At 41.3% G+C, this 122994-nt stretch overlaps 3 protein-coding genes and 1 long non-coding RNA gene across 10 annotated transcripts in view; 1 reads left to right on the forward strand and 3 right to left on the reverse strand.

Moving 5' to 3' along the window:
- Nucleotides 1-15537: 15537 nt before the first annotated feature.
- On the reverse strand, nt 15538-30408 carry LOC123764963 (uncharacterized). The gene is made up of 8 exons (XM_045753212.2): nt 30357-30408; nt 25565-25654; nt 24557-24603; nt 23279-23391; nt 22720-22878; nt 21480-21614; nt 20664-20844; nt 15538-16632 (listed from the first exon to the last, which is right to left on the reverse strand). Exons 2-8 carry the CDS (start codon nt 25645-25647, stop codon nt 16493-16495), a joined length of 858 nt encoding a protein of 285 aa, XP_045609168.2. The 5' UTR covers nt 25648-25654; nt 30357-30408; the 3' UTR covers nt 15538-16492.
- An 11110-nt stretch (nt 30409-41518) lies between these two features.
- Nucleotides 41519-100806, forward strand: LOC123764964 (uncharacterized). 7 transcript variants are annotated; one of them, XM_069333284.1, is made up of 9 exons: nt 41544-41612; nt 54688-54778; nt 61009-61104; nt 63041-63084; nt 68471-68577; nt 69415-69573; nt 74081-74215; nt 97410-97590; nt 100526-100806. In XM_069333284.1, the coding sequence occupies exons 3-9, from the start codon at nt 61016-61018 to the stop codon at nt 100789-100791; spliced, it is 981 nt and encodes a 326-aa protein (XP_069189385.1). In that variant the 5' UTR covers nt 41544-41612; nt 54688-54778; nt 61009-61015; the 3' UTR covers nt 100792-100806. The 7 variants fall into 7 exon arrangements, with proteins under 7 accessions (XP_069189384.1, XP_069189388.1, XP_069189390.1 ...); XM_069333285.1 differs by having other exon boundaries at nt 41551-41616; XM_069333283.1 differs by lacking the exon at nt 54688-54778 and having other exon boundaries at nt 41519-41612.
- Nucleotides 84909-93060, reverse strand: LOC138369769 (uncharacterized). Its single transcript, XR_011229937.1, has 2 exons — nt 92072-93060; nt 84909-89468 (listed from the first exon to the last, which is right to left on the reverse strand). It is a non-coding gene; the product is annotated as an uncharacterized lncRNA (long non-coding RNA).
- Nucleotides 100807-104232: 3426 nt separating the features above from the next.
- LOC138369768 (uncharacterized) overlaps nt 104233-122994 on the reverse strand; it is a 22305-nt gene continuing 3543 nt past the window's right edge. The window contains exons 3-8 of the mRNA XM_069333292.1: nt 117774-117814; nt 116462-116574; nt 114827-114985; nt 109620-109754; nt 108081-108261; nt 104233-106109 (exon numbers count right to left, since the gene is read on the reverse strand). Coding sequence (XP_069189393.1) covers nt 105970-106109; nt 108081-108261; nt 109620-109754; nt 114827-114985; nt 116462-116574; nt 117774-117814 — 769 coding nt within the window. The 3' untranslated portion in view covers nt 104233-105969. The remainder of the gene's footprint in view (nt 106110-108080; nt 108262-109619; nt 109755-114826; nt 114986-116461; nt 116575-117773; nt 117815-122994) is intronic.

Consider the following 122994-nt stretch of genomic DNA (forward strand, 5'->3'; position numbering starts at 1 on the left):
ACAAACTTTGTAAAATCTCTTGTATGTATGTACCTTACCTAAATAAACATTTATTTATTTATTTATTTATATTTATTATATAAACGACACCGACCCAACCTTTTCCTGAGGGTTGCATAGCATTATCTTGAGGTTATCTGGAGATGATTTCGGGGCTTAGCGTCCCCGCGGCCCGGTCTTCGACCAAGCCTCCTTTTTGTTAAACACCCCCAGGAAGCAGCCCGTAGCAGCTGTCTAACTCCCAGGTACCTATTTACTGTTAGGTGAACAGGAGCATCAGAGTGAAAGAAGTTCTACCCATCTGTTTCCGCCTCCACCGGGGATCGAACCCAGAACCTCAGGACTACGAATCCCGAGCGCTGTCCGCTCAGCTGTCAGGCAGCATAACCACCATCACAGACAATTATCGCCAATCACGCTCCAGCAAAACATCCACAACAGTACCCAAACTGCTTCACACTATTGTACAGTTCTTGTCTTCACTTGTGTCCAAGGAAACACTTGTCTGGGGGCAAGTAACAACATCAGTAGACTGACAGATGTTGTCACAGTTCAGATACGGCTTAATGACTATGGGGGTCTAGATGGCGTGAAGTACAAAGTGTGTGGACATAGGGACACTAGAACCACAGGTGTCGAACCCATTGATAATCACTTTTCAGGTTCACTTCCTGAGTCTATTATTTGTCTCTGCAACCCTTTCCACTGCCATCCACAGGATGGGTATGGGGTGCATAAATTTTTTAAATTTAAATTAAATTTTGCCCCAAGGGGCGAGTTTATTGGGCAGCGCCACTCATCTTGTGAGTGGACACACCGCCATAGCAGCATGTACAACACTCCCCAATAGGAAGAAAACCCGCTGGGTTGTTCATCCTGTAGATGCATAATAACCGAACTAAGCTACAAAACATGTCGGGACAGCTTTCGCATGCTTCTGCATGATGGGAGCCGTGACAAGGAAGACACCCTCCCCCCCTGCAGGGACGAGAGTGAAGCACTCCTAACATAAAAACAATACTATTATAACAACAAACATCAGTTCCTGGTTTTACGGGCTCACCATAGCCCGTGCTACATGGACACTTCGTCCTGAGTAGCTAAATCTTTAACAACAACAACAACAGTTCCTGGTGTTGCTGCGTCCTGACACTTGGGGATATTAGATGAACTTAGAGCTAGTTTTTGATCTACACTTTGTAATCTTTCATGTAGACTAGGATAGCAGCAGTGCTGTGTACACCAAAGCTTGTTAGTACAAAACAAAAATACACTTGGGATCTCTTGGAGTGAACGACTGAGGTTAGGTAGGTTAGTGGTTGGAGTGAACGACTGAGGTTAGGTAGGTTAGTGGTTGGAGTGAACGACTGAGGTTAGGTAGGTTAGTGGTTGGAGTGAACGACTGAGGTTAGGTAGGTTAGTGCTTGGAGTGAACGACTGAGGTTAGGTAGGTTAGTGGTTGGAGTGAACGATTGAGGTTAGGTAGGTTAGTGGTTGGAGTGAACGATTGAGGTTAGGTAGGTTAGTGGTTGGAGTGAACGACTGAGGTTAGGTAGGTTAGTGGTTGGAGTGAACGACTGAGGTTAGGTAGGTTAGTGGTTGGAGTGAACGACTGAGGTTAGGTAGGTTAGTGGTTGGAGTGAACGACTGAGGTTAGGTAGGTTAGTGGTTGGAGTGAACGACTGAGGTTAGGTAGGTTAGTGGTTGGAGTGAACGACTGAGGTTAGGTAGGTTAGTGGTTGGAGTGAACGACTGAGGTTAGGTAGGTTAGTGGTTGGAGTGAACGACTGAGGTTAGGTAGGTTAGTGGTTGGAGTGAACGACTGAGGTTAGGTAGGTTAGTGGTTGGAGTGAACGACTGAGTTACAGCTTACTTGAGTGTTGGAACAAGGTGTGTGCATCAGTAAGTTGAGAACGAAGCAGATTTGTTAATGCTCATTACAGAAAAGTTACTCACATACACATGTGCTTCCAGACATGGCCATAATATTAAAGTAAAGTAGTGTTAAGTAAATTTTATTCAGGAAAGTACATACATAGTTGATTTACAAACATAATGTTGGATTTATAGATATATATATAGATCATAAAATATATTGATAAAATACGCTAGCACACACTCACACATGTGTGTGTGCTCACCTATTTGTACTCACCTATTTGTGCTTGCGGGGGTTGAGCTATGGCTCTTTGGTCCCGCCTCTCAACTGTCAATCAACTGGTGTACAAATTCCTGAGCCTACTGGGCTCTATCATATCTACATTTAAAACTGTGTATGGAGTCAGCCTCCACCACATCACTGCCTAATGCATTCCATCTGTTAACTACTCTGACACTAAAAAAGTTCCTTCTAAAGTCCCTGTGGCTCATGTGGGTACTCAGTTTTCACCTGTGTCCCCTTGTTCGCGTCCCACCAGTGTTGAATAGTTTATCCTTGTTTACCCGGTCGATTCTCCTGAGGATTTTGTAGGTTGTGATCATGTCTTCCCTTACTCTTCTGTCTTCCAGTGTCATAAGGTGCATTTCCCGCAGCCTTTCCTCGTAACTCATGCTTCTTAGTTCTGGAACTAGTCTAGTGGCATACCTTTGGACTTTTTCTAGCTTCGTCTTGTGCTTGACAAGGTACGGGCTCCATGTTGGATTGGTCTTACATATGTGGTGTACAAGATTCTGAATGATACCTTACACAGGTTCCTGAATGCTGTTCTGATGTTAGCCACCCTCGCATATGCTGCAGACGTTATTCTTTTTATGTGGGCTTCAGGAGACAAGTTTGGGGTGATATCAACTCCTAGATCTTTCTCTCTGTCCGTTTTATTAAGTACTTCATCTCCTATTCTGTATCCTGTGTCTGGCCTCCTGTTTCCACTGCCTAGTTTCATTACTTTGCATTTACTCGGGTTGAACTTCAACAGCCATTTGTTGGACCATTCACTCAGTCTGTTTAGGTCATCTCGTAGCCTCCTTCTATCATCCTCAGTTTCAATCCTCATCATAATTTTTGCATCGTCGGCAAACATTGAGAGAAACGATTCTATACCCTCTGGGAGATCATTTACATATATCAGAAACAGTATAGGTCCAAGGACTGACCCCTGCGGGACTCCACTCGTAACGTCTCGCCAATCTGAGACCTCACCCCTCACACTGACTCGTTGTCTCCTGTTGCTTAGGTACTCCTTTATCCAATGGAGTACCTTCCCTTTCACTCCAGCCTGCATCTCCAGCTTTTTCACTAGCCTCTTGTGTGGCACTGTATCAAAGGCTTTCTGACAATCCAAAAATATGCAGTCTGCCCACCCTTCTCTTTCTTGCCTTATTTTTGTTGCCTGGTCGTAGAATTCAAGTAACCCTGTGAGGCAGGACCTGCCATCCCTGAACCCATGTTGATGCTGTGTTACAAAGTTCTTTCGCTCCAAATGCTCCACTAGCTTTCTTCTCACAATCTTCTCCATCAGCTTGCATGGTATGCAGGTTAGGGACACCGGCCTGTAATTCAGTGCCTCCTGTCTATCCCCTTTCTTGTATATCGGGACTACGTTAGCTGCTTTCCAAATTTCTGGCAGTTCCCCTGTTGCCAGTGATTTGTTATACACTATGGAGAGTGGTAGGCACAGTTCTTCTGCTCCTTCCTTTAGTATCCAAAGGGAGATTCCATCTGGGCCTATCGCCTTTGTCACATCCAACTCTAGTAAACACTTCCTTACTTCCCCGCTGGTAATCTCAAACTCTTCCAGTGGTTCCTGGTTAGCTATTCCCTCTCTTATCTCTGGAATTTCTCCTTGCTCTAAGGTGAAGACCTCCTGGAATTTCTTATTCAGTTCCTCACACACTTCCTTGTCGTTTGTAGTGAATCCTTCTGCCCCTATCCTAAATTTCATAACCTGTTCCTTTACTGTTGTTTTTCTCCTGATGTGGCTATGCAGCAATTTAGGCTGAGTCTTTGCCTTGCTTGCGATGTCATTTTCGTATTGTCTTTCTGCCTCTCTTCTCATCCTGACATATTCATTTCTGGCATTCTGGTATCTTTCTCTGCTCTCCAGTGTCCTGTTATTCCTATAGTTTCTCCATGCCCTTTTACTTTGCTGCTTAGCTAGCCTACATCTCTGATTAAACAATGGGTTTCTCATCTTCATTTCACTGTTTTCCTTTTGGACTGGGACAAACTTGTTTGCTGCGTCCTTGCACTTCTGCGTGATGTAGTCCATCATATCTTGGACCATCTTTCCTCTGAGCTCTGTTTCTCATGCTATTTCTGTTAGGAATTTTCTTATCTCCTCATAGTTTCCCTTTCGGTATGCTAACCTTTTGGTTTCGGTATCCCTCCTCGAGTTCAATAACCCTTCTTCAATCAGGTACTCAAACACCAGTACACTGTGGTCGCTCATTCCTACTGGGGCCTCAAAACCGATTTCTCTTATGTCGGAGTCGTTCAGAGTGAAGACCAGGTCGAGTCTCGCTGGTTCGTCATTTCCTCTCTTCCTTGTGGGTTCTCTGACATGCTGAGTTAAAAAGTTTCTAGTCACCACCTCCAGAAGTTTGGCTCTCCACGTATTCTCGCTTCCATGTGGTTCCTTGTTCTCCCAGTCAATCCTTCCGTGATTGAAGTCGCCCATGATGAGCAGGTGGGATCTATTTCTACAGGCAGCAGAGGCTGCTCTCTCAATTATAGTGTTAACTGCCATGTTGTTGTTTTCGTACTCTTGACTGGGTCTTCTGTCATTTGGTGGAGGGTTATATATTACTGCTACTATTATTCTTGGTCCTCCCATTGTCATGGTGCCTGCTATGTAGTCTCTGAACCCCTCACAGCCCATGATAGCCATCTCCTTAAAACTCCATTCCTTTCTCATGAGTAGGGCCACTCTGCCTCCTCCCCTACCTTCCCTCTCTTTCCTTATTACTGTGTACTCCTGGGGAAACACGGCATTCGTTATGATTCCAGAGAGTTTTGTTTCCATGAGTCCAATTACATCTGGGTTCACTTCTTGTGCTCTTTCCCTTAGTTCACTTGTCTTGCTTGTGATCCCATCTATAATCGAGTACATCACTCTGAAACTGACTCTCTTCTGCTTCTCCTCTGGGGGGGACCTGTGGGGTCTGGGGTGAGCGGGAGCTGGGAGGATCTGGTATGGAGAGACTGGTGGAGGAGGAAGGGCTTGGGGGGGGGGAGGAGATGGGGGAGAGTGAGAGGGGGAGTGTGTGTGTGTGTGTGTGTGTGTGTGTGTGTGTGTGTGTGTGTGTGTGTGTGTGTGTGTGTGTGTGTGTGTGTGTGTGTGTGTGTGTGTGTGTGTGTGTGTTACCTTAGAGACGTGTGTGATGCTGTGCGTGAATAGCTGGATATATAGCTATTAGAATCAGAGTAATTATTCTAATTGTGGATGATAAGAACAATCCAATCCATCATCAACAATGTGACCGTTTATTGGACAAAAGCTTCAAGTCTGGCTACGGATGGAACACCGCAAATGACGGGTAGAAAAGATATTGCGGTTACTAAATTCAAACTAAAATGACGTGAAGCGAACGCCAACCCTGAATTCCGCAATTTCCATGACATTATTCGTAGAATGGAGTGCGGTAAACGTTTATTAATTGAATTAACTACAGACAGTTCAACTCATTTTTGGGAAGAAAACGAGAGCCCTCGAGGACTGCCATATCACACTGATGTTTGATGATTAAGTCAAGTCATATGCGGGAACTGAAAGATAACGAATGGGTTCAAAATCTAGCTGTCGTGGTGGCAATTACAGAACACAAATATGCAAAGATGCAATAAATTTGAGAGTTTTATGATTTCGAACCTTTCAAATGCAACTAGCTTTTTTTTTTTAAGCCGACTTGCTGAAAGTAATTTTTCATACTTTCCAACCTTGAAATCCTTTCAAAACATACCTGAATATTATGGCCACACCAACACCCACTAAATACTGCATCATGATTTCGAAGGTAAAGTAAGAGTTTCACAGAAGATTTATATACAAAGTAGGTAATTATCAAAAGACGGCACCAAGCCGGGAAGGCTATGTTAAAAAAAAAATCCATTTGTGGAAACATCCTTCGTTAGTATTAAAAAACTGCCGGAACCGGTCCGTCTAATTACCACAAGCTTCACAAAGCTTCCTGGCAATACGTTAGTAATGAATAAATATGATATATTTACTCATTATAATGTTGGTGCTGAATGTACAACACGAAAAAACATAACTTTAATCTGAAAAAGTATCTTTTTATAAAGAAATTAGACGAAAACAAAGAGCTAGTGACGCCAAATCAAGTCGACGATCCAAACGTCGGTTAGGTTAGGTTAGATTATGTTAAGTTAGGTTAAGATAAGTTAGGTCAACCTAACCTAACATATATTTATTCATTACTAACGTATTGCCAGGAAGCTTTGTGAAGCTTGTGTAGCTTGTGGTAGCTTGTGGTAATTAGACGGACCCATTACAGTTGCCGTCGTCGGCGACAGGACGCCTGTCCTTTACCTTATCGAGGTCCCCTCTAGGCTAGCTACTGACCCACGGTGCAGCCCACAACAGTTGTCTAACTCTCGGGGGTACCTGACTACCAAGCGAACAGGAACATCAGGTGAAGCGTACCTAACCATTTCTGTCCTGTCCGGGGTGGGGGGGGGGGGGGGTCGAAGCGGTACCTTTAGCCTACCAGCGTTTCAGGTAACTGTTGTACGTGCCTGTGAGCCAGGCCCGCCGGCACAACAACACACAGCCCGCCACAGCCGCCAACACAGCCGGCCACAGCCGCCAACACAGCCGGCCACAGCCGCCAACACAGCCGGCCACAGCCGCCAACACAGCCGGCCACAGCCGGCCACAGCCGCCAACACAGCCGGCCACAGCCGCCAACACAGCCGGCCACAGCCGCCAACACAGCCGCCAACACAGCCCGCCACAGCCGCCAACACAGCCGGCCACAGCCGCCAACACAGCCGGCCACAGCCGCCAACACAGCCCGCCACAGCCGCCAACACAGCCCGCCACAGCCGCCAACACAGCCTCGGCCTCGCGTCCACAGCCACTTCGAGACAGCGCACAACAACAGTCTCGGCACAGTACCCATGCTAACCTCGCTACAACGGCCAGACTCACCTTGGTACAGCGTCCATGCTAACCCCGGAACAACGTCAACAATGACTTCGGTACAGCCGCCAGGAGAGCAACCATTACAGGAATTGTGACCCCCAGGTCAATACAGGTACAGACCTATAGGTCACTACAGTAACAGTGACCAACAGGTCACTACAGTAACAGTGACCAACAGGTCACTACAGTAACAGTGACCAACAGGTCACTACAGTAACAGTGACCAACAGGTCACTACAGTAACAGTGACCAACAGGTCACTACAGTAACAGTGACCAACAGGTCACTACAGTAACAGTGACCAACAGGTCACTACAGTAACAGTGACCAACAGGTCACTACAGTAACAGTGACCAACAGGTCACTACAGTAACAGTGACCAACAGGTCACTACAGTAACAGTGACCAACAGGTGAATTCATAACCAATGACGAAAAAGTCAATACATAAATAAGGTCAGGCTTAAGTCTTAGGTCCCTAGGGTCCGGGACCTGTACTGACCTTCTCCCAGAGGGCAACCCGCAGGTCGCCTACCTCCCGGCTACCTGCCAGGAGAACAGAGCCATCAAGGGAAAGCAAACTTTGCCTAAACGTCTCCGTTCTGTCGCGGGAAGAGACGCGGTGACTCTTTAGCTGTGAACCAACAGTACTGATAGGTTATCTTGAGGTTATCTTGAGATGATTTCGGGTCTTTAGTGTCCCCGTGGCCCGGTCCTCGACCAGAACTCCACCCCCAGGAAGCAGCCCGTGACAGCTGACTAACACCCAGGTACCTATTTTACTGCTAGGTAACAGGGGCATAGGGTGAAAGAAACTCTGCCCATTGTTTCTCGCCGGCGCCTGGAATCGAACCTAGGACCACAGGATCACAAGTCCCGCGTGCTGTCCGCTCGGCCGACCGGCTCCCCAAGGTAATACCTTGGTAATACCAACCCCGGTACAGCGTCTATAATAACCCCGGTTATTATAGACGGGGGGGGGGGGGGGGGTAGACTTTCATGTGTTCGGTAATAATTCAAGTCTTACCTAGACCAATAAAATTCTCTATTGGACCTGAATAAAGATGCATCAACGCGCGCTCTTTATCTTACTTTAAGATCCTCTAAATGTCACACATTGGTAAGAATGACGGTTATTTTAACAAATGAAAAAGAAATTAATGTAATCATTAAAATATAAATGAAATGTTTATATAATAAACATACTTTTTTTCTTATATTAAATATGGTAAATTAAGACATCAGCGCATAGCTGATCATTGCAATTGTTTAATAGCAATATATGAAATACTGTATTTCCATTCAAGTTCAAGTTCAAGTATGTTTATTGAGATAAACAATAAATACATCTCAAAGGGATAGAGTAGCTTAGGCTATTTCTTCCCCCCCCCCCCGTATTGGAATATGGAACTATATATTTCCTGTTATTTATAAATTATTTTACTAGTATTGGTTAAATTTCATCTTTTCTCTCTACCCAGTGATGAAATTAAATCCCCAGACCCTGGGGATTTAATCTTGATATCCTCGACCAGTTGGCAGGGGCGGCCGGTGGGCGGACCACGCCCCCAGTGGGTGTGGGTGGTGGTGGACGACCACGCCCGCAGTGGGTGTGGGTGGTGGTGGACGACCACGCCCGCAGTGGGTGTGGGTGGTGGTGGACGACCACGCCCCCAGTGGGTGTGGGTGGTGGTGGACGACCACGCCCGCAGTGAGTGGTGGTTGTGGACGACCACGCCCGCAGTGGGTGTGGGTGGTGGTGGACGACCACGCCTGCAGTGAGTGGTGGTTGTGGAAGACCACGCCCGCAGTGGGTGTGGGTGGTGGTGGACGACCACGCCTGCAGTGAGTGGTGGTTGTGGACGACCACGCCCGCAGTGGGTGTGGGTGGTGGTGGACGACCACGCCCCCAGTGGGTGTGGGTGGTGGTGGACGACCACGCCCGCAGTGAGTGGTGGTGGTGGACGACCACGCCCGCAGTGAGTGGTGGTGGTGGACGACCACGCCCGCAGTCAGTGGTGGTGGACGACCACGCCCGCAGTCAGTGGTGGTGGTGGACGACCACGCCCGCAGTGAGTGGTGGTGGACGACCACGCCCGCAGTGAGTGGTGGTGGACGACCATTCTCCCCCCTAGTGGGTGTGGGTGGTGGTGAACGACCACGCCCGCAGTGAGTGGTGGTGGTGGACGACCACGCCCGCAGTGAGTGGTGGTGGACGACCACTCTCCCCCCCTAGTGGGTGTGGGTGGTGGTGGACGACCACGCCCGCAGTGAGTGGTGGTGGTGGACGACCACTCTCCCCCCCTAGTGGGTGTGGGTGGTGGTGAACGACCACGCCCGCAGTGGGCGTGGTCGTCAGTGACTGAGGAACGCATCCTGACCTGCCACCACCCGCTAAGGTGGAGTGGAATGAGCAGAGTCTTGGGGGAATGGGATGAGAAGAAGAGAAGGCTTAATAACGTCACTTGAAAACATAATAAAGTACTTGGAAACTGTACATTAGAAGTTATATAATGATCTCCTTTGTGTATTGGCTTCATGGACACTCAGGTCTATAGGCCTACTAGATTCACTCGTTACAAAAAAAAAAATATATTGCTGTCCGAAATTTGCAAGAATGTTATATTCAAACCCTCAAAGTGCGTTCTTGCATATAAATTCAATTGTATATTATATATTATGTATTGTATATTATGCAATTATTACGGTATGCACCATGGGCCACAACTGACATTGTACACTATAGGCATAATAAAATAATAATTATGCTCATTATTTTAGTTATGTCTTGTTTAAGCAACAGCCACGACCATCAACTGAATTAACACAAGTGATGCTACAAGGCTGGAGGCGGGAAGTGAGGGTTGACCTGATCACTCATGTTGACCCGGCGCTGGTCACCAGGTGAGGTCACAAGGGCCTTCCCTGCCCCCTACGGCTCATCTACCGCCCCCCCCACCTTAACTCCTCCCATCAACCTAAAGCTGACCCCCCCCCACGTTAACCTCACCCACCACCGAGCTAGCCTGGCCCACCTCCACGTTAACCTCACCCACCATCCAAAAGCTAACTCTCCCAACGTTAACTGCTCCCACCAACCTAAAGTTTATCCACTCCCACGTTAACCCCTCTCGGCATTCTAAAGCTGATCCACCTCCACCGTAAACCCCTCCCACCAACCTAAACCTGACTCCCCCCCCCCCACCACATAATCCCCTCCCACGCTAATTACCTGGCTGAACTAGGCACGTACACCGTTACACTGGCTAAATAAGACAAACAATATGAGGACATGCGAAAACTAGATTACAAATATGTAATTACCTCAACGAACCAGGAACAGCAGTACGTCGTCGCGCGATGCTCAAGGCTGACGCCTGCGGCTCCTCCTTACTGATGGAGCCCGGTGTCACCAGCCCTGACACAAACGCTCACCAAACTAAATATATTTCTGTAACTTTCACTTCGAAATAGTTATCAAATCACAGATACACCATTTTGAAATTTTTTTAATTTCTGGTGTATTTTGTATATTCGGATAAATCAAATCCGAATGGAGTTAAACAATGTTATCTGAATTACGTGTTTGAGGTGCGAGGCTACGCAAGCGTTCACCGTCACTGGTAATGAAGGACTGACCTCTCACCCAGATGCTCTTGTTGACCCCCTAGCGGCCGCCAGATTACTCTACATCCCATAACTGATGAGGGGAAGATTATTGATGATTGATGAAGATTATGCCATCCAAAAGGTTGCACGGGTATGAATAGCCCGTAAGTGATGGACATTTTGAGCCATTACCAGTATCAAGAACTGATACAGGAGATCTGTGGAGGTGTAACTGCACCCTGCGTGACGGGAGATGTCTCCCGACGAAGATTATTGTCCCTCTCGTATTTATTTAAGGGTCCCGGTAGTACAGTCGGGTTCGTTCTCGACGCACAATCGAGAATTCCGGATTGAAATGGTTGGGCACATTTCCTTTCACATAATGGGCGGGGTCAGTAATTCGGCCTGGGGGGGGGGGGGGCTCGATAGAAGTCAAAACGTGTATGAATACACTCTGGCTTCCTGTCCCCCGGACACACAATGAATGAATTATTATATCTTCTGTAGATTATTGTTCACCCTATACCATTGCAACCCGTTCTCGCAAATTCGTAAAGTCAATATTGACTTATTAACTACGTGCATAGGTGATATACTAAACATAATAGATACCCTTAAAAAGATTCATAGAAAACACCGACCTTACCTAACCTTGTTAGTATCTTAAGATAAGCATCTTATTGCTTCGTAATTACAATTATTACTTAACCTATACCTATTATAGGTTAGGTAATAATTGTAATTACGAAGCAATAAGATGCTTATCTTAACATACTAAGTAGGTTAGATAAGGTTTTCTATGAAGCTTTTCAAGGGAAACTATTGTTAAGTATGTCACCTATGCACATATTTAATAAGTCAATACTAACTTATTAAATTTTTGAGTGGTAGATTATTGTGCACCCCATACACATCCTGTGAGTGGTAGATTATTGTGCACACCATACACATCCTGTGAGTGGTAGATTATTGTGCACCCCATACACATCCTGTGAGTGGTAGATTATTGTGCACCCCTTACACATCCTGTGAGTGGTAGATTATTGTGCACCCCATACACATCCTGTGAGTGGTAGATTATTGTGCACCCCTTACACATCCTGTGAGTGGTAGATTATTGTGCACACCATACACATCCTGTGAGTGGTAGATTATTGTGCACACCATACACATCCTGTGAGTGGTAGATTATTGTGCACACCATACACATCCTGTGAGTGGTAGATTATTGTGCACACCATACACATCCTGTGAGTGGTAGATTATTGTGCACACCATACACATCCTGTGAGTGGTAGATTATTGTGCACACCATACACATCCTGTGAGTGGTAGATTATTGTGCACACCATACACATCCTGTGAGTGGTAGATTATTGTGCACACCATACACATCCTGTGAGTGGTAGATTATTGTGCACACCATACACATCCTGTGAGTGGTAGATTATTGTGCACACCATACACATCCTGTGAGTGGTAGATTATTGTGCACCCCATACACATCCTGTGAGTGGTAGATTATTGTGCACACCATACACATCCTGTGAGTGGTAGATTATTGTGCACCCCATACACATCCTGTGAGTGGTAGATTATTGTGCACCCCATACTTATCCTGTGAGTGGTAGATTATTGTGCACCCCTTACACATCCTGTGGGTGGTAGATTATTGTGCACCCCATACTTATCCTGTGAGTGGTAGATTATTGTGCACCCCATACTTATCCTGTGAGTGGTAGATTATTGTGCACCCCATACTTATTCTGTGAGTGGTAGATTATTGTGCACCCCTTACACATCCTGTGAGTGGTAGCGCAAAATTATTACAGAGGACACAGTCTTAACCGGACCCCAGATATAGATGTAAGGCTCTAGTGTGTGTCCCTGCCTGTGTCCACACACTTTGGCTGCCCTGACGTTCACTGACATACCAGAATGCGTCCCAAGTAAATGAAACTTATTCACTGGACAGGTTGAGGACATGTTTAGGGCCATAACATGGCATGTCTGCAAACCAGACATGATATGGCTGCTCTCATCGAAACGCTTAAAATAGTGAACAGTTTGGAGGATGTTGATCCGGACCATTTGGTCAAAAGGTCAGATGTATCACAAACAAGGAGTAAAGGCTTCAAGCTCAACAAGCCACAATGTAGGACTGAAAACAGGAGATGCTTTTTCACCCACAGGGTTATAAACCATAGAACTGCTTACCCGCCGAAGCCGGAAATGCCAAAACTGCTGATCTTTAAAATTCAGCTTAAAAAAATAATCAGGACTAATGGGTGGGACCTTTGACAAGCCGACAGCTTCCTGTCCTCATCGTGGCCAAGAGGTTGTTAGTAGCCCTCAGGTAAATTCAAGAAACAAGAACATTATACAAATACTGTACCTAAGTTAACCCTCAATCGCAAATATGTTCTGTAGTTTTCTTTGACAGGCATGACGTCATAAACTTGAGAACCAGTGACCGGCTGTCGACGTCACTCGCTGGCAAACGCATCTAATATACATATATATTACACATAAACGCATCTAATTATATATATATATATATATATATATATATATATATATATATATATATATATATATATATATATATATATATATATATATATATATATATATATATATGTTTCATTGAATATGACCGCATATTCTGTATTTATTATTTTCTGGTTTAGGGCTTCTATCCCTCTAACTATTTTCTTAGCATCAGGGCTTAATTGAAATAGGAGTTCTCCAAAACTCATTTTCGTACTTTTAAGGTGAAGAAAAGAAGTGATTTACTATAGAGTGTATTACACTTATTTGTATAATTTGCACGACGTTTCGAACCTCCATGGTTCATTCTCAAGTGAACAGATCTTACAATACTAGTTGATTTTATACCCGCATTAGGTCAGGTGATAATACAATGAAGGTGAAAACATGGGGGGATACATAAGGGATAAACATAGGGGCTGCAGAAGGCTTATTGGCCCATACGAGGCATCTCCTATCTAAACACAAAGATTAATCCAGAGTAATTGGCCTGTTATGTTGGACATTGTCTTCTGTGTTGGCATCGATATGTAACATATCGATGCCAACACAGAAGACAATGTCCAACATAACAGGCCAATTACACTGGATTAATCTTTGTGTTTAGATAGGAGATGCCTCGTATGGGCCAATAAGCCTTCTGCAGCCCCTATGTTTATCCCTTATGTTTAGATAGGAGATGCCTCGTATGGGCCAATAAGCCTTCTGCAGCCCCTATGTTTATCCCTTATGTATCCCCCCATGTTTTCACCTTCATTGTATTATCACCTGACCTAATGCGGGTATAAAATCAACTAGTATTGTAAGATCTGTTCACTTGAGAATGAACCATGGAGGTTCGAAACGTCGTGCAAATTATACAAATAAGTGTAATACACTCTATAGTAAATCACTTCTTTTCTTCACCTTAAAAGTACGAAAATGAGTTTTGGAGAACTCCTATTTCAATTAAGCCCTGATGCTAAGAAAATAGTTAGAGGGATAGAAGCCCTAAACCAGAAAATAATAAATACAGAATATGCGGTCATATTCAATGAAACATGTTTGAAAGAAAACCTGCTGCCAGTATACACCAATATATATATATATATATATATATATTATATCTAATATATATATATATATATTATATATCTAATCGAAAACAGGAAGCTGGCGACTTGTTAAAGGTCCTCCCATTTGTCCTGATGATTTTTTCAAGTTTGATTTTAAAGGTCAGCAGAGTTTTGTCATATACGACTACGGCGGGAAGGCACTTCCATGGGTTTGTAACTCTGTGGATGAAAAAGTATCTACTGTTTTCAATCATACACTGTGGCTTGTTGAGCTTGAAACCGGTAATCCTTGTTAGTGTTACATCTAAAAGTTGATTTACTGGGCGTCAATCCTTAACTCTGTTTACCCAACAGTAAAATGGGTACCTGGTTGTTAAACGATTTGGCGGGTCGTATTCCAGGGAACATAGGATTAAGGACCTGCCTGAAATGCTACGCGTGCTAATAAGAATGACAGAACTCAAAATATGTAAATATATAATTATATAAATATAAAATTATATATAGATATATAAGTTGTCCGGATCAACATCCTCCAAATTGTTCAATATTTTGAACGTTTCGATGAGATCAACCCTATCTCTCAACCTTATTTGCCCGAGACGCTATGCGTACTAGTGGCTTTAGGTATTGTATGTACTATCTCTATCTTTAAATCCAACATTATGTAACTCAATGTGTGTACCTTTACCTGAATAAAAAAATCTAAATCTAAATCATGTCTGGTTTGTAATGTTGTTAACTCTGTGGCCCCTCAACCTGTCCTGGTATGAGAGTTGACTTAATTCTGGAATTATTTTTGTTGCCCGGTGTTTAACTTTCTCCAATGAAGCTATGTCTTTCTAAAGATGAGGGCTCCATGCCTGGATGCAGTGCGCCTCCACCTGGATGCATAAATCTCCAAGAGCACTAGAGATTTATACAATTGAATGACTTCACCTTCTTTTCCTTAAAATCAAAGGTATATCATTCATTTACCGACCTCAGCGGTCCTGAGGTTAACGAATGATGATTGATATCAATTCATGAATGATGTCAATGCATGCGGTTCATGAAACCTAACCTGACCAAACCGTAACCTAAGTTAACCTTAACCTAACCTAATTATGTTTTAATGCTGGAAATACAAATCGTTATACATTGGAAACAAAAATGAAACGTCAACCTTTTATGAATGAGCATCATAGAGTTAATGAAAGTTAAAGAATAAAAAGTTGAATGATAGTGACTTGTGATTTATAGCCAAGTTTATTTATATTATATACAAAAGAACAATATACATTATGCTTTATAGGAAAATCTGTTGAGTTTTATCCAAAAGAACCACTTCTTGGAGATAAATCATATAGAATCCATTAAAAAAATCCGTCGTGAAATACTGATAATTTTCAAGATATGAGGCTACTTAATAACACTTTTCCTTAATCGAATAATAAACATATACTCCATACAATATATTGAATAATAGATTAGGCGTGTATTAATCTTAAAATCCACACTTTAAATTGTTTGTGCCACCAAAATCTTTCCATAAACAGACTATAGTTTGAGTTTAATGTTCTGACGCTGTTTGAAATAATTACCAAAAGAAGTAATTAATTAATTATCAAAACTTCCAGTCACTAAGTCTGGAAGACTATTCAGTATTTGATTTTTAAATACTATTGGAATACTTTGTAATATTTTGTTGCTTTTGAGTTTGCTTCTCGCCCCCTATTGTTGTAGTCCTGCTCAGTGAAAAGTTGTACAGTATATATATATCTTCAAACTGAATTTGTACCTTAACGATTAATAGTGTACAATACAAAATTATTGTTAACAATGACAAACATCTTAAAAATCAACGGCATATATACTAAAAAAAATTAAGCCTCAATACCTGTAAAACATGTGCACTCCCTCGCAAACAACAATTAAGCTTTTATTTTTTGTCACTGGTGTTCCTCTCTAAGGCATTTTGATATCCTTCGACATATGGTACTCAAAACTAGATGTTGTGGTACAATAATCATATGGGCAGGACAATATGAGGCTACCACCAGTTAACCTTCCGAGCCCATACAACCTCCCACTGAAGGTTAGGGGCTACTTGTTGCCCTTCAGGGCCTACACCACGTCCAACTGGAGAACTTCAGATGACCTGGGCCCACACCACCTCCCTGCTGGAGGTCGGGGGCTACCACTTTACCTCCCGGGTCCACACTACCTCTCGCCACCATCCTGCATTACGAGACTGGACCAGTCTGAAGTCCTGACACTTGAGCAGCATGAAGTAGGGCCAGAACACCTGTCGTGTGCTTGTCTGGCTCAGGTCACCTGTTTATTATTAAAGCAATTGAATATTATAAAAAACTTAAAAACTAATCAAACTAAATATTTATAACAAATTAGGCACACAAGGGCACAAACTAGAGTAAGAGACAGTGTGATCAGGTCGAGGTTATGGGGAGAATTCTCACAAAAAATGTTAAGGCGTGTGAAGAATTCAAGAGATTTCAAGATTGTGTGATGAAAGGTAGTCACTGTAGAGGAGGTGAAGTTAATATGACCAGACTTACTATCACCATGGCTGAAGGAGGCTGCACAGGTACTGTCATTCGCAAACTAAAATTTTAAATTAAACGCTTCAGACAGATCTCGCAGAATTATGGAAAAAGGCATTCAGTCCTAATACTCCAAAAGAGAGGACATATAGGCGACACTAAATTATACACCAGACTCACTGACACTATGCGCGTTAGTGGCTTTGCAAGAATGTACCACTGTGCCAGAATGTACCAAGGGCACATACATTTGTGCCCTTGTCACCAATGTATGTACTTTTGCAACCAAATGTCCCATTATAGTATATAAATAAATAAATAAATAAATAAATAAATAAATAAATAAATAAATAAATAAATAAATAAATAAATAAATAAATAAATAAATAAATAACTGTCAAGTATTTAGTGTATTGTAATGGAGAAAGTATTCAAGATGAGAATAATGGGGCACTTGGAGGGGGATGAACGTTGCAGTGAATGGATTTAGAGGTGAAAACTCATTTCTGAAAAACCTGATCGAATTCTATGACAAGGTTACCAAAATACAATAGGAACAAGAAGGCTGGATAGGTTGTATCTTCGTAGATAAAAACAACTTGTAGGGGTTTCTCATAAAATGCTGGTGTACAAGATGGATAAAGAAGCTGGCAAGACTGGGTAAGCGAGTAGCGAAGGACAAGACAGTCAGACAGGTGGTGTGGTAAAAATTGAGAATACAATAATTATGGTACTTTCTGATTATATTTTTTTGTGTGTGAATAGGCAGGCAGGAGGGTTACTCGGTACACAGAATATTGAAGTTCTTGCGAGGCAAGATCAAGTATAACATTTGGGGTTTACGTCTCATGCTCGGTGATGATATGGAAAATGGGTTTACCGAGAATTATATAAACTATATATAAATGTAGAATTTTCCCTTGTAAATTGATGTAAATATGATCTGCATCTTGTATATTATTTAATAAAGAAAACAAAATGACTTACATGAGGGAATGAGCTCGTACATGTTAGTACGTCGATGCTGTCAATGTTTGCTAAGAACACAAAGCTAATGAGGAATGTAAAAACAGGATGAATACAAAAAGTTACAGGAAGAACTTGACAAACTCCAGGAGTGGGCAGACAAATGGCTGATAGAGTTCAATGTTAACAAGTGTAAGGTAAACTAAATCACAAGGAAAAGACAACCTCATGAATCAGAAAGATAATTAAATGATTTGGGAGTGGACATAACTTCAACACTAACACCAGAAGCACAAATAAACAGGATAACATCGGCAGCATATGGGATGCTGGAAACATTAGAAGGATTCCCGTCCTCTTACAAATTACGTCGCACTTCGCTCGTATGCGCTACGGCCAAAAATGGGCGTAATTTGAAAATTAAAAATAATTTAAAATGAAATTGATTTTGTTTTCCAAAACAGCAAGTTAAGAGTTTTCTGGTAGGTTAGGAGGTCAAGTAGTTTTCCTGAAGTTTCAAACATGAAAATCGTTAATTGAAAGTTTCCTCTCCTAACCTAACAGCTAGGGGGGGGGGGGGGGGTAGAAATAGCCTAAGCTACTCTATCCCTTTGAGATGTATTTCTTGCTTATATCAATAAACATACTTGAACTTGAACTTGAACCTAACAGCCTAAGCCAAAGGACCCAAAACAGAAAACGGGACAGTACGTCACTTTCGCGATCCGATTTAATTTTGAATTACGTCCATTTTTAGCTACGAGCGAATAGGGTCGTAATTTGTAAGAGGACGAGTATCTTTCAAGGCAATCTATGCAGCCTAAATTAGATAATTTCTTCAATATGCAGCACCGTTTTGGAGTACTCACCTTATCAAGTACACAACTAAAACACAAAATATAAACGTTTGCAAGAGGATTAGTGCCAGGACGAACAGGTAAGAGGAAATAAAAAAGAGAAAATATTATTATTGTGGCAATGAGAATTTCCGTTACAGTAGAGACTATCAGTCGTTGATGTATGTTCATTCTGGGGGAACAATTCTTGTAAAGCCAAATTAAAACTCTAAACATTAATCTAAAAGAAAAACATAAATTTTTTGTATGTTGCTCTTCGCTGTGGACGTCTCTTCAGCGTAAACTTAGGAGAGATTAATTGAGCCTAGCATGGGGGACTGAGGTACCATGCTTGACTGATATATAGCTCAGACGAAATGAGTCTGATCCCAGTGAGAAGTTAGATGTTTGTTGAAATTGCCTCAGAGGTCCACAGACTGAAGCCCCTTATAAGAGACGAAGACAGTCATCATTGCAGTAGGCGAGTGTTTACCTATATATGTATCAGTAGCCTCAACTTTCCAAGCAAGTCAGGCCCCAACTAGGAGTTACCCGACTCGTGTGCGCCACCAGCATGCAATCCTAAATGAAATATAATTGTGGTGCAGCGTGGAGGATTTTGTTTATTTTATATATTAACTACAAGGTTGATAAAAGTGAAGGATTTACTTTTTGTTGGAGAGTTCTTTACACTAGGGCCGTACTAGTGTAAAGAACTAGGGTGACTTTAGAGATGTGAGAAACCCGAGACATTTCTATCACCTAAGCTTGGGAATTTTCACATTTACCTTGGGAATTCATAGCAAGTACCAAAAGCCTTGTGATGCCTACTGGAAGCTTGGAAATGATTTACAGCTATTAGAAGTCTTGCTGTACCATATATCAGTTTGAAAAATAAGCGGCCACTACACTTTTCTGCTAATGTTCATAGTCCGTATACTCATAACATCTCTCGTCACCAGAAAGGTACAGAGCAGCTTCTTTCAGTCTTTTATAATAATGGCATCGCTCTCGCGTCTAACTGGCCAGTGGTCAAGTATTCTTTTATCTTACGTCAGCAAGCAACCCGTCCTCAGTGTTTAAACTCCTATTTGAGGTGTACCATGATGGTTCTCTGTGCCAAGGGGATACGCTATGGAGTGGATGTTTATTGTCACATCGGAAAAGCATCTTCAATATTGCACATGCACATCAGCCCAGGAGCTACAGTTTAAAATATTACATGGAACACCGTCTCATCGGTGTATTTGTTGTTGAAGAGTAGGGCAGTGGAGTTAGTATTCCATCCTCCAGCCAGCCACTGCGGTGTTGTCAGAATGATTATTTTTAGTTATTGTGGGATGAACCATGGTATTCCATAGATCTGTGAATACGCCAAGTGTCTATCACTGTTATCTTGTTGCCCAGTTAAAACAATTTCAGTGTATTGTGATTTATGACGTCACACTAACATGAGGCTTGCATTAAATAAATTAAATTTTTTCTGTGATATTTAGGAGCTGATAATATTTGACTATGTGATCTAAATATTTAGTCAAATTATGTTGACGAACGTCCAGCTGCAATGTCCTATTTGCATATGAGTAATTGGTCAATCAGGTGTGGGTTCCGAGGGTCATTTGGGATATATATCTAGTTCTCCAGGTGATTGTAACTCACGAGTGCACTATGAGAACTTGAAACGTGTCATGCCAATGTTTTCTGAACCGAAAGTATGTAGACTAATGTGTTTATCTTAAAAAAAGGTTAGTGGAGCAACCTGTGTTCAAGGAGGAGATCCGCTTAAGGGAATGGATTGGGAACGACTCCATAATTTGTGCTATTATCTATTCTCTATCCATAGTTAGGTTTGGTAAGGTTATGATAAGTTAGGTTTCATTACGTTTAGCAACGTTAATACGGTATATTATTGACGATAATATGAAATGTGGAGTTCAAACATTGGATCCATCATTGAAATTTACTTCAAATTTCCAATTTTTGTTTGTGCAATAAATCTAACCTTTGAAGGGACCATCATGTACTTCCATAGCGATCTGCTTGATGTTCCTGAGGACGTGTGGAGAGTTAAGGAGCATATCCTGCAGGAAGTCCACCTCCGACAGCTCCACGTCCAGCTTCACGTAGTCGATCACCTGACCCGCGAGTCCCAGCTGGTTCACCAAGTTCTCGAAGCGATCCACCTGAGGAAAAAGAGATGGCGGTGTAATCCTTTAATGCAAGTCCATTACAAAGGCTGTGCAAGAATATGTCACCTGCACCCAGTAGGCAAAACATGCTCGAGTAACGTTGAATGAACGTCGTTTGTCCAATACGTGGCCACCATGCTACCTCCTCACAATGTCACCAGCTCCCATCTCGGGCGCCTGGTGGCGGGAGGAGGATGGCAGGGGTCCCAGCGCCACAGCCAGGCAGCCATAAGCAACACACTTTACTAACACACACACACGTGGTTCTTTCAGTATCTTCCCACACCCAAAGTAAGACAACTAGCATTTATTTTTGTTACCTTTTCTATAATCAACATATTACAGTGTATGACTTCATAAAAATAAAAAGATTTTTTATCTTTCTGCCAAATTTTACAACTTTGTAAGAAAATCCTTAAATACCTATGAAAAGTTAAGAACTCATCCTCAAATAAATCTTTGTTTACAAAAATATATTATATTTATGCTAACCTCACTCAAAATTATGTTATTTTTGTAATAAAGTTTTCCTTTAGAGTAAATAAGTAGATTTAAATATTAATATTGTATTTGAAAAGTAAAAATGCATCTTTAGTGCACATTTTCGACTTCTTAATAAGGCAACTCACCCTTCTCATGGCCCAGCTGTTATCCATACCAATCTTCTTTGTGCCCTTGTAGTTAGCGATGCCCACGGCCTGGAAGCGAACGTTGGCGGACCGTTGGTGATCCTCCTTACCCATGGTGGGGTCGAATGCGTACACCTGTCAAAGGGAAAATAGTGGGTTAATCTATCGACCCAAATATGGTAGATAAGCATGTCAACTCAAAAATGGATTAGGTAAAAATTATATAGCTAGCAGTCAAATATAACTCAACTGAATTAGACACACACGCCAACTAATTCTCCTCATCACGTAGGATGAAGCAGTCCATCACCATAATGACCGTAAAAGTGATAGAAATATATCTGGCAATACGGTGTTGATGTCAGTTAAAAACATAAGGAGTGTAAATTATGTAGTATGCCGCACGCCCACACCTTATAGCATTATGTATTAGTGTCAACTTATTGATAACTATAGATATAAGGAAATAAGTAGTGTACCACATCAAATTGGTTGAAGAGTAATAATGGTATGATAGACAAAATACTTAGGAGATATGAGCATTTTGCCCCATGAGTGTAACACTTATATGTTGTGCTTACTATATTAACCTGCAATGTTAAATGTGATTCTTGTACTGTGATTTGTGGATTTGTATTCACTGGATTTATGAGCCCCTTGAGTGACTTGCAGTAGAGGAGGGTAGAAATAGCCGAAGCTACTCTATCCCTTTGAGATGTAGTTTAAGTCTCAATAAACGTACTTGAACTTGAATGACCGTAAACTCTTGGTGACCCCATCAATGAACTCACACATATAAATAATTCTATGACGGGAAGCCTGTCAACCCAGGCATTAGGTGAGAGGAAACGTGGCCAACAATCCTGGCCTAGAGCTGGAGTCCGTGAGTTGGCCAGAGTTATTACGACAGGGACACAACACGTGGGTGTAAAGTGAAGTAATGCGAGCAAGCGATAACGACACTTGAGGAACTCTTAAGAATAATGCCAAAGGTGAAAATTGCTCAGTCTAGAGTAAATTAAGTCTTTGTTAAGTCTTTGTTTGCTGTAGGAGAGAAGGCAAGGACGTCAACAGTAATATTGGAGAAAAGAATGTCAAGGTCAATGTATTTTCGTCGAATATAAACAGTTTACGTAATAAATGAACGCATGTAAATTGTCTTGAAACATGCACTGCATCAGTACACCGAAGCTTTACTCCTGCTACTCTGGAAATGTCCATATCAGTCATTGTCTCTCACCTTGCAGCCATATTTGGCAAAATCGTCCTCAAAGGACCACTCATTGTTGACACCGAAGGAGAAGACGGTACAGTTGCCGGGCTTAATGTTGAACCTCTTATCCAGACACACATACTTGGCTCCGTCGACGGGAGCCGGTGGCTTGCCCCCAAACTGTGCCTGTGAATATGACAGGAAATCAATATGTATGGGCGTGGACGAAAGGGTTGTACCGGCTTGCTACGATTTGTCTTAAAATAATGTACGATGTTGTGTTTAATCCGGCAGACACCACGACTGCTTCTGGTGCTTCAGGTTTACGTTACAAACTGCGAGTAGTACACAACTGAAACTGTTTTTGGAGACGTTGCCCAATGTAAGTTCCTGTTCTGCCTTGAAGGAGTAAAATACAACAAATGTTAGTACAATACGGTCTTAGAATAGTGATTGATATAACAATATAAACAAAATCATTTGAATGACCCCAAATACACTAGTTCAGGAGTTGTACTCTACATGCCACACACACACATGGCCACTACATTTGCAACAAGGCATGAAACAGGCGTAGGAAACTTACCATCATTGTACAGTTAGTCTGGGTGTGGTGGAGATAGGCTCTATACTGTTCGATGGTCTCCAGCCCCGCCACGGGACACCGCTTACACTTCTCACTCTCACCCACCTTCCACCCTGTCGAAATTTAACCTTATCATTAAAATCGTAAAATTTTCATCCATCTAGCTACATAATCTTCCCAGCTTGGCGCCCTCTTTTGGTAATTACTTCAATTTACCCATGTAAACTTCCGCCAAAGTATTCAACAACAGCATTTAATGCTTTATCAACAGCATTAAAATTTGATAAAGATAAAAAATTCTTACCTACCAGTAAGTAATTCTGTGGCCCTACCTTGTGTGGGGTGGATGTGGACCTACCTTGTGTGGGGTGGATGTGGGCCTACCTTGTGTGGGGTGGATGTGGGCCTACCTTGTGTGGGGTGGATGTGAGCCTACCTTGTGTGGGGTGGATGTGGGCCTACCTTGTGTGGGGTGGATGTGGGCCTACCTTGTGTGGGGTGGATGTGGGCCTACCTTGTGTGGGTGGATGTGGGCCTACCTTGTGTGGGTGGATGTGGGCCTACCTTGTGTGGGTGGATGTGGGCCTACCTTGTGTGGGGTGGATGTGGGCCTACCTTGTGTGGGTGGATGTGGACCTACCTTGTGTGGGGTGGATGTGGACCTACCTTGTGTGGGGTGGATGTGGCCCTACCTTGTGTGGGGTGGATGTGGGCCTACCTTGTGTGGGTGGATGTGGGCCTACCTTGTGTGGGTGGATGTGGGCCTACCTTGTGTGGGTGGATGTGGGCCTACCTTGTGTGGGTGGATGTGGGCCTACCTTGTGTGGGGTGGATGTGGGCCTACCTTGTGTGGGTGGATGTGGACCTACCTTGTGTGGGGTGGATGTGGACCTACCTTGTGTGGGGTGGATGTGGCCCTACCTTGTGTGGGGTGGATGTGGGCCTACCTTGTGTGGGTGGATGTGGGCCTACCTTGTGTGGGTGGATGTGGGCCTACCTTGTGTGGGTGGATGTGGGCCTACCTTGTGTGGGGTGGATGTGGGCCTACCTTGTGTGGGTGGATGTGGGCCTACCTTGTGTGGGGTGGATGTGGGCCTACCTTGTGTGGGTGGATGTGGACCTACCTTGTGTGGGGTGGATGTGGACCTACCTTGTGTGGGGTGGATGTGGGCCTACCTTGTGTGGGGTGGATGTGGGCCTACCTTGTGTGGGGTGGATGTGGGCCTACCTTGTGGGGTGGATGTGGGCCTACCTTGTGTGGGGTGGATGTGGACCTACCTTGTGTGAGACGCTTCTGTTCCTGGCTGGCGGTGAACTCATCCTTCCTGAAAGATAAGGACAGAGGAATCACTGCAGATGGTCTCGGGGTGTATCATACCTACTAATTGTCTTAGGTGATAACAACCTTTCATCTTACAAATTACGTCTGAATTTGGCCGTTTGCCCATATGGCCGAAAAATGGACGTAATTTGAAAATGAAAAAATGAAAATAAATTTGGGATTTTTTTTTCCAAGACAGTAAGTTAAGGTTCTTCTGGTAGGTTAGGAGGGCAGGAAATTCTCCTAAAGTTTCAAAACGTCATGAAAAACGTTAATTGAAAGTTTCTTCTAACCTTTCCGTGTAAGCCGGAGGACTCGGACAGAACACGGGACGGTACGTCACTTTCGTGAGCCGATTTCATTTCAAATTACATCCATTTTTGGCCATAGCGCGCATACGAACGAAAAGCGACGTTGTTTTTAAGAGAATGGGTTGCGCACACAGCCCCACGGACCTGCACCCCCCCTTCCTTCCTCATGTCTCAGACCACCTCCTGGTCCTGCCCTCCCTCATGTCTCAGACCTCCTCCAGGTCCTGCCCTCACTCATGTCTCAGACCTCCACCTGGTTCTGCCCTCCCTCATGTCTCAGACCTCCACCAGGTCCTGCCCTCACTCATGTCTCAGACCTCCACCAGGTCCTGCCCTCCCTCATGTCTCAGACCTCCACCAGGTCCTGCCCTCACTCATGTCTCAGACCTCCACCAGGTCCTGCCCTCCCTCATGTCTCAGACCTCCACCAGGTCCTGCCCTCACTCATGTCTCAGACCTCCACCAGGTCCTGCCCTCCCTCATGTCTCAGACCTCCACCAGGTCCTGCCCTCACTCATGTCTCAGACCTCCACCAGGTCCTGCCCTCCCTCGTGTCTCAAGTAGTGGAGAGTATGCCAGAACGCTGCAATTTTGCTTTTTTCACCTGCAGCGTTCTGGCATACACGTTTTTCGCATTACACACACAAGACTCACCGCTGTAAGAGCAGCACCAGCACACAGGCAGCGGGCAGTAGAATGATAAAGAAACGTAGATGACGTAGTGTGACCTGAGGCATGATGGATCTGTAAACATCACAACACCATAATAATCAAACCACCTTGTAATATACATATACTTATATATACATATATACATACATGAGAATGAAGTGCAATAGCGCACTAATCAATGAAAATAATAACCCACTAATTTGAAAACAAGAGGAAATGTAGACTATATATCTTGATATCAAGTCGGGATCCTCCGCCCGATCCCGACTTGATATCAAGATATATCCCGGATCCCGGCTTGGGAGATTACATTAACCTCCCAGGTTAATGATAACGCAGGTGTCCTAAGGCCAACTCAGCGTGGACAGAAACCTCGCGTAGAGCAAAAGGGCAAATGCTGGCTTGATCTTGATTTTCAGTACGAATACGGACTGCGAAAGCAAGGCCTATCGATCCTTTTGACTTTAGGAGTTTTAAGCAAGAGGTGTCAGACACTACTGGTCTGGGCCACAATGCTATCATGAATATTAACGCGAACACCATTAGTTCTTTAATGGTCAGTTGTTGCTAGTAAGCAGAACGCCTCAATGAGACTGTGAGGGTTGTTCTTGGCCCGTTCATGAAGGTGTCCTGATACACTCCCGTATACTGAACTATATGTTTAACAGATCTCTCACCCTGTCCATGGAGGACAGAAGAAAATGTATATATGCTGCTTAGCATTGTAAATGTGTGGTCACATGTGTGGTAGAAAAAAAATACTGCCCTAGAGGTAGAATGGGAGTTTATTATGCAACACTGATCAGTGATTAATACACATTTATTTATTTATTCATTTATTTACATACAAAAAAGGTACATTGGGTTTGTGAGAATACATAGCAGAGTATGTATTTACTTTTGTAAATACATTACATATACTATACATTACATATACTTACATTTACATACGTAAATATGTTACTTATGTATTTAATTGTGTATTGATATAAATGCGAATGTCATATCGTGTATTCATGTATATGGTTACTTTTCAGAAAAAATTGTACCACAAGAATCTATTACACGTTCATGGCATGATCGTTAGTCGCTTATTATCCGGAGACTGACCCCCAAGGCTGCCTCCCGTGCTAGTGTTCACAGGTCAGCCCGTCCTCCTAAGCTGCCTCCCGTGCTAGTGTTTACAGGTCAGCCCGTCCTCCTAAGCTGCCTCCCGTGCTAGAGTTTACAGGCCAGCCCGTCCTCCTAGGCTGCCTCCCGTGCTAGTGTTCACAGGCCAGCCCGTCCTCCTAAGCTGCCTCCCGTGCTAGTGTTTACAGGCCAGCCCGTCCTCCTAAGCTGCCTCCCGTGCTAGTGTTCACAGGCCAGCCCGTCCTCCTAACCTGCCTCCCGTGCTAGTGTTCACAGGCCAGCCCGTCCTCCTAACCTGCCTCCCGTGCTAGTGTTCACAGGCCAGCCCGTCCTCCTAACCTGCCTCCCGTGCTAGTGTTCACAGGCCAGCCCGTCCTCCTAAGGTCCACTACGGGCTCACCGTAGCCCGTGTTACTTGGAACTTTTTGTTCTAAATAACGAATCTTTAACAACAACAACAACATCCTAAGGTTCCCCAATGTCAAGAAAACGGTCAGTTTGAAGAGTCCTCTCCTAACCTACCAGAGGACCCAAAGCAGGAAACGGGACTGTACGTCACTTTCGCCAGCCGCTTCCATTTTCTAGTACGACAATGTTAGGCCTTATGTAACGCATACGAGCGAAAAGTAACGTTGTTTGTAGGAGGAGAGGTTGGTCTGGACAGCACAGGTTAATGTTTCGTTACTCTCCACTTGTGTTACTCTCCACTTGTGTTACTCTCCACTTGTGTTACTCTCCACTTGTGTTACTCTCCACTTGTGTTACCCTACACTTGTGTTACCCTCCACTTGTGTTACTCTCCACTTGTGTTACTCTCCACTTGTGTTACCCTACACTTGTGTTACCCTCCACTTGTGTTACTCTCCACTTGTGTTACCCTACACTTGTGTTACCCTCCACTTGTGTTACTCTCCACTTGTGTTACTCTCCACTTGTGTTACCCTCCACTTGTGTTACTCTCCACTTGTGTTACTCTCCACTTGTGTTACTCTCCACTTGTGTTACCCTCCACTTGTGTTACCCTCCACTTGTTTTACCCTCCACTTGTGTTACCCTCCACTTTTGTTACTCTCCACTTGTGTTACTCTCCACTTGTGTTACTCTCCACTTGTGTTACTCTCCACTTGTGTTACTCTCCACTTGTGTTACTCTCCACTTGTGTTACTCTCCACTTGTGTTACTCTCCACTTGTGTTACCCTCCACTTGTGTTACCCTCCACTTGTGTTACTCTCCACTTGTGTTACCCTCCACTTGTGTTACCCTCCACTTGTGTTACTCTCCACTTGTGTTACTCTCCACTTGTGTTACTCTCCACTCCATTTTCAGACTTGAAAATAAAGTAACGCCACCCCCTTCCCCCCCCTTGTCTTCATGTGGAATGCATAAATATTTTTCTGAAACCCAATTATCTCCATTTTCCTATACATATTTGTTTTGATCTCTCTTCGCCAAGATCCATTAGCAGTTATTGTATAAGTTATGTTGCTGAACCTTTAGTGTTCTGAATCGAATCCCTTCTCTTGAGGCCGATTCAGGATTTCAGGAGGTAAGTGTGAGAGTATGGTCTCTCAAGATTCTCCCACAGCTGACTTGAATGGCTCATTGCAGTGCACAGTGCACCGATCCAGGTGTCTTCAACACCGAGTTGCCTAATTCACTAAACTATAAATGTGATGAGGACCTTAGGAGTCCCTTAAAGTGTTAAATCATTGAGGAGATTCCAACGATCAACGTGGACCAGGACCAGGTGAGGCTAGTCTGAGAAGAGACCCTCAAGGACTCTAACTTGACCTTGCTCCCAGGCCCTGTACAGTTGCTCTCGTAGTTTCTCTGCTGATTCCGACAGCTTCGTGAAGCGTCTGCCACATGTACATTGGCGACGTACACATTGCAGTCGGGAAAGCAAAAAGAGAAAACCCCCATAGTAAGCCCGCGAACAGTCGATTGATGTATTTACCCGAGGGCAGCCATCTCTCTAGAGCAGGGGTGGGCAACCCTTCTGAGAGTGCGCGCCAAAATCAGCCAAGTCTCTGACACAAACTTTTTCCACGTGCCAACCATTTTTTTAGAACATATTTGGTATTTCTTAAGAACTTTTTAAACGAAAAAATAATAAATTATCTCAGTGCAGTAAAACATAGTATAAAAAAAAAAAAAAAAAAAATTATTTAACCTTCAGAAGTACATTTCAACAGCCTTTAAGCTTTTGTGACTTTAATAGAATACAACAGATAAAAAACTTGTTGACTCCTTTTATATACTGTCAGTGAGACTTCTGCTGCTGCATAACTGATGACAGAGATTTTACATCGGGTTTATATTTAGTAACATTGAGAGATATGCATGCAGCGCTAGTTTCATCTGTCATGCTACTCCTGTTACGAGACTTAACAAAGTTCATAATTGAGAACAAAGATTCGCAAGCATATGTAGACGAAAACATGGTTAGCAATGCTGTTGCAAGGTTTTTTAAACAGACATAATTTTCTGGAATAGTATTCCAAGTCCTTAATACTTCGTTTTCCGCATTTCTCTTTGTTACTTTCATCTCTAATCTCTCTCTTTCAATATTTTCCAAGTCAACTCTAAGGTCAACAAATTTCTGCTTCCAAATTGAGTTACTCTGAAATTCAATCAACTGCATCTCAAAATCATCCATGTCTATCCATGAAAACATTTGCAAGTTTAGTTCATCCATTTTGATGCTGTCTGGAAACTTGATGAACTTTACTGTGTCTTCCAGTTCTCTGAATTTGGCAAATCTTGTAGAGAACTGCCAAACTGTTGACTCGATAATGTTTACAAACAGCTTTTGAAGACATTTGTGGTCTGTTCTGTCATCTTTTAGATCACTGATGTACCTCTTTAGGTTTGGAAAGTATCTAAATCTCTCATTATCTACATCCCTCTTAAAAACTTTAAGTTTCATTTCAAAAGCTTTTATGTAACCAAACATAACATCAAGTATCTTACCAGAGCCCTGTAACTTAATATTCAATTCATTTAAATGTTCACAAAAATCTGCAAAAAAACATCAGTTTACAAACCCACACGATGTCAGAAAATTCCTGGTATGACACTTGTTGGTCGTTCAAATAGAGCTTTATCTCATCTAAGCATTCAATAAATCGTTTCAGAACCAAGCCTCTGCTAAGCCAACGAACATGGTTGTACATTTTCAGTCCTTTATACACAGATTCTACCTCATCCAGTAGAGTTTGAAATTGTCTTTTATTTAAAGGCCGACCACAAATGTAATTAACAACCTTGGTAACTGTTTGCATCACTTCTTGCAGTTCCTTTAGGCCAGCTTTTGCACATAAAGCCTCCTCATGTATGATGCAATGGAAGCCAATCAGTGGATGACCAACACTTTTTGCAAACAGATTTACAACTCCTGCCTTCTCACCAGTCATGTTTGGGGCACCATCTGTTGTGACGGATACTACTTTTGAAATGTCAATTTGCCGAGTAGAGAATTCGTTCACAACTGTTTTACATATTTCAGCCCCGGTAGTACGCTCAGGTAGTGATGCAAGAGCAACCATCTCTTCCATAAGACTATTCTTACAATGATATTGAGTTTCACAAAGTTATTGATTTATAAGGGGAATAATTTTCATCTGGAGATGAAGTACTGACCTTCTCGGGGAGGAGGCAAGTGAGCAACTGTGAGAAACACTACGAAGCAAGACTGCGACTGCGAGAAAGAGTTATAAGTCTGAGATAGTCAGAACATGTGTTCATTACGGGGACTTCATGGGGGTGGGGGACTGTTGATTTCACTGGTTATATTACGGCCGTCAATGGAGAGAAGGGGAGAGCATAAGAATTCTTATCTTTCGAAGGTGAAGATGCTTTAGATTTAGATAGTAAAGTGAGTTTAATTAATATGCGTCAAACTGAAGTCGGGCGGCATTCAAACACATGAGGTTTAGGAGGGGGGGGGGGGAGATGTTGTGGGGGTTTAAATTCAAAGTTTACGAAATTAATTTTTAAAGGTGGGCAGGCATGGCGTATTTTGCCTTCACAGATATGATTGTCAGTGTACACTATGGTTATGGGTGCAGCCTTTAGGTTAGAAAGGCTTATTACATAAAATATGAGCCAAAGTAAATAGAGGGGAATCATCATACATCGGCATGATCGGTGACGTAAAAAAAGAAGGTAACTATGGCAACAAGATCAACTTCTTTTTCTTGAGACTTCTTTAGCTTCGTAGAGCTTAAACCTCTTTACCACCAGGACGTACATATACTGTCATGGCATGTAAGCTTATACCCCAAGGAAAGTAGTTTTTTTTGTCTGTGCTTAGGGTAACATGTGCTTGCATCTGTGCTTAGGGTAACCTATGCTCTTGCGTGCCAGAGACCAGTCATCGGCGTGCCAAGTTTGGCACGCGTGCCAGAGGTTGCCCACCCCTGCTCTAGAGGCCTCGACGAGAACAGGAACCCGGCGGAGTGTAAAAGGTTTCCCCCATTTTATCCTGATGATTTAATAAGCTAGATTAGAAATTCAGTAGTGTTTTGAAATTTACGGCTTCAGTGGGTAGGCGGTTCCATAGGTTTATAACCCATGGGTTAACCCTGTGGTTGAACAGCATCTATTTTCTGTCCTGCATTATGGCTTGTTGAGCTTGAAACCGTTGTACCTTGTTTGTGTTACATCAGACCTTTTAAAGAAGTTGTCCGTATCAGTATTCTCAAAATTGTTCAGTATATTAAAAATGTTGATGAGATCAACCCTGTCATGTCTGGTTTGCAGTGTTGTTAGCCCTGAGGCCCTCAACCGTTCCTGGTACGAGGGTCGACTTGGTTAAAGAATAATTTTTATCGCCTGGTGTTGAATTTTCTCCAGTGCAGATATGTCTTTCTGAACATGAAATCTCCATACTTGGATTCGTTAATCCGAGTTATGGAGTTGTATAACTACGTTTCCTTGAAGTCAAAGTTTCGTTTGACTATTCTGAGGATGGCTTCTATTTGTGTGCCTATTAATACACATGACTGAGCACCTGTTGCCACAACCATCCTTATACATATGGAAATATATTTGCTTCGTATAATAATACCTGCCTGGACACCTGCTTTCATAGTCACCGACCAGCCTGAACACCTGTTACCTATACCAAGCCCCTATAACTTGTACGACAGCTGTTTCTTCCCTCACATATTGTCATTTTCCGCCAGTACAATTGTTCAGTATTCTTCCTGTAACGCAAATGATAAATGTATTTATTTAACAGAACCATTAATGTAATGCGAGAAATTGGAGGGTTATGACTACCGTGGCCACATATAAAGATCACTACGGAGGCTTCGACAAAGCCTAGCTCCTTTCTGGATCAACATGTGACGTCCCATCGTATGAGGCTAGACGGGCCAATCTGATGACAGGCCTACGCGAGTTCCTCTCTATCAATGGCTTGCTTGAAAGTAGTTCGTTGGAACTATTGAAGCCAGCTAGAGCTATGAAATGCTGTTTTGTTTTCATTGTTAGCGCAGCCTTGTCTTAAGACGGTATAGCCTCGTCACTCCGGGCTAGAGCAGAATGATGAGCTTCTTCGTTCTAGTAGCCAGAACGTCGTACTCTGTCTACTTTGCAAGGCCAGATTTGCCTAGTAGCCAGAACGTCGTACTGTCTACTTTGCAAGGCCAGATTTGCCTAATAAGCCAAGTTTTCCAGAATTTATATATTTTTCAATTTTTTTTCATATGAAATGATAAATCTGTCCATTTCATTATGTATAAGTTAATTTGTTTAAATTTGAGGTGAAACTAACGTAGATATATGACCGAACCTAACCAACCCTACCTAACCTAATCTAACCTAAACTAACACAACTAAGTCAATAATCTATGTTCCTAATATAATATAATAATACTAATTCAAATAAACTAATTGGAAACAATTTATCGAAAATAAAGAAAATCACTCGACTTATTAGGCAAATCGGGCCTGGCCAAGAAGTGGCCTTGTGGATTCTCACTGGACACGTAAATATTTTCTTCTACCACCCCCATTCTTTTGTATATATACATGTATATTTGTTTTATTTAAACTTTGTTACAAAAAAAGGAGTTACATATGTGGTACAAAGATGATTATCATAAGTTGTCAAGTTCCTCCAGCTCCTCAAATGGCGGGCAGGAATCCTGAATGCAGTGCGCATTTCCCCTCTGTATCGCCACGAAAAGGCGCTGGAAAAGAAAGCTGGCAGCTTCAGGGTCTCTTGTTGTTTCAATTAGCCTAGAACCTAGTTCCTTCAAAAAACTAGTGGCACTCTTACTTCAGGAGCCGAGTGTCTCAGAAGCAATGGGGATAAAATTGTAGTGGTGATCCAGTTCTCTATACTTACGGGATTTGGCTGATTCCCTGTGAGTGGCAGCACCACCTGGTTGTGCAACACTGAAGTCAATGTAGGTGTTAGCGAGGGTTGATACGCAAGTGTAGTTCCATACCAACTGCTTGCCATTCTTCCAGATGTTCACTGTGATACCATCCGGGCCACCAATAAGAGCATCAGAGTTACGGGAAGTTAGGTAATGGGGCTCTCTTTCAGCTGGGCATCCAGCTGTGATGAGACTCCTATTGATGATGTCGTTAACTTCACTGTACCTCGAATGCCATCCCCCTGTGCTTTGGCAGAGTAGGCCATGGTGGCCGTACCTGTCGGCCACCACTTCGTTGAAAATACACCTATATTTAGTGTGGATTGGGGGTAGCAAGGCAGAGGGCCACAGCAATTCGGAGTGCGTATGATGAGAGACGAGTGCCAGTTGCCGACATTGGGGTTGCTAACAGAAAATCCCCTGCATGTGGGGCTGCTACTGCTGTGAGGCGAGCAATGTAGTGTTGTGCTGTTGCAGCACCCAGGCACTCTGCAGGAACTTGGTCTACAATGGGGCCATCCCAGCTGGATTGCTTGTGGGCTTTTGAGGATGGTGGTGATGAGCCTGCACGAGAGGCCCACTCGGTGGCACAGCGTATAAAATTGTGATCGTTTACACCTGCCAGCTGATGTAAGTAGGCAGGTAGAATTTCCTTCACAAGGTCGTTGGATGCCGAGGGGGAGGACAGGAAGGCTGGAATAGCGATTTGCGTTGCTGTTCGAACTCCGAGGCCCCCAAGTCTTACGGGAAGAGAGGCTTGTTTCCACTGTAGGTCATCGAGAGAGAGGTTGAGGGCTTTTTCTATCATTGATTTCAGTAACAGGTCATACTTTCCTAGTTTTTGGCTACTGTAGGACGGTGAACACCTCAGAAAGTAGGTTAACCTGGGGAGGGACAGACATCTGGTGATGAGATAAAGTGCGTCATGGGCATCAATATCCTCAATCCTCCCGTTCATTCTCTTAAAGTCGGCGATTTTCTTATCAAGGACCTCATTGATGGCTTTCAACCCCAAGGGGGGTCTCCTAGGAGTCTGCTGTCTTCAGGTTTAGTTATATGAATATTTTGCAGAACACCCTCTACTCTCTCTATGATGCCCTGGATGGACATATTATTTCACACTTAGAAGGGTTCAGGGTGAGGCCTAAAATTATATATATATATATATATATATATATATATATATATATATATATATATATATATATATATATATATTAGTATATTTTGGTAGCAGTCTTTCCTGTAGACATATATTATTAAATATGACCGAAAAAGTAAGATTAATAATTCTAACACGAATTTTCTCAATCTTTCGTACATTACGCTTCACTGACAGGATGGGTATGGGGTGCACTACCACTCACAGGATGGGTATGGGGTGCACTACCACTGACAGGATGGGTATGGGGGTGTACTACCACTCACAGGATGGGTATGGGGTGCACTACCACTGACAGGACGGGTATGGGGTGCACTATTTTTTGATTTTTGATATATATATATATATATATATATATATATATATATATATATATATATATATATATATATATATATATATATATATATTTATATATATATATATATATATTTATATATATATACATATATCATATATATATATATATATATATATATATATATATGAGACACATACAATATAAGGCTGTACTGCCACTGACAGGACAGGTATGGGGTGCACTACCACTGACAGGATGGGTATGGGGTGCACTACCACTGACAGGATGGGTATGGGGTGCACTACCACTGACAGGACGGGTATGGGGTGCACTACCACTGACAGGATGGGTATGGGGGGTGTACTACCACTCACAGGATGGGTATGGGGTGCACTACCACTGACAGGATGGGTATGGGGTGCACTACCACGGACAGGATGGGTATGGGGTGCACTACCACTGACAGGATGGGTATGGGGTGCACTACCACTGACAGGATGGGTATGGGGGGTGTACTACCACTCACAGGATGGGTATGGGGTGCACTACCACTGACAGGATGGGTATGGGGTGCACTACCACTCACAGGATGGGTATGGGGTGCACTACCACTGACAGGATGGGTATGGGGGGTGTACTACCACTCACAGGATGGGTATGGGGTGCACTACCACTGACAGGACGGGTATGGGGTGCACTACCACTGACAGGATGGGTATGGGGGGTGTACTACCACTCACAGGATGGGTATGGGGTGCACTACCACTGACAGGATAGGTATGGGGTGCACTACCACTGACAGGATGGGTATGGGGTGCACTACCACTGACAGGATGGGTATGGGGTGCACTACCACTGACAGGATGGGTATGGGGTGCACTACCACTGACAGGATGGGCATGGGGTGCACTACCACTGACAGGATAGGTATGGGGTGCACTACCACTGACAGGATGGGTATGGGGTGCACTACCACTGACAGGATGGGTATGGGGGTGTACTACCACTGACAGGACGGGTATGGGGTGCACTACCACTGACAGGATGGGTATGGGGTGCACTACCACTGACAGGATGGGTATGGGGGGTGCACTACCACTCACAGGATTGGTATGGGGTGCACTACCACTGACAGGATGGGTATGGGGGGTGCACTACCACTCACAGGATGGGTATGGGGTGCACTACCACTGACAGGATGGGTATGGGGGGTGCACTACCACTCACAGGATGGGTATGGGGGGTGCACTACCACTGACAGGATGGGTATGGGGGGTGCACTACCACTCACAGGATGGGTATGGGGTGCACTACCACTCACAGGATGGGTATGGGGTGCACTACCACTCACAGGATGGGTATGGGGTGCACTACCACTCACTGGATGGGTATGGGGGGTGCACTACCACTGACAGGATGGGTATGGGGTGTGCACTACCACTGACAGGATGGGTATGGGGGGTGCACTACCACTCATAGGACGAATATGGGGTGTTTATTAATTAAACGACAAGAACTTCATCCGCAGTTTCAATTGGTACTTTACTAATATGTTTAAATGGAAGGTTTACATATATCTATAGATAGATAGGTCCCCGTGGCGAAGTTGTAACACACTCGCCTGGCGTTTCGCGAGCACTTTGGCCTAGGTTCATATCCTGTCCGGGGAGGATTGACCAGGCGCCAATCCTTAACTATAGCCTCTGTTCACCCAGCAGTGAATGAATACCTGGTTGTTAAACGATTTGGTGGTTCGTATTCCGGGGAAAATTTGGATTCAGGACCTGCCTGAAACGCTATACGTGCCAGTGGCTTTACAAGAATGTAAGAACTCTTGTATAAATAAATAAATAAATAAAAATATGTAAGTAACAAATGTGTATATACGTACGGAGAGAGGATCAGAGGTGGCCAGCACGCGAGTAAGGTGGACCGGTGACTGGCGGCAACACTCAGCTCCGCCCAGCTTATCACCTACTCTTTGTTGCCCATCCTGCTGTTTAGATAGTACTTATAGTACCCATGTGGACCACCGTACATGTATTGACCTAATGGACAAGTGGAAAGTAGAATTTGTTACTATTGAGTTTGGACAAACCTGGAATGGTTGTGTATTTATGTTGCAAATAAAAGTTAGCCTAACCTAAAATATGAAGTCAGTTATAATAATAATAATAATAATAATAATAATAATTTATTCACAAGAAGGTACAATAGGTTGGTGAGATTACAAAAGATTGGTATTTTTACATTCTTGTAAAGCCACTAACACGCAAAGCGTTTCTGGCCGGTCCTTAACCTAATATATCAGATAAAATTAAAGGGTACATTGTAGCAAGGTTTTATATCAACAAATAACTAGAATATAAGTTGACGAAGGTGAATACACTGGTAAAGATATATGTTTTAAGTACTAATATTGGGGATTTTTTTTATTATTATTATTATTTTCATCCACAGATGTGGCCACACATTTACAATGCTAAGCAGTATATATACATTTTCTTCTTTCCTCCATGGACAGGGTTAGAGATGTGTTAAACATATAGTTCAGGGATTTATTGAACACTCAACCGCAGAAGGTGATTGTAGTGCTTTTAAAATGCTAAGCTAACCTACATACGTAAATAGATATACAGATTTACGTCTGCCCTACATAAAGTGTTCGATGTGTCTTTTACATAGTGTCATTAATGTGCATTTACAAAGGTGAAATGTAATTCTGATCAGCTTCCACATATTCTTTATACACATACATACATATACATACACACATATACATATACACACACACATATATACACATACATTTGTCTCTCCTACTTTCACATGGTGAGATAGCTGATAGAGAAACTAGTGTGTAATTAAGCACTTAACCACTGAAGGTGATTAAGATGTTTTCACAAGCTCAGGTTATAATGTTACATCACATACATACATTGTATAATTGATACATTACATACTCAATCTTGGGTACAAGTTCAATATATCATTAAATGTTCTAATATTCATATAGTAGTTACAGAGTTCAGCATACCTCAGCCCAGGAGGGCGAAAGTCAGTCAATATGGGTCATTCTACACGAAGTGGGTAGTACAAGATACAGTGTGAGTTTGAAGCACAAGGCAGGAAACTACGAGGATGAAATTTGGTACTTTTTGGTTTTACTTTTGAATAGGGCATATGTTGGACAATTTTTTAATTCATCAGGGAATGAGTTCCAAAGAACAGGCCCTTTTATTTGCATGGAATGTTTGCACAGATTTAGTTTGACTCTTGAGATACCTAAGAGATATTTATTTCTGGTGTGGTGCTCATAGGTTCTATTACACCAATCAAGGAAAAATTTCAAATCAAGATTAGCATTTAAAAACAAGGTTTTGTACATGTAAATAGCATATGACAATGTGTGGAGTGAGTGTATGTTTAGCATGTTAAGGGACTTAAACAGATGGGCTGTGTGTTGTCTGAAGACAGAGCTTGTTATAGTTTTGATAGCAGAATTTTTCTCGGTGATGATGGGCTTAATCTCACTCCACAAATTCTCTTGTGTCAACTACATTTACAAAACCCTGCTCTTAAATGCAAATCCTGCTCTGAAACTCTCCCTGAACAGATGTAATAAGACCCATTATCACCACACCAGAAATAAATATCTCTTTGATATCCCAAGAGTCAAACTTAATCTGTGTAAACACTCTATGCAAATAAAGGGACCCAGTCTATGGAACTCACTCCCTAATGAATTGAAAAGCTGTCCAACTTTTGCTTCATTCAAAAACAAAACTAAAAAGTACCTAATTTCATCTTCATAGTTTTTTACCTTGTTGCTTTAAAATTGCACTGTATCATTTGCTACCCAATCTCCCAATCTTTATGTACCCAATCCGAACATCTTTACCATTGTAATCATTGCTGTCTTCTTATATGCTATCAATCATTGTATGCTGTACAATACATTGCTATCAATCTGCTGTATGCTGCCTATTAATCTTGTTTAAATTACCAATCAAGCTGTCAATGTAACCAATCAGAACTTTAATATACCAATGTGCTTTAACTTACTAATCTCTCTCATCTCATTTTTTTTCTTGCAATGTATCTGTTATCATTTTATTAATTCTGCTAGAATTTACCTACTTAAAATTATCTGTTAGATTAAGGACCTGCCCGAAACGCTGCGCGTACTAGTGGCTTTACAAGATTGTAAATACTATGCTATGTATTCTCACAAACCCAATGTACCTTATTGTATATAAATAAACAAATGAATAAATAAATAAATAAACATCTGGTATATGCACTACAATTCACCTTACATATGAACACAATTCATAGAATCAAAAGCAACTAATATAAAATGAAGTATTAAAATTTATAACAAATCCAAAGTAGTTGACCATTATAATTTGTATCAATTTTGTTCCTATATTTCCTGAACAATCCGTCCCATTTCTTTCTGATTTACCTGTTTATCCAGCCCGTCCTCCTAAGGTTTCCCAACGTCAGGAAACTGTCAAGTTTATTACATATTGGCCGTCTGGTAACAGCCTGATCAATGTTGTCATGAGTCTGCTGCATTAATATTTAGCAGAACTAGGCTGTTGTTGAGTCTCGTCACGTTCCCAGGACAGACCACTTCTACTCTCTCATTATATATATATATATATATATATATATATATATATATATATATATATATATATATATATATATATTATCAGACTTTATAACAGGATAAAAAAAAACACATGTATTTTGTGTAAAGATTTAAACATCATGTTTTTTTGCACACGCCTGAATACACTATCAAGGTCTGAGTATGTGGTTTGGACAAGACATACATCTTAACGACTAATACGGTTCCTATGTAACACCCTCTAAAATGTAACACCCTCTAAAATGTAACACCCTCTATAATGTATACTAAACTAATAATGTACACACTACTACGTATCCTGAGTAACACTTCCTATCAGTTGCACTTGGTAACACTGTTATTGAACACTGTAATATGAGCTGACATATGATGGTTACACCGGAACCAAAAGGTACACTGCCAACAAGGAAATGCTACACAGTATTAAATACGCTGCCACCATCTGCCTTTGACCATTGAGACTATATCAAGCAACGAGGCAAGAAACATTGCTTGACTTGGAGAGTACTTTCTATGACTCATTAATTATGGGATGGTTGTCAGCCACTATGTCCAAAAGGCTAAGAGGATTCAACAATTGACACAGACGGGAAATTTAACATGAGTTTATTGAGATACCAAAATTATGCTAATCCCAACTTATAAATCCTACTCTAATACTGGCCAAAAGTTAAGAAATTTGGACACGGAACAAAACCTCAGAGATCGCACACATTACCTTAAGACCTCTGTCTCTCCCTGGCTGAGATGTTCTTCACAGACCCGCTCTCGATCCCGGAGGTCCTGTAGAGACTTAGTTGACAGAGAGTGCGGGACAGAGAGTTTAATTCTGTGTAGCATTTCCTTGTTGGCAGTGTACCTTTTGGTTCCGGTGTAACCATTATATGTCAGCTCATATTACCGTGTTCAATAACAGTGTTACCAAGTGCAACTGATAGGAAGTGTTACTCAGGATACGTAGTAGTGTGTACATTATTAGTTTAGTATACATTATAGAGGGTGTTACATTTTAGAGGGTGTTACACCTATCCTGGATCCAGTCCTCTTATTCTCCTTGATGTTCCCGATATACTACCGCTCACATGATGAGTATTGGGGTGCACAATATACTACCGCTCACAGGATTAGTATAATCTGAATCCGATGCGCTATCCACTCAGCTGTCGACATGGATGAAAAGCTGTTACCCATGCAGCAGGTCCTCCCTCTCGATGATGCTGAAATTGTCCAATGGAAAGGCAACCGCCAATAAGCTTGGTTCCAGCGCCGTCGCAGGAGCTGCCAGAACAACAACGAACTGCCTTAGGGGCTCCAGCTCCGGATTCTTCCTTGAGGTTGACTCCTGAAACCCATCCCAAAAGTGGGTATGGCCGCGAGGCAGCGGAGGTTTGAGATCAGCGTTTTCCTTTCCCTGGATGAGCTGCCTTCCCGGGAGGGCTGTCGAGTCCCATCTCCCCGGAGCAGCTGGTTGTAGGGCGTCAGAGGTACGACCTCATGCACGAGGACGAGGACCTGAAGGACCGCCCCTGGTACTACTCCTGCAGCAGGCTGGTAGCCTCGCTGAGGGCCCTGCAGAACCTGCCGGGCGAGGACTGGGAGTCCTCCGCCGATTACCACACACAACTCAAATATTATAATATTAATGTGATCATTATTATTATAATTTGAAGTGATAGTACTACATGAGTAAGGTGCACAATATGCTACCGCTCACGGGATGAGTACTGGGGTTCACAATAAACTATATATATATACAACTCACCGAATGAGAGCACTGTAAATAAACTGTATAGCCCACAGATTGAATGTGGCGTGCACAATAAAGTACAGCTCACAGAAGAAGTATGGAGTACACAATATACTAACTTACTCAGGATACGGCAAAATAGCACAATTATCTAGCCGTGTCTGCATTGACGATAATGACAAAATTAGAACAGGGGAAGATAAATGTCAGGAAATTGTTATTGTGTGAGAGCGAACGCTTACCTTTCCATACATCGTACAGCTGCCCCAAACGTTATGCGTGTTAGTTGCTTTGCAAGAATGTAAAAACATAAACGTTATATACTTTCATAAATCTAATGTACCTTCTTGCACATAAATAAATACATAAATAAATAAATATATATACAAGCAACAGTTAACCTACCTGGCTCACTGGGTAATCAGTCAAGAATCCCCTTAACTAGCAGAACCAAAATAAAAAAGAAAAACAAATTAAGGGTAAGAAGATATAGGAGATAAGGTACGTCTGGAAACGCAATAAATATTATTAAGATGTGGCAACTGACCGGTGACTCGAGGTGGGCAGTTGCCAGTCAGTGTTGTGCAGCCGCAGGGAGCAGGTGTGGTTCCCGGCTCTGTCCCTCTGTCCTTTTCTGTAGGTATATACATCTGTGCCTTGTTATACGTAACTCATTTCAAAATCCCATTTGTGTGTAGCGAATTAGTATGTGTGTGTGTGTTGTAGTGAGTAGGTAATACACAAGGGTGGATGCATCCCGGTTGAACTATGGGAAGGAATAGCCTTGTTGGGTCAGTGACAGCACCCGGCGTCTTCAAGGCTCGCCCCTGGGTAAACAGCCCCTCTCCGCCCACCCTGGCCTCCTTGGGTTTCCCCAACGTCAACAAACTGTCGCACTAAAGTGCCCTAATCCTAACCCACCAGAGGACCCAAAACAGAAAACGAGACATTTCGCGAGCCGCTCTCATTTTCTAGTACAACGAATTTTTGTCCTTAGGGAGAGTATACTTCGTTGTTGTTATTTGATTTAGCTACTCAAAACGAAGTGTCCATGTAGCACGGGCTATGGTGAGCCCGTAATGAGTATACGTCAAAACGCGACGTTCAAATAGAGGACGGGTTCCGCCGCCACCAAGTGTTGTGGGTGACAGAGCACATCATAGAGAATGTTTCAGAGCACATCATAGAGAGTGTGACAGCAGTCCGTTCTTCCGAGCGTTCACAACATCACTTAAACTGTTGAACTAAATTGCTCAAACCTAACCTACCCGAGGACCCACGAATAGAAAACGGGACATCACGTCACTTTCGCGAGCCGCTGCCATGTACATTAGTTTTTGGCTTTGGGGAATTGTACATCAAAATTCGATGTACTATTCGGGAGAACGTGTTGATGCCCACGCGAGTAATGCGGGGAACAGGAAGAGGCGTAACGGAAGTTTTAGAGTTTTTAACTAGATGAAAAGTGACTTAATAATCTTATCAAGCATATGTAAATGATTAAAAGTGGCTCACAATAGTTGTCGAAAGTTGTTATAAGCGAATTAGGCGTTTTGTCGTTCATTTCCATATTCAAACACTACTACACCTCAGGCCAGTCGAGGCTGGGGCTCTACACCCAACAATTTTTTTTTTTACTCGTACACATTAGAGGGGTACGAGAGCAGAAGTGTTCTTTAGTTCGTTTAGTTCTTTTAGTTCTATAGTTCTTTAGAAGTTCAGTCGATTAAGACAGCGTCTGGGATGCTCTCGGACGCAGGTTCGAATCCTCGTCACGGCCCTTGTGGATTTGTTCAGAAGTGTTCTGATTGGCTTGCAGGCTTAGATATCATATGGGCACCGGTACTGGCATTAAACGTCATAATGACGTCGTCCCACATGGTGTGCACCACCCATAACACATTTAATCTTATCTTCGCTGGGTTGAGAAATAGTGTAAAGAATAACGGTAACATAGAGGGGCCGTCAGTTCCAACAGATAAGTTTAAAGCTTCAATAGGCTAATTGTTACCCCCAGACTTCCATCTGACATTTTTTTCTGTATCCAGATTCTGAAATAATGATTTGTACACGAGCAATTAGTATGAAGGAACTGGATCACTCCCCGTCAATCAAAACAAAAGATCGTTACGTTAACAATGTATAAATCAAACGCTAGTGTTTTTTTCAGGCTAGGCTCATTAAAAGTGGCGGCCGACCTCCAAGACACAATTGTCAATTTTAATGAATTGTGTACAGTATTAAGTCTTTTCTCGAATACATTACAAATATATATTCTGTGTATAGTTAGCTATAAGTTAGGTTAGGTGTGTAGGCTCTGTTGGCTTCATCCACGTACTGTAAATACAAATCATTAGTAACAAAGCCTAAATGTTTAATGTAACTTTCCCTAGGCTTACCGCCCACAAGATGGGTATGGGGTGCATAATAAATAAACTAAATTAACCTAGGCTTAACTATACACAGAGCAAGAATATTAATTTATTCTTAGAAAAATATTGTTTTGTTATACAGTGCAAAAAAAGGAGCTTTGGAGACGGATGATGATTTTGACGAGCATAACATGAGGATAGAAATATTCCTTAAATGAACCTAGTTAAAACTTTTAACCTAATCTCACCTAAGCCTAACTGTGCACAAAATCGTAATATAGAATAATATTTAATTTATATTGAAGGGAATAAGCAAACATAGATTCGTCCTGTCAGCCTGGTGCCAAGTCTCAGTGGTTACACTGTCCACGAGTAACATTAATTTAATGTTGAATCAACGTTGAGTTATTTATTTTATTTGTTCATTTATATACAAGAAGGTAAATTGGGCTGTGAGAGTACATAACATTGGTGTTCTTACAGTCGTGCAAAGCCTCTAATACGGAGAGCGTTTCGGACTATTATTAACGTTGCTTCAATGATAAATTAAGGCTCAATGTCCCCCTCGACGCCTGAAGGTCCTTCGAGGGGAACCTTTAACTCCACTTCAGAATTCACCTCGGAAAATTTATCTGGAATATAGCGCATCTATAACGTCACCTGTAGTTATACCACTTTTGATATTTCTTTATCTATAACACCACCCAGCTGGCTATCACCGTTGATACCGCCACCAAGCGAGCTGTTGCAAGTTATGACTTAACTTAACGTTAAGTTAAACTACTTAATGCTGCCACATCCTTCACCTTTGATGAATATAAATACTTTACAGTGACTGACAGCAAAGGGTACCGGTCACGGGAGAAATAAATGTGTAAGTTAAAGATGGCGCATGGGGGGGGGGGATGAGGAGAACACGGCCGACTTCCAATATTTACTGGCAACTCTGTCAATGAATAACGGGTACGAATGGCTACACCAGATGGACAGTTTAGTATTATTATGTAATTTAGTACAATATAAAAATCCTAATCTACTCTTCCCTATCAAGGCAATATAATTATCAATACTTGTCATATTAGAACATAAGGGACCAGTACTCATTCAAGATACAGCAGTTTTATTATTATTATTATTTTCTACCACAAATGTTATACTCAAATTCTATGTCAGTTGAAATGTAACCAATCACAGGCAAGTAGGCCTCTGACGTCATGCCAGACAGAGGAGCACCAGCCATTGCTCCCAGCAGCCTCAGTTATCCTCACAGACTCAGAGTAGAAGGACCTCGGCTAGGCAGATATATACCTTGTTGTCTCGGTCAATAAATACATACAGAAGCGACTACTGTGTCTACATTCTACCCGAACAAGGCAAACGAATACAAACGTGGCCACACATTTACAATGCTTACCAGCATATATACATTTTCTTCTGTCCTTCATGGACAGCAGTGATGAGGTTACTGTGTAGACACCAGATGGTCAGTCTCCCTCCCTCCCTGTGATGCTCAGCACTAACACTCCAGACTCTTGTCGCCTCTAAGACACAGCACACACTCCCTCGTTGTTATTGTTGTTTTAGATTCAGCTACTGGGAACAAAAAGTTTCCAAGTAGCACGGGCTATGGTGAGCCCGTAGTGGACTTACCTGGCACAGGAGCGGGGCTGTAACGTGGTGTCCTCTCCCTCGATTGATGATTGATAAAGGTTAAGCCACCTAAGAGGTGGAACGGGCAGGAATATCTCGTAATTTTCCCTCGATTGATTGATTGATAAAGAGTAAGCCACCCAAGAGGTGACATGGGGATGAATAGCCCGTAACTTTTTTTTCCCCCTCTCTGGTAACAAGTTTTTATACCCGTCTATCCCCAATTTTCCGTCGAATGGACGGATTTGAATCTGGTAACAAGGGAAAGCCTTCCAACCTTTGAACTACTGGAGTTGAGAGAGAGAGAGAGAGAGAGAGAGAGAGAGAGAGAGAGAGAGAGAGAGACAGAGAGACAGAGAGAAGATTAAGCCACCCAAAAGGTGGCTTGGGCATGAATAGCCCATAAGTGGTGGCTCTTTTGAGCCATTTCCAGTATCAATAGATGATACTGGAGATCTGTGGAGGTGCGACTGCACCCTGCGTGACGGGAGACATCTGGAGGAGGGAGTGGAGTTGAGGTTTGTGTAACCTTACATAGCCTCCCTTGTGAATGTCTCGTAAGTCTGGTACCATCCCAAGTCTCTACTCAAGTCATCTCAACAACTGTTACAGGAACAAGGGAAACCTTTGACAAACCGCTGGTTTCCTGTACCTGTCGAGACCACTATAGATAGTGGTCCTCAAATAAATAAACTCCAGGTTGGTGGTTTGTTGTTTTAAATTCATCTGCTCAGAACAAAAAGTTTCAAGTAGCACGGGCAATGGTGAGCCCGTAGTGGACTTACCTGGCACAGGAGCGGGGCTGTGGCTCTCCAGATTAGAATCCTCGCTTCAAGTGCACACAAAAACCTGGACAATTTTGAGAAGTTTGTAGATAGATGTGAGCTGTCTGGATAGATTATAGGAACTAAATATTTCATCATTGGAGGCGAAGACGAAGCATGGCATGATTACAACATTAAACGTCCCTTCTAGTGTCAACAAGACATTCACTCGCATAAACGTACCTGGGCGAAATGAAGCCAATAGAAGGTAAATTCCCAAATGAGCCAACTTGCCATTAGAAAACACAACTTCAACAAATGTGTAATGAAGAAAGTGTGGAATAATCTGGATGGAATGGCAGTGGAGAGGGACGCTTGACTTTGGAATGTGTCATCCACGTTGACACATTCGTGGATGTGAATGTTTCCAAAGTTGTTAAGAAATGTATGAGGTGTGGAACTAACTCCATCACTGGTTAATTTGTTATTAATATACCCTTTCACTCATTTGTATCAGATGTTTATTATATTAACCCAAAATTGCACACGAAACAATGTATATAAATTTTGAGGTTGAGTCAGAAAGGATCTGAGTATTTACTCGTATGGAAACAGGGTTGTTCTGTGGAACAATTTACCGGGTAACATAAGACGGGCCGAAAGATCAGAGCTCAACCCCCGCAAGAACAATTAGGTGAATACACACACACACACACACACACACACTCTCTCCAACAGTTGGAAAGAATCAACAATAAGTCATATATGTGCTGTCTTGTGCGAGAGCAGGTTGAGAGAATAGGCCAAGTAGGCTTCTGCAGTTTCTTTTATTTTTAAATTCTCGATCAGAGATTGAGATGAGGCTCAGCACCCGCCAGCTCACCTAGGCGGGTGAGTACACCTGTGGTTGAGTTTACAACCGTTGCATCGCTGACAAGGAAAAAAGTGTGGGTTGTGTGAGTTGAGACAGGTGTTGGGAGTGATGACAGTGTGTGTGTACTCAGCCGGGCCTCACGCTAGGCTCCTCCCCCAAAGATAGCTGACCCCAAAGATTCGTTCACTAATTTTACCATATTGTGTATTCAGAATCGGCATTTCCCAATATAATTTAATACTGTTATATTCAAATTTTTGTATAGGAAGCTACGTTGTGGTGTAACGCCTCGGAAAATGAAAGGAAATGACATGAAGATCAGAGCTCAACCCCCGCAAGAACAACTAGATGAATAAACACACACACACACATCTCTTCGGGTGAGGGAGGTTGAGAGGTGGAAGGGAGTTTATTTTTATATTTTCTGCCACAGACGTGGCCACACATTTACAATGCTAACATATATACATTTTCTTCTGGGCCTCCATGGACAGGGTGAGAGATTTGTCAAACATGCAGTTCAGAAATTTATTGAACAACCACAGAAAATGATCGTAGTGCTTTTAAAATGTTAGGCTCAGCTACATACGTAAATACATAGATACACAGATTTATGAAAGAATTAATGTGAATTTACAATGGTGAAATGTAATTCTGATCAGCTTCCACATAAGGCGTGAGGAGTATGGTTAGGGGAAAGGAGAAGTTTAAAATGAGAGGGAAAAAATGAGATCAGGGAGGACAGTAGAAGAGTAGAAAGTAGAAGAGTAGAACTATAATAGAGACATAGAAAGGTTGTGGACAGTTTGGTCCAAGTCCTTAGCAGCGACTGGAAATTGAAGTTGAAATAAGTTTATTTCTTGTCCGAAACTCTGTGCGTATTAGTAGCTTTAGGCCAACCCGTTCTCGCACTTTCTTATAGTCAATATTGACTTATTAAATACGTACATATGTGACATACTAATTTATTGTGAATATTTTAGTTTAACTTGAAAAGCTTCATAGAAAACACCGACCTTACCTAACCTTCTTAGTATGTTAAGATAAGCATCTTATTGCTTCGTAATTACAATTATTACTTAACCTATACCTTTAGGCATACATAGTATGTACTCGCTCTATCTATAAATCCAACATTATGTTTGTAACTCATCTTCTATGTATGTACTTTTACTTAAATAAACATTTTGATTTTTTTTGAGATATAACTACACACAAAAGGATGAAGCAGCTCAGGCCATTCTCACCCCGTTCAGTGCAACGTGTTCATATATATATTTACACACATCACAAACAATTGACATTACTGAGCATTTTGGTTGATAAACAGATACCTTTCTACCAGTACACAGACGGTATTAAGCTAAATGTAAACACAAATAAATATACATACTTTTATAATATATACAAATATTGTCAAAGGCAGCAGGGGTGTTGGGGGAGGGTGCCAGAGGCAGCAGATGTGTTGGGGAGGGTGCCAGAGGCAGCAGATGTGTTGGGGAAGGTGCCGGATGCAGCAGGTGTGTTGGGGGAGGGTGCCAGAGGCAGCAGGTGTGTTGGGGAGGGTGCCAGAGGTAACAGGTGTGTTGGGGAGGGTGCCAGTGGCAGCAGGTGTGTTGGGGAGGGTGCCAGAGGCAGCAGGTGTGTTGGGGAGGGTGCCAGTGGCAGCAGGTGTGTTGGGGAGGGTGCCAGAGGCAGCAGGTGTGTTGGGGGAGGGTGCCAGTGGCAGCAGGTGTGTTGGGGAGGGTGCCAGAGGCAGCAGGTGTGTTGGGGGAGGGTGCCTCTTACGAAAAATTTCTTTATGAAATGTTTAATTAATATGACACTAGAGAACATTTTTAAACATGTTAAAACTGAGTGCAAACATGACAGCCTGATGAAGGGCCAGATGTATTCATCTAGTTGTATTCACCTAGTTGAGCTCTGCTCTTTCGGACCACCTCTCAACTGTCAATCAACTGTTACTAATTACTATTTTTTTCCACACCACACACACACACCCCAAGAAGCAGCCCGTGACAGCTGACTAACTCCCAGGTACCTATTTGCTGCTAGGGAACAGGGGCATCAGGGTGGAAGAAACTTTGCCAATTGTTTCTCGCCGGCGCCGGAAATCGAACCCGCGACCACAGGATCACGCGTCCAGCGTGCTGTCTAGTCAGCCACTGGCCCCTAATGTGGTCCTTCTTGCGTAAGTGTACCCACACGTATGTTAATTAAGTACTAACATACTGGCCATATATGGAACCGCCTACCCGCTGAAGGTGGGGGGACCTTTGACAAGCCGCCATCTTCCTGTCCTCGTCAGGACTACTAGTGTGGTGGAAACCTACCTGGTCATGATGAACGTGTTCATCTCTCGCCTGATGAGTTGGTCTGCTTCTGAATGTTCACCTCATACTGTTGTAGTACTCTAAAATGTTTACAATTGTTATTCTTCGTGGTTATTTCGTACACACACATGGGCACGCGTGCGAACACGTCGGCACGCATGTACGAATTTACACACGCACACACTCTCACTCTCACACGCAGCCTAGTCATAATCTATTGGGGCCCCTGATTCGATTTCAGGTCGAGGCAGAAACAAATGGGCAATATCTTTCACGTGATGCCGCTGTTCCCTCAGCAGTTAATAGGTACTTTGGCGATAGCTACAGCAGGCTAACTGCAGTAGCTACACATCCTGAGGATGTGTAGCATCCTGAGGATGTGTACGTGTGTGTGTTAGAACGTACAATCATTCACTCTGTCGTTATAAACTATCACTTAGTTATGAACACCAGATTGTTGCCGCGTCATAGCTCGTTAAACATCGCAGCCTAGACATAATAGTTTGTATTATATTTTATTTTATTTATATATTCAAGAGTTGTTACATTCTTGTACAGCCACCAGCACGCGTAGTGTTTCGGGCAGGTCCTGACTCCTATGTTCCCCGGAATACGACCCGCCAAATCGCTTAACAAGCAGGTATAGGCTCAGGAATTGAACCCCCTCCCCCCCCCAAAGTTTGTTTAGCTCATTAAGTTAACGGAATGACGAGGCCGTTACATGGGTTGTAAACATGCACGTCAACGGTCTATTTATGGCCGTTAACGCATTGACATCCGTGTTCCGTGCACACATTAACATGTGTTAATGTGTGCACACACACACCCGTATGTATGTGTGTGTGTGTGTGTGTGTGTGTGTGTGTGTGTGTGTGTGTGTGTGTGTGTGTGTGTGTGTGTGTGTGTGTGTGTGTGTGTGTGTGAGACACTAGTTTGTACATACTGAGGATCGAGCTCGGCTCAGCAGACACCAAAATGCGAGTACAACTGGGTAAGAGACCAAGGCCATGGGAGCCCTCACCCTGACTCCTCACAAGGCCGGACGACGCTCCACTCACTCTATAGCATTACTGACCACACACCTCACTGCCACACACCCTCGCCGTCAGGACTCTGGCTCGTAAAAGGGGAAAGAATCAAATTAGCAGTCTCCGTGGTGTAGTGGTAAGACACTCGCCTGGCGTTCCGCGAGCGCTATGTCATGGGTTCGTATCCTGGCCGGGGAGGATTTACTGGGCGCAATTCCTTAACTGTAGCCTCTGTTTAACGCAACAGTAAAATGTGTACTTGGATGAAAAAACGGTTCTTCGCGGCGGGGATCGTATTCCAGGGACCTGCCCGAAACGCTACGCGTACTAGTGGCTGTACAAGAATGTAACAACTCTTGTATATATCTCAAAAAAAAAAAAAAATCCAGGTGTACGTATGAGCAAAACAGTATTCACGTGTATACGAACAAAAATTGCAATCCCTTTGTGTACATACGGACGTTTGTCGGTATAACTCGTGCGTTTGTCCGGGCAACACTTAGGTACATAAAACTGGTGCTATGAAAGTGTTTATATGCATATAGCTGCACCAGTGTGTGCATGTATGTATGCGTGCTCATGCGCTCAGTTATACATTGTTTGGGACTCGTGCACTTTGTGTTGGCGATCCGTACCGTAAGGCTGAGCACGTCGGTACGTGATCTAGAGGCGTGTAAGGCTGAGCACGTCGGTACGTGATCTAGAGGCGTGTAAGGCTGAGCACGTCGGCACGTGATCTAGAGGCGTGTAAGGCTGAGCACGTCGGCACGTGATCTAGAGGCGTGTAAGGCTGAGCACGTCGGCATGTGATCTAGAGGCGTGTAAGGCTGAGCACGTCGGCACGTGATCTAGAGGCGTGTAAGGCTGAGCACGTCGGCACGTGATCTAGAGGCGTGTAAGGCTGAGCACGTCGGCACGTGATCTAGAGGCGTGTAAGGCTGAGCACGTCGGCACGTGATCTGGAAATGTGTAAGGCGACGCATATTATTTAGGTGTTGCAATCATGGGATGCCTCATTGCTTGTCTCCTGCAACAACACCTTCAGCTGCTGCGATGACTCCTGGCTCCATATTCTTCACAACAGGTGCTGGTGAGGCTTCGTACGACCTGCATGGGCGTCCTCGTACGACCTGCATGGGCGTCCTCGTACGACCTGCATGGGCGTCCTCGTACGACCTGCATGGGCGTCCTCGTACGACCTGCACGGGAGCCCCAGCAGTGCGACCTGTATGAAACAGACTTCGCCAGACTAAGCAATCATGAACAAAGAAAATGTAGCTGAAATGATGCGGTGTCCGTGACTTGGTCAGGGTAATTGTCCTAGTGTTGGGCCAGTAACTGGATGGGTGATCACGCAGACATCCTCTCCCTTCGCTAGGAAAAGTCACTTAGCCTGTTACTAACACACACACACAATCCTTGTCCTGATTTAGTATATATATGCAACCTGTCCTCAGGGAGAAGATCCGCTCAAGGGAATGGCCTGGGAATGACGATATAATTAGTGCTATTACCTACTCTCTCTCCATTGTTAGCTTAGGTTAGGTAAAGGTTAGTTTAGGTGAAGGTTAAAGTTAATTCAGGTTAAGATTCAGGTTAGGTTAGATTTCATTACATTTGGTTACGTTAATACAGTATATTATTAATGATAACGTGAAATCTGAAATTCAGAAACTATTTCATTGTGCCCGAGCATTCCTTTTACGGAAAATCAAATTCTTCAAAGAAATTGTTTTCAGCGTACACTTTTTATACTTTGAACCAACGATTTTTTTTTTTTTTTTTTTTTGAGATATATACAAGAGTTGTTACATTCTTGTACAGCCACTAGTACGCGTAGCGTTTCGGGCAGGTCCCTGGAATACGATCCCCTGCCGCGAAGAATCGTTTTTTTTCATCCAAGTACACATTTTACTGTTGCGTTAAACAGAGGCTACAGTAAAGGAATTGCGCCCAGTAAATCCTCCCCGGCCAGGATACGAACCCATGACATAGCGCTCGCGGAACGCCAGGCGAGTGTCTTACCACTACACCACGGAGACTTTGTAATACAATATACGTTATAACTTGAGAATAATCTCTGTTTACGACAGAGGTTTATTTGTCAGTTTACATGTAGACCATTATGGGATACCATAATGGGATAGACCAGATGTAGACCATTATGGGATACTTAGTGTCCTCTCAGATCTTCATAAATATCTAGATAACTATCCAGGTATTTTGAAGGGTAGTGGTGTGGTTTCTCATGGTACTCTATTTGCTGTGAGGATGGGCTTTATATAATATATTTATATATATAATATATTTATATATATAATATATTTATATATATAATATATATATATATATATATATATATATATATATATAATATATATATATATATAATATACTTTACTGGGCGTAAGATGAGTTATTTTGGTTGTTGCCATCTTTCTCAACAAAATTTATGGTACAAAACGTGTACATCTTGGGTACATGTACAGTACACGTACACACACACACTCACACACACACACACACACACACACACACACACACACACACACACACACACACACACACACACACACACACACACACTGACAAACATATACTTGAAGTTCTTCACAGAGGAAGAACCCAAAAAAATATGAGTACAAAGGTAAGAGGTTTAATCTGTTGAAAGCAAGCTCACAGCCTCACAGCCAGAAAGCAAGCTCACAGCAAGATGGAGTCACTTATGACATACTCAATGCACTGTGTGAAGTGTCTGGGAATCAACTACTCCACCTGTTTAACAAGTCATTCCTAAGTAGAGAGTTCCCCACACAATGGAAATGGTATGCAATAATCGTTCCCATACTGAAGCCCAATGATCCTAGGAATTACAGCCCTATCAGTCTCATACCATGCACATGCAAGATGCTTGAAAGGATCATCCTAAACCGACTGTTGCACAAAAAAGGCAGGCTTGGGGAGGGGGGGGTCAATAGATTTGTTAAAGGACGGAGCACAGCAAGTTGTATTGTTAATTACTTGACCAATGACGCAATTCAGTACTCTGCATTTGTTGACATCAAAGGAGCTTTCGACAGAGCACAAGGGTTGATGATTGATGAAGATTAAGCCACCCAAGAGGTGGCACAGGCATGAATAACACGTAAAAGCACGAAGGATTGCGATCCTGGACGAGCTTGCATGCATGGGTGTCAAGAGGAGACCCTTGAAACGGATTAAAGACTATCTCACAGGAAGGAAAGCCAAGGTTTGCTTCAATGAAGCAGTCTCAAGAACACTGAATATGGAACTCGGGACCCCCTAAGGAGGAGTCTTAAGCCCCACTTTATTCAATGTCCTTATGAATGCCATTGCAAATATTGATTTTCCGGAAGGGACGCAACAAGAGGGATATGCAGATTGTGTGCTCATACAAGCCCCAACCTTGGGAAAAATTAAAGTCCATTGAACTCCTTGGAATAAAATGTATTGAGCTCGGTTTCACTCTCTCCACAAACAAGACAAAAGCATACTTTCATTACAAGCGGAGAGAAAATGAAGAACTATAAATTAATGGTGTAAGACTTGAATGGGTTGACCATTAATGGTACCTTGGCGTCACTGTCGGCTCTCACAAGGGGAAGAAAGAGGAGCTCAACCAACTCCTAGGAACATGCAAAAGTCGACTCAGGGCACTGAAAGCTATGACCTGGAATGTACATGGAGCCACTATTGCCGTGCTTATAATGATGTACACAGCCTATGTGCGCTCCGTCATAGACTATGCCGCACCAGTTTTATGCACCTACTCCCAAAGTGAAATGAAAAGACTCGAAAGCATACAAAGTGAAGCCATGACAATCATTCTTGGAGTTCCAAGAACTATCAAAACGTCTAATCTACGAGAGGAGTTGTCCCTCCCCAGTGTTAAAAGCAGAATTAAGGAACTGAATGCTAAATTTGCAATTAGGATTGCCAGAGATCCCTATTACAATGATATTGCCAAGAACAAATTGAGTTCTGTGTTACAGGAAGAAACAGGGGAAGCAAAAAATGGCATCACAGATCAGTCTGCTACCTCGAAGAACTTCACCTGCTTGAGCAGGTAAAGTAACCTCTACATGGTTCATGCCATGTAGAGAGATTATCTACCTGGGAGGATGACCCATGCAGGATTATCATCAATGAAATGATAACGATAGTCTGAAAAATAAGTATTGGAGCCATGCAACAGGACTAAACTCGTGTGCCTGAAAATACTATAGTGAGTTTTACAGTGTGAGAAGAGCAGTGATGAGGGACATAGTATGTGATCTGTTATAGTATGACAACGGTCTCTGAGACTGTTTTGCTTAAGTAATGTATGTGAGTATTGAAGTTAAGTCTTCTGTCAATGTATATACCAAGAACGCTTCTCCCACCTTTAATCTCAATGTTGATATTATTTGAAGGTCTCTTTGGTTAGATGATTTGTTTACAAATTTCATGTAGTAGGTCTTTTTGTGTATAACATCTGCATGTTGGTTGATATCCATGAGCGGACTTTTTCTTCTATTATTGATTACTGTATAATTTAAGGCGTGTAGGCTGGGGCTGGAGAAGGTAAAAGCAGTGCCATCAGCAAATTGTATTGGCTCAAAAATGTTAGAAACCCTTGGGAAGTTATTGATGTACTGTACATGTCTCCTATTTCTTATATTTGTATCAGATCCTAATGATGTAACTGAATGGAATCGCAACCATGACTAAAAGAAAGGCATAGCAACTGCTCCAAGTGAGGAATTACAGCTTTTACTGAGGTTAGTCTCACAAGTACCAAGTAACTCACTTTTAGTGTTATACAGAACGAGTTAAACTGGAGGGTTACTACTGGATGCGTCAATAGTGTTGTTGTGTCTGTCCCCCAAACCGATTTCAAATCATTAAAGACCCATATTCTTAACATGGTGTATTTGTAAAGCTCTTGGCGGCAGTGTTGTTAACAGGCTGGTGTTACGTACACAGACGCAACTGTCACCTCACCTATTTGGGTTTATGTCTGGACACAACACTGAGTTGCTGTGTATTTTGTTTGTTCCGAATTGTTCTCAAGCTCTTGTGTTGATCTGCCATCAGCATTTAATACTGCAAGCAGCGATTATCATCCTAAAACAGCATGCTGAGTTGGGTATATAATGTAAATGGTTAAATTAAATAAGGGGTCTATTAATTTAATCGAACAACACATATATCTAGTGTTAGTGTTAAAAACACAAGGTAAAGACTAAACGGTGAACTCCACGAGGAGGAGTCCTCAGCTCTTGGTTATTCAATGTTATGATGATTTTTTTTTATTAACACGTTTAGGTACATCTGCATTTGTGCAGCTGCCCTAGACTATATAAAGTATAGTGTGTGTGTCGATGAATATAACCTTATTAAAGACATCGTAACCAATGACAAAGACATTAATTTGTTACGAAGATACTAGTTGTTACAGGTTGTATGTCCTTAAAGGCTTTGGGATGCCTTTACGTTTTGCCACCACAGCATTGTGTGTGTGTGTCCCGAACAACAAAGTTTTCAGCATAAGTACTTTTAATAGATCTGAACGTGAATGGAATTTAAAACGAAGGTGTCTCCTATGTCACTCACACGAGGTACACAGGAGAGGGAAATGTGACCAGGCATTTTTGTTCTAAATTTAAGCCAACTTCATAAAACTGTTACATATGATTCCGGATGATTTAATGGAAAGCTTCCATATTGCCCCATGGGAGAAATGCACACGCACAAGACAGTTTATATACTATATATATATATATATATATATATATATATATATATATATATATATATATATATACGATATAAAACAGTTAATGTTAAAAGCATAGATGAAAAGTGCCATGTTGTGACCCACATGAACCACACTGACGGGGCTGTAGACGCAGCCTGATGATGACCCTCACCCGCATATTGCAAGATTCCTGGCTCTCACCTCAGTATCAGGATCGACACTGAGGTGAGAGGCAGTCAGGATCGACAGGTGGCAGAAGGCCTTCGTTCCTGTGGACGGGTGCAGTGAGAACCTGGTGATCGTGGATGCCCTCCTAGCTGAGGCTCGTGCACTCAAGCACAACACGCACCTAGCGTTCCTGGATATGGAGAAGTCTTTCGATAGCGTCTCCCATCCGGCCATCCATCGGGCCATGAAACGTAAAGGCATCCCAAAGCCTTTAAGGACATACATCATGTCGGGCTACGATCGGTCCTCAACCGTAATAACCAGCCAAGGGGAGAAGTCCAAGGACATCTTGATCACTAGGGGGTGAAACAGGGTGACCACCTGTCTCCATTTTTCTTTAACCTAATAATTGATGAGGCAATTACTAGGGCTAAGGACTTGGGGCTAGGGGTTGGACTGGGGGGCGAAAAGATAGCACTGGCATTCGCTGACGATCTGTTTGTGGCAGCAAAGACGGCTGCCGGACTACAGAAACTAATAACAAGTATTTACCACACACTGCGTAGCTCTGGTCTTAAAGTAAATACTGCGAAGTGCTAAGCATAGCAATCGATGCGCATCGGAAGACTTGGCATGTCCCCACCAGGAGGGCATACAACGTCGGGGACGATGAAATTGGCACTATGAGTGTGGCGGATGAGTTTAAGTATTTAGGAATACTTATCGGGGCCGGGGGCAGACGCCTACCCTACGGTTCCCTGTTTGAGGACAGCCTGACTAACATCACCCAGGCGCCACTCAAACCCCAACAGAGGCCATACCTACTAAAACACCACCTAATCCCCAAGATAAACCACCGGCTTGTTCTCGGACGCGTGTTTAAGACGGAATTAGCGAGGCTTGACAGGCGGCTGCGGCATGCCATTCGTGGCTGGCTGCGACTGCCTCATGATACTCCTAATGCATTTTTTCATGCCGACGTGAAGGACGGTGGTCTAGGAATACCCGACTTTGCCACATCAATCCGCCAACAGAAGAACAAGCAGCTCGGGGGCGTTAGTAGAGTCGGAGGATCCAGTGGCAGCGGCTCTCCTACTCGCGTTCCAAGCGCGAATGCGTCGATGGGTAGACCCGACCATGGCCGCCGGAACCCCCTCTAACAGAATGACTGAGCACTCTCGAAGGAGGAAAGCAAAACTACCGTATGGTTGATGGTGCCGGCCTTGCTTCCTCTTGTGAGGTTCCTTCCTGCCACAAGGGGGTCGCATCCGGTACCCGTCTGCTAAGCGGAGGAGATTTTGCTCATGCCATCCAGATCAGGACAAACGCTGTAGCCACGCCGTCTAGAGCAGCTAGACTATCTAAGCGGAGTCGTCATCTGGAGTACCACCGCCCCGCTCCTGTGCCAGGTAAGTTACGGGCTCACCATAGCCCGTGGTGCTTGGAACTTCTTCCGAGTAGCTGAATCTATAACAACAACAACTGGAGTACCACTTCTCCAAATGGTTTCTCACAAGAGGGTGGATGACCTGGCCGGAGCGCACGAGTGGGTACGGCGCCGGCCGGAGGGACCCCCATGTACATACATGACAACCCTCCCGCTCCGGGGCCTTGTTAGGAGCTTCCATTATCAATAGTTTTTTTTCCATGTACGCTGTTGTCTAGTCACCAATCCTGCCGCTTAGGCAGCGTGTTGTTTTGCCTTCAGCTTTATTTCTTTTTTAATAATATACTGTGCACCTCTCCCTTTGTGTGTTGTGTCCCATATAAGAAAAACGAAATATAAAAGAATTTTCCATTTTGTGTATGTGTGTGTATCATGTTATTATTATCTTAACCCTTGTGGGTTGTGATGAGATCTGTCATTTATGTGTATTTAGTTTGTGTTTGATAGGAAATTAGGTATGTTTAGGGGTGCCTTCTCGCCATGCCCTGTGGCTGGGGGGGGGGGGGGGATTGGTGCCCTGAAACTACATAAACAACCTATCCCCCCCCCTCGAAGTGGCAAGGGAAGTTAGGGGGGACAACAATAGTGTGTCAATGACTGGGCAAGTAACACTCACACCTCAGTGTTGAGTGTCAATGATTGGGCAAGTAGCACTCACACCCCAGTGTAGAGTGTCAATGACTGGGCAAGTAGCACTCACACCCCAGTGTAGAGTGTCAATGACTGGGCAAGTAACACACCCAAGTTGCAGGTATACCAAGCAAGTGAATTATTTAAAGTACAAAGACAGTGGAATCCATTACTGTGACTGCCAAACGTTCACTCTTACCATTGAACACACTCATTAGTAACAGAAAGAAAACCGCGATATCCGGGCGATTTATTTTAGTTAAGTATTTCAAAAATATATTACTGTAAGTACCGTCACATGTTGGCATCTCGAAGCATGATACTGGTGACATGCATGCAAAAACAGGCTGTAGCAGACCAGGAGTATAAATTACTAAGTGTTTCCTTATCAGTGACAAAAAGAACACTGAAACGAACACCTCATGAAAATCTTAATAAGCTAACCAATACACAAAAACTGTTGAGCTGTTGTATTATACACGAGAGCTCTGCTATACAGTGTTGTAGTGGCCAAGATGCACCTGGGGTACAGGCGTACCTGGCAACTCCCACAACACGAGTGTTGAATATACAACTTGTAAACATTTGAAAGGGATAACATGTACTCTTTTGAGCATTATATTGTAGAGCGTCCTGTACTGGCTGGCTTCAGATCCCTCTGGGGTGAGTTACGCTGAACTCTATTAATATTACCTGAATACTTTATGAACACTTGATGATATGCGGGACTTCATTGTATCAGAGATTAAGTTTGTAATGCAACAATTATAATTCGTGTTGTCGGGGACAGGCAGCCTGTATATGGACAGGCAGCCTGTATATATCTATATATAATTCTCTCTCTCTCTCTCTCTCTCTCTCTCTCTCTCTCTCTCTCTCTCTCTCTCTCTCTCTCTCTCTCTCTCTCTCTCTCTCTCTCTCTTTACATATATATATATATATATATATATATATATATATATATATATATATATATATATATATATATATATATATATATATTATATATATATATATATATATATATATATATATATATATATATATATATATATATAATATGTGTGTGTGTGTAAATTACGAAAATTAACACGTGATGAAAAATGTGACAGTGTCAGACCACGGAGGAAGAATTGAAACAGGAATTTCCTTAAGTACTTTCGTATACATCTTCAGAAGGAATGAAAGAATGAATCCATTCCTTCTGAAGATGTATTAATGTACGAAAGTACTTAAGGAAATTCCTGTTTCAATTCTTCTTCCGTGGTCTGACAATGTCATTCATATATATATATATATATATATATATATATATATATATATATATATATATATATATATATATATATATATATATATATATCGGTTCCTATCCAGAAGCGGAGGAGCTTCAAGAGATCCATAACCTTTAGGCATTTGTCTTGTATGTTTTGTAACCTTTAAATACACAATAAAGGAAAAAAAAAGGGAAGGGGGTGGTAGGAGAAAAGCACGCAGAAACTGTATTGGAGGGGACCTACATTCCCTCCAATGCGTTATGTGTGGTTTCCTCCGAGGCTATGGGTCCCCCTATGGCCGAGAAGTGCGTTCTGGCTACTAGGTACGACATATATATATATATATATATATATATATATATATATATATATATATATATATATATATATATATATATATATATATATATGCATGCTGGTTAACATTGTATCTTTATTGCCATTGTACAATTCAATTTCTTTCTTTATTATGCACCCCATACCCATCCCGTGGGCGGTGGTGTAAAGGGTTACAGAGGCACATAATCGGTTCAGGAACTGAACCCTCTAGTTCGTTTAGCTAAGCAAATAAAAATGTTTTGACGCTAGTTACAAAATTATTAATGTTATATATGCATGTACACATACTCATACATACATAAATGTACATATATATACGTATACATATATACATACACATACATATTTAATCACCCACACAAATACACACATCAGTAATCTTTTGTAACACAAGTGATTCAACAAGAGGCTCACAACAGTCACTATACAAGGCACTTTACATCTATGGTGAGTCATACAGTTACTAGTCTTGCTCCACACCCACCCAACTGGGCGGCAGCTTTACAGTCATGTGCATGCATTACCTACATTAAGCAAATTTTGGATACTTCGCTAGCTAAGATTTCGGGCAGCACATCATTATGAATGAAGTACTTACACATTTCTTGGACACTATTGATGGTGTTATCTCTAAATTCCGCGATTTTTTCACATTCCATTATATAATGACGCAAAGTATGCGAATAATTATGCTGACAGAGTTTACATTTAGTCAAATCTACATCAGCAGATGTTACAAATTCCCAGAGGTACTTGTAGCCGAGCCTAAGCCTAGCAGTGGTAACATCTAGAAGTCTGCTAACATTATTGGATGACCCATAGACGTGCGGTACTTTCTGCATAATAGAATGATGATAGAGTAACTGGTGTGAACAGACACGACAATCTGTGCTGACGTGGAATGCTCAATATCCACCACACTATAGTTGGTGTAATAAATTTCTGACACCTGTTCATAACCCAGTCACACACACACACATGACCATATTCCCCTCAGCATAACATAAACATGAGAACTTAGGAATAAATGAGACTACAGAAGGCCTGTTGACCCATACGAGGCAGCTCCTATTTATACCCACTCAAACTCATTCATATATATGTTTAACCTACGCTTGAAATAATCCAGCGATCCCACCTCTGTTATGTTACCCGGTAACTTGTTTCAGAAATCAACAACCCTGTTTCCAACCCAGTATTTTGCCAGGTCTTTCCAGAATCTTAACTTCTCCCCTTTATATTCACTGTTTCGAGTTCTGCTTCCTGTTGGTATATTCAAAACTTCGTATATATTTCCTCGTTGTTATACCCTTTTATCTGTCAACACACACCCGTCATATCGCCCATCTCTCCTTTGCGTAATGTGTTAATTTAGTTTTTTCTTTCCAGACCCAAGATGTCGCTGTTAGCAACAGTTAAAAACCCGCGTTTGTATGTGTTTACGCTGGTCTCTGCCTTTCTCCTGGTGGTGCTCTTGTACATAGGGTAAGTCTTCTCTGTACTGGTGATATGCTGTACAAAGGCCGAGTCTTGCGTGCATGCCGAGAGTTGCGTGTCTGCATTAGTAATGGTACACACAGGGCAAGTTTCCTCCATAAAATGTTACACTTTTTAAATTTTTTGCTTCAGTCAAGGCCCTCGGTGCTTCCTCGTAGCTCAGCTCTCTGGGCTTTTGTGTATGTTTGTAATGAGCCTTTCAAAGTGAGACTTCCACACTCGTGCTACATCATCTAGTATTGGTCCAAGACAGGTTGTGTGTAACGCTCTTCAAGGCTTCCTTGTCCACTGACATGTTATGCTGCTCATATTCACGGAGTAGGAATAGGTCGCGAGTCAATACATTAGACAATCAACACTTAGAAAGGCGGCGGGGTCCAAGAGCTAACAGCTGGATCCTGCAGACACATACAATAAACAAATACCATTTGCGGACTCATCGAGATGTGCAGCGCCGCTTGGCTGCATTCCAGTTGAAGCGTCACAACTTGTTCCTCTCCACCAGCGGCCACCACCAACTATGCCACACCGACGTGTGTGTGGCTCCCGCACCCCTCAAGACCCTTGCCCGGGCCACTGGACATGTGAGTGGCTAGTCACATGCCACCTGACTACGGCCACTGTTTCATCTCCAACTTGTCTCTCCACAACACGTGTTCCTGTGTTCTCCAGATTCAGTGTGTCACCGTTCAGTATCGCCTGTGATCTGCATCAGCATCTGAGGATTATTAAGGTGCGAGTCCTGTGTATCGGAGCGAGCTTAGCAGCTCCTTCAGGAGCACGCCTCACCCCGCCCCTTAAGAACATAAGAACATAAGAACAAGGTAACTGCAGAAGGCCTATTGGCCCATACGAGGCAGCTCCTATCTATAACCACCCAATTCCACTCATAAACATGTCCAACCCACGCTTGAAACAATCGAGGGACCCCCACCTCCACCACGGTACGCGTTAATTGGTTCCACAAATCAACAACCGTTACCAAACCAGTATTTACTAAAGTCTTTCCTAAATCTAAACTTATCCAATTTATACCCATTGTTTCGAGTTCTGTCTTGTATTGATACTTTTCATACCCTATTAATATCCCCTTTGTTATGTCCTTCATCCACTTGTAAACCTCTATCATGCCACCCCTAACTCTTCGCCTTTCCAGTGAATGCAACATAAGCTTTGTTAATCTTTCTTCATATGACAGGCTTCTAATTTGGGGGAATTAACTTTGTCATCCTACGCTGGACACGTTCAAGTGAATTATATCCATTCTATAATACGGCGACCAAAACTGAAAGATATAGCTGAAGAACACCACCAGGTGTCTTGTTACTAACGCTTCGGTTAATAAATCCCAGTGTCCTATTTGCCTTATTACGAACATTCATGCATTGATCCTTTTGTTTTAAATTCTTACTAATCATAACTCCCAGATCCCTTTCCCAATCCGACTTCGCAATCTCAACACCATCATATCTCGTATCTAATCACACCAGCTGAGAGCTGATTAATTGACTCTTGGGAATTTTTTTTTTTTTAATTAACACATATGATTAGTGAACAACTTCTTGGAATGTAAAATTCTTAGGGATAGGTTAGGTGAAATTAAGAGGTACATCTAATTACCTGCACTGAAACTGAGAATTTGGAGCAATTATATTACTCTTAATACAGACGGCACCGCTCCTGTGCCAGGTAAGTCCACTACGGGCTCACCATAGCCCGTGCTACTTGGAACTTGTTCCGAGTAGCTGAATCTATAACAACAACAACATACCCTTAATATAATTGTCCAGGTATTATGGGATTGAATGTAGATGGGCGCTGCTTAGAATGGACCTAAGTAGGCCGTTAGAGTAGGCAGTGTGGTCGCCTTACTGTGTACACCACCAGACCATCTCCAGTGATGCGCCCTCTCGCTATGTTTCAGACAGGAGCACATCGTCGACTACACAGGCCAGACACACTCTCAAGGTACGTCCACGACCATTTGTCATTCTTAGTTCTTCTAAATCTGAATTAATTTCTTTAATTTGTATGTTTCTAATAATTGCATTAGTCCAAAGTCTAATGTATGACCTTCTGTCCTGCGTGACAGTGAATACCAGCATTATCCTCACTTTAATAAGACTTTATCAAAATCCTCAGATTAGGCAAAATTGTAATTAATTTTGTCAATAAAGATAATAATAATACCATTTGTCATACGCGCACAGTTTTGTTGTTCTCGTAAACTTTTTTGTTTTCCATTCATATACTCTAAAGTTCCATTAGCCTAATAGTATCACTATTGCAATTTGCAATATCTATGCAATTTGCATTGCTTATTTTGTAATGCTTTGGGCGCTGCAAAGTATTTTTTTTCAAAGTATATTTGATTTATGACTAAACAAAATTTTTAGAAAATATTATATTATTTTGAAATTGGAATAAATAGTGTATATTTACACTATTGATCGGGGACACACTATTGATGGTCGGGGATTGAACGCTGCAAAGTATTTTTTTTCAAAGTATATTTGATTTATAACTAAACAAATCTTTTAGAAAATATTATATTATTTTGAAATTGGAATAAATAGTGTATATATAAATAACTCTCTAGCACGTCCCAATTTTGCTTCGGATAAATTGACGTGTTGGTGTTAATTTTAGCTTTAAATGCATTTGATTGTTAATTTTTAAACATTGATAACCGACAAAAGATAGTTACTCTAACAGTCTTAAAAGGTCAAGAGTCAAAAGGTTATTATAAGACTAAGAAGAGTATAGTGCTGTATTAAAAATAAAGATTATTAAACAAAACATCTAATTATACAAGTGGCATAAACAATTTTGAATTGGATGACCACTTTCGTGGGGTCGTGCGTTGGTTGGAGAGGCGGCGTGTGTAGGAGAATGGAATGGAACTATCAGGGGGAAAGCTGATTGATTGATTGATGAAGATTAAGCCACCCAAAAGGTGGCACGGGCATGAATAGCCCGTAAGTGGTGGTCCTTTTGAGCCATTACCAGTATCAAGAGCTGATACTGGAGATCTGTGAAGGTGCGACTGCACCCTGCGTGACGGGACATGTCTCCCGTGAGGGGGAAAGCGCCAAGCCATTACGACTATATAGCACTTGGAAGAGGTCAGGATAAGGATTTGGGATGGGACGGGGAAAGGAATGGTGCCCAAGCACTTGGACGGTCGGGGATTGAACGCCGACCTGCATAAAGCGAGACCGTCGGCCAGGCCATAACAACGAGCTGGACACACTGAATCAAAGCTAAACGAACACGTGGAGTTTTCGTTCGTATTCATAGCTCAGTGTCTTTAATGTGTTCGTTTTTTAATAATACTTTTCGCCCTCTTGCATGCATTCACCTAGATGAGTTTGCAGGGTCGAGGGTCATATAAAACCCTCTCTTTCGAACTGTTAATAGTTTAATGTAGTAATACTTTCATCTCTTTTTTTTCTTTCTATCATATTTACATTTAAAATTGTCTATCGAGCTTGCATCGGCCACATCTTCTTGTAATCCCTTTAGTTAGAACCCTTGTGCTAAAGTAAGTCTTGGTGACATGTGTGACTTGCAGGCGATGAGTCACAATAACGTGTCTAAAGTATGTTGATCAGACCACACACTAGAAGGTGAAGGGACGACGACGTTTCGGTCCGTCCTGGACCGAAACAATCTCAAGTCGATTGTTTAGTCATAAATCATATGACCATTCTCAATCGACTTGAGAATGGTCCAGGACGGACCGAAACGTCGTCTTCCCTTCACCTTCTGGTGTGTGGTCTGGTCAACATGTGTGACTTACGTTGTGTCTATGTTCCTGCCTTCTGCTGAGCCTCACTTCCAGCATTACTTCTGTACCAGCTGTACATCTGAACCTATAAAGCTCATAGCTGCTACTCCTACGTCAGCAACAGTCATCCCAACGTCAGCACATTACCCAGGAGTCAGTACCACCGGCCGTTGCTCCTCAACCAATAAATCCAATTCAACCAGTTCAGTTCCAGTTCAGCCAGTTCAACCAGTTCAGCCGACCATCAACATTTGGTCCGGGAGACATCTCCTGTCACGCAGGGTGCAGTCGCACCTCCACAGATCTCCAGTATCATCTCTTGATACTGGTAATGGCTCAAAATGGCCACCACTTACGGGCTATTCATGCCCGTGCCACCTCTTGGGTGGCTTAATCTTCATCAATCAGTTCAGCCATTACATTATATTCATGCCCGTGCCACTTCTTGGGTTACAGGCTATTCATGCCCATGCCACCTCTTGGGTGGCTTAATCTTCATCAGTCAGTCAGTTCAGCTACTCAGTATTACTTTACAGTCATATAAATCAAAGAAGAATTTGCAAAATTCGAAAATGTAGACATAGTCATCTGAAAATTGTATGGAAAACTATATAAACGAGATATTTATGCTTGAAAATTTGTACAGTATGTCTAAGTTCAAGTATGCGCCTTCAGTGGAGTATTCTCCAATGACGAAAGCGAAGTCTATGACAAATACAACTTTATTTTTATAAAGCTTGACCCCAGACTCGGCAACTGGCTAGAACCAGTTGAGTACCTTAGCCACTTAAAATGTAGTTAGTTTAGTTCATTTATCATGCACCCCCCCCCCCCCTCACTGTCTGGCTTGTTGCCCCCGTGAGGGGGCTTGGTGGGCAGCAGCCGGAGTGTGATGCTCCGTAGGTCAGTCCTCTGTCCTTTTGCAGCCTTATGCTCCTGCTGCTGCCTTTACCAATTTTGCCAGGCCCCTTTTCCTTTTACTCGTGTTTCATTTTTCTCCCCCCTCTTCTCCTATCTAATTGTCATTTCCTGCCGACCTTTTGCCTGTTTTGATTATTCTTTCGACCTTCTTTTGTTTTGACGCCCGGGTGTTTGAGGAGGCATACTCTTGCACCCGTAGAACTGTAGTACCCAACGTCTCGAGCGAGGGGACCCTTTTATTGTCAATCCTCCTTTCGTCACTGAACCCGCCCTTGACGGACTCACGGTTCTTAAGGTGGCGTTTGTGGGGCGTATACTCACGACGCACCCCTGGGGGGCCCCGGCAAGATCGGCGATAGCTTCTTGTTGGGTGTCCTGCCTCTAATTGTGGCTCCATGGTGGGTGTGGGGGCACATTCGTGAATGAAAGTTTTTCCTCGTTTTCATGGCTGATAATGTTTCCCTTATATTTTCTCAGGCTCGTGGGGTGGGAGACCAAGCCCCCGAGTCGGACTGTGTTGGAAGACCAGGCCCTGTAGCCCCTGCTGCAGTGGGCCCCGACGACCTGACTACTCCCCTCATCTCCCCTCCCTCCTCTGCGGTAGGGTCGAGTCCCCAGCCCCCAGTGGTGACCACCTCGTCCCCTGGCATGGCTCCGTCTCTCATTGTGACTACTGTGCCTTTTACCCCCATGAACTCCGGGGGTTCTCAACGCCGTTCCCGCCACAGCCGCAGTCTGGTGGCAAACCTTTGAACCTTTTCCAGTTTAGTCTTATCCTAGATTAGATATGGACTCCATGCTGGGGGCTGCATACTCCAGGATTGGCCTGACATGTGTGGTATACAAAGCTCTGAATGATTCCTTACACAAGTTTCTAAATGCCGTTCTTATGTTGGCCAGCCTGGCATATACCGCTGATGTTATCCTCTTGATATGGGCTGCAGGGGACAGGTCTGACGTGATATCAACCCCCAAGTCTTTTTCTCTCTCTGACTCCTGAAGAATTTCATCTCCCAGATGATACCTTGTATCTGGCCTCCTGCTCCCTACATCTATCTTCATTACATTACATTTGCTTGGGTTAAACTCTAACAACCATTTGTTTGACCATTCCTTTAGCTTGTCTAAGTCTTCTTGAAGCCTCAAGCAGTCCTCCTCTGTCTTAATCCTTCTCATAATTTTGGCATCGTCCGCAAACATTGAGAGAAATGAATCTATACCCTCTGGGAGATCATTTACATATATCAGAAAGAGGATAGGACCGAGTACAGAGCCCTGTGGGACTCTACTGGTGACTTCACGCCAATCTGAGATCTCACCCCTCACTGTAACTCTCTGCTTTCTATTGCTTTGGTACTCCGTTATTCACTGGAGCACCTTACCAGCTGCACCTGCTTGTCTCTCCAGCTTGTGTACCAGCCTCTTATGCGGTAATGTGTCAAAGGCTTTCCGACAATCCAAGAAAATGCAGTTTGCCCAGCCTTCTCTTTCTTGCTTAATCTTTGTCACCTGGTCATAGAATTCTATTAAGCCAGTCAGGCAAGATTTACCCTCCCTGAACCCATGTTGGCGATTTGTCACGAAGTCCCTTCTCTCCAGATGTGTTACTAGGTTTTTTCTCACGATCTTCTCCATCACCTTGCATGGTATACAAATCAAGGACACTGGCCTGTAGTTCAGTGCCTCTTGCCTGTCGCCCTTTTTGTATACTGGGACCACATTCGCCGTTTTCATATTTCTGGTAGGTCTCCCGTCTCCAGTTTCCTATTATACACTATGGAGAGTGGCAAGCAAAGTGCCTCTGCACACTCTTTCAGTACCCATGGCGAGATCCTGTCTGGACCAACAGCCTTTCTAACACCCAGATCCAGCAGGTGTCTCTTGACCTCCTCTCTCGTAATTTCAAACCCTTCCAAGGTCACCTGGTTTACTTCCCCCTCTCCTAGCACAGTGACCTCTCCTTGTTCTATTGTGAAGACCTCCTGGAACCTCTTGTTGAGTTTTTCACACACACCTGTGTGTGTGTGTGTGTACTCACCTAATTGTGCTTGCGGGGGTTGAGCTCTGGCTCTTTGGTCCCGCCTCTCAACTGTCAATCAACAGGTGTACAGATTCCTGAGCCTACTGGGCTCTATCATATTTACATTTGAAACGTGTGTGTGTGTGTGTGTGTGTGTGTGTGTGTGTGTGTGTGTGTGTGTGTGTGTGTACGTACATGTGAGAAGAAGAGGCACACGTGTACAGTATTTGTATTTTAAAGATTTTAAAATAATAGTTTTGGCATTTATGGCTTCTGTGGGTAGGGGATTCCATGGGTTTATAACTGTGGGTGAAAAAGCATCTCCTGTTTTCAGTCGTACATTGAGGCTTGTTGAGCTTGAAACTGTTACATCTGTTTGTGTTACATCTGACCTTCTGAAGAAATTGTCCGGATCAACATCCTCCAAATTGTTCCGTATTTTAAAAGTTTTGGTGAGATCCACTCTGTCATATCTCGTTTGCAGTGTTGTTAACCTTGAGACCCTCAACAGTTCCTGCTACGAGTTTATTTTTTATCCTGATGTTGTGTTCATTTATGAATGCTTTGGTGGAAAAATATTGATTTGCTTTAAGTGGCTAAGCTAATGTGGTTAATATCAACAGAGTCAAAGGCGGAGAAGAGTACCAATCATTGTCTCGTGGCGGGGCTGGAGACCATCGAGCAGTACAGATCATATCTCCACCACACCGAGAATACCTGTGCGAAAATAGTAAGTCTCTCGGGCTGGATCGATAACTTGTTGAAGCTTTAGTGGCCTTTTGTCATATGGAGAACACAACACACTTGGAATGGTGCATTTATGAGTCATTATTATATCATTCATTAGAATAGCAAAGTATTGTTCTTTAAACTTTATATTTTTATCTATCATGCTGCAACAAGGACTTATGTCTGACCTCATTTCCAGAATATGTTGTAATTGTACACTTCCAAGAACTTGTATTGTAAAGTAGAACCCTTGATGTGTTGAGGACTAAGCAGAACACCATACCACTCATGATGTTTCTCTCTTTAATGATCACATTTTCCTTCTCCCCCCCCCCCCATAGAATCACTGCCCATTGTATCTCTATCATCTATCATCTTTGACTGGTTTTTCTTGTGTTACACTGAATACTTGCAACTGTTTATTTACCTGAATTTATCTGTGTTTACTTGAGGACCACCGTCCTTAGTGACCTTGACAAGGGAAGGAAGCCAGCAGCTTATCAAAGTTCCCTCCATTGTTCCTGAGGATATTTTCCATACGATTTTTGAACTAAACTACATACTGTAATATCTTGGCATTTATGGGTTTGGTGTGCAGGTAGTTTTATGGGTTTATATCGCTATGGATGAAAAATATATCTTGTGTTCTGTCCTACATTGCAGCTTGTTGAGCTTGAAGCCCTGTGCCGAACTTTAACCCTGGGCCTCCTTAAACTGTGCCGAAATGTCTAGCCCTCTCAGAAATCAAACCCATTACCAATTGGTTGAGAGCCACTTGCACTAATCACTGCACTATGTAATCGTAATCATTCGTACATTATTTTTGTCACGTTTGCAGGTACAGTTTGGGGGCAAGCCACCTGCTCCTGGTGATGGAAAAAAGTTTGTGTGTCTAGACAAGAGGTTCAACATTAAGCCCGGTAACTGTACCGTCTTCTCCTTTGGTATCAACAATGAGTGGTCCTTTGAGGATGATTTTGCCAAATTTGGTTGCAAGGTGAGAGACAATGACATGGACATTTCCCAAGTAGCACAAGTGATTCTTCAGTTTACTTATTAAGTGCATGCTTGAGATGCTTGCTAATTTGAGTCGTAGGCTTCATATATAAATTTTTTTGATACATCGATACTATATTATATTCTAGTTATTTTAACATGTGATGGATCTTACACTTAATGTAATTGTTCTACATTGAATTAACTTATCTTGTGGTCCTTGTATAAATCCTGAAATTTAATCAAGAATTTACTATCCAAACAGACTTTACCTGAATTTAGCTCTAGTGGCATTGACGAAGACAGGAAGCTGAAAGCTTGTCAAAGATCGCCCCATTTGCCATAATGAATAATCCTCAAATTATGCTACAATGTACCTGTGGATAACCCTTAAATTTACTTCAATGTACTATACCTACTAATCCTGTTAAATTTCTTCAAAATCCTTCTTATACACTGTATTTTTTATACTTTCTTACAATGCAATTTTTATACTTTATTACAATGTATTTTTATGCTTTTTTACAATGTATCTGTAAACATTTTTTCTGTGGGGAGCCTCGTCGACTCCCCGGAGCTTTGCCAGGCTGATATGCTAATGTCAGACTTTGGCATCAGTCATGTGTATGGAATTCTAGGGCCCACCGGGGACCACGGCCAGAACCTGGCCCCTTCAGAGAGACAAGGGGAGCAATGGCCAATAGAAACCCCTGTGTGGTTGGAAGCATTCTATGTCTGCCATCGACCGGGTCAACCATCCAGAAAGGTAAGCATTCCAAAACAAACCCCTGTTCTGGTTAAAATTGCTACCAAAAGCCGAACTAGTGGATAGAACTCCCCAACAGAAAACAAGCAAACTAGTATAACGTCACACGTCACCGCGCCGCTGTCTGCACAGCTCCCCCCTCCCAGGGAGGGGAAAGGGGGAGCCCCAGACCTCTCACGCCGACTATCCACCCATCAGTTCTTCGGCTGATGCTATAGGCACCGGTTGTGTGCTCCGGCTCCATTAGTTGTTTCAGCACTGTACCTAGAGTGTGGTGTCTGTCTTCTAGGTGGTGCGTGAGCCGGGAGTGAGTCCAGTACTCGGGCTGCATGCGCCTAGGGTTCCCTTTCCTAGGTGCACTGTAAGTACTGCCCTTGGGGCTTGGGGCCACCTTCCACAAGTTCCTTGGGTTCTGCCCCTGCTAGACCGTTTACTGCTTGGTTTTCGGCCGCTCTTTGTGTGCTCGGGTGTTCTGTCTCCCTTGTTCGCCTTAGGGTAAGGGGCAGTTTTGCATTGGTGGGGCGCAGGGTGCTGAGCAGCCTGTTTTCACCTATATGGCAGCCGGCTCTGTTCTGCCTAGGTACGCTGTCCTCTTGCGGGGTTTTGTTTTTATTTTTGTTTATCTACCTGGTGGGGGTCTGCCTTCGTTCTTACCCCCTGTGTCCCTTGTGTTCTGAGTATTATTCTGGTGATTTTCCCTAGCTGCTAGGTCCCCGTGAGTGTACACGTCCTGGGGATTCAGTTCGTAGAAAGTTGATTGGTGCTTGGTTGGTCGGGCTGGGGGTGCGTCGTGTTTTGTGTTTAGTGGCGGCCCTTCGCTGTTATTTGTGTGCCGAGGCCTCTATGTCCGGGGCGCACTTTGAGTTGATCCGGTTCCGTTCTTCCCTGTTCGCGGGTGAAGGTGTCCCGGGTTGTCCACCGTGTTATTGCGGCTAGCCTGCCTGTGTTTTTCCCCATGCCCATGACGTTCATGGCTTCGCTGCTCTTACTGCCGTCTGGGCGGCGTGTCCTTGCTGTCATTCGGGCACGGATCTTTTGGTGTTCATACAGGGACCTTGCTGCATGTTGTCTCGTGTTGTTCCCGGGTCCTAGCTTTCGGGGCTGTCACCTTGGGTTGGCGTTTGCTGCCGGTTGTCTCGCTTCCGCTGAGGGGTGCATGGTGTCACTGGGTTCGACCCCCAGGGGCCTTGTGTCGGTTGCTGTGTCACTAGCTTCCTCTCTTGGCTGGGGGCTTAGTGACCAGTGCTCACTAGTCCAGCCAAGGGCGGTGGGGTCCGTCTTTGTCGGCCCACTGCACGGTGCGGGAGTTCGTCGTGGTGTGGTATTCGCTTTGGAGGGTTCGGGTCACCCCCGGATTGACAATCCGGCTCCATTCAGATTGCTTCACAGTGGTTCATTGCCTGAACTGAGGGTGTTCGATGCGATCCTTGGCTCGTTGGGGCTGGTCGCTTCAGGTGATTCGTCTGCTGAGTTCTAGGGGTTTGGCTCTTCTAGCCGTTCATGTCTGGAAGGGGGGTGTCCAACGTTATGGCGGCGGACAGCCTGTCCCAGTTCATTCCCCTATCCATGGAATGAACTGTCGACACTGACTCATTCAGTTGGCTCTGGCAGACGTTCGGGTGCCCGGAGGTGGAGCTCTTCGCGTTGGTGTGGTTGAGGTGTCTTCCGGTATATGTGATGCCCTTTCCAGACCGCGAGGTCATTGGGGTCGATACCTTTCAGCAGGACTGGTCAAGGTAGGGGTTCCTGTACCTCTTTCCCCTGGTTCAGCTGTTGCTGCAGGTCCTGGCTCGCTTGGAGACTTACCAGAGACGGGTAGTCCTCTTGGCCCCATGGTGGTCAGTCCAGCCTTGGTTTCAGGCACTGCCTGCTCGGTGTCCAGACCCGGAGGTTTTTCTGCTGCTCCTCCTTTTTCAGCAGATTGGTCCGGTCCTCTACGAGACTGGTTTGATCTTTTCCTCGAGTCTAAGCATTTGGTCTTTCTGTCTTGAGTCTATCACCATCTGTATGGTGATCAGGTGTTTTTTTTATGGTGTCCCACCTGCTGGCTTCATCTCGGCAGCAGTATAAAGTTTTGTGGTGGTCCTTCCGGTTCCTTTTGTCTTTCCGTAATTGTACTATACTTCTCTTTAGGTTAAGGTTGTTTTGTCCTTTCTCTTGTGGCAGTTTCAGGACCGTTATCTTATACCGAATATTGTCACCTCGTATTGTGCGGCATTGGCGGAGCCGCTGCAGCTTGCTTTCGGTATTGATGTTGCTTCTGCACCGTTTCCCAAGCTGTCTCGATTGTTGTTTCACCTCCGGCCTGCTCATGCGCCATCTGAGCCATCCTGGTCTTTGGACAGTGTGCTCTCTTTCCTCTCTTCTTGGTTTGTTGTGGTCCCTTTGGTTCAGGATTGTTTTTCAAAGGCTCTTTTCTTGTTGGCCTCTCAGTCGGGTTGGAAGCTTCATGCTCTCCTCCGGCGCAGGTGTTTCTGCTCTTTTGGTCGAGGTGATAGGTTCATTTGTTTGCAGCCGTTTCCTTCTTTTCTGGCGAAAAATGAGACTGCTGCTTTCCGGAGGGGTCCTGGGTTGTTGATGCTTGGTTGATCAGTCCGGGGGTGCATCATGTGTTGTTTCCGGTTGCGGCTATCTGCCATTATTTGTACGCCACGACCTCAGTGACCGGGGACGTGCTTTGGATTGATCTTGTTTCTCTTCTTTCCTGTTCTAGGGTTCAGGTCTCTCTCGTCGTCCACAGGGTTATTTGGTCTAGCCAGCCTGCGGTCTATATCCGTGCCCATGATGTTCGTAAGTTTGCTGCGTTGGCTGCCGTCTTCGTTAAAATGTCCTGGGCTGATATTCTGGCGCGGGGTTTATGATGGTCGAGCAGGGTCCTACCTGCACACTACCTCATTAATGTTCCTGGGTCTAGCCAGGCCTGTGTCACTTTGGGTCAGCAGTTGCAGCCTGTTGCCCGTAGTCTTGTCTTCGAGTTGAGGTGCAAGCACCGACTGCCTCCCAGGTAAGACCCTCTAGTGTTTGTCTTTGGTGATGTGGCTCTGGGGAGTCGAAGGGGCTGCCCCTAGAAAACCAGCATTAAATGTAATGAAACGCCATATTCTGGGGAAGACCAGGAAGCTCCTCGGCAACTACCCCCCTTCCCCTGGTGGGCGTTTTTTAGCGTGTTATGACATTCAGCCTCGAACTGGAGGGTGGATCGCCTGTGTGGTGGATCTGGGGCTCCCCCTTCCTCCTCCCTTGGAAGGGGGGAGCTGTGCAGCAGACATGTGGCGGGCTCGTGTGACGTCATGCTTGTTTATTCGTTTTTATTTGGGAAGTTCTGTCAACTCGTTTGTCTATTTTAATTGTTTTAACCAGAATTGGGGTTTGTTTTGAGGCACTTATCTTTCTGGGTGCATGGCCCGGTTGATGGCAGACATAGAATGCTGTAAATGCCATGTGCATTTCTATAGGCCATTAATTGCTCCTCGTGCCTCTCTGAGGGGGCCAGGTTCTGGCTCGTGGTCCCCGGTAGGCCTAGAATGCCATTCACACTGATGCCAAAGTCTAATTATATACATATCAGCTTTCTGAAGATGAAGTCTCCATTCACTTAAATCTATTTGGGTAATATTTATTAATGATAATACTTAATAATATATCAGAAGTAAGCTAATACATATGGATTGTTAAATAAAATTAGAAAATGATATATAGTTTTTATTATTGGAAAGTTAGTCAAACATGTTTGGGTTGACAGGTGTACGCATTTGACCCCACCATGGGTAAGGAGGATCACCAACGGTCCGCCAACGTTCACTTCCAGGCTGTGGGCATCGCTAACTACAAGGGCACAAAGAAGATTGGTATGGGTAACAACTGGGACATGCGAAGGGTGAGTCTCTTGTCTTAATAAATGTATTAATGCTGTAGAAATATTCATGATTAAACTTATATTTAAGGCAGGATAAACATGCAGTAGTGTACTAATAAATTGGTCATTAAATGCAAATGGTATTTAATAATAATAATAATAATAATAATAATAATAATAATAATAATAATAATAATAATAATAATAATTTATTTAGGAAAAGTACATACATAGTTGCAGAGTTAGAGTACAAACATTCTTTTTGATTTAAAGATAGAGTTAGTACATACAATACCTAAAGCCACTAGTACGCATAGCGTTTCGGGCATTTGAGGATCTACTGTTAAGGTTTCAAAATTAAAATCATCAGGTAAATTATAAAATAGTCAATATTATAAATATTCTAATGAGGTGTTCCCATCGCCCACACAAATGTTTAATGGAGGCGAAGAGAATGAATTAAGGAATATACACATAATGTGTGACATAATCAGGAAGAGCATTGACAAACTAAAAGACTCAGAAGATTCAGGTGTGGATGTTATTCAATCCAAAGTCATAAAGGACCTAGCAGAGGAACTTATGCCGACTCCTGAAACTGCTTATCAGAAAATCTCTGGACCAAGGGATAGCTCCCATAGATTGGAAATATGAAAATATTACCCCTATTTTCAAAAAAGGCAGAAAGAGCTCGGCAGAAAACTACCATTCGATCAGCTTGTTATCACACATCTGCAAGCTCATGCCCTGCAAACACACAATGTAACTGTCCCTATTTTCCGCTTGTTACAACTTGTAATAAAGTTGATACAGTACATCTTGTTATAACGTTTTTATGATGTATTAGAATGTTGTTACAACTCGTTATATTGGTTGTTACAACTTGTTATATTGGTTGTTACAACTTGTTAGGAGGTGTTAAAACTTGTTCAAACATTGAAGCAACATCATAATTTCATTGTGTGTTTGGCAGGTGGATAGCTTGCAGCTCTCCATGAAAGGGAAGGAATCCGAAGGGATGGAATCATTCACCATCTCACGGTAAACAATCTTGTAAAATAAATGCAACATGGCTTTGTTAAAATATATCCTACCTTGCAAACCTCTTCAAATTTTTTAAAACAGTAACCAGCTATTGAGACAAAGGACTTTCAGTGGCTATAGTGTACATAGCTTTTTACTACAGCTTTTGATAAGGTACAACGTAAAAGACTAGCAAGGAAATTACAGTCACTTGTAATAAATGGTAGAATACTAAAATGGCTAAAACAATGGTTAAAACAAAAAATACATTGAGTCATGTTTAATTGAAATGAATCCGACTGGAGAAATGTGGTGAGTGGGGGTACCATAGGAGTCTATTTTGGGGTCAACCATTTTTGGTATATGCATTAATGACAGATGAGAATATTACAAACCACATTATCAAATTTGCAGATGACACAAAGATCTTTGGTAAAGTGGGAAATGAAAATGATATTGAAGCCTTACAAAGAGATCTACTGAACTCCACAAATGGTCAGAAGACTGACAAATGCTTTTTAATATATAAAAATGCAAGACTTTGCATGTGGGGCATAACAACCCACTTCACATCTACCAAATTAATAACATTACCCTGCAACAGATTGATGAAGAAAAGGACATTGGAGTCAAAATCCACCATTCACTGAAAGTTGTAAAACAGGTTGGAACATTAGAAAAAAAGGAATAGTTAAGCATACTTTTAACTTTAAGGGAAAAAAGGTAGTGATTCAAATATGTGTTCTGGTGTGCCCCTACTTTGATTATTGTATCCAAGCATGGAGACCTCATCTTCAGAAGGACATAGCTGCTGTAGAGGAACTACAACACCAGGTGACAAGGGTTAGAATACTGGGCAGCAGCATCAACTACATGATTCACTGTCCACTGCAGGGTATCCAGTGATAACTGGAGACCTGTGATAGAATCCTGGGCAGAGTTGGTTGACTAGATATGATCTCTTCACTGTTCACTCCAGTGTGAATTGGCAGCTCATGTTCTGTAAAAACCTGTAGGGTTAGGTTTTAAAATGAGCTTAGTGAGCTTAATCTGAGCTTAATCTGCAGGGAATAGTCAGAGGACTTCTGTTCATGTACTCTCATGTTAAAAAACAAGTAGAGTATTTAGTGTAGTGTAAGCATTACTTCCTCTGCCAGTTTCTTGGATGTTCCCTTGAACTAAGAGACAGTACTGCTTGGCTTGGTTCTCAGAACCTTTAACTCAAGCCTGATATGAACTTAGGATATAGTCTTATCAGGACTATAAAGAAAAGGTTAAGGAATACTAGAAAATCTTCCTAAAGTCATCATTCATATTTCCTTTCCTCAGGTTGATCGCTTCGAGAACTTGGTGAACCAGCTGGGACTCGCGGGTCAGGTGATCGACTACGTGAAGCTGGACGTGGAGCTGTCGGAGGTGGACTTCCTGCAGGATATGCTACTTAACTCTCCACACGTCCTCAGGAACATCAAGCAGATCGCTATGGAGGTTCATGATGACTATTTCAAAGGTTAGATTTCTTAATTTTACACAAGCATTCGAAGTATTCTAATTTATAATAATTCATATTTCATGATGGCTGATTTTGTTTAAATCTAACTTTAGGAAAGCTGTTTATTCTTCTTATTTATTGATTTACATGACGGCCACTAACTCTAGTGATCTTGACAAGAACAGGAAGCTTGCGGCTTGTCAAAGGAACCCCCCATTTGCCTCCCCCCCCCCATCCCCTCATTTGCTTGCCATGATCACTGACTGGGCATACAGGCATGAGCTCAAACTAGTGAAGACTGTCTTATAAATAGGCATTCACACTTGGACTCTTTCTATATTCACTAATTGCAAACAACTAATGGGAATCAAAGAGTTACTAAATATTCATGATATACTGTAGCATATGAATTTACCCGAGGGCTCGTGGCTTGTTAAAAGTCCCCGCCATTTGTCCTGATGATTTTATCCAGCTGGGTTTTGAAATGCAGCATAGTTCTAGCATTTGTGGCTTTGTCATGTAGGTGTTTCTGTGGGTTTATAACCCTATGGGTGAAAAAGCTTTTCCTGTTTTCTATCCTACATTGTGGCTTGTTGAGCTTTAAATTGTTGCTCCTTGTTTGTGTTACATCTGGCCTTTTTAAGTGGTCTGATCAATATCCTCCAAATTTTTCAATATTTTAAAAGTTTATGAGATCATTGCTGTCTTGTCTGATTTGCAGTGTTGTTAGCCCTGTGGCCCTCAACCATTCCTGGTATGAGTTGACTTATTTTGGGGTTGAACTTTTTGCCAAAGGTGATATGTGTCTCTGAAGATGAGGTCTCCAAGCTTGGGTACAATAGTCCAAGTAGGGGTTCACCAGAGATTTGTTCAGTTGAATAATGAACTTCTTTTCCTTGAGGTCAAAGATTCACTTAACTATTTCTAGGATTTGGTTGGCATTTTTTTTAGCTGTAGCTCCCATTTGTTGTGCAACTTTCAGTGATTGGTGGATTCTGACTCCAGGGTTTTTATCATCAGTCTACTGGAAGGTGATTTTTGTGATTTGGTAGTTGTGATTTTCATTGTTAGCTTCACATACAAGGTCTTGTATTTTTTTATTCCTGTATTAAAAAACATTTGCAAGTCTTCTGGCTATTTGTGGAGTTCATGTAGATCTCCTTGTAAGGACATAATATCATTTTCATGACCTGCTATAACATAATCTTAGTGTCATCTACAAAATTGATGATGTGGTTTGTAATATTCTCATCAAATAGTAATTTATAATAGTTACAATTTATTTAAGCAAAAGTACATACATAGAATACATAAACAGTGGAGGATTCATTGGTAAGACGAGCACAATACCTAAAACCCCAAATATGAAAAATAAAGGGTTGGCCCCAAAAGGGAACCTTGCAGTACCCCACTACACATTTCTCAGATTCATTTTCATTTGGGACAACTCTTTGCTTTCTTTGTTTTAACCATTGTTTAATCCATTCTAGTATTCTACTCTTTTTTTTTTTTAATAGCATTTTTGCTTTCCTTAAGTTACACTCTTGGGATATCAGAAAGATACTTGTTTCTTGTGTGATGCCAATGGGTTCTGCTACAGCCTTGAAGGAAGTGCTTAAGGTCAGGATTAGTATTGCAGTGCATAGTTTTGCACATGTAAAGCACACTTGCGAAGATGTGCATTGACTTGATACTTAACATATTTAAGGATTTCAGTAAGGGAGCTGAATGCTGTTAGGGCCTGGGGTTTGTAATAGCTTTTATTGCCAATTTATGCTGAGTAATTAGTGGTTGAGGGTAATTTTGGGTTGTAGATCCCCAGGCACAGATACCATAAGTGAGATATGGATAGATGAGAGAATAGTGTTACCACGGCAGAATGTGGCATGTAGTATTTGATCTTGGAGAGAACGTCTACAATTTGAGATACGTATTTTGCATTTTGTATAAAGCAATATTTTGCATTTTGTATATGGCAGTGGAAGTTCAGCTTAAGTAATGAGATTGATGGCAAAGTACGGTAGACTCTGAGAAAAACAAATGCTATAATTTTGTTTCTAGGTGACCTGAGTCAGACAAGCAGACAACAAGTATTCTGGCCTTACTTCATGCTGCTCAGGTGTCAAGACTTCCGACTGATCCAGTCCCGTAACGCAGGACGGTGGCGAGAGGTGGTTTGGGCCCGGGAGGTCAAGTGGTAGCCCCGTCATTCAGTGGGATGTGGTTTAGGCCTGGAAGGTTAACTCGTAACCCCTGCTCTCCTGCCCACATCACCACTGTGCTATCACATTCACTTTTTAGTGTTTAAATTGCTATAGTGCCTTAGAGAGAAGTATCAATGACAAGATATTAATGCATCCCATTATATATTGACATAGAGTAATGAAATAGGATCATCTAGATTATATAAATAAATATTTATTATATTAATTTTTTTTATATGAGCACACTTTTGTCTGCGAGCTAATTGTATATGTTTTACAGTCTTCAAGTGTTCATTTTAAAGCATTCATGATTATGCATAACTATGTTCATGATTGTTTTAAAATTTTAATAACTGTTTCATTGTAATATTTGGTTACAGGTTATTAATCATATAAGTTAATCATAAAATCATAATTATTATGATTAATAAAATCATAAAAAAAGTTAGCAATGAAATTCCTTGCACTGGTATATATTATACTGAAAATTTGTTGTCCACAGTTGTGGGGCCGAGTACTTGGGTAGTTTCTGATCTGAAACTTTTCCTTGATAGGTATAATAGAATCCATGAGCACCACACCAGAAATAAATATCTCTTTGATATCCCCAGAGTCAAACTAAATTGGTGCAAACACTCCATTCAAATAAAAGGACCTAGTCTTTGGAACTCGCTCCCAAACGCATAAAAAATTGTCCAACCTATGCCCTATTCAAAAGTAAAACCAAAAAAGTACCTAATTTCATCCTCATAGTTTCCCACCTTGTGCTTTAAACTTGCACTATATCTTGTACTACTCACTTCCTCAATGTTAACACCTAAGACATATATCTTACCAGTGTAATCACCTCTGTCAATTTATACTGTAGTTATATGTCGATATAAAACCTTGCTACAATGTACCTTTTCTTCTTACCTGATATGTTTTACCTGATTTACCTGTTAGATTAAGGATCTGCCCGAAATGCTGTGCGTGTTATTGGCTTTGCAAGAACGTACAAATATCAGTCTTATGTAATCTCACCAACCCATTGTACTGTAGTGTGAATGAATTATTATTATTATTATTATTATTATTATTATCTAACATGAATGGTAAGAAACACCCATAACAAAAAAATTATTGAAGAAGTCAGTTACAAAATATTTTCTTAATCGTATATTTCTTTTCAGTCCTTGAACATGCTCAATGCATCTAGGCAATACATAACGCCTATTAATACATAATGCTAGTTTAGGATATAGTGTAAGTTTTAAAAGGCCATAATAACAATTGTGTAAACACCATTTAATATTCCATTTTCAAGCTGAACAATTTCTAAACAGCTTAGTAGTATTAGGCATCCTGCAATCTCTGGAGACTATGTTGTTGCGTTCTGGTTGTCGAGGCTGGAGTGTCCTCTCCAGGGTGCAAAGCCTGGGTAGGTCGATAGGAAGGAGAAGCTGTTACCCACACAGCAGGTTTCCCCCTCTCCACATTGCTGAAATGTACTAATGGGAAGGCAAATGCAAATACGTTTGGTTCCAGCACCGTTGCAGGAGCTGCCAGAATGAGGTTGAAGTCAACAACGAACTGCCTTAAGGGCTCCAGCTTCGGATTTTTCCTCGAGATTGACTCCTGAAGCCCATCTCAAAAGTGGGTATGGCCGCGAGGCAGTGGAAGTTTGAACTCAGGGTTTTTCTTTCCCTAGATGAACTGCTTTCCTGGGCTGTCAAGTCCCATCTACCTGGAGCAGCTGGTTGTAAGGCGCCAGAGGTATGACCTCATGCACGAGGACGAGGACCTGAAGGGCCGCTCCTAGTACTACTCCTACAGCAGGCTGGTATCCTTGCTGAGGGTCTTGCAGAACCTCCTGTGGGAGGACTAGGAGTCCTCCAAGGACTACCACTCACAACACACAACTCAAATAATATAATAATAATAATATCATTATTATTATAATACCAATATTGCAATAATATATAATTATAATAATTGTATTATAATAATAATAATTTTTTTTTTTTTTGAGATATATACAAGAGTTGTTACATTCTTGTACAGCCACTAGTACGCGTAGCGTTTCAGGCAGGTCCCTGGAATACGATCCCCGCCGCGAAGAATCGTTGTTACAACCAAGTACACATTTTACTGTTGAGTTAAACAGAGGCTACAGTTAAGGATTTGCGTCCAGTAAATCCTCCCCGGCCAGGATACGAACCCATGACAAAGCGCTCGCGGAATGCCAGGCGAGTGTCTTACCACTACACCATGGAGACTAAATATATATTATTATAATACATTATATATCATTGCAATATTGATATTTATAATAATGATAATATTAATATTTAACTCTCAGCTTAAGATGAGAATTAATAAACAAACAAAATTTGTGTTGGTTGTATAAATCTAGAATTTGATTAATTATTTACAAATATGAGTTAAACTTACTATATTTTACATTTATTTATTTATTTTACTTTACTATATTTTTACATTTATTCATTTATTTATACAAGAAGGTACATTGGGTTTATGAGAGTACATAGCATTGATGTTTTTACATTCTTGTGAAGCCACTAGCACACATAGCATTTTGGGCAGGTCCTTAATCTAATAGATAATTTTAAGAAGGTAATTTCTAGTAAAATTGAAAAAAAATTTACAGGTACATTGTAAGAAAATTTGACAGATTAGTAGGTACATTAAAAATAAAATTTGATGGTTATCAACAGGTGCATTGTAGCATAGGATTATATAAAGTTATAATGCAGTAAAATATGCGTTCAATATAACAACCATGTTATACCGTGATAGCAATGATTACAATGGTAGAATTGTATGGCTTAGGTACATATATTGCAGGATTTTAAAACAAAAGGTAAAAAACTATGAAGATGAAATTAGGTACTTTTTAGTATTGTTTTTGAATGATGCAAAAGTTGGACAGCTTTTCAATTCAATAGGGAGTGAGTTCCATAGACTGGGTCCCTTTATTTGCATAGTGTTTACACAGATTAAGTTTGACTCTGGGGATATCAAAAAGATTTATTTCTGGTGTGGTGATTATGGGTTTTATTACATCTGTCCAGGAAGAGTTTCAGAACAGGGTTTACATTTAAGAACAGGATTTTGTAAATGTAATTGCCACAAGAGAATGTGTGGAGTGAGTTTATGTTTAGCATGTTTAGGGATTTAAACAGGGCGGGGCTGAATGTTGTCTGAAAGCAGAGTTTGTTATTGTTCTTACAGCAGATTTTTGCAGGGGTGATAATGGGCTTGAGGTAGTTTGCAGTAGTTGAACCCCTTGCACAGATACCATATGTAAGATAGGGATAGATTAGTGCATAGTATAGTGAGAGGAAAGCAGAGTTTGAAACACGATATCTGATTTTAGAGAGTATACCAACCATTTTTGAGACTTTCTTGGTTATGTGTTGTATGTGGGGTCTCTTGTCTAAGTATAGGCCAAGGAACTTTCCATCATTTTTATTGCTGCTGTTAACATTGTCTATCTGAAACTGAATTGCACTTGTTGATTTGCTTCCAAATAAAATGTAGTAGGTCTTTTCTATGTTTAGTGTGAGTTTGTTGGTTGACATCCATAGGTGTCGATCTTACATTGGTAGGATACTGTGGTTTAGTTGACATCCCAGAGTGAGATTGCCATTTGTGTGCAGAGATGAACATTTAAATATAGAGGATTCAAAATGACTACTTCTGGAAGGTTAAGTGAAGCATGAGATGAAAGAACTTTAATTTTTTTTAATGTAAGTGATGAAGCTAGTAACCATCAACATATATATACGAACTGTAATGTATATTAATAAAGAGTAAAGGACTCTTTAATCTAAAGCCATGTGATAATATTACATGGCTGGTATGTATATTTAGAATTTGTAATCTTTATAAAGCCTTTGATTATGCTCAGCAATTTTTATCAATCTTGTATCTAAATGAAGAAGAGATAAGGCATAATATCAACAGTAATGTACTGTACTGTGGTCTTAATGATGTTTTCAAATTTATATTATAATTTTACTAGTGTTTTGATAGTTTGTAGAGTTTACCAAACAATTCTTAATTGTTTGGTAAACTCTAAATTCTTAATTGTTTGTATAACTTAGCACTAGTGACTCCTCTGCCTCTCCTTCGACCCTTTGTCGTCTTGATGCTCTGCACTGCTGGGTTGCGTCTCGGGTCTAGTCTCTTTCATTCATCCCCTATCCAGAGCTTGTATGTTAAAATTGGCGTCTTGTTACAGGATCATAGAGATCGTTACTGCCTTCATTACCTCATAAGGTCTCTGCAACATCCTCATTTTCACTTTTAGCGGTCTTTGGCCAGTAGGTCTTCTTCCCTTTCACCACCTTCCGTTTTCTTTAAGGATGTCTCCCTTACAAGCCTCCCTTTTGGTTGGTGCTGGCAATGTGTCTCCTTGTGTTGTTCTATCCTTGCCCTCATGGAGGGTCTCACTTGCAAAGTTTTGTAAGACTTTGACCTGCATTGTAAAGGCTTCTACTCCTCCAGTTGTTCTGAAATCTTTTACTTTAACATTTTTTTCAAACTAATTCTGTTACCCTCTTCACAGATGGGTCTAAGTATGCAACACTGTCGGCAGACTACGTGTATGTACTCTTTTCACATCAAACCTGTATGTGCCGCCTACCTCTGGTGGCTAGCATCTTCACGACTGAACTGTATCTGATTTTGTATGCTCTTTGTCAACAGATTTTCCATCGTTAACGCTTCTTTCTTTCTGCAGTCGTCTCATGCAGTGCTCTCATGGTTCTCGAGTTGATTAATCCTATGCATCATGTGGTAGTGGAAATCCAATATTGGCTGTTTCTAATCTCTAGCAGATTTAAGACAGTTGTTATACTAGATTCCCAGTCATATTGGTATTCCCCTAAATGAGCATGCGGACACTGCCACTAAGGAGGCTATCTGCACTTACGATATTTCCCAAAAAAGTATTCCTTATTCTAATTTTTACCCTTTCATTTATTCATTCCTTAACCCATGCCAGTTGGCAGGGTTGTTGGCCTTATGTTACTGTTAACAAACTGCGTGCTCTTAAGATTAGCCTGTCCTTTGCCTTCCTCCTACCACCGTAACCAGCAGTGGGAAATTACTTTGGTGAGGTTATGAATTGGCCAATCACTTTTAACTCGTGGATAATTAATGAAATCTGCCCTGCTCCTCATTGTCCGAACTGCGTTGTCCGTCTTTGTACATTCTTGTTGAATGTCCTGATTTTCCTGACGTTCGTGCATCTTGCTTCCCTACCATCCCACTTGGCGATTTGTCCCTTGATAGAATCCTTGATGAATCTGATACCTTCGATATCACTCACTCGTGTGCTTTTGTTCTTGTATTGGCATCCTCAGAGATATTTAGTGCCTTCTTAATACCCAGTGACACTGATGGTGCTACATAGTCTCCCCAACTTGGTGCCTTCTTTTGATAATTATTTATCAGATTCGTCCTAATAATACAAATGATAAAATAGCTAAGTACAGTAATTTATACTGTAGTTTTGAATATAATTAGTTTTGAAATTTGCTCATTCATTTAGACAATAATTAAAAATGTAAAAGGAATCATAAGATTAATAATAATAGAATACTAAGATTATATTTAGCAAGCATACTATTAACAGTAATAAAAAGTATTGTATTGAGAAGTAAAGAGAAGTATTGGCAGATTTTAGTGCAATTGTAACATGATTTAATGGAGTTACTATCAAGTACAGTATTACTGAGTAGTTATTTTCTGACTTTGAGAAGCAAGATGAGGATGAGAAGTTAAGGGGGCAATATTGGATATACAGTATTATAATTAATAGTTTATAATTATAATTTATAATGTGAGAAAATCTGTAAGAGCAGTGATGAGAGTTCGAACCTATGCAGTGGGTGTTCCCAAGCACACACACTAGCAACTAGAGCATGACATGGTCTATATGGAAACAGATTTTTTCATTGATGTAGTCACATTAGTTCAAATTCAATTCAAATTCAAATGTTTATTCGGGTAAAAGTTCATATATAGAAGAATTACAAACATAATGTTGGATTTATAGATAGAGCTAGTACATACAATACTTAAAAGCCACTAATACGCACAGCGTTTCGGGCATGGTGTGATAAAAAAACACTTAAGACTAAAACTTAATACTAATTGAGATTATTGTGTTAAAAAAGGAGGGGGAGGGGAATATGGCAGAAATCAGCAATTGTACAAGTTGGTCCTCAACAAACGGTATTGTTTTGTCAACATGGGTTGACATTTTAGGGGTAAGGTAGGTTACAGGGAGTTAATTAGGTAGTGCTTAGTTTTTATCTTAAACTGGTTGGGAGAGATACAGTCTTTAACATGATTGGGAAAGTCATTCCACATTCTGGGTCCCTTGACTTGTAGAGCATTTTTAGTTTGATTAAGTCGTACTCTTGGAATATCAAAAAGGTATTTGTTTCTAGTGTGGTGCTCCAGAACTCGAATTGAACTAGATAGTGTAAATCTTGTCCCTACAATTGTACATTACTCTTATGTTCTATGTAAACCACACATTCTTTGGAATCAACATTATATTGTATTATATATATACAATATATGGCCATATTAGGAGATATATACAATATATGGCCATATTAGGAGATATATACAATGTACTGTATGGTAATATTAGTACGATACTGTATATATAAAGTCAGATGTCAGGATCTACCATTCGCTGAAAATTGCACAACAGGTATGAGCACCAGTAAAAAAGCTAACCAACCCCTAGGAATAATCAAGTGAACCTTTGACTTCAAAAAGAACAAGGTACACTAGTTATTAAACTAGTATAAATCTATAAACTGTATAAATCTCTGGTGTGCCACCACTTGGATTATTGTATCCAACCATGGAGACCTCACCTTCAGAAGAACATAGCTGCTTTTGAGAAATTGCAACACCAGGCAAGAAAAATCATTCCAAAACCAAGTTGATTCTCACACCAGGAGCGGTTGAGGCCCTCAGGGCTAACAATGTTGTAAACTAGGCATGACAGAGGCTTCTCACTAAAGCTTGAAATTCTGAACAATTTGGAGGATAGGGATTCAGACAACTACTACAAAAGATCAGATGTAACACGAACAAGGAACAACAGTTTCAAGCTCAACAGGCCACAGTGTAGGACCAAAAATAGATGTTTTTTTTACCATAGTTATAAAACCATGAAATTGCCTTCAGGCCCAATGGCATGAGGTACTTGGAGCTTTGTAATTACTTTATTCACTTGTGTTCTTGAGGATATCCTCATATTGCACCCAAAATTTGCCAGTGCCGGCAAATTGCAGAACACATGGCCCTGTATGACTGACCATCCTGTGAGATGAGAACTTTTAAAAATAAAATAAATAAATAAATAAATGTTTATTTAGGTAAGGTACATACATACAAGAAATTTTTACAAAGATTGGTTGACTTATAGGTAGAGCTAGTACATACAATGCCTAAAGCCACTATTACGCAAAGCGTTTCGGGCATGAAGTATCATTTCGGGCATTTTAGTATCACTGCTTCCTTATTCACTCTTGTGTTGATGATGATATCCTCATAATGCACCCAGAGTTTGCCAGTGCAGACTACTTATTACATGCCTCTGTATGATTAACCATCATGTGTGATGGAGATTTTTAGCATCATGTAGCTAGTTTTTTGACACACTTTGTACTCCCCTTCATATAGTCTAGGATAGCTGCACAAATGCAGATGTACCTAAATGTGTTAATAAAAAAAAAAAAAGCCATCAATGCCAAAACACTGCTGAATTTCAAAATCCTGCTGAATAGAATTATCAGGACAAATGAGGGGACCTTTGACAAGCCACCTGCTTCCTGTCCTCGTCAAGGCCACTAAAGAGATAGTGGCCCTCGGGTAAATCATGTAAATCAGGAATTGATGAGGTGTCTGGTAGTGTGCAAGTCGAACCTAAAGGTTTTACCTGATTTACCTGAGGGCCATTAGCACTAGTGGCCTCGACGAGAACAGGAAGCCGACAGGTTGTTGAAGGTTTCGCCATTTGCCCAAATAGTTGTGCTATTTAAGTGTTGAAAACACCAAGAATGCAAATACTGTATGTCATTAGAACAGGTGTTTTGCTCATCAGTATCTGATTTTGTTTGTATTTTTTTATTAACACATTTGGGTACATATGCATTTGTGCAGCTACCCTGGTATATAAAGACTGATTTCTGTTACACAGTACTGTATTATGAATAAAGTAAGTAAATGATAAAATCCTATGGCTTCTGCAGTGAACATTTCATCTCCACTGACTTCAGTAGAGTGGCATGGCAGCCAAACCCTCGTAAAGTAGGGCAAAGGGGCTGCCCCTGACCCTCTCATTTCAGTCTTCTTCACTCCCACTAGTTAACCTGCAAAGTTTAATTAAGCTAGTCCCAGGCGTCTGTCCTCCAACCTTCGGCATACAAGCAAATATCTTATTTTGCAGCTATAACTGTGTATACAGATGGTTGGAAATCTAACAGGGGAAAAAAACATGCTTGCATAATGTTCAATCAATGTATGAACAATGTTACGTCAATGTTACATCAACATCATTTGGCCAAATTTGTTCAGAGGAAAATTATCTATGTGGAAGCAAACGTCATTTAGGACAATTTATTATTATTTATTATAACAAACCACATCATCAAATTTGCAGATGATACTAAATGTCAACCCATGTCTTACTATTTTTAAACAATGCTGTTTGTTGACCAACTTGTATATTGGCTATTTTCTACCATGTTCCCCTCTTTTTTATCTTTTCTTTTTTTCTTTCAATGCAATTTATACTTTAAGCTCAATTACTATTAAGTTTTAGTCTAAGTGTTTTTTTTTCCCACTTCACCTTGCCCGAAACGCTATGCGTACTAGTGGCTTTAGGTATTGTATGTACTGCCTCTATCTATAAATCCAACATTATGTTTGTAACTAATCTTCTATCTATGTACTTTTACCTGAATAAACATTTGATTTGATTTGATTTGAAGATTTATGGTAAAGTGGGAAGTGAAAATGATATTGAGGCCTTACAAAGACATCTCTATGAATTCCACAAATGGTCAGAAGACTGGCAAATGCTTTTTAATATCGATAAATGCAAGACTTTGCATGTGGGGCATAACAATCCACATTACAACTATCAAATTAGCAGCATTATCCTGCAGCAGAGTGATGAAGAAAAGGACCTTGAAGTCAATATCAATCATTCACTGAAAATTGCACAAGTGGGAGTGGCATTAAAAAAAATCTAACCAATCCTTAGGAATAATTGATCATACCTTTGACTTTAAGGGAAAAGAAGGTAGTCATTCAATTGTATAAGTCTCTAGCGCACTCTCAACTGGATTATTGCACCCAGGCATGGAGACCACATCTTCAGAAAGACATAGCTTCATTGTAGAAAATTCCACACCGGGCAACAAAAATAATTCCAGAACTACTGATCTCATCGAATAGGGCTAACAACAGTGCAAATCAGACATGACATAACTGATCTCATTGAAACATTAAAAATGCTGAACAATTTGGAGGATGTTGATCTGAACTTCTTCAAAAGGTCAGATGTAACTTTTTTTTTATTAACAAGCTTGGGTATAGAAAACAATGTGCTGCTACCCTATTCTATATGAAAGATTACACAATGTCGATAAACAACTAGCTATAAGTTCAGCTAACATTCACATCTCACAGGATGGTTAGTCATGCATTAAATCAGGTGAGAAAACACCAGCCTCAATACAAAAGCAAATATTGAGAGTTTGAAACGATTTAGTTTGGTTTTGGGAATATAAAAGATATTTATTTCTGGTGCTCATGGGTTCTATAATACCTATCAAGGAAAAGTTTCAGATCAAAAACTACCTATGTACTCAGCCCCACAACTGTGGACAAAAAGTTCTCAGTAGAACTGAGTGCAAGGAATTTAATTGTTAACTTTTTTATGATTTTATTAATCATAATTAGGATGATTAACTTATATGATTAATAACCTGCAACCAAATATTACAGTGAAAAACTTACTGAAAATTTAAAACAATCATGAACATAGTCATGCATAATCATGACTGCTTTAAAATGAACACTTGAAGACTCTGTAAAACATATACAATTAGCTCGCAGACAAAAGTGTGTTCATATACAGGAATTTATATAATAAATATTTATTTATATAATCTAAATGATCCTATTTCATTACTCCATGTCAGTATGCAATGGGAAGCATTGATATCTAGTCATTGATATTTCTCTCTAAGGCACTATAGCAATTTAAACATTAAAAACTGAATGTGAGAGCACAGTGTTGGTGTGGGCAGAAGAGCAGGGGTTACGAGTTGACCTTCCAGGCCTAAACCATATCTCACTGAATGACGGGGCTACCACTTGACCTCCCGGGCCCAAACCACCTCTCGCCACCGTCCTGCATCACGGGACTGGATCAGTCGGAAGTCCTGACACCTCAGTTGCATGAAGTAAGGCCAGAACACCTGTTGTCTGCTTGTTTGATTCAGGTCACCTAGAAACAAAATTATAGCATTTATTTTTCTCACAGTCTTCTGTATTTTACCATCAATCTCGTTACTTAAGCTGAACTTCCATTGCCATATACAAAATGCAAAATATTGCTTTATACAAAATGTAAAATACGTTATCTCAAACTGTAGACATTCTCTCCAAGATCAAATACTACATGCCTCATTTTGCCGTGGTAACACTATTCTCTCATCTATCCATATCTCACTTATGGTATCTGTGCCTGGGGATCTACAATCCAAAATTACCCTCAACCACTAATTACTCAGCATAAATTGGCAATAACAGCTATTACAAACCCCAGGCCCTAACAGCATTCAGCTCCCTTACTGAAATCCTTAAATATGGTAAGTACCAAGTCAATGCACATCTCCGCAAGTGTGCTTTACATGTGCAAAACTCTGCACTGCAATACTAATCCTGATCTTAAGCATTTTTTTCAAGGCTGTAGCAGAACCCATGGGCATCACACAAGAAACAAGTATCTTTCTGATATCCCAAGAGTGAAACTTAAGCATAGCAAAAATGCTATTAAATAGAGTAGAATACTAGAATGGATTAAACAATGATTAAAACAAAGAAAGCAAAGAGTTGTCCCAAATAAAAATGAATCTGACTCAAGAAATGTGTAGTGGGGTACTGCAAGGTTCCCTTTTGGGGCCAACCCATTTTTGTTATATTTGGGGTTTTAGGTATTGTACTCGTCTTACCAATGAATCCTCCACTGTTTATGTACTCTATGTATGTACTTTTGCTTAAATAAATTGTAACTATTATAAATTATTATTAGATGGGAATATTACAAACCACATCATCAATTTTGCAGCTGACACAAAGATTATGTTATAGCAGGTCATGAAAATGAAATTAAGTCCTTACAAGGAGATCTACATGAACTCCACAAATAGCTAGAAAACTTGTAAATGCTTTTTAATATAAAAAATGCAAGACCTTGTATGTGGAGCTAACAATGAAAATCACAACTACCAAATCACGAAAATCACCTTCCAGTAGACTGATGATAAAAAGACCCTGGAGTCAGAATCCACCAATCACTGAAAGTTGCACAACAAATGGGAGCTGCAGCTAAAAAAAATGCCAACCAAACCCTAAGAATAGTTAAATGAACCTTTGACCTCAAGGAAAAGAAGTTCATTATTCAACTGAACAAATCTCTGGTGAACCCCTACTTGGACTATTGTACCCAAGCTTGGAGACCTCATCTTCAGAGACACATATCACCTTTGGCAAAAAGTTCAACCCCAAAATAAGTCAACTCTCATACCAGGAATAGTTGAGGGCCACAGGGCTAACAACATTGCAAACCAGACAAGACAGCAATGATCTCATAAATGTTTATAAATACTGAAAAATTTTGAGTATATTGATCCAGACCATTTAAAAAGGCCAGATGTAACACAAACAAGGAGCAACAATTTAAAGCTCAACAAACCACAATGTAGGACAGAAAACAGGAAATGTTTTTTCACCCATAGGGTTATAAACCCACAGAAACACCTACATGCCAAAGCCACAAATGCTAGAATTTTGCTGCATTTCAAAACCCAGCTGGATAAAATCACCAGGACAAATGGCGGGGACCTTTAACAAGCCACGAGCCCTCGGGTAAATTCATATGCTACAGTATATCATGAATATTTAGTAACTCTTTGATTCCCATTAGTTGTTTGCAGTTAGTGAATATAGAAAGAGTCCAAGTGTGAATCCCCTCTTATAAGACAGTCTTCACTAGTTTAAGCTCACGCTATTGTGATTTCCGTGTGTAATGAGCTCATGCCTGTATACCCAGTCAGTCATCATTCAGGCAAGCAAATTTATTTATTTATTTATATACAAAAAGGTACATTGGGTTTGTGAGAATACATAGTGTAGCGAGTAGACACTAAACACAGACACTAAGATACTATATATATATTTGGTCGAATATACAGAAGTACACAGGTGATACTTTGGTGTGAGTTGAGCGCACTGAGCGTCGGTACAGTATCTCGCAAGTGTCTGCTCTAGACCACACTTGAAAGTAGACTCTGGTTAATGTTTGCTATTCTGCTGCTTATATGCTCGGGCAACACCTCACCGTGTTGCCCGGGCAACGCCTCACCGTGTTGCCCGGGCAACGCCTCACCTCATTCATCTCCAAAGGTTGACAGGAATATTAACAAAGCATTTGGAGCGAGTATATTATTGGGATAATCTACTCCCTACAATAGCATAGTATTTAGAATCTTGTAAAGCCACTAGTACGTGCAGCGTTTCGGGCAGGTCCCTAATCTAACAGATAATTTTAAGTGGTAAATTCTAGCAGAATTAATAAAATGATAACAGATATATTGCAAGAAAAAAAAAGGGAAATGAGGGAATGGGGGTGGGGGGACCTTCGACAAGTCGCAAGCCTCCTGTCCTCGTTGAGACAACTAGTATTAATGGCCCTCATGTAAATCAAAACAATAATAAAAATAAACAGATTTGCTAAAGTTAGATTTAAACAAAATGGAACCATCATGAAATATGAATTATTATAAATTTGAATACCTCGAGTACTTGCGTAAAATTAAATAATGTAACCTTTGAAATAGTCATCATGAACTTCCATAGCGATCTGCTTGATGTTCCTGAGGACGTGTGGAGAGTTAAGGAGCATATCCTGCAGGAAGTCCACCTCCGACAGCTCCACGTCCAGCTTCACGTAGTCGATCACCTGACCCGCGAGTCCCAACTGGTTCACCAAGTTCTCGAAGCGATCCACCTGAGGAAAGGAAATACGAATTTATTTATTTATTTATTTATTTATTTATTTATTTATTTATTTATTTATTTATTTATTTATTTATTTATATACAAGAAGGTACATTGGGTTTGTGTGAAAACATAGCATAGTATTTACAATCTTGTAAAGCCGCTAGTACGCACAGCGTTTCGGGCAGAGACGGGCAAACGAATGATGACTTGAGGTAGATTTTCTATTATGTATTCCTTAACCTTTTCTTTATAGTCCTGATAAGACCATATCCTAAGTTCATATCAGGCTTGAGATAAAGGATCTGAGAGGTCCATAGAATTACCCAAATCGGCCCAAAACTACACAAATCGTCCTAGCATTACGTAAGTAATGAAGAAATATGGTATATTTACTTACTATAATGTTGGTGCTACACGTAGAACATGATCAAACCTATTTTTACTCTGAAATAATCTAATTTCATAACGAAATGAGACGTAAATATGTGAGAGGTGACGCCATAGGAAGTCGACGGTCCAAGCGACAATTGTGTGGAGCGACTTATCCAAGATATATGGTCGCCTGGAGAGTGTTTGCTGCCATATCAGCCTCCTGTACACAGTGATCCAGTCGTCGCATTTCATGGCTCAAATTGTCGCAAATTTAATTGGTGATATTAAGAAGTAGAATGTGTATTTATATAATATCTTTCATAAACAGCCACTAAATCTTTAATATTTATTAAACAAAACGTGTCTGGAAGTTAAATCAACTCCACAGGACAATAAATTTGTTATATAGATACTAGCGTTATTCGTTGGTATGCGTTCGCAATTTAAACTGCTCATGTCCTTTTCGTTCATTGAACACCGAACCCTACACAACCATGCACAACTCAAAGTCCAACAAGTCACACCTCCGGAGTAATGCAATCGGAACCTGACAAGTTGTGTAACCGGAGCCCGACCAGTTGTGTAACCGAAGCTTGACAAGTTGTGTAACCGGAGCCCGACCAGTTGTGTAACTGCAAGCCTAACATGAACGAACCAAACAAACAACCTCTGGATCACAACCATGCATGAACGGAAGCCCGACCATGCACAACCCAAAACTCAGGTGACACCCCCGGAGCCCGACCAGTTATTTAACCGGAGCCCGACCAGTTATTTAACCGGAGCCCGACCAGTTGTGTAACCTGAGCCCCACTAGTTGTGTAACCGGACCCCGACCAGTTGTGTAACCTTAAGCCTAGCAAGTATACATCTCATCCAACCCCCACAAAGCTAAACAGTCCCAGCTGAACACAACCAAACTCCATTCCTAGCTCGACAAAACACAAATCTGCTTAGCCCTACCAAAAATCCTCCACTTGCCCTGGACACCAACTATTGACCCATAGCAAACAATTGAACTATACACAAAAGAAAGAAACCCGGATTTCTAGCAAACATATAAACAGAGCCTTAGCAAACAAACCTGGAACACTAGTGCACAAACAACCTCTGGATCACAACCATGCACGGACGGAAGCCCGACCATGCACAACCCATAGCCCAAGGGACACCCCCGGAGCCCGACCAGTTATTTAACCGGAGCCCGACCAGTTATTTAACCGGAGCCCGACCAGTTGTGTAACCGGAGCCCGACCAGTTATTTAACCGGAGCCCGACCAGTTATTAACCGGAGCCCAACCAGTTGTGTAACCTGAGCCCCACCAGTTGTGTAACCGGACCCCGACCAGTTGTGTAACCTTAAGCCTAGCAAGTATACATCTCATCCAACCCACACCATTAAACTAAACAGTCCCAGAGCACAACCAAACTACATTTCTAGCTCGACCAAACAAAAATCTCCTTAACCTTACATAAAACCCTCCACTTGTCCTAGAAACCAACTATGGAGCCATATCAAAGAATTGAACTATATAAAAAAAGAAACCCGAATTTCTAGCAAACATATAAACAAAGCCCTAGCAAACAAACCTGAATCACTAGTACACAAACAACCACTGAAGCACAACCATGTATGAACCGGAGCACAACCATGTGCAACCCAAAGCCCAACAAGTCACACCCCTGGAGTTATGTAATCGGAACCCGACAAGTTATGAAACCGGAGCCCGACCAGTTGTCTAACCACAAGCCTAGCATGAACGAACCAAACAAACAACCTCTGGATCACAACCATGCACGAACGGAAGCCCGACCATGCACAACCCATAGCCCAAGTGACACCCCCGGAGCCCGACCAGTTATTTAACCGGAGCCCGACCAGTTATTTAACCGGAGCCCGACCAGTTATTTAACCGGAGCCCGACCAGTTATTTAACCGGAGCCCGACCAGTTGTGTAACCGAAGCTTGACCAGTTGTGTAACCAGACCCCGACCAGTTGTGTAACCGTAAGCCTAGCAAGTATACATCTCATCCAACCCCCATGAAGCTAAACAGTCCCAGAGCACAACCAAACTCCATTCCTAGCTCGACCAAACAAAAATCTGCTTAGAGCTACCTAAAACCCTCCACTTGTCCTAGAAACACACTATGGAGCCATATCAAACAATTGAACTATACACAAAAAAAGAAACCCAAATTTCTAGCAAACAAATATAAAGCCCTTGCAAAGAAACAAAGCCCTAGCAAACAAACATGGAGCACTAGTACACAAACAACCACTGGAGCACAACCATGTACGAACAGGAGCACAACCATGTACGAACCGGAGCACAACCATGCACAACTCAAAGCCCAACAAGTCAAACCCCCGGAGTAATGCAATCGGAACCCGACAAGTTGTGTAACCGGAGCCCAACCAGTTGTGTAACTGCAAGCCTAACATGAACGAACCAAACATACAGCCTCTGGATCACAACCATGCACGAACGGAAGCCCGACCATGCACAACCCAAAACTCAGGTTACACCCCCGGAGCCCGACCAGTTACTTAACCGGAGCCCGACCAGTTATTTAACCGGAGCCCGACCAGTTATTAACCTATGGTGCAGTTTAGTTAAGTTCATTTATTGTGCACCCCCCATACCTATCTTGTGGGCGGTAGTGGAAAGGGTTACAGAGGCCCATAATGAACTTAGGATTGAACCCCACAATTCGTTTAGCTAAGCAAGTTACAATCTTGATGAGCTAGGCGCAAACGTGAGAATTGGCAACATGATGATGTATCTCTCATATATTAGATCTCTGATCGATTATGCTGCACCCATGTTTGCTCTAGTGCCTGAGAGAATGACTTGGAGAGCTGGGAAAGATGCAAAACGAAGCCGTGAAGATTATGCTCGGATGCCCCCCGTACAACTAAATTACTAAACATGAGGAAGGAACTGAATATTTCATGTGTAAGTGATCGTATCCCTGAAATTAATGTTTTAATTTGTTTCAAAATGCTTAGGCTAACCTATCAAAACACCTGAAGTTAGGGTGGGTTAGTCCTCCAAGTCTTTTTTTTTTTAGGTCAGCATCCCTCCAAATGGATTACCAAAACTGGTACTGTGCTCAGAATGTATAATATTCATCACCTCTACCAAGAGAAACAACAACTACACTTTCCTGTCCCGTGGGAGATCACCCCTTTCCAAATCACTGTCCCTACTTTCCCACCCAAGAAGCTAATTAAAGAACAAGCCTTGCTTCAACAAGAAGCAAAGTACAATGCTTTAAGCCAAATTGATGCTTTAGTCAGAGAGCGCTTCCTTTCCCAGATTATTTACACTGATGGATCCTTGCATCAGTCCCATGGTGCAGCTGGAAGTGCAGTTGTTGTGACAACGAGAGATGGTTCCATCTCCAATGAGTGTGGAGCGCGTATTGGCCTTCACTCTTCAAACAGAATTGGTTGTCATAATACTTGTACTCGAGCGCGTATATGAATCCAAAGTTGACACGCTAATTGTAAGTGACTCCTTGTCATTCTTGACTGCCCTCAGCTCCCTAAGGCATAACTGTGACGTGCTTATCTCTGAAGCTAGACACAGATATGGTGAAATAATCAATGATGGAGTCAGAGTTTGTCTCCTGTGGATTCCTTCCCATATTGGTCTCCGAATGCATGGTAGAACTGATGAGTTGCCAAGATTTTTGCTCATAAAGAGGGAATTGATTACCAACTTGGACTACCTTTGAACAGCCTGAGGGCAGTAATATTTCAGAACATCAACGAAAATAATTGAACATCAAAAAAAATAAGACTGGAGGCAAATAATTTTCACACCAGTTGCTCCATCCATCTATCGTTGTTCTATTATGCAGGAAGAAACGCACACCTATGGGTGTGGTTTCCCAACCCGTTCTCGCAAATTCGTAAAGTCAATATTGACTTATTAACTACGTGCATAGGTGATATACTAAACATAATAGATACCCTTAAAAAGATTCATAGAAAACACCGACCTTACCTAACCTTGTTAGTATTTTAAGATAAGCATCTTATTGCTTCGTAATTACAATTATTACTTAACCTATAAAAGCTTCATAGAAAACACCGACCTTACCTATCCTACTTAGTATGTTAAAATAAGCATCTTATAGCTTCCTAATTACAATTGTTACTTAACCTATTATAGGGTTTCCATACTAACCAATTCCTCTACCTCTACTAACCTAACCTATACTAACCAATAATGTCAGCAGACTTCTAGATGTTTCCACTGCTAGGCTTAGTCTCGACTACAAGTAACTCTGGGAGTTTGTAACATATGTAGATGTAGATTTGACTAAATGTAAACTCTGTCAGCAGAACTACTTGCATACTTTGCGTCATTATATAATGGAATGTGAAAAAATAGCAGAATTCAAAGATAACACCATCAATGGAGTCCAAGAAATGTGTAAGTGCTTCATTCATAAGTATGTACTGCCTGCAATCTTAGTGAAGTATCCAAAATTTGCTTACCGTAGGTGATACATGCACATGACTGTAAAGCTGCCGCCCAGTTGGGTGAGTGTGGAGCAAGACTAGTAACTGTGTGACTCACCAAAGATGTAAAGTGCCTTGTATAGTGACTGTTGTGAGCTTAGCTTCACAAGATTGTCACTTGGTTAGCTAATCGAACGATGGGGTTCAGTTCCTGAACCCATTATGTGCCTCTGTAACCCTTTCCACCACCGTCCACGGGATGGGTATGGGGTGCATAATAAAGAAAGCATCAATCAACCAATCTTAATTTTCCTCAGGTGGATCGCTTCGAGAACTTGGTGAACCAGCTGGGACTCGCGGGTCAGGTGATCGACTACGTGAAGCTGGACGTGGAGCTGTCGGAGGTGGACTTCCTGCAGGATATGCTCCTTAACTCTCCACACGTCCTCAGGAACATCAAGCAGATCGCTATGGAAGTTCACGATGACTATTTCAAAGGTTAGATTTTTTGAGAAATAATAATAATAATAGTTTGAAGTAAATTTCAATTATGGATTCAGTATAATTATGGATTAAAGGCATCATATAAATTTCAAGTGTAAATATATTGATTCATTTACTTTGTCCACAAAAACGTTTTCATGCAATAATCTCAATATATTTTTGTATTTATATATTTATATTTATTCACATACACATACACAATATATATATATATATATATATATATATATATATATATATATATATATATATATATATATATATATATATATATATATATATATATATATATATATATGTCGTACCTAGTAGCCAGAACGCACTTCTCAGCCTACTATGCAAGGCCCGATTTGCCTAATAAGCCAAGTTTTCATGAATTAATGTTTTTTCGACTACCTAACCTACCTAACCTAACCTAACTTTTTCGGCAACCTAACCTAACCTAAACTATAAAGATAGGTTAGGTTAGGTTAGGTAGGGTTGGTTAGGTTCGGTCATATAACTACGTTAATTTTATCTCCAATAAAAAAAAATTGACCTCATACATAATGAAATGGGTAGCTTTATCATTTCATAAGAAAAAAATTAGAGAAAATATATTAATTCAGGAAAATTTGGCTTATTAGGCAAATCGGGCCTTGCATAGTAGGCTGAGAAGTGCGTTCTGGCTACTAGGTACGACATATATATATATATATATATATATATATATATATATATATATATATATATATATATATATATATATATATATATATATATGTCGTACCTAATAGCCAGAACGCACTTCTCAGCCTACTATTCAAGGCCCGATTTGCCTAATAAGCCAAGTTTTCATGAATTAATGTTTTTTCGTCTACCTAACCTACCTAACCTAACCTAACCTAGCTTTTTTTGGCTACCTAACCTAACCTTACCTATAAATATAGGTTAGGTTAGGTTAGGTAGGGTTGGTTAGGTTCGGTCATATATCTACGTTAATTTTAACTCCAATAAAAAAAAATTGACCTCATACATAGAGAAAAAGGTTGCTTTATCATTTCATAAGAAAAAAATTATAGTAAATATATTAATTCAGGAAAACTTGGCTTATTAGGCAAATCGGGCCTTGAATAGTAGGCTGAGAAGTGAGTTCTGGCTACTAGGTACGACATATATATATATATATATATATATATATATATATATATATATATATATATATATATATATATATATATATATATATATATATATATATATAACCTCAAACACTATGACCCCCTCAGGATTTGAAGCCAGATCAGCGAGGGTCTCCCCCATGAACAGCACTGGTACTCTGACCACTGTATCAGCGGCCAGATAAATTAAGATTTATATTTTTCATTTGGCTTTACAAGAATTGTTCCCCCAGAATGAACGTACATCAGTGACATAGTCTCTGTCTTTAACATATATTCTCATTGCCAGTATTACTAGACCCGACTCTCATGTAATCCAACATTCACTACAACCTACCATGAACAGCCGCGGTAGCTGACGGGCGCATGATCAAGGTCACGACCTTGAGACCTCAGACAAACTGCAACTATAATAATCTTGTTTTCTCTCCTTTTAAGGGCTTTGGCGTTTAGTTCCCTTTATCTGCTCCATTTGTTCTGACACTAATCTTGCTGCAAACCTCTGTATTTTTTTAGTTTTGGCTTTGTGTTTCACAAGGCGAGGACCCCAGACCGGTGCTGCATACTGAAGTGATGATCTAACATAGGCTGCATAGATTATCTTGAAAGAGTCCTTATTTAGGTTTTAAATGATGTTCTAATGTTTCCAGTGTCTCATATGCTGCTGATGTTATCCTGTTTATTTGTGCCTCTAGTCTTAGTGATGAAGTTATATCCACTCCCAAATCATTCTGTCTCTTCATTTCATGAATTTGTCTTCCCTTTATAGTTTAGTTTATCTTACACTTGTTGGGATTGAACTCTTGTCAGCCATTTGTCTGACCACTCCTGGAGTTTGTCAAGGTCTTCCTGTAAATTTTTATATTCTTCTCGTTTTTACATTCCTCATTATTGTGTTGTCTGTAAACATCGACATGTACGAGCTCACTCCCTCAGGTAAGTCATTCGCAAAATTAAGAACAGCAGCCATTCTTAAACCGAACCTTGGGGGACCCCACCTGTCACATTTCTGCACCACGACACCACCTGTCAGACCGTCTTGTCCTTCACTACTCGCTTACCCAGTCTTGCCAGCTTCTTTATCTATCTTGTACACCAGCATTTTAAGAGGAACCCCTATCAGTTTTTTTTACTCTAGGAAGATACAACCTATCCAGTCTTCTTGTTCCTATTGTATTTTAGTAACCTTGTCATAGAACTCGATCAAGTATATCAGGAATGACTCTTCCCTTCAAAATCCATACATCCCTCTCACTGGAACGTTCATCCCCTCTAAGTGCTCCATTATTCTCATCACAATTACATTCTCCATTATTATACACGAAATACTCGTCATTGAGACTGGTGGATAATTTAGTGTCTCCTGTCAGTCCTCTTTTTTGGAATATTAGGACTGTGCCTTTTCCAGAATTCTGAGAGATCTATCTGGAGTGTTTTATTACAAATTTTAGTTCTAGGATGACAGTACATGTGCAGCAATGGTAATATAAGTCTGGTTCTATTTACTTAGTAGAATTTTGTTCAACCAGACTGTTTTCACCTTATCTATAGTGCTGACCTTTCATCACCAACCTTGAACTCTCTTGAGTTTCTCACACGTCTTATTATTATTTTATATGACAATTCACATCCCCTCGACCTGATCACATTCTCTCTTACTGTTGTTTATGCCCTTGTCTGCCTAATTTGTTATAAATATTTAGTTTTCTTAGTTATAATAAGATTTTTAGTAATACAAACACAATTGCTTTAATATTAATATTAAACAGGTGACCTGAGCCCGACTAGCAGACAACAGGTGTTCTGGCCCTACTTCATGCTGCTCAAGTGTCAAGACTTCCGACTGGTCCATTCCCGAAGTAATCATGGACGGTGGCGGGAGGTGGAGGAGGTTTCTTGGAGGTTTATAAGATGGGCCTGGGAGGCCAACTGGTATCCCCCGTCCTCCAGCGGGAGGTGGTGTGGGCCTGGGAGGTCAACTGGTAGCCCCCTTCCTCCATGGGAGGTGGTGTTGGCCCGGGAGGTCTACTGGTAGCCTCCTACTGTCCTGCCCATATGACTACTGAACTATTACATCTAGTTTTGAGTATTAAAATGTCAAAGTGCTTTAGAAAGGAGCACCAGTGACAAGAGATAAAAGCTTAATTGCTGTTTGGGAGTGAATGTACATTTCTTTACAGAGTTATTGAGGATTATTTTTTTTAGCATACTTTATATAGACATACCATTGATTTTTAAGATGTTTGTCATTGGTTTACAATAATTTTGTATTCCACACTATTAATCGTTAAGGTACAAATTCAGTTTGAAGATATATTTACTTATTTATTTATATACAAGAATATTCCCTTGGATTTTTGCGATTACATAACACTGGTGTTCTTACATTCTTGCAAACCCACTAACACGCATTGCGTTTCCCGCAGGTCTTTAATCTAACTAATAAGGCAAGATTATTAATAGGTACAATGAAGCAAAATTTGAGTTCAACATAATAACTACAATATCAATTAATGTAAATTATTACACTGGTGAAGTTGCATGTCTTAAGTACAAGTAATAATATTGGGGATTAGTGGGTAGCACAAGATAAGTGCGAGTTTGAAGTACAAGGTAAGAAACTATGATGATGCAATTACGTACTTTTTTGTTATACTTTTGAATAAGGCATAAGTTGGACAATTTTTTAATTCATTAGAGAGCGAGTTCCATAGAGTACCTTTATTTGCATCGAGTGTTTGCACAGATTTAGTCTGATGCTAGGAATATCAGAGATATTTATTTCTTGAGTTCATTTATTTCAAGAGCTTCGTCTTGAGGCAAAATTCAACGCTTAAGCCATATTGATACTTTGTCCACAGAGCATTCTCTCTCTCAAGTCATATACACTGATGGTTCCCTACACCGACCCACAGTTGCAGCTGGAAGTGCAGTTTTCCTGACAATGGGCGACGGCTTATATTTTGAGTGTGGAGTCCGTATAAACAACTGGGCCTCTACCCTTCAGACCGAATTATTTGTCTCGCTTCTTGCACTGTAATGTGTACAAGTCTCCAAATTTGATACATTAATTGTAAGTGACTCTGTATCATCTTTAATTTCTCTCAACTCTTTAAGACGTAACTGTAACATGCTCGTGTCTGAAGCTAGACACAAATACAACAAAATTTTTAATGATGGTAACAGAGTCCATTTCATGTGGTCTCCATCTCATGTTGGCCTCCGAATGCATGATAGAGCTGATGAGTTAGCCAAAGAATCTGCCTTGAAAGGAGAAATTAAGTATAACTTTGGATTGTCAATGAGCAATCTGAGAGCAGCAGTACACCGAGAACTTCAACAAAATCTTGTAGATCTGAGGCAAAGTGAAATTGACACCAGTAATTCCATCTATCATCATACTATCATATAAGAGGAGCCACACATCTATGGATCATCCAATAAAATCAGCAGACTTCTAGATGTTACTACTTCTCGGCTTAGATTCGGTTACAAGTATCTCTGGGAATTTTCATTACCTGCTGATGTAGACTTGACCAAATGTAAACTGTGTCAACAAAAGTATTCGCACATTCGCAGCGGGGCGTCTAACAGCTGGGTGGACAGCATTTCGGATTCGTAGTCCTGACGTTCCGGGTTCGATCCCCGGTGGAGGCAGAAACAAATGGGCAAAATGTTTCTTTCACCCGGCCCTGTTACCTAGTAGTAAATAGGTACCTGGGAGTTAGACAGCTGCTACGGGCTGCTTCCTGGGGGTGGAGGCCTGGTCGAGGACCGGGCCATCTCAAGATAACCACCCTCCGTCACTATGTGATGGAGTGCGTAAAGATACGTGAATTCAGAGATAATTCAATAACAGATGCTCCAGATGTGTGTAAATATTTCATTTATATGATCTACTACCAGAAATTTTAGCCAAAAATCCCCAGTTTGCTAACTGTAGGTAGTAACTAAGTGATTGTAACCTATCCACCGCTGCCCACTGGATGGGGGGCGGTGTGCAGGACAACCATATCAATTGTGACACTAGCTCTCCACATATGTCAGTTGCTTAATTTAGAAACTGTACTTGTGGTCGATCTCGAACCCACTGATGTTGTGACTATGTGCATTGAATTTTGTAACTAGCTCATCAAGATTGTAACTTGCTTAGCTAAATGAATTGTGGGGTTCAGTCCCTGAGCCCATTATGTGCCTCTGTAACCCTTTCCACTACCGCCTACAGGATGGGTATGGGGTGCATAATAAATGCACTAAACTATCTATACTGGTGTGGTGTTCATGGGTTCAGTTACATCTATCAAGGAAGAGTTTCAGATAAGGATTAACATTAACATTTAACAAGGGTTTTGTACATGTAAATAGGACAAGAGAATGTGTGAAGGGAGTGAATGTTTAGCGTGTGTTGGGATTTAAAGAGAGGAGGCAGTACTGTACAATATATACAGTGTACTGTATATTTTATATTCTGTACAATACACACACACACATACACACACACACATACACACACACACAACTAGGTGAGTACAACTAGGTGAGTACACACAAACACACATATATATATATATATATATATATATATATATATATATATATATATATATATATATATATATATATATATATATATATATATATATATGCAAACAAGCCTGAATGGTCCGCAGGCATTTGATAAAATACTATGCCCAAGATTGCCATCAGAGTGCCGGCGGGCTGATGGGCAAATATGTTGCCCATATGTTGATGGGCAACATATATATATATATATATATATATATATATATATATATATATATATATATATATATATATATATATATATATATATATATATATATATGTTGTACCTAGTAGCCAGAACGTCGTACTCGGTCTACTATGCAAGGCCCGATTTGCCTAATAGGCCAAGTTTTCCTTATTATATATATTTTTCTATTTTTTTCTTATGCAATTAGAAATCTGTCCATTTCATTATGTGTAAGTAAATTTATTAAATTTGAGATCAAATTAACGTAGATATATGACCGAACCTAACCAACTCTACCTAACCTAACCTAACCTATCTTAACCTAACCTGAACTAACACAACTAAGTCAATAAATTATGTTCCTAATATAATATAATAATAATAATTCCAGTAAACTAATTGGAATTTTTTTTTTGAAAATAAAGAAAATCACTCGGCCTATTAGGCAAATCAGGCCTTGCATAGTAGGCCAAAAAGTGCGTTCTGGCTACTAGGTACGATATATATATATATATTATACTGGTAGCAGGTTTTCATTTATATATGTTTCATTGAATATGACTGCATATTCTGTATTTATTATTTTCTTGTTTAGGGCTTCTATCCCTCTGACTAGTGCTCTAGTATGTTGGTTTAATTGGAAGAGGATTTCTCCAAGTCATCTTCGTTCGAGGTGAAGAAATAGAAATAGATAAAAAGATAAAGATAAAGAAAAAAGATAACTGTAGAATGTATTACACTTATTATTAAAATTACATTACATTGTTGTTATACTCAATCTAGAAGTCTGCTGATTTTATTGGATGATCCATAGATGTGTGGCTCCTCTTGCATGATAGGATGACGATAGATGGAATTACTGGTGTCGATTTCGCTTTGGCTCAGATCTACAAGATTTTGTTGAACTTTTTGGTGTACTATTGCTCTCAGACTGCTTATTGACAATCCAAAGTTATACTTAATTTTTCCTTTCAAGGCAGATTGATTGGCTAAGTCATCAGCTCTATCATGCATTCGGAGGCCAACATGAGATGGAGACCACATGAAATGGACTCTGTTACCATCATTAAAAATTTTGTTGTATTTGTGTCTAGTTTCAAACACGAGCATGTTACAGTAATGTCTTAAAGAGTTGAGAGCAATTAAGGATGATAAAGAGTCACTTACAATTAATGTATCAAATTTGGAGACTTGTACACATTTCAGTGCAAGGAGCAAGGCAAATAGTTCGGTCTGAAGGGTAGAGGCACAGTTGTTTATACGGACTCCACACTCAAAATATAAGCCGTCGCCCATTGTCAGGGCAACTGCACTTCCAGCTGCACCCGTGGGTCGGTGTAGGGAACCATCAGTGTATATGACTTGAGAGAGAGAATGCTCTGTGGACAAAGTATCAATATGGCTTAAGGCATTAAGCTCTGCCTCAAGACGAAGCTTGAGCTGATCTCTGGAAATAAATATCTCTGATATTCCTAGCATCAGACTAAATCTGTGCAAACAACACTCAATGCAAATAAAGGTACTCTATGGAACTCGCTCTCTAATGAATTAAAAAATTATCCAACTTATGCCTTATTCAAAAGTATAACAAAAAAGTACGTAATTGCATCATCATAGTTTCTTACCTTGTACTTCAAACTCGCACTTATCTTGTGCTACCCACTAATCCCCAATATTATTACTTGTACTTAAGACATGCAACTTCACCAGTGTAATAATTTACATTAATTGATATTGTAGTTATTATGTTGAACTCAAATTTTTCTTCATTGTACCTATTAATAATCTTGCCTTATTAGTTAGATTAAAGACCTGCGGGAAACGCAATGCGTGTTAGTGGGTTTGCAAGAATGTAAGAACACCAGTGTTATGTAATCGCAAAAATCTAATGGATTATTCTTGTCTATAAATAAATAAGTAAATATATCTTCAATCTGAATTCGTACCTTAATGATTAATAGTGTGGAATACAAAATTATTGTAAACAATTGACAAACATCTTAAAAATCAATGATATGACTATATACAGTATGCTAAAAAAAAGCCTCAATAACTCTGCAAAGAAATGTGCATTCACTCCCAAACAACAATTAAGCTTTCATCTCCTGTCACTGGTGCTTCTTTCTAAGGCACTTTGACATTTTAACACTCAAAATTAGATGTAATAGTTCAGTAGTCATATGGGCAGGACAGTAGGAGGCTACCAGTAGACCTCCGGGGCCCACACCACCTCCCATGGAGGGCTGGGGCTACCAGTCGACCTTCTGGGCCCACACCACCTCCCCATGGAGGAAGGCGGCTACCATTAGACCTCTTGGGCCCACGAACGCTACGTCCCCATGGAGGACAGTGGCTACCAGTTGACCTCCCAGGCCCACGCCACTTCTCCGTGGAGGACGGGCCGGGCTACCAGTCGACCTCCCGGGCCCCCCACCACCTCGCGCTGGAGGACGGGGGCTATTAGTCGACCTCCCGGCCCCACACCACCTCTTGCCACCGTCCATGATTACTTCGGGAATGGACCAGTCGGAAGTCTTGACACTTGAGCAGCATGAAGTAGGGCCAGAACACCTGTTGTCTGCTCGTCTGGCTCAGGTCACCTGTTTAATATTAATATTAAAGCAATTGTGTTTGTATTACTAAAAATCTTATTATAACTAAGAAAACTAAATATTTATAACAAATTAGGCAGACAAGGGCATAAACAGCAGTAAGAGAGAATGTGATCAGGTCGAGGGGATGTGAATTGTCATATAAAATAATAATAAGACGTGTGAGAAACTCAAGAGAGTTCAAGGTTGGTGATGAAAGGTCAGCACTATAGATAAGGTGAAAACAGTCTGGTTGAACAAAATTCTACTAAGTAAATAGAACCAGACTTATATTACCATTGCTGCACATGTACTGTCATCCAAGAACTAAAATTTGTAATAAAACACTCCAGATAGATCTCTCAGAATTCTGGAAAAAGCACAGTCCTAATATTCCAAAAAAGAGGACTGACAGGAGACACTAAATTATCCACCAGTCTCAATGACGAGTATTTCATGTATAATAATGGAGAATGTAATTGTGATGAGAATAATGGAGCACTTAGAGGGGATGAACGTTCCAGTGAGAGGGATGTATGGATTTTGAAGGGAAGAGTCATTATTGATATACTTGATCGAGTTCTATGACAAGGTTACTAAAATACAATAGGAACAAGAAGACTGGATAGATTGTATCTTCCTAGATAAAAAAAAATAACTGATAAGGGTTCCTCTTAAAATGCTGGTGTACAAGATAGATAAAGAAGCTGGCAAGACTGGGTAAGCGAGTAGTGAAGGACAAGACGGTCTGACAGGTGGTGTCGTGGTGCAGAAATGTGACAGGTGGGGTCCCCCAAGGTTCGGTTTAAGAATGGCTGCTGTTCTTAATTTTGCGAATGACTTACCTGAGGGAGTGAGCTCGTACATGTCGATGTTTACAGACAACACAATAATGAGGAATGTAAAAACGAGAAGAATATAAAAATTTACAGGAAGACCTTGACAAACTCCAGGAGTGGTCAGACAAATGGCTGACAAGAGTTCAATCCCAACAAGTGTAAGATAAACTAAACTATAAAGGGAAGACAAATTCATGAAATGAAGAGACAGAATGATTTGGGAGTGGATATAACTTCATCACTAAGACTAGAGGCACAAACAAACAGGATAACATCAGCAGCATATGGAACACTGGAAACATTAGAACATAATTTAAAAACCTAAATAAGGACTCTTTCAAGATAATCTATGCAGCCTATGTTAGATCATCACTTCAGTATGCAGCACCGGTCTGGGATCCTCGCCTTGTGAAACACAAAGCCAACACCAAAAAAATACAGAGGTTTGCAACAAGATTAGTGTCAGAACAAATGGAGCAGATAAAGGGAACTAAACGCCAAAGCCTTTAAAAGGAGAGAAAACAAGATTATTATAGTTGCAGTTTGTCTGAGGTCTCAAGGTCGTGACCTTGATCATGCGCCCGTCAGCTACCGCGGCTGTTCATGGTAGGTTGTAGTAAATGTTGGATTACATGAGAGTCGGGTCTAGTAATACTGGCAATGAGAATATATGTTAAAGACAGAGACTATGTCACTGATGTACGTTCATTCTGGGGGAACAATTCTTGTAAAGCCAAATGAAAAATATAAATCTAAATTTATCTGGCCACTGATGCAGTGGTCAGAGTACCAGTGCTGTTCATGGGGGAGACCCTCGCTGATCTGGCTTCAAATCCTGAGGGGGTCATAGTGTTTGAGGTTATATATATATATATATATATATATATATATATATATATATATATATATATATATATATATATATATATATATATATTGTGTGTGTATGTGAATAAATATAAATATATAAATACAAAAATATAAGATTATTGCATGAAAACGTTTTTTGTGGACAAAGTAAATGAATCAATATATTTACACTTGAAATTTATATGATGCCTTTAATCCATAATTATACTGGATCCACAATAGAAATTTACTTCAAACTATTATTATTATTTTTATTCACAAAAAATCTAACCTTTGAAAAAGTCATCATGAACTTCCATAGCGATCTGCTTGATGTTCCTGAGGACGTGTGGAGAGTTAAGGAGCATATCCTGCAGGAAGTCCACCTCCGACAGCTCCACGTCCAGCTTCACGTAGTCGATCACCTGACCCGCGAGTCCCAGCTGGTTCACCAAGTTCTCGAAGCGATCCACCTGAGGAAAGTTAAGAGATGGTGAATCATTCAATAGTCTTTCTGAATGATTTCGTGGCAATAGTCGACGATATTTCGTGGCAGCAAATATGTTAGTATGTAGTGGTGGGAGGAGGATGGCAGGGTGAGACATGCCGCCACAGCGACCAAGCTGAGGGTGGCAGGGTGAGACACGGCGCCACAGCGACCAAACTGAGGATGGCAGGGTGAGACACGGCGCCACAGCGACCAAGCTGAGGATGGCAGGGTGAGACACGGCGCCACAGCGACCAAGCTGAGGAAGGCAGGGTGAGACACGGCGCCACAGCGACCAAGCTGAGGATGGCAGGGTGAGACACGGCGCTACAGCGACCAAGCTGAGGATGGCAGGGTGAGACACGGCGCCACAGCGACCAAGTCACGACTCAACAACCATCACAAACACAGACCAACTTCTATATCTTCCACAACATAATTTATTTGTGTTATTTTCCCATTAACAACATTTATCATATAATTTTATCACAGTAAAATCCTTTTTTTTTGTTCAAAATGTTATATGTTTATTGTTTCTTTTGCCAAATGTCATAATTTTGTAAGAAAGTTTGCAAGAAAAATCTCTAAATACCTTTCAAAGCGGTAATAACTTATTCTGAAATAGTTATTTAACAAAAAAAATATTCTGATGTTTGTAACCTCAAAATTATAAAAAATTTTGTAATAAATTTTCCATTAGAGTAAGTTAATATATTTAAATTTATATTAAAAACGCATCCTGTTTAGATAGTACGTTTTGTAACTAAGTGGATCTTCGTACATATATTGACATTATAGACAATTACATAGTATAATTTAGTACTATTCACTTTTTTGAGTCCGAAAAAAATGAAGTTAAAAAACAGTTAATTATTCCTAGGGCCTAGTATAGCACATATATGTACTAATATTAGGCCTCAGATAGCGTGTATCAGACCTAAGATGGTTAGGGGTTGGTTAGGATTGTTGTTGTTATAGATTCAGCTACTCGGAACAAGTTCCAAGTAGCACGGGCTATGGTGAGCCCGTAACTTACCTGGCACAGGAGCGGAGCAAGTAGCACGGGCTATAGTGAGCCCGTAGTGAACTTACCTTGCACAGGAGCGGTGGCCATAGATTAGGATTTATCAGCAACATAAATCTAAAACCTTCTCCGGTTTGTTCAAATCCAATAGTACCAAATTCTACTTTCTATTTGCTCATTACGTCACTATATATGTAACGATGGTCCCATCGTTACTGTAAGTACTATCTAAACACAAGGATGAGTTGTTTTAAAAAAAAAGTGAAAAATGCCTTATCTTCTTTATTGCACATTTTCGACTTCTTAATAAGGCAACTCACCCTTCTCATGGCCCAGCTGTTATCCATACCAATCTTCTTGGTGCCCTTGTAGTTAGCGATGCCCACGGCCTGGAAGCGAACGTTGGCGGACCGTTGGTGATCCTCCTTACCCATGGTGGGGTCGAATGCGTACACCTGTCAACCCAAAGATGGTGTTTAAAACAGTTAGCCCAAAAATGGGAGGTTAACATGTTAACCTAAAAATGGAAGCTTAACCAATCGACCAAATAAATTTCAATTTATTTATATGCAACTATATTAACTCAAGAATTTGAACTAATATCCGAGGCATGTATGTTCACCTGCCCATCCAACGAGCTTAAATATAGATATTGCTCACCCCCATCATGGTATATTTAAAAACGGTGTAAGCATGTCATACTAATGGTTTAGTTAACAGTTTTTTACACTTGTCAGCCAAGTATGTCAGGGTTAACAAAGGATGAAGCCAATATATCGTACTCCCTTATCCTATGGCGCGACACATTCTTGTATAATTTTGTCAAGGCTATACACCGAACGCTTATGTATTTTGGTATATAAAAATGTGTGTAAGAACCCCAAACTCAGCGCTATGGGGGGCTGAAAGATGATAAGGCATTTCATATAGAAAATTCCAGCCCATCCTCCTATTTTGTATAGTAATTATTTGGTCAATCGTTCAAAAATAGAATGTTGAATCCCCAAAAGTTCACGTATTATAGCATGAATTAGCTCAAATGCATACTAAAAAAGTGGAAAAGTAATTCAAGAGCCTAACCTGTCCAAGGCCTAATATACATTATCTTAGGCCCGATATAGTACATATATGTGATATTCTATACCTAGGCATGTTCAAGCATTTTTGTATTCCATATTCAAAATTTAGTAGTACAATTCGTGTACGTCTTAGCTTTAACAGTGTTCTCGTAGGAAAGTGATGACTCCATGATGTGAGGCGAGAATCTGATCGTTGGGGGGCGTTGGAGTTAGGGCGCCATGCTGCACCCAATCAGACACGAGATAACGTATGACGTCAATTTGGTAGCCAATAGCAAGGCGTCAAATTTTGAATGCTCTCCAGGAGGGAGGCAGAAGACGCCAGACGCGTCACTGACCTACAGGACGACAGCAGGCGAGGACAGGGAAGACAACCATCCTACAAGTGAGTTACCTGACGTAGGCAACAAAAAACTATAGTTAACAAAGCCTGGGAGTACTTCAGACAGACTGGAGGGGGTGTTCGTTCATTTAGGGCACCGGTTCCTATTGAGAGGACCAAGTAGAGGTGAATGATACGATCAGGCCTACCCGCCAAAGCCGTAAACGCCAAAACTCTGCTAATTTTTAAAGGAGAGCTGGAAAAAAAATGCAAATGGGGGGGGGGACCTTCGACAAGCCCCCGGCTTGTCCTCAACGAGGCTACTAGTGTTAATGGCTCTCAGGTAAATAAACTCATACCTGTGGCTTATAAATTTAACAAATTGACCACAGGATCTCAAAAATAAACATACGCCTACACATATTTAGAATTAAATCACGCCTACACATATTTGATTAGTTATTAATCTCAAAACACTCGTTAATAATAAATCAATCTAAAGTTAACTAGTGTATCATGCCGAAAGATCAGATAGTCAAGTGTAATGTCCCTACTTGCAAATAGTGTATTAAACTTAAAGGTATATAAGTGTATAATATGGAAACGTCAAACTCTACACTTTAAAGAATGAAGGAAAACAAAAAAGTTATTCCTTTTTATCATTTTACTAAATTTATATAAAAAATTACCTATTTTAATAAATTATTTTATAAAAAAAGGCTGGATTCCAGAGGCTTGAGGCTAGCCTTATTGAACTTTGCAGGGTGACTGTTGTGTGTTAACAGACTGCCATATGTGGGTTGGAGTCTCCGTTCTGAACCCTTATTATGAGGTTTGGAGCCGAGGTTATCTTGAGATGATTTCGGGGCTTTTAGTGTCCCCGTGGCCCGGTCCTCGACCAGGCCTCCACCCCCAGGAAGCAGCCCGTGACAGCTGACTAACTCCCAGGTACCTATTTACTGCTAGGTAACAGGGGCATTCAGGGTGAAAGAAACTTTGCCCATTTGTTTCTGCCTCGTGCGGGAATCGAACCCGCGCCACAGAATTACGAGTCCTGCGCGCTATCCACCAGGCTACGAGGCCCCTCTTACATAGTTTCATAATATAATATTACAGTATTCAGATATTGACATGCAAAATGCATGTTGTAATGGCAGATATGCATTACAACATGCATATCTGCATGTTGTAATGCCTAAATGACAAAACCTTTTGGGGTGGACCCAGGCATCACCGGGTACCCCATCCAGTGCTTCACAATATCCATTGTAACAATCGCTCACCTATAGTTAATTTTCTATAGTTAGCCATTAACAATCTTTCAAGAGAATGGGTCCATGATGTCATCATAACAACAAACATATTTAGACATCACATATTATTTAAACAGTCTAGTGTTTAAACTTAATAAAAAAGTATTCACTAGGACTGGATATAATCAGCAGATATACTATAAAACTGAAGCTTGCCTCTCTAAGACAGTAGGAACCAAGAAATATTGGAACGAGAGACGCCTGAGGGAGGGAGGCGGCCAGTCGTTGTGTACAAAAACAAGACTCAAGAATGCTTCTTGTAGAGAATCGCGACAAGCACACCTCGTCATAGACTCCAAATTATGAGTCTACCAACCGAGAATTGCCACAACAACCTTACGTTAACAACAGGAAGTGCTAATTATATCTCTACAGTATACAAGTGATGTTAGAGCTCTTATTCATTGTGTAGTATTTGCTGATATGGTTAAGCCGCTTTGAGTGGTTTTTAGTTAGTTTAGTTAGCTTTGAGTGGCTTTGGGTAACTTCAGGTAATTAGATGGACCCCCCAAGCTAGGGTAAGCCTGGCCTTCTCGTTTCATAATCCCCATTTATTACATGTCACACCTGTATTATATATGTTTATGGAGCTATTGTTATAGCCCATTCTTTTACAGGTAAACTTGTGATCTGGAGATGCTAGTTGACCTGACTACTTGCAAGAACTGTGATGCTTACATGCATGATCTAGCTGCCCCTACAGACGCCATTACATGGCCCAGCACTTAGACCACATGTGGCCCACCTAACACAGATGTTGGAACAGCTCACACTGCACAATCAGGCCACATCAACCTCCCAGATGAGAACCCATAACTTTTTACTAACCCCGTGGTTTACAATACAGTAGAATGTAGTATTAACCTTACACTGTAGTCTAATCCACCATATGTGGTATAATTTAATTGAAATTAATAGTAAATGTTTATGGCTTATTTATCTCCACCAATGTGGGATAAGCTGTGCACATTCACCACAAAACCCCAACTGTGTGTTAAAGTAAAACCTGGCAGACTGAATTTACATACCGGCCACTATATGAAGTAACAAAAAAATATAAAATAAATAAAAAATACAAAATAAATATTCACTAATTAAAAAGCACATACTGCCTGCTAGGATTACTCCACACCTCATCCCATCTTAACCACATTACTCTTAACACCTTCTAGCAGAACTGCAGAAACAGATATGACGAGAACCGCCACACAAGCCTTTGCTCAAGACGTCTCACTCGAGAAGAACTCCACTAGCAGTGGATGCTGGGCATAAACAATTTAAGGTGCATATATAGGGTAGCAGTACATTGCTGTGTGTACCTAAGTTCGCTAATGTAAACTCAGGTACACACCTGTTGGGAAAAGTTACTCAACTTGGCAATAGCATGAACTAGCAACTTTGGTAAACCCTGTCTGGGTCAACCGTGCTCTTAGCAGTAGACGAAAGGTAATAAGTTTGTAGCACCAGTACGTAGATGCCTGGTATGTACTAGCGACTTAACGTATTCTGTCAGATACATTTGTACCTCCGCCTAGCGGTAGACACGGATCTGACTTGGAACCACTGGCTAAGCAAGCAAGCAAGCAAGTAAACAAAGAAAAGATTATTTCAGAGGGATGATGTGTTAAATGAAAGTAGGTTAAAGAACAGTTTGTGAAGAAAATTTTTTTTTTTTTTATTTGAAGGATCAAAGGCTTAACTTTGAGTGGTCTGTTTGGGAAAAAAACGTGCTTTTTGGTACTGGGCATCACCTTCACCGTGCACACAGTGGTGCGTGATACACACATAACGGTACACTTGTCATTGTCATATCCATTCTCAATTATACAAAAAAAAAGTTGTTAGGTCCACATGTCCAGGTGGAGGCATTTTTTGTGTATTTGGATTGTGGAGATGGGTCGTGTATTGTGTTAAAAAGATTGTGTGTGTTTCAGAGTCTTTGAGTATATCATTGAGAAGTATTGTGGTGTTCATGGTGTATAGTTACTTTGTTTATTTGTTTTTCTGCTGCAGTTTTTCCAGTATGTATTAAGTGATTGTAAATTTTATTTGATAAAGGCTTTTACTGATAGAGAAGTCTTTTAAGTGTGTTGAAGATCTATGATGAGTGGGAGTATGAGAGGTTTGTGTAAGTGATTCTTCGTGCATGTTTATTGAGTATCTTAGTCTACATAGTTGATTTGTGTGCCATATGTTTTGGGGTAACTTGTGTTAGTTTTCTCAAGTTTTCGTCAAATTTTACTTGTAGTAAACTGGATGCCGGTGAGACGCGTAAATCGATGTAGGAGATCGTGAATAGTTTTTGTGGAATATTCTCTGCGTATTAGTGGCTATAAGCATAGTTCTTGTCCATCGATGAATATTAAAATCTTCTTGTATGTATGTACTTTTGCTTAAACAAAAAATATTTTATTATTAGTTATACGAAGTTTGTCATTTTTTTACTTTGGATACACCAGTTTATTTCAATTTTGTGATTCTGTCGATTTCGTCTTGTGCTTTGTGACTAGTTATCTATTGCAAGCTGATGCAATAAAACCCATTTCCTAATGTGGGAAGGGATGGAAGTGTCGGGGCAGGAGTTCAGCTGGATAGTGAGGTCGGGTGAAGTTGCCTCATGCTGGTTTGTAACAAAGTACCGCCTCTAGTCCATCATGCCTAACCTTACAGCGAGGGGTAGAAATAGCCTAAGCTACTCTATCCCTTTGAGATGTATTTTTGTTCTTGTCTCAATAAACACACTTGAACCTTACAGATAACCTTGTGGGCTTGTGTATCAATAGTTGGATACATTACTCATCATCGTCTCTCACCTTGCAGCCATATTTGGCAAAATCATCCTCAAAGGACCATTCGTTATTGACACCGAAGGAGAAGACGATACAGTTGCCGGGCTTAATGTTGAACCTCTTGTCCAGACACACAAACTTGGCTCCGTCACCGGGAGCGGGCGGCTTGCCTCCAAACTGTACCTGTGACGCAAATGACGCAAAAGTATAACAATTAAAGCTGGACAAGTCCCCAGAACCAGACGAAGTGTTTTCAGGGTCCTCAAAGAACGTAAATAGCTTAGGTGCCCATGTCTTGAATTCATTAATAAATCACAGGAGTCGAATAAAGTACCAGAGTTGTGGAGGGTTGCAAATGTTGTGCGGAATTTTAAGAAATGAGATAGATCACTTGCGTTGAACTACAAGCCAATTAGATTAACATAATTGCAGGAATATTACTACGCAAAAGCCATTTGTTTATATTTTGAAAAAGTTAGATTGATAAAGATTCGAACGTGGTTTCACTTATATAGGGTTGCTCGTGTTTAATAATTTTGCTCATTCTTTTCTGGTATATTTCAGCTGATGGTGGGAAGGATTTCAGCATTTAATATCTTGATTTCATCAAAACCTTTGATAATGTCTCAAGGAAAAAATTCGTTAGAAAGTTAAAGCCACAAGGTATTAACTTTTGAAGGGGTGTTCTACAAGGGCATGATTTTCAAAATGACGTCAAATCTGATTTAATATTTATATGTAAATCCTGTAAATTTAGACAGGATTGACCAGAACCTTTTGAAATTTGCAGACAATGCAAAAAATAGGGAGGGAAATAAAATCAGAAGATTGAAAATCCCTACATGGCGATCTAGATAGGCTTATAAAATTTACGAAATATTATCAGATAATGTTTAGTGCTGAAAAATATAGGGCTTTGAGCCTAGGAAATAAGTTACTGGATATAAGTAGGACAATTTCGAAATTGCTAAATCTGCATGCGAGAAAGACCTGAGAATCATGATTAGTAACGCTCATGAGGTAAAAAGTCAATGCATTCAATGTTGGGTTTGGTGGGTTGCTTGGCTTCGTACGTTTTAGCACTTGGTTTAGGTTTAACAAAGGTTTGGTGCTATAGGTTTAGCACTTTGTATTTTGTACGTTGTGGCAAATCAAGACAACACGCTGTACTAACAGTAACCGACATAGTCATGTAAACGCCTCAAAACGCAACAGATTATATGTGCTGCATATGTCTAGTAATATGCACATTACTACACACTAAACCACTGAAATGTTATAAATAATATTACCACTAAAATATGAAGTTACTGAACAGGTAAAAGAGTTTACTTCTTATGAGTGCGTTTTACACGGCTGTAAACTTTCCACAACTGCTACCACTCTTGCATGTAACTACATCACCACAGATGTAAATTGCTAATGTAGGACGTTTTTATAGCACAAGTGGTTTATTAGACTATTGATATGTACATAAAAACTTTTTTTGCACAGTTTAATGTACTCGGGCAGCTTCACAAAACAATTACTTGCTTAGATAAATGAAATTTGGGGTTTGGGTTCTGTGTCCATTATGTTTCTGTAACATTTTCCACTACCGTCCACGGGGTGTGTATAAGGGTGTGTATAATAAATTAAAATCAAATACAAGAGACTTACCATGTTAATACAATTACTCTCTGTGTGGTGGAGATAGGCTCTATACTGCTCGATGGTCTCCAACCCCACAACACGACACTCGTTGGCAGACTTCTTGACCGTTATCATTGACTCTGTTGATATCAATATCTTTACTGCATCATTCAAATAAACACACCATCAAAATTTTACTAGATTAATAAGCACTCGCAATATAAAAAGATGACATGGCCAGGTGAACACATTTGGTAAACAATATATTAGCTTATTTAACGCTTGAAACATCTCTTAATGAATTATCCCCCAACGTAAAAATGCTGAAGAAATCTTTGGATAGTTTAGAAACATTGATCAAAAGATTCATCATGTTCATCCATGAACTTGGTTAACTGAAAATTTACAATTTCCCCTGCATGTGATGCTCAGAAGCCTACTCTAGCTAACTTTTCAAGTCTTCTGTAAATTATATTGAGACTGCTCTCATAGACTATATATACACTAGAAGGGGTGCCCAAATCGGTCTGTTTCTTACCCCCCTTACCTTCCCTTCCCCCTTCCTCTTCCATTTCCCATTTCCCGCCTCCATTCCCCTTCTCCCTCTGTCACTCGTCCCCTTCTCTTCCCTTTTCGTCTCCCTCCACCACAGACATAGACATATCAATATATAGATATAGAGGAGAAATACTATGGAGCTGAACGAAGATCGAACCAGTGTCCTGGGTAATCGCGACGTACGTCTTAACCCATGAAATGCGAAACTGGAGGCACCAAGTTTCGTACGGCCTCCAGGTTCTTAGCGGATCCGTGTGGATCCCAGGTTGTGTAACTGTTATTACTAGTGTGCTCTTGAATTGTGACGCTTGAGTTGTACAAAAGTAACGTGTGCCTAGGAGAAGAACCCTGGTAGCAGTCACGACCCACTTAGTCAAAGATTGGGGAAAGATGTACACGTTCGTAAGTGCTTGCGTAAGTGCTTTCGTGAATCTGGCCCCTGGAGGGCCTGCTGTATTATATGTTTTGCACAGAACAGTGGGACGTTTTACGGGCTCACCATAGCCCGTGCTACATGGACACTTCGTTCTGAGTAGCTAAATCTAAAACAACAACAACAGTGGGACGTTCACTACATTAAACTACCACCACATTATATGAATTAACCCATAAGAGTAACCCCCAGCATGTTGTAGTCCATAGGTTAAGACAAGCGTCTGGGGTTACCCTGGACGCTGATACGATCCTCGCCCAGCGCTGTAGGATTTATCCTAGATATATCCCGGTATTGTGATCACAATGTGTATTGATATTTCTCATAACGAATAAGAGGAAAACTTACCGCTACTCGCAGGCTTCGGGTTTGCAAAGAGGTGGAAGTTGCTGAAAGAATTGGCGAAATGTCAATGATTTACAATGATTGCTGTCATCCATCATTGTATTGTGCATAATGAGGATATAATACATATAATGAACGTTCATGGTCAATATAATCAGCTTCACGCGGCGGTCGTGATCAACATGACCTACAAAGAACGTCGCTTTTCGCTCGTATGCGTTACATAAGGCCAAAAATTGTCGTACTGGAAAATGGTAGCGGCTCGCCAAAGTGACGTACTGTCCCGTTTTCTGTTTTGGGTCCTATGGTAGGTTAGGAGGTCACTTTACGGTCACTTTACATGACCGTTCTCTTGGCGCTAAGAAACCTCAGGAGGACGGGCTGCACCCACAGCCGTGCGGTGGTACTTTATTAATATTATTGCTTATACAGAAGCAGGTATAATGGGTTGTAAAACTACATTTTTTCCCCCTCTCAAAAATTGGCTGAAGAGTGTGAAAAGTTTATATAATCGTTATATAATATAGCCTCCCCAAAATCTGTATTCCATTGACTTCAGTGTAGGTATAAACTAACTCTCTTATATAATAACAAGTTACACAATACCACCTATTCAATTAAGAGCTCACGGGATAAGAGGAATTGTTTTATGCCTAAAATTCATAATTTTACGAATTATTGGTTTTATAATAGCTTAGAAATGTCTAGTAAAGAAAAATAAATATTGTCAATAAAAACTAGATTGGATAAGGTTACTATCCAGGAGGGCTAGAAGGATGGTACTATCCAGGAGGGCCAGGAGGACGGTACTATCCAGGAGGGCCAGGAGGACGGTACTATCCAGGAGGACCAGGAGGACGGTACTATCCAGGAGGGCCAGGAGGACAGTACTATCCAGGAGGGCCAGGAGGACGGTGTTACGAATCTTACTAGGATTCTAACATTACTCTTGATGCTTATATTACTTTATTGCCTTGTTCTATAATTAATATAATATCCAGTTGGATGATATTAGATTATTGTATGTTATATATTGTAGCATGCTGTAGTGTGCCTGAGTTGCATTATATTGTATGAGGCTTTTGTGCAAGTATTTTCATGTTGGTTTCTCCGTGTGGGGGGTTGACCATATTTGGATGTGGCCAGTGTGGGAACTTGATGTCAAGCGAGTGTTTATAGTTCAACCTTGATTAATTCTCGTTATTGTTTGCCAGTAAATTATATTGAGCAATGTAACAGTATTTAATACTCTTAAGATTAATAATGATTTGAATATTAGTACTACATTTTGTTAGTAGAATTTCCACAATAGTTTATGTGGCTGTTTAGTTGATATTGTGGTAGGATGCCTGGCCTGGGAACCGACGCTTGGGCAGAGGCATGGCAGAGTTGATCGGGAGGAGTCATGTATTTTAAGTCCATGGTTATTGTTATTTTAGCTAATACTCGGTTAATTCTCTGGTTAGATGATTGTACATTTATTCCATTAAATAGTTCATGTGCTGGTGATATTGCTCAATAAGGAGTTTGTATTATATTATTGCATGCTAAAGAATATTTTTGGCTATTACCTGTACCATTTAATTGTTATGTTTGTCATCCTTAGCGTAGATATATTGTTTCCCCAAGTTATGCAGTGGTTTATTCCTTTACCCCTAGACACCTGTTGGCAAGGCCGATTTAATATAATTAATCACTGCTGGGAAAGAACCGTACTAAGTCTCAAGGGTTGTAACAGACGGTACTATCCAGGAGATAGTATCGTCTTGTTTTTGTTTATGCCAGGAGATAGTTTTTGATGTCGGCATACGTCGCGCAGGGACTCTGTTCCTGGGCAGGTGACCGGACGTGGGTCTTCCTTCTTAGGATGTCATCTTCTTCGTCGTCTTGCTTCTTGTAGGTATGGCGATGCATTAGAAGGTGCAGGAGAGCCCTGGAGTAAGAAGTCCTCAGGGCTGTAAGTGTTGTCCCGTTGGGGTGGAGATGGTGGTGCTCCCACTGTGATCTCTTGTTCCGATGCGTCTTCGGTATCCGGTGAGGTGGCTGTTGAAGGTTTAGGTGTATGTGGTACAGAGGGAGTGGGTCTCTGTGGCTGTGGAGCAGAGGTTGCACGGACGGTGGTAATACTTCCAGCGGGCGCACACATAAAGTGTTTACGTCCGCAAGTTCGTCGGGTTAAACGTTGATAGCAGGTGTTGCAGAGGGAGAACCTGGCTGCTGGACTGGGGGTCACGTCCACATGTGCTACAGGGACGGTGATTAATGCGGGAATTCATGGACATCCAGTCAGAAGTGTTACTATCCATGTATATGTCCTAAACAGAAAGTGACTTATGGCCTAGACTACTTACCTAAACAAGCACCTGCCTCTGTTCTCAGTCTACAGGGAAAAGTGCTTTCAAACCATTTTAAACGACCAAGGTTTCTAATCTGTCGTTGTCAACGAGAGCACAACAGACAACGTCCATTGAAGTGAGTTGTCTGGGAAGAGTAATAGCTATGCTGATAACTTTACTCGACCACTTACAACACTTCATCTTTGAAACTATGCGTGGAATGCGTTAGGGCACAACTAGTTTGTCCCCGGGAATTAAGATAATTAGAACTAATCAGAGGCTACTGCTACTGCCACATACCAGTTGACGAGGCCTGATTGGTTTTCCTTGTAAGGGCAATAAGGCTAGGATCCGTTTTTTTTTATATAACCTGAACTGAACATACGACACCCGTATCAAGCCTTATTCCAGGTCAAGAATACTTCCTGTTATAGTGTATTTGGTTGATATTCTGGGACACAAATACACCTATGACTTAAATTGTTCAAGCCTAACCGAACATTTAACCTCCTACAGGTATTGTTTCTTGATGCTTGTCGTGCACCTGTGTGTACTCACCTAGTTGTGCTTGCGGGGGATGAGCTTTGGCTCTTTGGTCCCGCCTCTCACCTGTCAATCAATTGGTGTACAGATTCTGGAGCCTATTGGGCTCTATCAAATCTACATGTGAAAGTGTGAATGGAATCTGCCTCCACCACATCACTGCTTAATGCATTCCACGTGTCCACATTACTGCCAGCATGTGTGTCGCGCACCCGTGTGTGTGCGTGCGTCGCCCACCTGTGTGTGTGTGTGCGTGTGCTTGGCGCACCTGTGTGTGTGTGTGCTTGGCGCACCTGTGTGTGTGTATGCGTCGCGCACCTGTGTGTGTGGGTGCGTCGCGCACCTGTATGTGTATACAGTGCAGTATATTATTATATTACAGATTCAGTAGATTACAGTAGATTCACAAGATTACCAGCGTCAGAAGAGTTATTTTTACTTTCCTAAGCGGGTAGAAGGGTGGAACCCTCATCCACTGAAGACCTCGGTCATGTTCAATTTAAGTTCAAGTACGTTTATTGAAACAATAAAATACATCTCAAACGGATAGAGGGTATTTCTTAGGCTATTTCTACCCCCCCCCCCACTCGGTTATGTCTCTCCTTGTTTTTGCGTCTTTATGGAATGTAGGCTGGATACCAGAGGGGGTCAGTCTGTGTAATATCTTAGGGGGGGAAATAATTGTGTACTATGCAATACGATGACTAGAACTGGATGGACAAATCCACAAGGGCCGTGACGAGGATTCGAACCTGCGTCCGGGAGCATCCGGACGCATCATAGAACTGGATGGCATAGTCTAAGTGCACCTCACCAAGGCCACATATATTTGGAGGACGATGTTTTTGGATTTATGGCAGACTTATCTGGTCATAAATCCAAATATTGTGTTGGCTGTGTTACACTGCTGCCTAGGTCTGTTAATCATGATCCGGTCTCCTTTCGTAATGCTATTTTCTAGTATATGTATCATTTATTTGGTAGACGATGCAACTGTCATTTGCTAAGTTTAGGACTATCAACATTGAACTTCATCTGCCACTTTCTGCTCAATTCTGCAATGTGATGAGGTCTTTCCGGAGCTCCACAGAGTTCGCATTCAAATATATTATTTGTCCTGCACAGGATGAGTGCACAAAATAAGGAAAAGGAAGTGTAACGCGCAGAGAAAGTACACCCATGACTCGCCCTGGGAACCTCCTGGGAACCTCCTAGTAAGGTCAGCCTGTGACCTCAGATTCAGCTAGAGTTAATTGAAATATTTTCTGGCTCCTCCCTAGTCAGCTTGTTCCTGTTTATGAATAATCCTGATTGTCTTGGCAAACAACTTAATGGTACATCTTGAGTGGTTTTTCACACACCATGGGAAGCTGATGCCTTGATGTGCTGACAAACTATATAGGTGTGAAAAACACTTTCCTGTGTAGGCTGAACTAGCTGGGAACAGGACTTCACTAGACTTTCCCACAACAGTGCAAACGCCTTCCCCCTGATTCGGGGCATGACATAAGATTTTATATATATATACCCCTGTATGATAGGAGAGAGAGTGCTGGAGGACAAGAGGCAGTGTGGGCCACAAGTCATCAAGCGGGGCTCAAGAGATACTCTCCCAGGTTGTGGATCAGGACATAGAAGGTAATGTGGGTGATCTTTGATACTGTCCATGTAAGATTTCTAAATATTTGCCAGTAGGGACTTATAGTTGGTGAATAGCATATTTTGTTCTCAATAATCTCGTGTTAAACTCTCCATCTGTGTCCTTTGGAACCTTTCAATGTCCCTCCAATGGAACCTTTCAAACTCCTCAATGTTTAGTTTTGTTAACAACCAGCCCGTAATTAATGACAGTTAAAAAAAAGAGGACTCTGCAAGTCAAGCGATGTTTCTTGCCTCATTGCTTGATATAGCTAATGGAGAGGCAGGATGGTGGCAGCGTAATTAATTTGTTCCCTGTGTAGCTTTTCCTTAGAAGTGTACCATTGGTCCCCGGTGTAGCCATCAGTGGTTTACCATATGTCAGTTCATATTACGTCAAATATAAATAACCAGTGTTCAAGAACTAATATCCTTAAGACTTTACCTTTATCAATTTTTACAAAGTGTTACTCAGTGTATATTAGCATTAATCAGTATCGTCTAGGATACAATCTAATCTAGTGTACGATAGTGTAGTGTTACAGATGGAAGGTGCTCCAATAGATAAAGGTGTCCCTAAAACAGAAAATAGAGGAAGTCCTCGGAGTAGCTGGATGTTATCAGTGTCGCCCAAAAGGGGGGGGGGCAGTATTAGAGATAATCATATTCTTAATCTTTATGAATGATTTACACAAGGACAGTCATTC

The sequence above is a fragment of the Procambarus clarkii genome, chromosome 29, assembly GCF_040958095.1.
Source record: "Procambarus clarkii isolate CNS0578487 chromosome 29, FALCON_Pclarkii_2.0, whole genome shotgun sequence".
NCBI lineage: Eukaryota > Metazoa > Arthropoda > Malacostraca > Decapoda > Cambaridae > Procambarus > Procambarus clarkii.

Excerpts from the sequence above, each read along its gene's own strand:
- LOC123764963 (XM_045753212.2), bottom strand. The coding sequence starts at position 25,647 with ATGCCTCAGGTCACACTACGTCATCTACGTTTCTTTATCATTCTACTG. Across the intron at positions 24,604-25,564 it reads CTGGTGCTGCTCTTACAGCG|GAAGGATGAGTTCACCGCCA; the intron begins GTGAGTCTTGTG and ends CTTATCTTTCAG. Across the intron at positions 20,845-21,479 it reads ACAGCTGGGCCATGAGAAGG|GTGGATCGCTTCGAGAACTT; the intron begins GTGAGTTGCCTT and ends CTTTTTCCTCAG.
- LOC123764964 (XM_069333283.1), top strand. The coding sequence starts at position 61,016 with ATGTCGCTGTTAGCAACAGTTAAAAACCCGCGTTTGTATGTGTTTACG. Across the intron at positions 61,105-63,040 it reads GTGGTGCTCTTGTACATAGG|ACAGGAGCACATCGTCGACT; the intron begins GTAAGTCTTCTC and ends GCTATGTTTCAG. Across the intron at positions 69,574-74,080 it reads TTGCCAAATTTGGTTGCAAG|GTGTACGCATTTGACCCCAC; the intron begins GTGAGAGACAAT and ends TTGGGTTGACAG.